Below are 121,896 nucleotides of genomic sequence, written 5' to 3'. Positions count from 1 at the left end.
ACCTAATAAGTATAATATTATAATTAACTGGTTCATACATTAAACGCGAATGAATTTTAAAACCATTACCTATATCACACGCATTTTATCGTAAACAGTAAAAATGTAATATAATATATTATAGGTAGTACCTATACCTAATACATAACTCGAGTTACCTATATACTCTGCCAATATGTATGTATATTCTGTAAGGTAAAAACAAAACTAATGATATTATTGAATGATGGTAAATTTTTTTTTTACTTTACTTTTACCGACAAACACGATGGTTCTACGATATGCATATACCACGGATACATATGTATATAGCTGTACATATATTATTTATTATGTTTAAAAAAAAGGACCGTACACTTAACGTGCCAGTTATTGTGCGTTAATAAAATACGATTCTTTTCGAACAGGAAACCGCTGCGTTGCATTGTGTTAGGGTTGGAATCCGTCAGGTAGCTGTTTAAAATGAGAAAGAGCGCACACACACGCACACAACAACCGTTTTTTACATAACATCATCGTGGAACAAACGCGGAATACCGGGGGACCGTAGATATATTATATATAAAGGGTTAATGTTCGAAATTTTAAAGGCCAACCAGTGTGCGGGGGGAAGGGTTTTTGACACACATGAGAATAAAAAAGGTACCTTTTGTGTTGAACAGCACAGATGTGTCAGTAGGTTTTGAAAAAATAAAATAAAACCCACTATGTTTGGGGAAGTGAATTTTTTAGAGGAAGGGTTAATCCAGGTACGCGGTGCGTAAGACCTGTTTGTATGCGGTAGTATTATTATAGTCGATCGTCGGTCGCGTTCGTATGCATATATTCGAATCATATACTTCTATGCATGTGGTGTAAAACGCACAAAACTAGTTCGGGAACGAGGAAGTGCCAGCGCAGGACGCGACAACGATGAGGAAGTACGCGCGATTCGAGTGAGTGCTATTTTAATATTTTATTTTTACGATATATAATACTATCATAAAAATGCAGATGTATACGCAGCAATATATAATATTATGTACGTATGGATATAAATATATAGAATATATATAATTATTAGATAATATGGTGAACTGGTGAATAAATTGAAATAGTATTGGTAGTTACCTGTATGTCAATGCTATTTTAATATTTTTCCATTGGTTCTTAAGGTTCTTCTAATATTGTACGATTATTTATTCGTACTTGACATGTAATAATTAAAGGAAAAATTAATTGTAAGTTAAATAATTAAGTTTTTAAATAACTGTGGGCCTAATGTTTTTCTTTTTAAAATATACAATAACTAGCTGCCTTATAGCATACTATTAAAATATTATGTACAATGTACATAATATAGATAATTACTGTATATATATATATATATATATTATAGACATATATTATTTTTTCGTAAACCTATTATGAAATCAAACGATTCGTTTATTTATTACAATTTTTTGTTTTTATAAAATTTAACATTTTAAACGGGTTTGCGTTAAATACAACACACAATAGTTGCGTTATGATTGCCTTCCTATAGTTCTTAGTTTTGTTTATGCGCCACTGACTACTACGTATACTGAAAACAAAGTCGATGTAGGTATGTAAATAGGTTAATGTAGATCATTTTCAAGTTGGGGCTTAAATTATTGTTATCATTGTGTAATAATTCATAAGATTATACATCTAAAAAATTACTGAGGTATTGCAGTTAATTGATAAAATAATACTGTTACCGCGTGAATGCTGTGTGTTTGCTTCAGTGGCTTAACGCTGAAAAAAAAACTCACATCAACTTTATATTTTTAAAGCTCTAGAAAAGAAAAAATGATTTGTCATAATATAAAATTTATAAATTTATAAAAATAGTTTGAAATTAGAGATAAAAATAATAGAAAATATTTTGAAATTATATAACATTATATTAGTGTGTTTTTGATTTAATGATGAGATATTTATTTATTTTTTACACAATGAATAAAAATTTTAACAAATATTATCAATCGTACATAATATTTTAATTTTAAATTGATTTATAAAAATTAAACATAATAAACAAATTTGATACATATAGGTATTATCATTATCATATACCTACACTTCATTAAATTTTGAATAAATCAATACTCTATCCGTTATTGGTAGGTGTAATAATATATTGTTATATTATGTATAATTTTGATGTCTTGAAATCATAAAAAATAATAGGTTAGGTTAGGTAATTATACAGTTTAATTTTTAGTCGAGTTATAAATTACAGTACCTATGCTATATAAAATATTACGTAGGTATTTATGAATAGGTAATTTAATATTTTTTAATACATTTATTGTTTATTATACAATATATTACGTTTTATAGTTTATTCTTAGTAGGATTTATTAATACAAAATTAATACATAGCATGTTGGTTAATAAGTACATTACGATAATTACTAAAGATACCTAATTTTAGTAAGGTTTAGATACGTTCCTTTTCTGGCTCTCGATACAAAAGGAAAAAAAATGTAAGATTTAGATATATTCGATTAAAAAAATCTGTTGGCATTGAACTTGACTACACATTTTAAAAAGTTATAGAATAATGAAAATAATAATAATTATAGGTAATTAATATTTAAGGAGGTATACATTATATTTTATTTATAATGTACTATATTATACATTTTTAGTTTATGATTAGGTTTCTATAGTAATTTATAATTGTTTATTGTCGATTGATAAGTGAATTTAAAAAAAAAGTTAAACAATAAAAACACAATTTCCATTGATAAATACGAGCATATATGATATTGTAAATACACTATAACTTAATACGATAAAAATCCAAAAACAAATTTAAATTTTTTTAATCCTTTCGTTTATCTCTATAATTTGTATAAAAAAAACAATATTATTGTAGCAGTTATTTCAAAATTACTTTTTAGTCACTGCAATATAACATTGATTGTAGCCGTAGGTAGTATATACTATACGTATATATAGAATAAACTGTACTATAATATACGTATTAATTACGTAACATATATTACGATTATGTTATATTTGAATGCACGGCGTAATATTGTATTCATTACTGAAGCAAACAATGTTAGCTCTATTGTTTATCGGTTAGGTATAGGTGCTAAAATAAATACAAAGTGAAAATAGGCGAATAAAACGTAGAAGCCAAACAAGTTCTGTGTACACAGTATAATGTCAAAAGAAGGTCAAAGAAAAACAACTACCTAAACATCATATATGTGTAGTATGTAAAACAAAATAAATTCAAACCTTTAGTTGGTCATTATTTTAGATACAAATTGTGATTTAAATAAAATTTACTATAGATAAAAACATTGTTAACACTCTCATCCATGAGAAAACACTAATTATTACTATACTAAGCTGCAATATTATATATCCATGATGTATTCTCTTACACACGTTTAATATGAAAATATAAGTGTACCTATATGAAATATAGAGATAGGTATAATACATAAAATACGAGTGATTAATTAACTGTTGGCTATTGATGATTCGGTAATTTTGCAGTTTGTAATGTATAATATAATATTATAATATAAGGCAAGAATTTGGCGAGATATGGTGTCTTTCTATACATTTGAAAACAATAATATTATACGAACAATAATAATAATAATCGACAAACCACAAAAACGATTTTGCAAGAGATTCGGTTAGTTCAGCAAAGTCCATTATTAAGGTTATTACTGTTATTAGAACCAACAACACGGTTAAATATTATCATGTATATCTGCTATTTAATATTCCGTTTTTCACGTTTCATTGAAAAATATTGGCATACTATCAGAAATAGCTAGACGTTAGGTTGTAAGTGATTATATCACGTGCGTTATTGTTATACTCGCATGCCTTGGTATAAAATTATAATTTATAATTTATAATTCATTATAATTTTAGTTAGTTTGCAAAATATATTCTGCACTGCTGTGCAGAACGATGTATTTTGCATTCGATATAAAATATCGCGTTAACGCCATAATATTACTATATACATATGGCTGGCGGTCTGCTCGCACCCTCGGTGGTCGTCGTGCTGCTTTTCGGACGTACAACTGTTAAATATACATACATATATATTATATATATATATATATGATGATTATAAACTGCACTGGAGGAAAACTAGCGCGCGACCGCAGACGGAACGCTAATCGCGCGCGTAGTTTTCTCGGGGAAAACCACACACACACACACACACACACACACACACACACATACACACGCGCTGCAGCACATATACGATATATATATATATATATACGTTTTCTAAACTTGAATAATAATTTATGTTGAACGAGTTTGGCACGTTAAGAGCTGCCAACTCCACACTTACCGGAGCCTGCCGTTCTAGAACAGCGTGTGTGTACGTGTGTGTGCGTGTGTGCGCGTGTGTGTGCATATAACGTGCCCTACATGTGTATACTTAAACAGCCGAAACAATTTTCCGGAAGCTTTTCCACCCGCCGCACCATACGATCAGCCAGCCGTCTCCTCATGTCTCTCGTCCGCGCGCGTGTAAACATATTTACCATCGAACAGTACCTATATATGCACGCAGGCGGTCGTTTCCTCGAAGAGCAGCCCGCTACTGCAGCAGCAATAGTAAACGAATTGGAAACAAAAATAAAAACCGCAACTACTCGACAGCATATCCCCGCGCCGTTTTTAAAGCAATAACATCGGGGCGAGTTTACGGCGACGACGGTATACCTACCACTCATATATATATATATATATATACCTATATAAAATATACACGTATATACACGCGTAGAACGTCGCGTATTTTTTGTCTTTTATTATTTTACGGTCGTTTTATATTTTATTTTTTTTCCACACGAGTTTTTTAAACATAGATATAATATTGTAATAATACTATATGTGCTGTATAATACGTATAACTATACATTATATTCGATGCTATGTGTGTATATATTATGAGAAATAGCTAGGTAGGTAAGTATAATAATAACAATAATATACGTATACATTTTTAACTTCACTGAGATATTTTGCTGCTCATATAAGTCAAGTATTTTGTTCAATTACATGTTATATACATATATATATATATATAATATTTTATACAAATGTTCTGTCCCAGTTTTTTGTTTTTGTTTATTATTTGTATTTTATTTCAAAATACTGTTTCTATTATTATAACTGCTGTATCTCTACTATTATTATTATTATTATTACTATTATTATTGTTTGTTGTTATTTTCGTTTTTCGACATTTTCCAGAGTATTATGTACATAACGGTGGCAGGCGTATATATATATATATATATATATATATATATATAAAAGTTGCGAGGGTGATGGGTCATTAGAGAGGGTCCCGTCCGCCGAAACAGCCAATAGGGTCCTAATCCCCACTGCAGCCATGTTGTTGGTCAGTGCCAATTTTTCTATGCTCGTTTTTTTTTTCTGGGGGTGGTTTCCCTCCCCCGTAAAATAACATCGCCAGGACTCCATATTTACTGCTATACTGCTGGTATGATCAGGGTATAGTTAGGTGCATTGTGGGGTTTGTTTTTATAGGGAAAATCACTGAATAATGCATAAGGTTTGCGAATTATAAATGGGTATTTTTAAACGCACGGCGCCAAAAGCTGTATATATATAATATATACATAATGTGAGAATAGAGAGATTTGGTGCGTGATGTCGTTTATGTATATTATGCTGTAGGATGGTAGTATACTTAAAAGTTATATAACTAGACTAAAAAAATAGAGTGAATTGTTATCATAATATTCTATTCCAAATAAAATTATTATTTAAGTAAGAAATTGAAATACGCATAAATAGATGCAGTTACATATATTTATTGTTGTATTATTGTGTAATTTAAGTTTTGTAAACAAAAATAAAAACTAACCAGCAAACACGAACATTCATATAAATAGAGATACCTTATACCTAAATAACTCTAGTACATCAGAACATTGATTTAAATACGTGAATATTTGTAGAATATTGTGAACAATAATTGAATAAATAAAAATTTAATTGAACAAAAGAAATCACTATAAAAAATAACGAGATGTGAAATAAATAATAATCTATTGATATATAGCGGTGTCCGATTTAAAATCATCATAAACTGGATACCTATATATATACTACTAGCAATAGAGTCTAAAGGATAGGTTTTTTTTTTTTTAGCTTTTGGAAACAACTATTATAGCTAATATATATAATATAATATAATGTTATATAATATAATGTTATATATATATATATATATATATATATATATATATACCTATATATTTATAATATAAAAATGTTAAAAAAAAAATCCTTTATATTTTGGTTTTTAAAATTAAAAGCATTTCATCATAACAAGTTTTACTTTATATATCATAAAATTATATTAAGTAAATTAAAAAATAGTATGAACATTAAATTTAATACAAAATAGGTTTAACAAATAACTAAAATAATAAAGAAATCATTATAGATCATCACAAATAAAAAATTGTATGGTAAAATATTGTAATACTAATGTTATAATATAGGTATATAATATATTTATATACCTATACCTATATAAGATTTCTAGAAAGATACTCGCTGCTTGCATGTATATTTTTAATGTTGAAATATTACACCTAAAATAATATGTAAAAACTGTTTTAAAGTAGATTTGTATTTTGCTAATAATTATTTTTCAAACTGGAATTTTCCATTTATATTTCCGTACTTACCAAATGATACGGATAATAATATAATATAATGTATCATGCATGTAGTACCTACCTTTATAGTTTATAATAATTATTAGATTTTTGATCACATTATTTCTTTTTTTTCTGTACTAATTTTTACTTGTTAAAATGTTTAATTTCTAACGGTAATATTCTGTGTTGAACAGTTATCTTGACTTAAATGATAATAATAAATTCAATTTACTAAATATTTTTTATAACACCATAGAGCCATTATAAATATTTAAGTGTATAAATATATATGCAGTTATATACATATAGATAATAGAAAATATAAATTCAGCAAAATTCTTAGCTATATATAACTATAATAAGTAAAGATCTATTTTTATTATGTGCAATACAAGAAATAAAAATAGATCTTTACTTATTATAGTTATATAGCTAAGAATTTTGCTGAATTTATATTTTCTATTATCTATATGTATAATAACTGCAGATCTAATAAAATGTATCACTGCAAGGACTTATACTGCGGTGTTATGTATTCAGTATTTCACATATAATTTAGCTATATACTTCAATTTATGCAGGTGTAGGTACCTGTAATATAGGTAATTCAATAAAACGTTAAAAAACATAAAATAAAACAATCATCATTCGTGTATGTATAACCTATACACCCATAGGTATACTACCTATATTATAATTTATAATATACAAATATTGAAATATACATGATTCGTACATATAATGATGTAACCTTATATGATACCTATATACGAGTATAAGTTTATGTAAAAATTAAATATTGTGAAAATGTTTAATTATAAACGAAAAAAATACCTACCTAGCTGAAGTCTAAATGTTTTAAAGGTTTATGAACATTATCTACACGTATTATTTTATATAATATATGTAGGTATATTTGCTTTTTAATTTTTAAAAATAATAAATATGTACACAAATATTAATACTATAATACTATATAAATACTATATAACTATAGAATAAGTATTGTTTTTTCTATAAAAGTATAGGCTAGCTGATTACACAAATATAATACCGTAAATAAGGATAATTTAAAAAAACGATTAAAATATAAAGGTAATTTTAAGTATATCATAATGTAACAATTAGCAAGTACACGTCTTATATAACGGGGCCGCTCATCGCGTTATCCGCAATGTATATATAAGTATATAATAATAATATTATATACATATAGCTGATAAATAAATATATATATATATACCTATTTATCATGAATCACTGCAGTCTGCAACTTATATATATATAAACATAACATAATATGGTAGGTATATATATTTATTATTATTACACGCTCCTCGTGATGTGCAAAATTAATAATTATAAACGGACCAATTACCGGTGCCGGCTAATCCTCGTCATTACGATCTACGAGGCCACCACTAATTTATTATTATTATTATCGTCGTAAACGCGCGTCGGACACTCACGCGGGTGTGTGTGTGTGTTCGTCCCGCGAGTAAGTGGTGGGGATGGTGGGCGGGTGAGCCGCGACTTCGGCCGGCCGTCTCTCGGTGGGTACTGCCGCCGTAGTAGGTGGGGTTGGCGAGTTGCGCAGTGGCGGGTCGTGGCGTGCCGGACCAGCGAATGGACACCGGCCAATCGATACTACGCGCGGCGTCGGCGGCGGCAACGCTGTTCCGCGCGACGTGTGTTATTTTACGCTTTTTTTTTCCCACCTCCCCTACCACTGCTATGTATGTAATATATGTACACGACCCTATCGTTCCACCCTCGTGTTATATATTAGTATATATATATATATATACCTATATATATTTAATATATACGGCCATACGGGGTGATCCATTAAATGTAAGACATTATCTTCATTATTTGAGTATAAGCGCACTAACATTTTTGAAAAAATTTGATTGTTTAATTTTGTGTCGTTACAGTTTTGGAGAAAAAAAAAGATATGTTTTAATATTTTCTAAAGTCTTTTACTGTTTTTAATACAAGAATATACATACATTTATAATTTCATATTCCGAAGCAGAATATTATTCGGAGTGTATCATTATATATCAATAAAGTTTTGTTGAATGCTGTAGTTAGTATAGTAGATCAACATTTTTTGGGTTACCTTTACCTATTATTATGTAGGTACCCTGTTATATACTATATCAACCACACGTCGCGCTCTGCTCATCCAAAATGCAATTTCTTTAATTTGCTCGCATAGACTTTTCGCCAAAAAATCAATTTTTTTTCTTCATATTATGTATAGCACCTATACCTACTCTAAAGAATATCTCGGCTTTGGAATAAAAAATAAATATTGCATTTAAAATAATTTGAAAATAGTAATGATTAATGACAATAAGACACGTTATATTTAATAAATAAAACGTTGTTTATAAATGACGTAAAAATATGTAATATAAATATTTTCAAAATGTTAATACCGTTTTTGTAATATTGAGTGTCAGAGCATTAAATGGACCACCCGGTATATATGTATAATATATGATATTATGTATATACGCCATGTTCAATTTACTTTTCGGACCCTTTCCGGGCGTGTTCGATTTATTTTTCGGACTTTTCCATCCGACACGCGTCATGTCCTGCTCCATCATCTATACAATTTATATATAGCCAAGCCACGCGTGTATACTACGTGTTATATATGCTGCGCCGGGGTCGGTGCTGTCGTGGGTGGTGATGGTCAGAGGGAGAAACGGGTAAAAGTTTTCTCGTATAAGATTTTGGTGTAAATGCACAATATGTATATACACCTATATATATAAAGGTATACCAAGAAAAACGACTTTGGCCCACCCAGCCTGTTTGAAACCCCAGAATCCTATACATGCCACCGTTTACTTCACATCGTCATCTTCACGTACCTTCTTCCTGTAGTTCTGTATATATAGTCATATATTAAAGTGTAAAGAAGAATAAATATGTGCTGTAGTTTTTATATGATGATTTTTCACCACCTACAATGATGGCAATGAGTCTTAAAACAACAACAATGCGCTGCTCACCTTTATATACAAATTATATAATATGAGAATATAGGTATATATATATATATATATTATAAATAATTCCGTAACTGGTGGCGTAATTTATCAGGCACGTCAAAAGGTTACGCGTCGGATTTTGTCCGTGCAATTAAGTAATAATGTTAAATTACTCAATTATTTATAAATACACCTCTTGCGACCGTGAAAGCGGACTGCTTCTTCCTGCGGTTTATAGGCATATATATTATTACAGTATATGTATATAATATATATAAGGGATGAAGAGAGCTCAAATCTAAACGTTTATTATTCTTTCTATATACATATATAAGTATACCGTTTTATATATTTTATCATATACCTATACCAAAGTACCTACTATTATTTCTAACAAAAACAAGAGAATGAGAATACACCAAGCGGGCAACTGGCTTCCGTTCGGCAGCTCGTATTTCAAACATAACATCATACATCATCGGGCATTTTTTGGGGGGAGAGAGAAAAGAGTTAAATTTAATTTTTGAAAAATTGTATTTTAAAATGATTTATTAATGAACATTTTGAAAAAATGTAATAATACCTACAACTACGACCTCTAACCCACTGAATACGCTACTACTTATACTATAGGTATAGTGACCACGGGTAGAAAGGGAAAAAAATTCGCAATATTGGTGTATGCTCTTTTGAAAGAAGTATTTAGTCCAATAGAGTACCTTTCTCGTATATATAATATATATATTATACAGAAACAAGTTTGGACTAAATATTATAATGTTTACGAGTACCCATATAGCTTCGTATATCTACGTCAGAAAGAGGTTTTTGATGTAATTGTAATTATGTTTATTAAGTTGGAAAAATATATAATGTAATATCATTGCCCGACTGCGCATAAATTTACGCACAATAATTATTTTAATTCATAGCAGCACATAATATTATGATATGCGACGTGTTCATAATAATCATTTATATATAGATTATAGATACATTATATATTATACAGTAGGTACAATAATATAAACAATTCTACTATTTTAAAGCTATCATTTATTAAACGTATATATTGGTATATAAACTATATATACACCATAAGATATAATAATATATTATATGTATAGGTTAGGGTATTACATCAGCATCTATATCATAAAATATACATCGATCATTATATTGGTTTATCATTGAATACGATATTTTTTTTTTTTGTTCTCAACGCAAGAATGACTATATATATTATAGCCGTATAGGTGATGGCGCAACTTTTTATAGTGAATATAGTTGTGATTGCCTCGATGATATTGAAAGGGTAAACAGAAGTATAGGTAATTGTTTTGTAATTTTCATCTCCGACGGGGGTAGAATTTCGTGTTGAAAATACAATGTAATGATCCTCGAGTGTGCTTGAGGGTATATAATATTGAGTTAGGTTATTAAAAAAGTGTCTAATCATGATTGTAATAATTTTATAAATGGAATTATATCCCATATTATGATGTAAGGGAAATATCCCAGTTGATATAACATATAAAAGATATGTACATCACTTATTCATTTATTATTATGATATTGATATCGTGATGCATATATATATAGGTTAAACATAGGTGTTTAATATGTTTTTATGATATGCATATATATTGTTTGTACATATATTATAGATATTATAAATATATGAAATATCATGGCAAAAATGAAAATAAAATGTTAATTATAATATCTATAGACTATAATATTAATAAACATTTTTTACTAGATACCACGAATACATTATCACATATTTTATATCGCGCGACATTAAAATATCATCATAAATATTAACGATAATAGTAAACAATACTTTATTAATGCTCTGTTTAATTAGAAATCAATATGTAAATTCCTAATAAAGTAATAACGGATTAACGGATCTGTTATGAAAATAAACAATTCATCGAATACCGGTAAATAATTTATGTAGATACATAATCGATTTGTCTGCAAATACAAAAACAACAATATTTATAGATCTTAAATTCACATGTTTAAACTTTTTCATATAATAAGGTATGCCTGGTTTACTCTGCAATAACAGATTTGAAATTAGAAATAAATTATTATTATTAAGTCGAAAATTAAGTTGAGTTATTACAGGAGATGACATGGGTTAATATATCTAATATCAATAATAGATTATATATAGTATATACTATATATGTACGTATTAACACGGTGGTATTTATATTGTATCAAAAGCAGCTACATTAACCAAAAAAATAAAATTTAATATGAGATTACCTACTGCTCCAGGTAGTAAATCTAAATACTTTAAAATTATTGTATTGCAGTATTATTATTACTATTAGAACGTGTATATTATTATATACTAGTATAACAAGTACAAACTATTATGTTTTTAATTTCTGGTAAAATATAGTTTTCAATTGATTTTGCTTTGTTTTATATTTATCTGCAATTTCTGGTTAAACGTAATACATAAACATCGATAAACAACTATCATGTTAACTGCAGATACATATTAATAACACATTGAAAATTATGATGAAAGTGATATTGAAATTTGAAGTGTAAAACTAATATACATATAAGTATATATATATTGCTGAAGGTAGCTTATAGTAAATAATATGGTACTATATAATAGATATTTTTATATTATATGTCGTTAAAATTTCATCAGACGAAGAGGTTATATAACATATACTATATAGGTATATATATCAATATATGAATTACTGTAATTCTCGCTGATGTTCACAGTTCACATATATATATATATATATAAAGCTAAGTACATTATTATAGCTGGTTTGAACATCGCATAATACCTAATATAATAATTTTAATAGATGACACAGGTAGATATAAGAAAACTAAAGGTATATGTAGAGAGGTATACTTACTTCAAATAATTATCGACTATATAGTATCTCCACAGCTTGAGTGTGTAAATAAGTTTCGCTATGTCCATAATGAGATGATATAATATTGTGATATGATAATAAACCTATCCGTGCCATTAAATGTAGCTGAAAAAAGGATACCACCATCATAACCCTTTGCCAGTGTTATAGTGACATGGTGTAGGCTTTTGAACTGTCGTCGTTCGCATCGACTCGGGCCGAACCTTTGAGCGACAGCCGCGCGCGTACGTGCCCGCGATCGTGTCCGGTAACGGTCAGCCATTGGTCGTGCGTGACCCCGTGTAGTCGTCCGCGGTGACCCCGATGGCCGACCGGGATAACGTCAGGTCCGTTTAGAGCACGCGCACCTGGACGAATGCCCCGCCGCGTCAACCGTCACGTGTATAATGTTATGTAATATCGCAGTGTTATAATATTCTATCATTTTATAGATACAGAATTTTATGCATACGACCGGTTTTTTACACTGCTCGACCGCGGTCATCGTCGGCGGTATATTATACCTATATACGACATATGACCGCGCGTCCTACGACGGAATAATAAAATATATTATGATATTACGCACGCACGTATCTACATACAAATATCATAATATATTCTACGCGAACACGACTGTATGAACAATTGTATAATGATATTCGGACGTTCGATGCAGCTGCTGCGGCAGTCTAGGCCCGTCTCTGTGGTACCTTATACACTATTATGCATAATATATGGATACCTATGGTTACCTATGGATATATATATTATATAACTACTGTGATTTTTAACTGCATGACGAATTTCTATGTTTATAAATGTGACAACAGTCTATATTATAATATTGCACGCTTCGCCTGAGTCGTTTGCGGGCACAAAAAATCATCAGAGCTGCACTGTCCTTAAATAATTGATTCCGAAAAAAAATGTTTCTTAAAAGTGTGCTTGAACATGTTATATCCTAAACAACTGCAATAAGGCAATGTTAAACCTTCAGGTATACGCAAATTATATTTTTACACTTTTATTGCGTTCCTTTCTAATTTTAAACCAAATCCAAGCGCTGTACTCAAGAAATATTACCAATGTGGCAATGCACGAGTAAGTTGTTTTGGTAGAATACTTACTCAATATTTGTGTCACGTTTGTCTCCTTATCCTTTCCCGCCGCTGCAATCTTTGCAATCATACTTGTATTATATTACATTGGTTTCCTGACTTACATCACTATCCATGAATAATTAATGAAAATTTAGTTTAATATATATAAAAAAAAACACACACATCATTGTAAAATCAATACTTTCATCACTTCGTTCAGAATCTAAAATAAGTTCTATAAATTGGATGTACCTTATTAGAATTTAGAAAATCATAAAAAAATATTTATACACGGCAAACTAATATATAGAATTTAGATGTACCTATTACAGTCATGATAAATACAATACTACGTTTCCACACGATTTTTATCTGTATAGTATGTCTCTGACTTACACACCCTTGTACTGCAGCGATATCATAAACCACCGCGAGTCCTTTAACCGGTTTCCGCGCATTGGACGTTAACAGTAACACGTAGGTATTTATACACACACACACACATATATATAAATCCACGTCGTTATAATATTATATACAATTATATATACCACCGTACAATAACCCTCCACTGCCATCGTTGTACCTATCATTTTATAATATTATAATATTCACTCGCAATTTTTTTTACGATGGCACAATTTTCGCAACCCTTTTTTCACATGCTGTCCGTGACTTTGACAATGAAGATTCAGTATCGGTCGTTAGTCGTTACATATTATTTATATACCGTACCTTTGTATACACATACACACACACGCAGCATCACATATTATAGGTACAGAACAAAGTGCGTTTTATCCCTTACCGTGAGATTTATGCGCGGGCATACCCGCATACGCGATGTCGAAAGGGTCAAATAATTCTTGAATTCCATCGATTAGAACTATATCAAAGGTCATGCGATATATGGTAAGGTACTTACTTACAATATTTTATAGAATTTATATCAAAGATCGTATAACGTTTTTATTATTTTATATACTCATATATAGTATAATAGTTATATATATTTTAATTATTATATAGGTTAACTCGTATTTTATATGTCGCATGGAATACGGGAAGATAAATATAATAAAACTGCAGTGCTGCAGGTTGTTATGTGGTCCAGTTTTGATGCATAAACTATATTATATACGTATTATACCTATATATGTACACATACAATCACATGTGGGGTGCGATGCGCTGCAATGATGAACGCGAATTCTGTCGATTAGAACGATGTCAGAGGTCGAGTTCGGTACATAATAAGTAGATCAGAGATCACAACATGCCACCGTCCGGCACAGGTCCAGATAAAATAAATATATCACGTTAGGTACATGTATTATATTATTTAAGCGAAACAACAATATTTGCATTACAATACAATACGGGTCGCCGATGCGGCAATGTGGTCCAGTTTTTGTCGTGTAGCAGGTAGGTACACCATCATCATGTGTACAGATCAAAGATCATCGGCGGGGTTGGTCCAGATAATTTGCATACATTATATATTTCATAATGGGCATTTGCCGCAGTGCAGGATAGCGATTGAAAATTTGAAACTGGTTGCTGTGGTCCAGTTGTGTGCCGTGGGGAAACTGCAGCAACGACGGCGGTGATGACCGTGGGGTGCGTCTCTCGCGTGGCGCGTGCGTGCTCCTCGGATGACCCGAGATCAAAGGTCATAGGGATGCAGTGCTCCAATTTATTAGACCCGTCACGGGGATTACCTACAAAGGTATACCTTGACACGAATAATAATAATATAATAAACGCGACTCGTATATTATACGAATATTATAATATTAAAATTATGAAAAAAAAACGCGCGAGGCGAACCGGTCGTGAGACGACCGCGGCGATGACTATCTGCGGCGGAACCCTTCGCATGTATAACATACTTAACTGGGGATGATGACCCTAGAAGATCATCCTAGCAGTGCCCCTGCACAGTGATGCATATGCATATATATATATACGCTGGAGAGAAGTCGTCGACGTGTTTTCGGTGGCGGGCCACTCATTCTTTTCCTGCCGGCACGTTTTGCATATAATGTAACGCCGCCGATGCAGCTCTTCAAGGGCCTCCATTGTGCGTGAATATAATAATATATTATGCACCGTCGCGGTGCAGATGATGACTAGGCGCAAAGGTTCGGACCCTCCCCGATCCCGCGGGCGATATACTTATAATATATATACATATACATCGTAATAACCCAATATGCGCCGATCAAATCTAGTCTCTGTGCTCCTTCTCCCTCTCTTTATGTATAATATTATGTATGATGATGATGGGTACTCGACAGTACGGTTTGTATTATTTTTTCTATCGTTTCCACACGCGCACATATACGTAGGCACTACAACTGCATTGCGACCAAATTGGTAAGTGTCGCGTTTTTCCCTTTCTCTTTTGATTTCTTTTCGAATGTCGAGTACCTATACCTATATATATATATGTACCCTTATATTTATTTACCTATATCTACCTAACTAACCTTTATATTTACGCGCTTTTCGCCCGCGGTACATATTATAGGTACTGAACAACCGTGAGAATACGAATTATAGGCTGCAGCAATATAAAATGAAACGAAATATATATTATGATATTATTGTTTATCATATATATATAATATGGGTATACATGTGCGAAATGATTTACGTCAGCGTGACGTTATAGACAGTAGAGTTGGTATATGGATAGCGTATAGAGGTATATACCAGGTACATACAGAAATAATCATAATATAATACATCACGTGTAACAAATCATCGATGTTCGTTCGGGCGTTATGATGCGTCTTCTTGTGCAGGACGATTCGAACGCGCGCGGTGTATTATTTTTGCACGTCGGTGAAAACAAAACGAAAAAAGGGTGAAATTTATTTTAGGTTTCTGTGATGCAGTCGCGTCTTCTGCAGGCCGGGTGTTGTGTATATACCGCACACCTATACGCATATATATATATTATATATATAATATATAACAACGCGCGATATACGTGTGATTGAAAAATGTTGATATTTTCCAATACCCATTAACTTGTCCCTTTTTTTATTATTACTTTTTTTTTTGTTACCTCTGAAAGGGGCTAAAATATCGCAACAATAACAACATGTCACGCTTCGATAATTCTACGTGCGTGCAGTTTGATGCGCTCGCACACGAGTGTGTGTGTAGGATTTGTGCGAATTCCCAAACTGCAACGCAAGGGTTATATAATGTTATTTTAACAGGTTTTTAAGTGTAACGTGCAGTTTTTTTCTACGTTTGTTTACGGCAGCGGCAACCCCTGGGAATTTTTTTTGCGACCAGAAAAATGTGTATATCGTACCACCTTTATTATATAGAGGCTATCATTTCTGTATATATAATATATATATATATTGTTTTTGTGTGTATGTGCAGTATACTATAAAATATCGAGTAATTGATGAGAAATATAAGAAAAGGGTTCTCAGCAGTTATGCTGCGAAACTCCTCTACATATGCTACATTGTATAATATTATAATATTGGGCTATCATAGTCGTATAGGCACTATTTATGATATTATGTCTTATTATTACAAAACGTCGGCGGTATAGTGAAGGCAACGGGAATTTATATAATAATAATATATAAAAAAAAATTGATGGGTATATTTATATATTATTATATAAGAGACATATAATATAGGTACGCGTAGAATTGAATATAATAATAATAATAATAATATTCTTGGCGCGGTTAAAAGTTGAGCGATCGTTCCGTGTAATAAAGATCGGCGGAGGTGCTTTTACGACCATAAAAGCTAACACGCGCGAGACGGTATAGTTTAATGCCGAATAATAAAAACCTGCCCCGCGGGCTGTTGCAGGACTATATATAGGTACGCTGTGGCGTCGGAGAGATACGAACGTGCGCTCGAAATTGTTTTCTTAATCCCATTAGTCCGGTGCTGCGATAAAACCATGGTACACATATATGTATACACCTATACCTATATCATATTATTATCAATCATTCTGGTTTTGACGAACTTCTACCTGCCAATGCTTCTATTGTACACTGAAGTACCGAAGTAGGCACATGGTTAAAAAAAAAGGCTTACGATTGAAAAATAATTATTATAGTATCAATTTATTTTATTATTATCGTATGGTAATACTATCAATAATAGGTACCATTTATGAATACAGTATATTTTTCATGAAAAATCAGATTGATAGCAAAATAATTTCTTAGTATCATAAAGGTATATAGGTTTAGTGGTAAATAATTTTATTGCATAGACTAAAAAGATTATTTCTAATTTTTCATAAGCACCTCGCGTTTGGACTCCAACCGACTGCTATGTGTAATACCTATACATATTTTTTTATTATTAGAAATAAGCCTCGGCTGCGGAGGCCATTGGCTGACATAGTTTACATTGTTAATTATAATTGTTGTATACACTATTTACATTATTTACAAAAACATTACACATATTACACATATTACAACATAATAGATTATAGATTATTAATTAGGTTGGTCTTGATTAAAAAGGACATCATGCGGCTAATGTTGTCTGGGTGGAGGGCTTCCGACATATTATTTGATACTCCAGCTTCTCGTCTGTCCGATTCGAAGGAACGGCATTCAGATATGATGTGTTTGATAGATAGAAGTGTACCACAACTGGCGCAAATGGGTGGGTCTTCTTTCTTCATCAAGTACTGGTGAGTTAGCTGCGTGTGTCCTATGCGCATTCTATTTATGGAGACTTCCATCTTTCTTGATAATTCAGGTGGGGAATGCCATGTGTGAATGGTGTTTTTGATTTGGTTAAGTTTAGAGGCGCCTTGTTTCCATTCCCGTAGCCTATACATATTTTATATATTATATGGGCACGCATCATAGGATAAAATACCACGATCGATCATCGTAAAAACAAATATATATTTTTAGAAAACGAAAGTATTTTCGTTACGATATCTGATTTTAAATATTGTACAACCATATAATATATCGTCCTTTTGAGTTAAAAGAGACAATGTTTGTTTTTGCGTAATTAGGTACATATACATATATAGTTTCTGCAGGTTTTCTGAACACTGATATAATTCGAATTCAAAATTATATGAAGACCAACAATCCACATGGTTGCAATAGAAATATATGACTGCGTAAAAAATTGCGGAGCATGGGAATCATTGCTGAGAATCTTAACCTACAGATATTTTTTTTTACTTTCGTCATCAAAATTGGAATGAGTGATATATATATATATATAATATAATGGTGTTGAGATTTATGGGTCATGCGACGATTGTGAAGCTTAAGTGTTCACGTGTTACTGACCGACATCATATTATATAGGTACGCGTAATGGGTCGTAGTATAGGTATACTTATATATATATATATATATACATATATGGTCATGGTATAACACTGCTGCAGTGGAGTTGTAAAACATGAGAACGTGATGCTCAAGTGACAAGTGAAATGTCATTTTCTAGTGGGCTACATGTACATATATTTTACATTATTATTATTATTATATATATATATATATATATATGTTTGAGTTGAGACGATGTATAATATGTATGGCGTTTGTGAGCGTGGTGTTGGACTAATGACGTGTATGTGTGAGTATGTATACCCATGTAGTACGTCGTGGAGGGGTTTGCGGGGTTATGGTAAAAGACGGCGAAACGCTCCTCCGTGATGTTTTGCAGAGCGTGGGTGTGCGGAGAAGTGGCGGTTGAGGGTCGAAGGCAGGCGGGTTGAAACGCACACCCTAAGTAAATGGAAGTAGCTGCCAGCGCCGACGCGTGCTGACCGAAACTAGACAGAGAGTGATGTCGGACAGCAGCGAGCCAACCCTCGTTTGCAAAAGCCTCCGCCGGACCTTTGTGCAGCGCTCGCCCGCTGCCGCCGCACAGTGATTTATGATCCCCAGCAACTTTCCTTTTCTGCAGACCTTTTTAATGGTTATATATTCCTCCTATTCCTTCACCCCATGTATATACTTACGACGAATACTCCGCAGATAGTGTATACATATATAATAATATATATATTATGTATAGTACCCCGCACATATATATATATATATATATTATACACGGTCCGGCCGCTAAAACTTATTATTATTGTTATTGCGTGAAAACTTACTTTTCACTTTATTTAATGCATATATATATATATATATATATCCACATACATGTAGATATATGTTATGTACACATAAAAAAATCTATAAATTTCCCGGCCCTTTGCCCACGCGAGATAGACAACAACTAATCGGCACTCGCCCGAGCGTATATATATATAATCTCGACGAATCACAACCATATATAAATGGTTTATAAAATTATATGTTATTTACATAATTTATTTAGTGTTTAAAAAAATACCCGAGCTTAGAATATAAAATTGTAAAACAATATATAATTGTTACTTGTTAGTATACCTTAAAACCAATGACAATGATTAAAATGTATCATATCATTTTACTGTAACCAACAAAATCTGAAAGTAATATTATATGAAACAAAAAATTGAAAACAAATATGGCGATAACCTTTACTTTAACCATATATGTGAACAAATATGTGATTGATATTATAATATAATACAATAATAATATATATGCATATTATATTGAAGTGTTAGATAATTTCGTGTCCACACGACGTTTATTTTAAATTTACAAAACAATTGTTAAACAATTCATTATTATTAATTATATGATAAATACTGTCAAATAATATTCATTTAAACATCTATTAGTTATTTCCTATACCAATTAGTATGTTTTTCCATACAAATTTTAAAAATTAATTTCGTATAACATAGTGAGTAGGTTAGTATAGATGATTAAAAATTTTAAATAAAAATGTTATCTTTAATAAACAAAATTGCAATTATATACCGTTTTCGTATAATATAATCATAACTTTCAACATATTTTCGTGCCATTTAGGGATATTTTGAAGGATCATTTAAAACATTATGTTGTATCTACATAGCTATACTGTTACTTGCAAAACATGTTACTACGAATCAAAGTGAATAAAAAAATAAAATAAATATATACAAGCCTTATGCATCTATTATGGTTTATTACATTTATTTTGATATTTTATTCGTGGGCATTAATATAGGTATACTACCTTGGTATAATATAGATACTAATTATAACTGATATTAATAAGTTATTCTAATCAAAATCAATAGTTATTTTTATAAAATTAAAATATTATAAAATCCTCTTTAATATTACCTAACTTTCTTCATATACTCGTGAATTTTTCAATCTAATTTTTGGACAAATTATAATGATCATTTTCCATTTAGTTTGAATATCGTAATATTTATAAATATTTAATGTGACTCGAGTTTATATATAAATTATTCGTCCATCCCAATATTGTTTCCCTTTCGTGAACAATTTTTTTTCCATTTAGGTTTAAACCTATAATTAGGGTTTATACTTTAATAATAAAAAATCTTTTTCGAAAAAAAAACATGGGATATTTTCCTCAGCTTTCGTTACCCATAAACTTTTTATCAATCAAACCAGAGTTCCGGATTCATTTTTACTTCCCTTGAGCCAATATTAATAATAAATTCACTGAAGTTTCCGTTATGTCATGTCTTCACGTCATTAGGGTAAAGCTGTATGTACATAATATATAGGGTCCCGCAATTGAAATTTGTACGTTATACTATATTAAATTACTGTCCTGTGCGCAAGTACATTGGCTATAAATAAGTGTTTAAAGAAAAAAAAACTTCAGACTAGAGCTTAGTAATATAATTAAAATATTTATAACAACATAGCTCCAATAATGTGCCTAATAATTAATATAATTATAACGGGAAGAATTTTCAGTCATAAAAAATTAAATGTAGGTATAATTAATGTTTGAACGAATATTGGAAAAGAGATACTATATATTATATTATTATATTGTTATACACTCGTCGGTAGGTATATGATTATGGAATGTTCTATATAGTACATTAAAATTACTATGATAATAAAATTAAAGCAAAATGTTATTACAACATATGTGTATATAATATAATTAATGACTTAATGTGCAGATAACGGTGATAAAATATTTAAGTAATATGCTAATCGAAATAAAATATTTATCCCTGCAAGTCAATAGTAAAATTCAAAATCTAATATATTGGTGTAGGTACTATATAAATACACAAAACACATCAGTTATATGTACTACAGTTAATAGATATTTGATTATAGATACCTAATTATATTTGTTTTGTTTTTTTAAACTTATATTTGAATAGGTACATACATATATTATTTAAAAAAATATATAATTATATTCACTCAGAGTTTCAGAATCATTTAACAATGTTCGTGCTCATCACAGTAACTTACTCAATGACGAGGAGTTATACACTCCAAATTTTCTAACGAATTAGACTGTTTTGTCAAATGCTTATTTAATACATATTGACGCTATTAACTATAACTTACAAGACATAATATGTTATATAGGCATTCATATAATACGTATCTAGATGTTATATTAGCCTCTTTCAGCAACCGCGCAACTAAACGTGCGGTCTATAACTGTGATTATAAAGTTTTATTTGGTATAACTTAGGACGAGCATACACATATTTATGATGTATAATATAAATATATTCATAGGTTGATATATTGTATTATCATAGGTTTATTAAAAATAGTATGTACCTATAGGAATATTATTTCAGCAGTGAGTAACCATGACTTGGGCGAGAAGTCGAAGGTGTGTCAAACTGATAGGGTCATGTCGACGTGTGCCAGTCGTTGGCATATACGAGTATGTGTTCTGTTATATTTTAGTATTCCTATATATATTATATGGTCATATGGATGTATATATATATTTATACTACGCAGCGTGTCCCGTATCGGCAACGGCCAGTTTCGGCGGGCGAGACCGGTCGAGCCGGTCAACATAATTGTATACTTTCATACTGCAGTCCGTAGATTTATTATATTATATTACCTTCATAGACGCTAGACGCATATGTTATAATGTCTGTTCTTGTAACAACCCATGTATATATTACATTGTTAAATTATATTATTACAATTGAGTCTCGATAACTCGAGAATTTTTCTTGCCCTTTGACGTTTTTTTTTAAAGTCGTGTGTAGTAATATGTGACAACTATAGTCTATAAGTAAACATATTTTGTAATTTAGGCCAGTGAAGCAAATGTACTGAGACAGCTTAATTGTAAATTAGGTATAAGGCAAAAGAAACAAGGGAACGGGGCAGTCGTAGTACCTGAGTACTACGATATACGTTTACTGTTTTTATCTGTTTGTGTGTATTTAAAATCTTAAATAAATGGTTATTAACTCATTGGATTGTTTGTTTAAATTTGGCGTCACCTCGTATATCTAAGTCTGACCTGAAACCGATCAATTTATGGTCGTTGAAGATGAAAGTATTACATTTACGTTTTTCTATCTATTATTAAATAGGTTAAACTGGTTAGTTCGTGGTATTTTAGTCAAATAATCAGAGATAGAAGTGTATGAACTGAAAAGTGCATATACCTACTACATGTGTTTGATATATGAAAACATGATATTTAAGTTAACATGAAAATTCTAAAAACCAGATTTTAAGTTATTACATTATTTAATAAAAATGAAGGTAAGCATGCTTGGTGAATCATTTTTCGTTGGTCTCCAACGTATTATCGAAGGATAAGTATCACTTAACGAAGATAAAGCCAGAAAATCATCACGTTTATTTCTTAATCTAATTTCTTAATATAATAATCTTAAATACATTGTAAGTTGTAACAGCAAATGACCAATCATATATAATATGGTAAATATTACAATGATTTTCCGTGTGTTAAATATATTGCTTCAATATGATTGACTAATATGACATTACACAATATAGATGCGCGTTATCGAAGCCTGAAAATTCTGAAATATACAGTATAATAATAATAAAAATAATATATTATAATATCATATCCGTTGAACTGTGTGCGTGTGTGTATAGCGGTGGTTTCCCGGGAAAGGAAAAGGGGGAAGAAAAATACGATCGTGTTCCGGTCGCCATCACGGTGCGTCGGCGGCGGACCAGAGATGTAATAATATATTATTATTATTATTACTGCGTTGTACGTGTGCTAGCCGTATATTATATATTTTCTATACGTATAATACACTGCCCCGGACCTGTGGCGGGGTGTGCGAATATGGGAGAGAGTGAGCGCAAATAAACAAAACGCGAAACACAAACATTCGCGCTCCGCAGCAGCGTGTGTGCATGGGATAACTTTCGAATCGGTTTTTGGATGTTGTCGGCGGCGGCGGTGGTGGAAGTGGCAGTGCGGGTGGAATGGGTGGATGATATATGACCGAGCGGTGGCGGCGTATAACCGGACGAACGGACGGACGGACGGACGGCCGGCCAGAGGTTACTAATGGACGACCACCGCGGCGGAGGCGGGGGTTCGGGGGAACATGGCCGCCCACCAGCCGCCTTCCGATGTTTAATAAACTACCCCCTACCCCTCACGCCACACCCGGTGCACAGCTCGTTCGCCCCAACAGCGGCGGCAGCAGTGGCGGTGGCTTCCAGTCCAGATATCCCGTTATTTATTATATCGTGCCTTGTCTCGGGTTATATATATATAAATGTGTGTGTGTATAATAATAATAATATATATAACGGCAATTTTCCTTATTTTCACGCTCCCCCGCGTTCATTGTCTGCCGCCGCCGCCTTCTTATTCGCGCGCGCGAGATGCAATGCACTGCTGCACGGCACAGCATTATATTATTATTATTATATACACATAATAATATAGCCGCAAAACAGTACGTGATGGTGGTGACGAAAAACATTTAACCGCGGTGCCATTAGTCAAGGCGACGATGGCGATTACGGCAGGTTATTATATATATAATTATATTTTATTATATCATTATTGTTATGCAATATAATTGTGCCAGCGCACGCACCTCATGATATTATTATATTTTTCGCCGCCAGCAAGCTGTTGTTGTATAATATGATTATTCTTCCTCCCGTTTTCGCTAAAGTTCAATGTTAATAATGTAATCGCGAAATCTTATACGCCACGCTGACCGGGCAGTTGTAAAATATTATGTACCTATAGGTAACTATGTCTATTAAAGCTTAGGTAATCCTGACATATAAATAGTACCTACATATATATATATATATATATATATATATATATATATATATATATATATACTATTAGCCTAATCTGTGCAGATAAATAGCTATGTCTCCAATAATGCATGATAACAAGTTCAGCTGTAATAGTTGTTAGTTATGTAGTCAACTTACAGATTTCGTTCCTTTTGCAACACTTGCTGGTTGAACCTGCAGGTTCCAAAGACATTAAGTACCATAAATATACCTATATGGTCACAATAATTTTATCCATGTCGATTAAAGTCGGTTTAATATTAAGTTCAGAACATGATTAAGTATGCCATGAATAAACTCGTCCTTCCTAAATAATATAATATATTTATATAGGTATAAAGATATATATACAACTATAGGATGATTAGAACGTATAGATAGATCTGTGCGGCCGTGCATAATATATATTTCTACTTTCATATTTGAACGTATGTTTTTACATCCATGATGCATTATAATAGACATGTTTTATTTTAACATGTTAAAATAGTCAAAACTCATAATATGATTGATAATATGTAACATCCATCATAGATGTAGCTAGCTTAGGCTAGAAGCAACTTATAATTAAGCTTAAAAATAAATAAATAAATATGTATAATATTGGTATAGCCGTATAGGTTTTGCTTAATATATTATGATTGATAGATTTATAAATACTTAAATATAATTACAATAAATCTCAAAACATTCAATGTAATCAGTAAATTATTTGTGTTTATTAATTTAAACATACACCAAAAATATATACTTTCAATCAAGGCAGCTACATTGTGATTAACAATTTTCTATTTATATAAGTCGTTCAGTTATTTCTTCTCAAACTAGAATAAATAATAAAATTAATAAGCCTGCAGATAATGTTAGTTGGTATTTATTAGTTGAATTTATTTTTCATCTCATTGTGTTTATAAAAATATAAATAAGTTGTTAAGGATATTTATTTCATTGAATAATTTTTATTTTGTTGTACTAGGTGTCATATCATATTTAAATATATATATTTATATATTTGTATATGTGTATAAAGCCTAAAATTGAAATTGGCTAGTTTTAAACTAGGATGATGTTTGCACAAATTGTAACGTAAAAAAATTCCAAAAACTTTTATAAATAGTAAATAATACTTTACTGTAATTTTATTATACTGTCATAATTATAATACACTTTTCATTCATGTAGGAAATAGAGTCAAATGCAAATAGACAGCGAAGTATTGAAGTATGCAGTTTCGTTCATAGAAGTGAATATTTTGAAAACAATATTAACACTACAATTTGTTCGAGCTCGATCTATGTGACTCCATCGAAGCAGTTTCACAGGTAATTAATTACACACGGCTGAAGCTATAATCATGCATTTTTTAATTACATTGTTTACCAAATAAAATATGTCAAAAATAACGGGTATTACTTACAAAAGTTGTCATTAATTATTATCTGAGTATTTTTTTTTCAAGAAATATACTGTACGGCTGCATTATAATACTATAATGTATACAATATAATTCTCTACTTTTATTTAAATATTTATTTGTATACCACACCTATTAGCGTGTATCTATATAACAAATTGATAAATAATTACAACTATAAATTTCATACCTTTGGTATGAAATTATTAAAAACTATACTAAGTGAATACAGAGTCAATATTTTTTTGACAATAAATTAATGTCAAACACATAATATTATTTATTAATAAGTTTAAACGAGAGTATAATAGCGCAGTGAAAGGCAAAATGTCGGGTGATTTTGGTTTAGTTTTTATACGAATTATACACACAATTTAATAATTTATGGTAAATACATTCAAAATAATATTATTTAATAAACGTATTAACTGTAGTATACATATATACATATTATTATTTTTCAGTTCTCTGACATGGGTACGTCATCATGCAATATCACATTACTCTGTTCCATACCCCTTTTATAACATACATATATAATACATATTTACATATATGCCTACCTTTATGTCCTATATAAATTCCACAGTGAAGGGTTGCGATGGGTATGTGTATTTAGAGGAACGCTGTAATATATATATAAATTTAGGGTTGAAAGTTGTACATGGCTTTGTAACTTCTAATTGTTTATTTTCTTTGCAATAACAAGCAGATGAATAATACAAGACAAACAGTGAACTATACTTAATAATAAATTAATATTGGGTATATATCACTATAGAAATAATTGTCTAACTATATTATATTATTATATTATTTAATTATCATTTAATAACGTACTTCAGCTCTATATAAGCTGCATCACGCACGAATAAAATGTATATTGCTTAGCATTATGTTTAAAACGCCTATTTTGACATTATTTCCCAGTGAATACGCCTAATCTTATCTCCGTGTACATTATAAAGGTCAAATTCCCGTTGTGCGACTTTCAGAACTTACCGTAGTAATGGGCTTATACACTGTTTTAACGCTTCAAAGGGTAACGTGAAGTAGTGTAAATGCACAATACCAGCCATGATGTCAAGGTTTAAAGTTATGAAGTTAAATGGAAGCCCTTATATACAAGGGTATATGCATTATTGTAAACACGACATATATTTTATGATAATTTAGCAACTGTATAAAAAAGAAATATTGGTGTTTCAGATTTTAAAAATTTAGTAGTATTATTTTAATTACGAATATGTTTATATTCTATATATAGGCTGGGAGTCATCGCGTAGTACCAAAAATATCACATGAGAATGCAGATTATACAATTATTTATAATTAAAATAATAATAACAATAATAAATGAATAATTATTACTATATGGTACTAATAGAGTTGACAATAATTTAAAAAAAAAAATTCTGAAATTTTTTTAAGACGAACAACATTTCCCTAAATTAAAGTATTATTTAATAAGTAAACTAAATATGGGATGGCTTAATAAATTACGGTATGAAAAAATATTAAAAGAAATAATTTCAAAGCAGATAACATCAGTTTTTAACTTAAAACTATACGTTATGTTTCTTTGTATCCTCCCGCATACATATTATAATTTATAAACTATAACGTACTTGCTTATACTTTTTTAAATGTTTTTGTTTTATTAAAATAAATTGATAAATACTACAAACAAAATCAATTCGAATTAGGCTTGTTTAATGTCATAATGTAGGGTCAGCAATCAGCTGGCCGCTGGCCGTATATGTGGCCCTCGTCGTAATTTTTTTGGCCCGCAAGTAAAATGTATAACTGGTATCATAACCATGAAATAAGAAAGTATAGACTGTAAACTGATGATTAAAATGTTGTTTGTATGTAGATACCTCGTTAAAGTATAAAAAATTTAAAACTAAAAGTGTAGAACTTAATTAAACTAATTTTGATATGACTATACATTTGTTTCAAATAAAACGAAGAATTTTCAAGTTGTGTCGTCTGAAAATATTTATATTTATTTTTTAGCCCTTGACATCTGCAAAAAGGTTACAGAACCCTGCCATAATGTATTAGCATTATCATAATATATGAATTGCAATTACGTATATATTTATACTGTAATATTTTGAAATGTGTAGGTAGGTATAAGATGAAATAAAAATAAGTATACAATTTACTCAAAGTTTGTTGTGTTTTATGACTTGGATATAGGTATATATCCATTATATATAGATATACAAATGTACGCCTCTTAAATTAAATCGTTTAGTAATCGAGCCGCAATATAGAAGACTTGAAATAAATAGTGTTTTTATTATACGAAAATCTCCTTAAGTTCTGAACTTAAAAACTTCTGTTCAATATATTTTACTGTAAGTATATTTACATATATATATATATATATATATATATATATATATATATGTTCGCAAAGACTTCCAACTTTTTGATTCCGAATTAATTTAAGAAAAAAGTTTACCCGACAATAATACAACCGACTAAACAATATAAATTTAACAAGTTATTTTTACGATGTAATTTTATTAACAACTTTAAAATTGATGTCATTTTATACAATTTAAGGGTGACTAAATTTGCATGTTATAGTGAAATATATATATACTATATATCAGTATAAAAAGATAACGATATTAATAATATTGTTATATATTTTTTCCCAATATTTTATACTTCTGAGTCTTAAAATTCACAACGAGTGTGGAGTATATTTATTTATTAATGTATAATGATATAAATGAAATTACATTAATTTGTTTATCTATATTCTAAAAATAATCTATAGCATTTAAAATAGCGTGTCAAAAACAATAATAACACACACAAACAAACAAAAAACGATTTTAACTTTTTGCATTCCTCATGTAAATTTATGCTGGAAAAATAAACCGTGTCGATCTCTATGGACTCTATGTAGGACAAAAATCGCTTAGAATGCTTCACTTCTCTTTTTTTTTTTTTATAGTTCTTCGACCAATCATCACGTAAATAACTTGAGTACACACACATAACTAAACTCGGTATCGAGGGAGTCGACTGCATTAATTAAACGTCGTCAGAGTCGAAATCAACGTCGTCGTTGTCGGGTATTCGGATATATATACACACAGTCATACCGACCAACTTGCTAGGTTGGCGGAAAGGAGGTGGGTGCCTTGAAAGAGAAGTGACTGTCCGTTAGTGTGCCGGGCGGCTGCGACGGCGGTCGAGCACGCATATATATATATATATATGCATCGGGAACCTTGTGGAGACGAGCAGAGGGCTGCAAAGGACCGAGAGTGGCCCAAGGGTTAGACGCACAGCGGTGTCGTAGCACTGCTGCCGCAGGGTTGTATGTATGAGGGTAGTGAGGGTAGTGGTTGGTTGAGGGGAAAGCGTGCAAAAGACGAAGAGTGGACTATATACGCGCGCCGGCAAAACGGATGGTGTGGCGGAGGCTGGGGACATCCGAGGGATTACTCTGATTTTAAGGGATTGGTTTTCGGGATTTGCCGACGACACAAAAGGACGGCAACGCTTAATTGGATGTCCTTTGGGTTTATTGATTTTACTATCGCCGCCACCGTCACCGCCAACCCTCACGTGCTCTTCACCACTCTTTCACTCTCTCTCTCTCTATCACGCTCAACACTGCGTCCCGAACACGAATATATTTATGTGTACATAATATATATATATATATTTCTTAGCTCTGTCCCTCGACGCGGTCCGTCCGTCCATCCGTCCGACCGTATCTCTCCTGCTGCTCGGTCGCGCGCGCCACGTCCGGTCGGCCGTCGACGGTAGCCGTTAAGTTCCCAAAGGTCCGCCGGGGGACTCTTTCATTTACATAATGCCCATCACACGCCCTTTCCGCCATCCCACCACCGTCTCGATCCTCCAAAGCTCTCCCCATACAATCATACACACACACAAACACACATACACATTATATATATATATATATACATACATTATATATATATATATATAGCATAACGATATAACTTTACACAGACTTATACGTGTATATGTATAAAATAAATATACGAGACGACCGGACGCGTTGGCCGCAAGGGACAAAGATAACGGCAGTAGTGACGACGTGGGTGTGCGAGGAACGAGAAAGTGGTCTTGCGGGCGCGGGGTGAAAAGGGAAATTGGAAAACATTCGAGTGACGTTTTCCAAGATGGCCGGCAGCGGCCCCTTGACCCGCCGCACACACTATACCACTGCGCGGATGCAGAGACGAGCGCGCTTGTTTCTCGCTCTGACTCACCGAGCAACAATGATTTATTACGAAACGCCACAGCCACAGCCGCCAGTCTTCTCTCCTCTTTTTGTCTCTGTATATATATATGTGCATGTCTGTGTGTGGGTTTATGCGTGTATGTGTGTATGTGCGTGTGTGAGTGCGTGTCAACCGAGTTCGCTTTACCTACACCGTCTGTACGTCACACGCGGTCCAAATGCACCATCCATCCCCACCCTCGCCATTCCACCGACCAGTACACACTGCACACGCAGTTTTTGTCATATATATATATATATATATATATAGGTACACATGTTCACCGCCGTCGCGGAAGGAGATTCCTACTGTTCGGCAACGCGCGACATAGGAACGATTTCTGCACACGTCCAATACGCGTCAGTGTGTGGGTAGGAGTGGGTAAGAGGTAGATGATGAGCGGGTGAGGTGGAGGATGTTCATGATTGGGGCCGTCGTGTATGTGGAGGTAAAGTCGTACATACCGCAGACGGGGCCCTTCTCGCGCTATTCCAATTTCACCTAAGCGGGGTAGAGAAGGGGAGAACTGATTAAAAACGTCTCGCTATAGTCTAGTCACTATTGTCGTGTACTGCGCTCACATATTTTTGTGACGAATAATAATATGTGTAAGTGTGTGTGTAATTCGAATGAACGTTTTTTTTCCACGTCCATTCTTTCCATCATCGTACAAATCCTATAGAATACTATTGTTTTATTTTTTTTTGAACCCCCCCCCCCCCCCTTTTAAAGAGTATTTTGAATATATTAAGTTTTCACGTTAAAAAATGTAATGGTTAAAATAAAAAAAATATGCTAAACACATACATATTATATAAATGTTTTTCTATATGCAGTAAAGTTTGAAACGTAGCACGGTAATACGCGTTTCACATAACGCTCAAAATATATTTTTGTCATTTGATTGTTGTTACTAGCGTAGAAAGTTATTATTTTATAATCTTAATATTAATTAATTAAAATGTAACAGACATTATGTGGATAATAAACACAATATTCTAAGGTATATTAAATTGAACACTATCATTAAAAAATAAAAATAACTTTATAATAATTGCTATAATCTGTTATTATCTGTTATATATATACTATATATATTTTATGTAGTTATATGACGGTGATATAATGTGATGTTATATAAAATATGCAGTTTTGTATATGTAATGTGATTAGCAGAAGATCGATCGACTTTCGAGTGTGTTTCCTGAATAGTATGCATGTCCGCCGAAATTCCGAAAATAGGTTATTTTGTGAATTAAAGAGTTGTAGAGTTTTTGTTGTGGCTATAAAGAATAAAACGTTAAACATATAGTAGTTTTTTTTATAAAGAATTCGAAAGCACAATGATTTAATCGAAAAATTTATATGGTAAAAAATTACTGAAAGACTTGATCAAAAATATAGTTAATTAATATTGTTGTAAATAATACATATAAAACTAAGGTATAGGTACAGTATATTTATTATTTTCTGTATGTAAATAAAAAAATAAAATTTAATCCGTTGTCTGCATAGATAATTTTTATAATATGTATTAATTTGTTTGTTCTACTCTTTGGTAATAGTTACTGCGTATGTGCACTAACGATTGTGAAATGGACACAACGTCATTAATGTAATTAATATATTTTTCTACTTTGATTACTAAAATAAGATATATTCTACACAATAAATCGCCATTTCAAACTTTGGCAGTGTCAAAAATATAATTTTATGTATAAAAATTCCTGTGTTTTAATATGACATTTTTTATTATTTATGTTTAATATAATATGTATATTATAGTAGAATTTCGTGTGTATAACATACAATATATAAATTATTCTATCATAGATATATAACATTAATCATATCACCGCTATTTGTTGTTTAAAAAACCAAATTTATATTTCAATCTTATAGAACATATCATACGTATATACTCATATATTGTATTCACGATATCCGTATTTTTATCATTTATTTATTTATTTCATTTCATTTTTATCTTCCTCCGGTTTGACGGAAAAAAAAAACTATACAGAGAAAATCCGATACCAAAAGGTCCAATGACAGTACTGTTAATGCACATTAATATCTTTGATTTATGATATTGGGCTTTGAAAAGCAGTATAGAGTATATAGTTCGATAAAGTCGAACAATTTTCACGGTTAAATAAATAGGGCACGATTTATTATTACAACGGAATACCCTTTTGGTGGCCGTTCGCAGGGAGAGAGGCAAGTAGATTCGATGCTGGTTTTTCTGTTCCTGTGCGATACGCCACCACCACCACCACTACCACCATCGTCCTCGCGCGGGGGTAACCGAATTAGGTTTTCTATATAAAATATATCGCCCCTTCCGCCGCCAAGTCCGTTCATCAATATAAAAACGTTATCGAGTTTTCGGGGGAAAATGGCCGCACCGGGACACTGCTAAGTCCATCGGTTCGTTGCATGCCATAAATTTTGCGTGCACGGTCCTTCCGCACACCGAAACAGTTACCCACCATTGATTATGTATTTCTACTCAAATTTGAAGTGAAAAAAACATAGTTTTTATTAGCGGAAAAAAATGAAATCGACATTTTATGTATGGGGAGTTTTAGCTACATCATATTATTATTTATATATGTATTACAGTGAATATACATATAATGTGCATTGTGCATACAACTATATATATGAGCCGAGACGGATATTTCCACGGTACGGTAATGTATAATATTACATTAATCTTTACAGTTTATATATGACATACATATGCGCACAATGTGTACTGTACATATTTTGTAAATAATTCGATTTGACCGATTAAATTCAATAAAGAATATTATTGATCGTCCATTTTTTTTTTTACGAAAAACCTATAAACAAAATATATGTAATATGTTAAGTATTACATTAAATTTTTATGGTACTATTTCTAAGATAAATTTTAAATTTAATTAAAATGTCGTTAAACTTTACCCATACCAACCCTTTTATATATTATTTATATAAGCATGTCCTTAATTATTTTCGATTTTTTGCAATCATAATAATAATACTATGATTTTTTAATCAAATACAAAATTTGGTTGTTGTTACTGCTTCTAATATTACAATAATTTTGCGATTTTAATTTCTTCGAGAATTTAATAAAATAGTATTTGGCGCATTTTGTTCAATCTTTATACCTGAAACATATAATAGCCAATAATGAATACATAATATACATATTACATATACAACTTAATTTTACGGTTTTAACAATTTTACTTATAAATAGTTCATAAGTATATACATACATATAATATAAACATTTTCCTGAATAATTATAATTAACATAAATCCGCTGAAGTTATTAGAACTGGTCAGTACTTTTGTTTTATAATTTAGAGACCCACTTAAAAAGGATTTTCTGAAATTCGTGTTTTAAATTTTTCCTCAAACAAGGATTTTGAGATTGACGATGGAAATCAAATTATCGTTTACAATATATATTCAAGCATTTCAATTAATGTTAATTGTGGACATTGATTTTGTACACGCGGAGGGTCTCCGTGAACGCGAGTTAAAACAAAACTTTCACTTCAGCTTTCTGTCTAAAGTTAAATCTGCTGCGTTCGGTAGTTCGCAGAACACACAGAGTATAGATATATATACACGTTTATGTATAATATAAAGGGTCGATTAGGGTAAATATTGAAATCACCTTATAACTTGGCTAAGCCGGCCAAGCGTTCTCGGAAGGGGTTGCCGATATTTACCTTACCCCGACTAAGTCGAGTTTGAAAACGTATAGATATACATAATATTGAACACTCGCGTACACACACACGCACACACACACACACACACACACACACACACACACACACACACACACACACACACACACACACACACACACACACACACACACACACACACACACACACACACACACACACACACACACACACACACACACACACACACTCACACACACACATACAAGTACACTCACTGTAATGCCAGTTGTATATACTATGTAAGTATTATACTCGATTTGATAGTATAGTGTCAATGAACAATACGTATAGTTACCTAATATATACTTCTTTCACGCCGTCACAGCTAGAACAAAAACAAAATTGTGAAGTCATTTACTCATTGTTTGAGGATATATAGATTGTAACTAATGTTCTCTTTTTTATCTTATTTAATTATAATAAAAAAAAGTTTTTTTTTGTTTTACTGAAAATTATTATCCGTCAAAGTCATGCATTCATAATAAATATTATACTTCAAGTTTTGAAATCTCCAATGGCGATTGCATAATAAGATAATATTAATTATGTTATATTATAAAAATAAACTCTCACGCCAAATTTTTTTTCAATCAAAATTCGGATTTTATCGTATTATTATATTGGTGTAATGGTGTGTATAGAAAAATACAACATCATGTCGCGAGAAAAAAAGGTTCATCTCTATACACTCAACAACGACGATATCGCACACATCATTCATTATAGTTGAACCTATACAATGTATGATATATAAGCCCGTTGGAATATTATTCTTTCACCTACATACGTATACGTAGGCAGGTAAGTATATACGCCACATATCCTCCTCGCGCCGTCACGCCTAACCCTTTGGGTGAACAATACACGGTTGTTGACCCCCCTGGGAATTTTTTTCCGTCGAATAAAGGGCGTAATTGCACAAAAGACCATTTATTTATTTCCGTTTTTACGTGGGGATCTATTAAAAAAAATTACTCATTGTCGGCGCCGCTAAATAGAGGCGGTCTGTTTCCATCATATTACAAGGAATCTTGCACCGTCGGGCCTGCAGCGCTGTGCTCGCTTGTGTGTGTAGCACTGTTTACACGGACCGATTGAATTCTCGTGTTTTATTATACGAATTTTAACCTCCTTTTTGACAGGTTTAAAAACCTACACGGGATAACGGTTTTTGAACAGGTAATCCTTTCGAGCCGCCGCCGCTGATCTGAGGAGGGCTGCCAATTAAACACAATACGAAACCACTGTATTATATTATATAGAACGTAAGTAGGTACGATTAGATGACATTGTTTCCGCAGCGTCAATACTCTCCACGCCGTGTAAATATAATATATAATTTTTAAGTACATAGATGCAATGTGTATAGGTATCCTCTACAACACACGTGTATCACGATTAAAGTTCCTGTTCGAGTGTTTGAGACATATATATATATATATACGAGTGCAGCACAATATTATCGGAAAAATATGGTAGCCGGTTAAATGTATACTGCACGTGGATTTATAAACTACTGCAGTCGTAAAACGGACTTACAATAAAAAAATTATTTTTCTAGATATATAGTGCTATAATAGACGTCTTTTATTTTTTTCGGTATAATGATTTTATTTTCGATTAACATTATTATCTCGTAATCGTGTACACTATTTGTGTACGTAACACCCAAATTTATCATATGTTTGGGGCTTGTTTTGTCACATTTCATGATTGATAATTATTAGCTATATTACATTTTTTTTTTTTTTTTTGTGAAATCTAACACAAATTAACTCTTCTTGTTTTAAGACAGCAAAGTCATTAATTATCTTGTTAGTATATAATTCAGCTGTTACTGAAGATATATAAGAGATATCGGAAGTCGGGGCTCCCCAAAACCGGTGGTCTCTGTAAATTGCACACCCAACACTCCCAATAAATTATAATATCACTGCCTATGACCTAGTTTTATGCAATGATCTTAACTACTTATTCGATATAGGTACTCACATATTATTGTCTACTCAGTTTTTGCGATTACATAGGTAGGTATTGGTTACCCAACTTACCTATATAGTTTAAAAAGGAATGTATAAATAATAAATTTATATACTTATTATATGTCTACTATAATATTATGAGAGTGGAGTAATAAAAGTTTTTTCATGAACCATAAATCATATACGAAAATATCAACAATAACAACAAAAACAACAACTGTTGAATGATGACGTTTCCTCGCGGGAAACATGTGAGATGGAAAATTCGTTGTCATTTTTGTCATTCACGTTTAAATCCATTGCATTAATTTACATAATGTAATGTAGCTACTACGAGTGTAAATAATATATAATTATTATTAGATATAAGTAAATAAATAAATGTAAATGCGCGCCAGACGCATGTTATTAATCCATACGCAAAAAACAATTACTCGGTTTGTATAATATCATAATATTAATTTTTTTTAAAACTTTATTTTAAAATTTAGATTTGTTATGATAGACCTATTATACCGTTTATAAATTGTAATATATACCTAGATGGCTAGGTATTTAATTTACCGTACATCTACCTGTAATATTTTTTAACACGGTCAATAAAAATATGTAATTAGGTACGATAAATCATTATTCCATCGTGTTAACCGTAATTAAGTTTTGTACACTCTTTTCTTATTGATTATGACAATTAATTTATTTCACTTGATTTCACGTCTACTAATTACCATAAGAACTCGTCTGTTTTACGAATCAGTTATACGGAGCAAATAACGTTGTCGTGGTCTTGATTTATTTATGGGGGCTCTTGAAGTCTTTGAGCAAACTACTTTTTAACTTTTTTTATTTTAAACACCAGTAGCGCGTGTTGCTTGCGCGGGTGTAAATTACGCTATTGTAAAACTCATTACTCATTTCGTCTAAAGAGGTGCGTTTTTAATCCTTCGATTAAACAACGAATATATTATATTTGTATTGTAATTACGTTCGAAGCATTGTTAATCAAATATCTATGAAAACTATTGTAGTTTAAATTGAAAATAAAAACATAAATGCACACGTGTACGCATTTATCATCGCCGTCGTTAATTCGTAATTATTATTTTTATACAGCAGCGTGACACGTTTTTCTGTAAGATAGTTTTTAATTATATTTCCGTTAACGTACGTATATTATATAATAACATTACAAAGAGACGTATCACGCTGTACAATACATTTTTTTGAAAATTGACAATCGAAATGCAATTACATAAGCGAAATATAAAATAACAATAATCAACTCTATAAACGGCGCAACCTCGTCAAGCCTTTTTTTTACATACAAATATATAGTAAGGATTTTGTTTTTAAATACAACTAAAAAGTCGCACAAGTGGCTTATATTATAGATTAATACATGTACAGTATAATTTACTGACTCTATTTATATCGCACGCGTTCCGTTGATCCACTTAAGGGAGGGGGTGTGTAATTAAAATCAAAAATTATATTTAATGAAAATCCGAGTTTCACGGTATATTGCAATATCGTTATTTATGTTTTATCACTTCTCACATTGATAATAATAATTATTGGTTATACGCCGTATTAATGTATTATAAATTATAATATACCTAATTTATAAAAATACGAAAAGAGTAACAAGCACGTCCCGCAAGTCCAGGTGGAATGTAACTGTGAGGATAGGGGGGAAACGTAAGTGTGTTTGTGTGTGTGTGTGGGTTAACAAAGATACGGAAGGGATGTTGGACGATCGGTGCGGATGTGTTTCCGGGCACGGGTAAAAAGTCTAGAAGAAGTGGGGAAACACTGCCAGAAGAAACGACAGTGGTGACCGTGTATAGGGCGGGGGTGGAAGCGGGGATGTATATATATATATATATATATATATATATATACAGTATGATGGTGGTGGTGTAGCGGTGACTCCACCCCCACCGCACGGTGGTTTTTGTGTTCCCTCGACGGCAGCGGCGGCTATTGATTATTTGAAGAGGTCAGCCGCTTGTCCAGGAAAACTCCGACATTTGCACGCGGCCCTCCCCGGCCCTCCCCAAGTAGTCCTCTCACCTCGTCCTCGTCGTCGCCAAAGGGGTCCGACTGCTAAACAATGCGACACCGCAGACACGGCGGCACGAACGCGAACACCCTCCCCCGTCGCCTGCGCGGACCGTCCTGGCAGCAAGAATCGCACTCCCTCCCCACTCGCACCCCCACCGACACACGCACGTATCGCCGACCACCCCTATCACCGCAACATCTTTTGTCCGCAAGATCTCAAACGCCGCCGTGCCGTTGCATTTCCTCTTCCACTCACCGCTATATAATATAGTGTAGGTGAATCTACCTATAATACATACTTTATAGTAACTGATACAGATACTATTGGTGTGTGCGTGAATTGCACTCTCTGCTGCTCGAGTCATACGCATAATATATAATTTAATGTAATATGTTACACCACGTCCATCGGAGCACATACGCGTATTATACATGACCACGTATAAGGTATATTCACCACGTCAGACCGGATATGCCGCAGGAAGTTCGGTCCGTTTACCGGACGTTTACCGTTTGCTATATGCACACTCGCCACCGACGCCGTCGATACCGCGTGTAGTATATATACATAATATTGTGTACCTACACTGAGCAGCAGCCTTTGCATTTCACCCCTTTATGTAACCTCAGCTAGGCAACAGATATTTACGTCATGTTAAATCGTCAGAAGGTGTGCGCCGTCCTTTGCTTAAAAACCGGTTCGTCCGAAATCTGTTAACGTAAAATACGAGTATAATATATTAGTACATTATTTTTTGTAAAGGATATTAAAAAAAAAACACCGCTTTATCCATAAGACATTATTTTAAAGTAGAAACGTAATATTATAATACAACAACCATGACGAATTGGGTCGTAAAAATCAGAATATTATAGACGCATATTTTAAAAGTTAAAAATCGAAACATTGCTATCTATCACATCGTGTAATTATAGCTGGTATCTATTGTAATTACACAGCACCACTGACAAATGATCATACGTGTATTTGTCGCAAATATAAAAGTGTGGGAAGTGAATTTAATAGCGTATTATATAATACAATGTAATACACAATATAACAAATTATGAAATTTGTGTTTCAAGTTAAACTCACATAAAAGTATAAAACAGCCACTTTTTTGTAAAGACGTAGGCAGAATGCAGATAACTAATATATTATGGCATATTGTATGCACAATCAAGATGAATTTTTTCTCGCAATGACGCCTCGTAACGATTAATATATGTGACCACTGACCGAAGTAGATAATTCTCCAAAACACGCATAATCGAATTTATAACACACGTAAAATACGTATAATGTGACCTATCAACTTAAACAACAATAGATAATACTAAAGTATTAAAATCATCCGAATAATACAATTATAATATACAGTACCTATTACTACACCTATTATTAAACGATAATTATATTATTATGATTAATTACGATCTCAAATAACGATTATCATATTTGTCACCTCATAACGACATCCGCTTTAATGGTTTTGGCTTTTAATTATTCTATGGCTTGAAATACATCATAATAAACCCTTCGCTCATTTACACGTCGGTACTAGTAAATTGGTTATAAATAGCAAATAGCAAATAGCAATTATTATGAATTATTATTCTCTATAGGCAGACACTCTTAAGTATCAAATCATAAAAATATCATAAACGTTATATTATTATAACGGTATTAGAAATATCAATTTTCTCATTTTCTCCATACCATATTATTAATATAATAGTTTCATAATAAAAACTGCTTTGTGATATTCAAACACAGTTTACTTTTAAGAAGAATAAACAATTTTGTTTTTTGAATTAAGAAAAAAAATATGATGATAAATGATAGGTACAAGATGTTCAGCTAATCGTAGATTGTTTTGTGATTCTAAAATTGGGAAGGTCGTGTTAAGTATTCGTATTTTAACTCTCAGACAAACGATATTATAATAAAGCTCGCCCAAATGATCTGCGACTTTGAGCCATTCGCTCAAATGAAAACCATCCTCAACTGTTATTATAATGCAGTACCAGTTTATTATTATAAACACTTATCTCATTCGGCAGAGTTGTTGACGATGGCTCCATAACATGTATCCTAATCATCACGCTCGTAATGACACACGGCGATAACATCGGTACGTATTTAATAATATTATATACTTTATTAAGTCCACACAATTACGGCGTGAGTGTCGCCGTTTCATCGCGTTTAGCAATTCACCCTTTCCGAGTTGGCATATAATTATAATTGTAAACTATAATTACATTGAGACGAGCAGAGCTACGCGGTAGACACGGTAAACCGCAATCTATCCAATTAAAATAATGATATCAACAATAATAATTATTATTATTAACAATAAAATATTATTATTATTATAATTAGCAATTTTACGTAACACATTACACAATATTATTAAAAGTACCGTCTCGGATACAAACTTATCATACGTGTCCGATTCGCTAAGGTGACACGACCGTTTAGGTAAGCTTCAATAAAATTGTTCATTTTTAAATCACCACAACTCACTACCCAAATTATTATTAATATTATAATCTTTTTCTTATTTGATATAACGGATGTGTGTCCTTTACAAACTATATAAAGTACAAACATAATATTAGTGACAAGGAACAATGCTTGCTAGGCAAATTTTTTTCATCTGTGTACATATATAAATATTATTCTCACATTTCATAATATTATATTATCTATAAAAAAGATACACTATGTAAAATTCAAAATAGTTCTGTGCTGTCGATGACGGTGGGAACAAGCACACCAAAGGAACTCTTGTTGATATTCATAAGTCTTGCAGGTTATGTTATATAAATATACCGAACTAAGATTGTTTAATAATAAATTATATCGACTGGTAAATATTATTTGAACTTACTATATTCCTGAAGATCACATTAGCTACGGTTAAAATTCAAAAATTGGTACAGTTCAAAGGGCTTTGAAAAAGCCTTACTGAATTACCTATATGTATATATATATATATATATAACTATAATTCTTCAACCCGGCTGTTAAATTCTGAAGTTATAGTGCTTGGACGAAAAACAACGATTTTACTTTCCACATCTGACTCTTACCGTTGGCAGATTTATGGTATATATCTAATAATAATATTATTTCAACTATGACGAATACGGCGGCGAGTTAATTCGACAAAAAAATCTGCGATTCACAGGTCAGAGCGTTTGGAATTCTGTAGCCAGATAATTCATATATTTATTAATATATTATCGTAAAAATGTATATTATACTAAACTATTGGTATCCAACGATCCGAATATTGTTCGTCGATCGCCGTTTGTTTAAAAGGCACTTGGATGAACGAAGAAAAAATAAGAAAGACAGAATAATATAGAAATATTTTATATCTCGTTCTTAAAAAAAAACCATTATTTAGTAACATTTAATTTTGAGTTATTTGAAAAATATTCATACTAATATTGATTTAATTTTAATTTTAAATCATATATATATATATATATATATATATATATATTTTAAAGATAAATTATTTAAATTATCTCTAAGATTTATCCAGATTGCTATATAATGACTGTATATTAGATTGCAGTTTGATACGAATTTTGTAATTTATTTAGATATGATAAAAATATGATGATTTTATCTAGATAAGGCATTTAGAGATAGCTTTGTCTAACTAATTTTAGCTATTGTACAACAATACGCAGAGAAGTCAACAGTCAACTACAGTTTAAGTATAGCTTGCTAACGCTGTATACTATGTCCATATATCAATACGAATAAGGAGGAGTTGCGATCGAGCAAAACCTATTATTTTAAGTTATGGTCTTAACACACAATTTTTTATGATGCATACTAAGGTTGAAAGGTAGTGAACTAGTGAGGGTACTAGACACTAGTTCATTTTTTCTATATTTAACAGGTCAGAAAAAACCATATTCAATTTCACCACCATCTTTTATGATTTTAAGTACTTACGAGTCTTTTCAGTTTTTTATTTTGGTATTATGTCTTTTTCTTTGATCGATATAATTTGACAGAAATAATGGTTGTTTTGGTTAGTACCGATGTAATGAAGATTGAATTTCGACAATATATAATGTCATTCGTTTTAAATTAGAAATTACTCGGGTCACCGCCGACAAAGGTCGACCGAAGAATGTCTTACTATTTAACTACCTATTTATAATATTAATAATATGTATACTAAATTAAATTAAATCTATAATCAACCGAACATGCCTATACCTAATAGTATAATATCCTAATAGCACCTAATAATCGTTTCTAGAGTTGTGCAATTTCATTTTTTCCGGATTCCAACAATTCAATCGATATCGTTATAACCACACATCGAAAAAAATGAAACAAAATGAACAAAATCGTTCATAATATTATTATATAATTATATTGTCGATGTCGAACGGTATTATATGAATACAAACATCATAATATATAGGTCATAATAATCTGCAGACATAAGAGGGAAAACGTACAATTAAAAATTTAAATCTGTTACCGCGCGAAACTGTTAGGGTTGTAAAAGTTGACGATGAAACACACAAACTCCTTGTCATCGTCTGCCCTCGGCGACGACGTGTCGAAACGCACGATGAGTTGCCTAATTCACCCCCGAAATATCAGTTTGTTCGATGCGCACACTATGTCATCGCGCGTAACTGAAATATTATAATAATATTAACATACGAGAGGGTCTCGTACCCTCCGTAAATCATTATCATAATATATACCTTAAAATCGAAAACTACCCAAGACCGATTTTGTAAAAATTATGATTTTTTTACGATTTATTTCTTTATAAATCTTTTCCGTAATGTTGATAGGTAGGTAGGTAGGTTGGTATATTATAATTTATTACCAACAAAAATCTTTATAAAAACGACACGATATTCGTGCGATAGCCAATATTGTACAAAACTCCGGGAGATGGAGGGGAACACTTTCCACTTCGAAAAAAATGTTTGGAGTAGTTATGAGTAAATATAGTGGTGGACTGGTGGACCAAATTCATAGTAACTGGTAGAGGAGTAGGATATAATATGTACCTACATATGAAATTATATAATAAATGTAAAATCATCATCGTATAGGTACAACACAAAGCAGTAAACCCGCTCGAGATACAGAACTTAGAATTCATTATTCTAAATAATTAGAACGACGGCGGACCAGGCTGATAAATTTCTATAGATTTTCTTCCTGCAAAAAAGAGTATAATTTCGTGCGCCAACACTGCAAAGGAAATTGTTTTGTCGGCCACGACGAGAATAATACCACCACGATGATGGGTACACGGTTTTATGACGACGACGACGAAATGACAATATTATTTCGAAACGTTTTTCGGTGCCGGCCTGCGCATAAAATAATATAATTTCGTTTATACGACACACACACATAAGAGCGTCTAACGTTTGTGTGCATGTATTATTAAATTGCTAAAGGCAAAAGTATGCACGTGTGTCTGAGAGTATTTCCCCCACTCTTTTGTCGAGTAGTGTCGGGTGAGAGGGGATGAAAAAATGAATGGCAATACTGTGTACCACGGTCGTCGTCGTCGCACTGCAATTTAATATCACCGGGTTTTCATAAACCCTTGTTAAGGAGAAATCCATCATTTTCGTTGCCGGAAAGACTAAAAAACGCGCGTAGTACATTTTTGTAATAATAGTAATAGTAAAAACAAAAAATAAAAAGGGAAAAAAAGAAACCGGCCCCGCGTTACGTAGTCTTTGTGGCTACGCACGCTCCATGACGATACGAATTCTTGATATTGCGATTCGTCTACCAGCCGGAAGACATTGCGGAAAGTACAGGTATATATATACATATACAGTATATATATACATATACAGTATATATATATATATATACAGTATAATGAGAATATTATATTACATATTGCACGGGATATGATTTTTAAAGGGCGAATAATATTATATGACATGTATATAATATTATTATTATTATATTGCTTTTGGAAAACAAAACCATATTTTGCTTTCTGAAAGGACAGATAGCTATTATAGTGGTACCTACCCATATATTATTATTGTAATAAATGCATTTATATATATTTTATATAAAAGGACGTAATACAGATGAATATTGGTATATATATATATATATATATATATAATATATATATGTATATATACATCATTGTGTATACTTATAAGTTATAATATGTACATAGGTAGAATTTACCAGAAAAAAAAAAATGTAAGTATTCATTATTCATACGAATGGTTTCTATTTTGATAGATCGTATATATTCGATATATTATCCGAGAAGAACATAATATTATATTCAACAACGTCTAAGATTGAAGATTGATATCGACGTGACGTAATAAACATGTATTTTGTATCAAATTTTTTTCGTTGGCTTATTGCAGCTGGTTTTGTTTGTTGTTGGCCAATCGCCACTTCCACTTAATCTTTCTACAAATCTCTGATGAGGTTTTATAAGCAGTTGTTCTCCAGCTTTAATTACCCGTAGGACCTGGACAGACCTCTCTGACTCAGTTAATCCACCGCTACTTGGGTCGTCCTCTCCATTTATTTTTCGTCTGAATTTCATATTATTGTCATCTCTCGTAATGTATTTTTGCTTTTCGCTCTCCAGACGACGAGTCTGGCATAGTTTATATCCTGTTTCTTCTGTTGAGAGAATTCAGGCCTGACGCACTGAATATTGGTCTCAGCTCTGCATTTGTCCTTCATTAAAATTATGTATTATGCTCCACGCGTTTCTTATAGAACCATATATTTTATATGTACTATTTTCCTTCAAAATAACATTTTGTTTTGTAATAAAACAAATGGATACATTTCTAATTCTTTATTAATAATTTGGACCAGCAAACCTGCAAACCCTAAAGAAAAATTGGCAGTCCCTAATTTCAGAATCGCAGGTTTAGGCTATATTGTCATACATAATACGAGTATTATATTTTTGCAATTGCACTGTAGCCACATGTGATGTATTTAAAAGTAATTTTTGTGATTTTAGAAAAAAAAACTGTTCTGTATGAATAAAACAAATCTATTTTTTTAGATTTTAAAATATAATTTATTAGTTTAATCAGTCATCATAGTGTAATATTATATTCTTAATTTCACATCTCAAAGCAAAGTACTTTACTAAAATTATTGACGTACAAAATATATCGAAAAATAGAGACAGTGCTCATTTACCATGAACCTATGGATTTATATTTTAGAGGTATGGAATGCTCCAAGTAACTTGTAAAAATCAGGCTACTCATCTAAACGTCTCTATTTAATTGTTATTATTAATTACAACAACCTGGTATAGGTGGTAGTGGTGGTACTTAGTTTTCCAATATCTGTTATTTTATGAACCTATTTTGTTTTACTGTAGGATGTAAAATTACTAGTTACACCAAGAAAATGATAATGATGGAAGACCCATAATCACTTTTACTTTGGTATCATATTATTTGAATTGCAATTTCTAACAGATTAAAAAATTAATGGTTCATGAATAATAATTATAGCGTAACCCGAAGGCGAATGGATCATTCAGTGAAATATAATTCGTTATACCTTTAGTACTTAAGTATTATTAGCTACGTACATAATACCTGTGCCCATACAGCATTGACGATGACATATTATATATTTGCACACGTCGAATAAATGTTCTTTACTTCTTTTCACTGTGTCAACTTACTACATATATATGTATATTAACCACAAGATCAAAAAAGATGCTTGATCGTTCATGTGGCCGCGATAGCTATCGCAAACGCCAAGTACACACGATGGAGACCAAGTTCAGTAAACAAGTTCATTTTGTGTCAACACTGCTTTAAAGGGCATTTCAGATTATATTTTGTACGTGGCGTGATTTTGTAGCTACGCCCACGGCTGGTACCTATAATATTACATTGGGTATATGTTAATGCGTATTCAAAAAGATAGCATAATAATATTATACGTTTCTAAAGATTTTTAATACACCAATTCAATATTACATTATTCGTGGCATACGCGTCCGATTTCTCAATATTTACCTACTTAGATCATTTCTATAATATAAGCTGCCACACTAACAGAAATCTATTTTACTGCTCGATCCGATCGAACAAAAAAAAAATGTTCATGATATTATTACAATATTATTATCCCGTTATTCACCATTATAATAATATAGATGTCTATTCTGCAGTCCACGGATATAGTGTTCAGTATTTATTCAATTATTTATTTATTTGATATTTAAACGCATGTGAGTCCTAAAACGTAATAATATTAACATTGTGTGTGAAGATAATACATAATACAATATATTATAGTTTTTACTCAATTAGAGATTGAATATAATAATAAAACTTAAAAGTAAAAAAAAAAAAATCACAATGATAATAGTTACAATACATTTTCAAATATAATCAAAGAGAAATGTATTACCTGCAGCCATAAGAAGATTAACAGGAGAGTTCAAAATATAATTTTTAGTTGAAAAAAGTGTATAAAAAGGTTTCGGATCTCTAGTATTAAGGCTATTAATTTTAAAACGGATTAAAGAGAAAATAAATTTCAGAATTTCAGGACAGTCAATTGAACCTAATATCAGTTTTTGTAAGAACTTAGAGAGTAAAAGTGTACGACGGTCAGAGAGTAGAGAAATATTAAGAAAATTTAAAACATTGTCATATGTGCTATGGAGAGGTCTGCTTATGTTGAATTTAAAAGATATAAAACGTAGAAAGTTATTTTGGACAGATTCTAGCGTAAGATTTTGTTTCGACGTATTTTTTATCGAAATGAGGGGGCAATACTCTAGGTTAGAACGGACAAGAGAGAAGTAGAGGATTTTTAAGGAGATATGATCTATGAATGCACCACAAGGAATGGTTGAAACCAATTTAGTAGAGTTCCTGAAAATAAAAATATTTGTAATTTTCTAATAAGAATTGCATGATTAACCTGGTCAAATGCCTTAGCAAAATTGGTATAGATAATATCAGTTTGTGCATTAAATTCAAACGAATTAGATATTAGTTAAGACTGAATTATCTAGAAATATAGAAGTTATACCATCCAAGCCTGTACGTACTAGAACTAAGTTTTATACTATAGATTAAATTAAAGACATCCAATTCAGTGAAGGAAATAGAATTTAGAATTATATCAGAATTTAAATTTATTTCATTTGTATTATCTAGAGAAGAAGAATTAAGAGGGTGTTGCACATTAGAATAGGCATCTGAGAAATATTTAGCAAAAACATTAACGATATCAGTACCATTATTTACGACTGTTGAATCTAAAGATAGTGATTTAGGAAGTGCCTTATTGTTGAATGACCAACAATATTTTGGATTGTTTTTTTATAGAATATTGAACATAATTTATATAATTTTTATTGTCAGACTTAGCGAGTCTTTTAAATTTAGCTTTTAAATGAGAAAAAGTAATATAATCATTTCACCTTCTTGAAAAAAGTCAGTGCTGACAATATTAGCGTTATCACTAGACGCGTAACCTCTGCAGGTGGACGTTTGTAACCACGCTATATAAACATACCTACTTGACTTATAACATACCTAGATTGTATTTAATGCATATCGTACTTTGTGCAATTAGTAATTGCTCCCAGATATAAAAGTTATTATACATGATGAGAGCTGGACCGACGAAGTAGAAATTCCACATGTATAATTTAAACAACATCAGTATAGTCGAATACCGCAATATTCAGTCTCAAAAGTTCAATACATTATTTTGAATATTATATATTTCATCCATGGAAACCAATGATGTATATATATAGTTTTAATGTTTCAAAAGTTACTGTTTATGAAATTTCAATCTAATGATATTATAATCTACATTTTTCAAAAAAACTTTTTTGAGCAAATTTATTAGTTTTTGAAATTTTAAAAACAGTTATTTTTTCATCAGTGAATTATAGTCTTAAAAAAATTTAAATTATTAAAAACAGAATTTATTTAAAAATATATTAAGATTATAATATTTTATATGAATTCAAGACTTAAATCATAATACACTTATTCTTGAGTTTTTAATTCCAAGCAAAACATTAGAATTTGAATAAATTGGATTCACAATGAATAAACGTGTTTTATTCGTTGATACTTTTTTCGGATAATGAAATAGTTTCGAATGTTTATAGAGGTATACTATCTATCGACTTGGGAATTATATCCAATTTATATTTTAAACAGTTCATCTTTTGTTGTTTTTCCAGGGCTTATGGGGAACACAGAAAAGTTTTTTAAAAATGGTGTTATTACAAAACCAATATATCTTTCCAAATATATAGATATTGTTCATGTTAATAGGATAATAAATTATAATTGCTTTCAAATACAATATTATGCATTTGATCCAAAGAATAGGAATATACACCCGAAACACGAGGCTAAATTATGTGAGGTTTTTCTATAGGTGTTTTGATTTCTCAATTTATAAAGGAACTTTAAAAAATAATTATGATATAAACTTATTAATTTATATTGAATTAGATTTTCATTATTATTTTTTTGTTTTTTAGTTATATTTTTTAATACTAACTTTAACTCTTATCGTATTTAGTTATTTGTGCTGATTAAAAAAAAATAATATTTTCAACATTTACAATTACTTCAAAAATCGTATAGACATTTAAAAATGAATAATATATTAAAATATATTATATAATAATATTCAATATTTATTCAGTATTATTGTTATTGATATGATTATAGACAGATTCAATGTTACGGTAGATATTGGCTATCTATAATCAATCATTATATTTCTTATGCTATTATTGTATGAAATATAATAAATTTGAAAAAATTAGGTCTTCTCACGAGATATTTTAAATAAACAACATATTATCTATATAATTATGAGACAAATGAAACTGTGACTACGTTGTACCTAAATTGCCTATACATTGCGCCGTGTTACCAATTGTGTCTAATGATTAAAATTTAAAACATATAATTATTAATATTAAGACGTACAGCCGTACAGGGAAAAAGTACACACTTTATAGTTTTTATACAAAAGTTTAAAGAAAAACTAAAAATCACAAGAAATTTTGTTTAAGTGAATCTAGTATATTTAATTATCTTAGTTTTTTGTTTCATAACAAGTAAGATAAAAATATATGAAGATTAGAGGTATATTATATGCGAATGAGTATTTTGAAAATTATTTATACAGAACCGCCTGAATTCAAGAGTCTATTAAACGTCTTAAAAAATTATGACTAGGGACACGATAAAACATTACTGCTGTCGTGAATTAATATATTCCTTAAATGGCAAAAGTTATTGGTTCATATTATTCTACACTATTATAGAAATATATAATATAAGGTGTTTTTCGTAAAATTCCGGTTTAGAGTGAAAATGTCACTATAGTTTATAATAAAATTATATGGAAAAAATTCGCCGAAACGAACACATATATTATATTATAATAGCGCGTAGTGCAGTTAATATAACCTACCGACGTCTTCTGTATTCACTCGGCCGACTATATTGTTTTATAGCATTATCCTCACTCCCAAGTGATTGGCTTAATTTTTCAGAAATAGTACATAGTGATAAGGGATGGGGGTGGGTGATTTGAAACTGTAGTATATGGGAAGTAAAAGAATACGGGAAAAGTAAAATGAAAAAATCTCCACAGTCGTCTATATACGACAAGCTGTGATTTCGCGCAAAGACGCAAGGACGCGTGAAGAACGTCATGGAGATTTCGAAAAATTCACGCGTAACCTTCGAACCGTGAAATGTGTCTTTTTCCCGCGTAGGACGGTGTGTGTGTGTGTGTGTGTGTGTGTGTGTGTGTGTGTGTGTGTGTGTGTGTGTGTGTGTGTGTGTGTGTGTGTTCGTTCTCGGGCTCTCCTGTGTGTGGGGACAAACAGCTGGTCGACGGTCTGAATGCCCAGTTTTCCCGGGGAACTCATATTTCAAATCTCGGAATGATATAGCTGGCCTTCGCCGCCGCTAGTCCACCTATTCGCAACAGAAGACTCAGCGGCGGGGGGGGGGGGACAAACGGGGGATGAAATAAATATATAAAAATATATATGTGTACAATGCTTTACATGTATACATATTAGTGCACCACCATGTAAATTCTCTCTCTCTCTCTCTCTCTCTCTCTCTCACACACACACACACACAGAGTATAAATACGTATGTATAAGCACGCGTATTATATTCCATGCGAAATAAATGTAGCTATTTTCCTTCGATTTCTTCAACGCCACAACCAACCACCCTTTACTCATGCACCGCCCCAACTCCGTTATATCACGTGTACATACACACACATACACATACACATAGACACACACAATGCGTTTATATATATAAATTATACACGCACTTGTACATTTCTTCTTTTGCTTTTTTTCTTCTTCTTCTCCGGTATTATGCACGTGTATGATATTATACATAGATATTCATATACATTTAACATTATGTGAATCTTTGTCCCGCTACCGTTCTTTTGGAAACACATTTCCCTCACGAAACGTCATGACGCAGCATCGTCGCTGCCGCTCTGTACAATGGACCGTACACGCGTTTATACTTGGGCGACGATGGTGCCGGAAAATAGCACACACACTAGACATTGTATACAGCTGCACTCTACACACACACACACACACACACACACATCATATAGTGAGTGTGCGGACAGATACAATACGACGTCTTGGGTGTGTGCAACGAGTGTACGAGTGTGCAGAAGGAGGGGGTGGTGGTGGATGAGCAGCAAACGGGTAGGTAGGTTTCATATAATATTATGTACGTACGGAAAATAGTAGACGATTTATTATTATAGTATAAGGGTGGCGAGGAATACTATACAAAATAGAAGAAAAAATTCATTCAGCCATCGCGGGAATACACTGTGAGTATCGATGAAGAATATTCGTGATACACGGATGTCTGCTGTAGTATCAGAATTCGGTGACGTGTACACACGTCACTGTTTGCTTCGAACTTATAACGATATTTATATACCATAATATTATGGTATCTCTTTAATTGTTTACGAAACTATTATGCACCGTGGTTATTATTGGTATAGACGGCGAGTAATGTACAGTCGTGGATGCGATGTTGTGGATTTGTGTTTTGAACATAAACATATCATACCACGAAGCACGAGATGGAATATTTTAATAGAATCGGCCTTAAATATTCGAATTATTGCGATCAACGGATCGAGTATAATGAAAATGTACAATACAATATTACAAATTAATATTCATTTTTGTAATTGGTCGCTGTAAAAGGGACTAATATACATTTTGAAGGGTGGGTGTTGAAAATCCCGTAGTCTTGATCGTCCCTACTTAATATAACAATAATGTCCCCACGCCATCACTGATTACTAATAACTCATAAATAATTTATACTTAAAAGTAAAATATTATACATTATATACTTTCGTATGTACGAATTCCATCATTAAATATTAGCAAATAACATCATGTTATATTTAAATTATTATTTTAATATCGAAGAAGGCACATTGTAAGAAAAAATATTATTGATTTAAATTTCAACTCAAAAACAATACACAATAATATATTTTCATGATAAAAGAACGGATTTAACTAAAAAACATATTACGGATCGGCAATGATAAATATAAAAAATAATTTCCCATCAGATTTCCGTTCTACAATTTATTTTTAAATAGTTGAATGGTTCGTTCCAAGTTTTTCAATCCTTGCAGGGTTAACATATAATATTGTGATCAAAGACCTCGATTCGAATATACACAATATATTATCATGTGATGTAATTAAAATCGATTATTTAATTATTAAAATATAATAATACCTAATATATAATATATTAGTACGATGCATTAATCGTGAAACGTATTATTTCTGATCTAATAATAATATTCAAACAACAATATTATATATCTCGTATTCTCGTTTGATAATAAAGTTTGTTAATTGCTAAATAAACTATTTGTTAATATCGGCGCGCACTAATACATAGGATGCTGAGATAAGGAATAATATTGAAGTTCTACTCAAAACGAGTATACGTGCAGTAGGTATCAAATATATATATATATATATATATATAAGCATAATGCATATATATGAGTATAATGTATAAATACTATACCAATACGTATACAGATAATTAATATAATTTAGGTATACACGGGAAGAAGTTTTCGAGTGTAACGTATTATATAACCCGTGTTGTTGTTTAGCTCACTAGAAAGTTGGGTGCATTGTTTGCGGACAAGTATTAGATTTTCTGGAAATACTATAATAATATATTATAATACTAATAATAATACCTATGTGCGTATATAATATATATATATATATATATATATATTTACAGTACTCCACGTATTATATATGTAACTTTTGATGCGTAGACGCAACATCTTTAAGGCTCTCGGTTTATTTAACTTTCATCGCGCGTTACATAATGTAATATTATATCAATTATTATGTTATATTATTATTACCCCTACCATCCAGGAAAACATTCGTTTTTACTTGTTTATTAACGACAGTTCCGGGAATCAACAGACAGCGCCACTATACCTACACGGTAACGATTTGTGTTTATTATTTTGATGAATACTGGATCGTAAACCATAATAACATTACGTATGCACGTCCATACCAAGGCGTTCTAGGCCGTAACCAGATAGTGGTGGTGGGGGAGTGAGTTATTCAACACATAACGTCAGATGTATAATATATCCGACTGAAAAATACCTGAAAAAATCTCATACATTAAATTACGAATTTTTGTCGGTGAATCTGTAGCATTTTAGTAATATTGTAATACTTTTAAAAATATTTTATTATACGTGATAACTCGCAGTCTTAGTGGTGTTGGCTTAACATAAATATTTATTAAGTCCTGTTGTTCATATAGAATATAGATATTTAAATGTTCGTAAGTATTGATACTTTTGTATATAATTATTAGTTTTTTTGTAATATTAAAATACCTACAAATAACGATATACAAATGAGGTGGAAGTAATATTATCGTGGAACACATCTAAGTTGTGATAAAACAAGAAAAAAAAATATAGGTCCCTACAGTATATACATTTACGTCTAAACTATTGAGTTGTATTCCACTATACAAACCTTAGTAGGTACGTTACGAATTACGTTCAATTTCATACTAAGTAATATTCAATATCAATATTTCCATCTATCATTATATCGATTTTTGTAATACGTTAGAAAAAATATTGTTTTTATATTCGTATATCATCGGACATTGACCACTGTTTATTGTTGAAGATTAAAGATAACATCGTTAGGTATTTAAAAACTTTAATTTGAGGCGGACAAACGCATTGAGTTTGGTGTTCAAAATTATCTAGGAAAAACATTAACGTAAAAACTTTAACATAGTATATAAGTAACTATCATCTCTTTTTTAACTCAATTTAAGACAAGCATCATAAATGTAATATTTACTTAATTTGCTGCAATAACAATGGAGAATAGCAAATATAAGTAAACATTGTGTAATACAAACAAAATATAAAAAACATAGAGCTCTGTATAGGTACTATACATATTGATAGAATTTCATCTAAAATTTTTTTTTTAAATGTCAGTTATCTCAATATTATTTATTAAAACACCTACAGCATAACAAAACAAAATACTCATTAACTTAAATTCGTATTATTATTAGATTATTTTTTCATCTCTGTTTACATGCAATTTTATCATTTTTGATAAATGATTTTTCTAAAATATAATAGCTAGGATATGTTAGGTTATTTGCACGTTTATGAGATCCAAATAATTTACATAAAAATATTAATACAAAATGTAGTGTATACCACGATATGGCTTAAAAAAAAAGGTCCACTCAATACGATTAGAGTTAATGTGGTATTTTTAAATCGGAAGGACCGTTAAAAGTTTTCTTTTAACAAATAAAAAAATAAATAAATACAATTGACAATTCGTTGGTCACCCTGTCCAAATATTTAGAAACTATTTATTTGACGAAAAAATATGTATATACGCCGCGCAATATAATATAAATTATATCAAACTATAATAATTCTATTATAATTCATGATAATAGGATAAATCGAAAAAAAATGGCTAGCGTGGGCTTAAGTCATTTAAAGTGCGGGTGTGGTGTAGTAGGTCCCGCCCACACACAAATACTGATCTGTGTTTAACGTCCGATGCATAATATATAATATGTTCGACGATGCGATTTTTCTAGTAGTCTGGCGACGGTGGCGGGGCCACTGCTGCTGCTGCCTTCTTTTTCACAGTGAAATAAATGATCTAGGCCATCGCTTTCGTCCTCACAACGATGGTTCGGGTGTTCTTTTTTTCTTTTCATCCCCCACACGTTCATCGCCATCCCCACCCTTTCGACCACCGTTTTGCCCGAACCGCTATCTGCTGCAGTCCGCACAAATACACACAACACCCTGGGGTACCATATACCGGCGAAAAGCCATCAATTCCGGTGTCATTTCTACGGCTCGGTTCGTGTGCGCGCGCACATGAACACACACACTGCTACGCGACTGACGACGGAAGAGAAGAAAGAAAAAAATTACACATATACATAGCACAACTTTTGCAAGTGCCGATTCCTATTCGGTGGCGGCTGCAGTGGTGGTAATGGCGCCCGTATAGACATTTGCAAACTGTCAAACGCAACCACCACGGCTATTCTTCTGCAGTCCGCTGCGCCATAGCGCCGTACATTATGAAATAATGTATGCGTATACATGTGTGTGTGTGTGTGTGTGTTTTCGCCCGCAAAGGCAAAGAGGTGGGTAGGTCGGTAGGTAGGTGAACGAACGTCGAAGTGTGCAGCAGCCCTTAAAAGCACGTCTTTTAAGCTCGTGAACTTTGCTCGGATTTCTTCCCCGTCGGCGGCCTCTTATACGGTGCGCCAGAGGCCGACCCGGGACGAAAAGAAAGTACATAATATACGCATTTTTCCGCGTCGTCGTCGATAAATCACACCGTGATAAAGTGCGCCTAATAATATTGTTATATTGCCGTGTGTTGTATAATATGTTATATTCGCCGCATGTGTCTCTCTGTCGTATTGCACATATGCCTGTGAGTTCTGAGACTCCGAGAGTACAATAGTGATTTTCGAATTCCAAAAAGTTTCCTTTTTTTTATAGCCAGTTAGCTGCAGCAGTTACCGACTGATGTAGTAGCATCATCAGTATAGTGGTATAGTGATCGATATAAAATATTATAATATTATAACTTTGAACCGGTTTATTCTTTGTCAAATATATAAATAATTATATTAATATGTATAACATAATTAAATACGATATATATTATTTTTTTTCTGTAAAAGTGCCTTCACTGGAAGATATCTTTAATCCGTCCTTCACGCCATAATTATCATATTCACCAATATCGCTTATTGTTAAAAATATATGTAACAGATTGTGGAAATAAAAAATCAAGTAATAAACAAAAAATACGATATTCCTTTTATTGTTTTGTGACATGGTCAATAAAATTATAATAATAATGATAGTGTAATTTTATTCGTTGACATCTAGTGATATTATATAATATATGATCAATAAAATATCGAACTACTGCAGTAGTATTGTAGGGTTGTACACATTAATATATTTTTATATTTTTATAATATATTAATATGTAGACAATCTACAAATTACCTTCTTATATTATTATTATTAAAGTGACGTCGTACCGTTGACGTTTATAAGGTACACTTTTAAGCCGTTATGTAACTTGACATATATAATAAATTTCTTGACTCGGAAACACATTGTTTTTTTAATACTAAAAGTCTAAAACACCCTGATCGACGAATTGTAAATGTAATTTGTTTGATTCTATTTTAACGCCGTTAAACTTTTAAGTATATTTATCTAAAAAAACAAAATTTGTATTTGTCAAAGGAATATAATTTTTAAAAAAAATTAAAATAAATATAAAATACTTAAAATATTTAAAATTCCTACATCTATTTTATTAGCAAAAAATAAATCTGTAGATACTACTTATAAATTCACACATTGTACGACTGTTTATATTGTAAAATTATTTCGATTAAGGTCGCAGCGTGTACGTGGTGTAAGTACGTGGTCGTCTTCGAATCTAAATACAGTCGAATGTGGTTACCTCGAACTTCTTTACCTCGAAATCATCGATATTTTTAACTTTTCCTACGATCCCTAAACCTATTCTAGTATTATGTTTGATTTTTTGGATTACTCGAATTCTTGAATAACTTGAATTTTTTTGTTGATCACTTGAATTTCGAGTTAAATAAGTTCAACTGTAGTATATGTGAGATAGCATCGTACTATACAGTTGATAAAAAATAAATTATTATAATGATTGAATCCTCACTAAAATCCTCCTAAGCCGCATCCTCACTAATAATCAGAAGGGACATTTTTTGTTTGTAATTTGATTGTTATGTTAAATATTTGATCTAAACATCATAAACTAACCAAAGATAAACACTACTCGTGCAGTGGTGGTGTGTTTATATTGTTATTTATTTTTTTTTATTAATTATGTGGTTCAAGGACAAATGTTGCTTATACTTACTTTTTTTTATTGCATTATTAAAGTAGTGTTTTGAAATATCACTCTTATAAAATTAATTTAACGCCGTTAAAAATCTGTTCTGAAGGTTAATAAAAATCAGGTTATTGGCCCTTATTATTTACCCAATCCATAGCTGATATATATATCTATTTATAGTTTATGATTATATTTAATATTAGCTTGAATGGCTGAGATTGAATAATGTTAAGACATCGAAATAATATGATTATTGTTAAACAACCACAAAGCATATAATTATAAACGCCGTATATACAATAATTGTAACTGTATAATAATAATTATACCAATTATACGGGTGCGTAGTTATAAACGTTTTGAACTTTGAGCATATTAAAAAAATATTATGTTACGAAGTTTTAACAAATTACATGAATGTGGTGAGTCAGTCTTAGTAAAAAAATCAAGGAAAGGATTTTAAATCACCCGTAATTACGCTGCACAATATGTATAAAACTTATACGTATAGCCGTATAGGTATTATCAATAATATGTATTCTGTGTTCACTGTATAATCCATCTAATCGTTTGCATTTAAATGTCCTTAAATAATATTAAAATGTATATAGGGTTAGAAGATACCCTACCTGTTACCATAGCTGAATAATGTTGATTGTTTTCAATATTTAATCGCCTCATTTTATATTATGACATTAAATACATACTGTATCATACAGTTAAACTCTATTACTTCTACGTTATTGTCTCTCAACATTTTATGAAATCGAATAACCATGAACTACGCATAAATTAGTTCATAAAAATTATTTTTTTACTCGACCTGCACTCCATGATTTCACGATATGGTATAATTTCGTGTTTAGAAATTATTAAAAAATTAAATATATGGTCTGCAGGGTAGTGGCGCCTTTTGAGTTTTTTTTTTAATAAGAACGCCAAAATTTAATAGATAATAGATTTATTTTTCACCGTCATTAGCCATTTTTTCTTCAGCATACGGTCACTGATTAACTTCGGGTTCACGCGGGTAAGTATAAAATAAATCATAATATTCACCAATAATATGATATTATACGTCGTGTGCGATATATGATCGGATCGTCGACGAGATAGCCGCTACATTATTGGAGGAACGTTGCCGAAAACATATAATATTATCGTTAACCTCGGCGGACCATTACCGTAATAGTTTGGGCGATGAGGGTTTTTAACCCCCAAGCTATTTGGCGGCGTGGAGAATAAAAGGGGCTCGCGATTAATTCGAAAACAAAGGGTAAATTTCGAAGAGGATCGAACCGGAAGCCTTATATATTGTGCGTGTAGGTATATGCCAACATACATATAATACAGCACGTGTGACCCCGTGGCGGGTGGTACGGTAACTGGCCTTTACAAAGTTTTGGCCTTTGGTCGTGCGCCCTTTAGCCGGGCTCCGCAAAAGCCATTCCGGTCGACGTGATTTCTGTCCCACGCGTCAAAAGCGCGACTTAAATATATATATATATATATATATATTTACACACCCCACAATCGTGTAAACAAGACGCGAGCGAGTGAGCCTTTATAGCCTCGTCCGTATTACATATTATAATACGCATGTGCGCCTATGGGTAATAGTGACCTTTTGCAAGAATATATATATTATATACGTCCAACCGCATATATGTGCACTGTCTTATTCTCTCCACGCCAGCGCCCTTTTTACACCCTCACAACCACACATATATGTTACCGTAAATGTTGTAAATCAGTATAATGATTATTCTCATATTGTTAACAACGACGAAATTGGTTAAACAGTGCCTGAATACTATATAAAATATCTAAGACTGATACCTAGTCAATGTGTGTAATATTTAATTTGTTTATTAGAAATTCAGAATATCATTTAAACTGACAAACCATGTTGTACCTATCATAATCGTACAATTTTTTTTCACAAAAGCAAAAAAAAAAAAAATTATGGCATTTTGAATTGCATACATTTTTATTTTTTTGCTGCAGACATGCTTACGCTTATAAATCGAAGAATATTGCACATTGGCCAATAAATGCATTACTAAATATGTCGTTTTCAGCCGGTTATACGATGTCAACATTATATTATTCAAATGTCAACATTACCTTTAATAACCTAGCTATACGTACATTTGTACCTATATACAAGCAATTTGCTGCATCGTCTACAACGTGTAGTATGGGTTATGCGTAGGTGATGGGTTGAAAGGGGGGGGGGGGGGTTGAAGCCGGGCACGCCGCATTCTTCGCGCTGCAGGGTGCACGGTGTCGGAGGGTAGTTGTCGGACGTGGACAGAAATCGGTTTGCGATCAATCATTATGGTTTTCCTCGGTTCGCTTTTGCAAAACTGTCACATACTGTATAGCATTATATAATATACGCCCGGCCACCTCCATCGCCCTATAAATCCGCGCGAAGATCACTCGCTCGCGTTCTTCATGGGAGGCTGCGGCGGCGGAAGGGTCACGCGCGCGGAATACGAATGACCGTATTGCAGAACGCGGGCGGCGTGTAATAATAATCGACGTCGATCTCGGCGGCAAACGACCGTTTTGTTTCTTTTCGTTTAGGTTTTATGTTTTATATCGTCGTCATCGTCGTGCGCGCTAAAAAAAAAAACGCTACGACAACAAAAATAAATAAATAAAAATAAACCCAAAGTTCGATATCATCGACTGCGCTCATTGTCGTTTTCGTTCTGCCTGGGATTAGGGTGTGGCGGTGGTTGGGAGGGGGGAGGGGGACCTTTGTATGCGTCTATTGCAGTGCAGTTATCTCGAGAAACACGTTTTTACCATTGCAAGCGATCCAAATACCTGAATTCGAGTAATATATATAAATAAATATACACAATATAATAATAATAATAATATGTAATTGTCGATACGCATTACACGTGCACTCACTTAAATTCACAAACTCCTATCGAAACGCAATCGCGCAGACGACGAGTGTGGTATTATTACCATATATATATAGCACAGGTATAACTACTATATGAGTATAAGTATAATATTATCGCGTATATGTATTATACAGCACGCAACACGGTTTGTACGCTGAGGGCTGTAGTGGACGATACAATTATTATGGCGCTAAACAACTTTATGATATTATGATAAACTGCAGCTCGGATTCACACAATCACACGTGACATAGTCACCTATATTATATAATTTTCAACGATTCCGTTTTTATATAAACCAAACATCAGATTAGTATATTATAAGTTAGTACAGAGGTCCCCAAACTTGTTATGGTACGACCCATTTTGAAAATTATTTGAATTTTGTAATGTAATAATATGCGATGGTTATTGCGCCGCCACAGTAGTTATATTGTACACATATAACAACCTATGTGTATATTAACTTATGATAACTTATATAATAAGTAATAACGATATCATTATCAGCTGAACAAACGAGGTACGCGGGTGCATTTGCTGCACATGTTAGAGTGTATCTGTGTATTGATATTCGTTGTATTCGTTTAAAGGAAATCCGATACACGGTGTATATTATATAATATTATATAATAATACTATAATATACAGTCCAATCACGAAATGACCTCAATCTAAAATCAAGACGTTCCTAGAAATTATAAATTTATGACGTGCGCAGAAAAAGCAGACGCATAAACAAAATCAAATTGACTCAAAAAATGAAAAAAAATTATGTTTCTATAATGAAGACGTTGTGTAGAGACAATCATTAAAATGTTGGACTGTATCGTAAAAACTATAAGCTACTAGGCCTTAGCTTGATTACGAGCAAAAATAAAATGGACGTTATACTCATTATTTTGAGTCTTCTAATTAATTATTAGTTATTTTACCTAAATCATCTTACTCAGTATTGGTGTACACCTATTGCGTGCACAATAATTTATTTTATTTTTTTATTTTTTTATATTAAGCCTTGGCGTCAAAGGCCATTGGCGTCGGTTTACAATAGGTTACATAATATATATACAATTATTTACAGGTTATATAAAATTTATAAGCTTGGACTTAATTATAAATGTTATCAAATTATTAATATTGTTTGGGTGTAGGGCTTCTGATAAAATGTTGGATACACCTGCTTCCCGTTTGTCCGTTTCGTATATGCCAATAATTATTATATTGAGCACATTTATGACGTGTGATATAATTGTGCGACAGACGGCTGCACCTGTAAAGCCGATGACGAATACGTGCGCGCACGGACGGCGGTCAACACGTTACGCGTCGGGCGTGTAGTTACTTATGTCGAAAACCGGTAGAGATCCCTGTAAGGAGGAGAGAGTGAGAGAGAGATAGTGGACTGTATAACTATAAGGACATGAATATAAGATAACTAATAACATTGAGTTTGATGGTGTGGCAATGTACAGAACAATATTTATTGTTGGCGTTCTGCAATTCAAATATCTTACGTACTAGTGTTAGTAATAGTATTTGTCATGGCACGATCACAACTCGATCGGCAAAACACTACTATAATAATTCAATATATGATAATACAAAAAAAAAAACGTATGGGTCGCGTAATGCGAGTAATAAATGTAAACAATAACAAACAAGATAATCGTGTGTACGACCTGATACGAAGAAAGTTCGATGATACCACGGTGAGAGTGCGGCAACTGACCCGGTTCGACGGTGAGACGGTGACAACGGACGTTGAACTGGTGTGCAGCACTTGCACCTACGTCGAACGTGACGAACAGGTACGACGACACCACGTATATACGGCCGGTAACGACGGCGGGCGAAAACACGTGGGCGCGAATGCAAGTTAACAAGTTCTGAGCACGGCTCGGGTTGCGGGACGGACGTCGTCCACAACGACACAACAATACAAAAAAAAACTAGTTGAGCGCACCGCGTTCGATGAGTTCGCACTGCGTCAAGCGAACGGACGGAAACCACGTGGACGTGTAGGTGCACGGCCCGGGGCGCACAGCGAAAAGATCGGGCAGGCGAAAAAAAAATAAGCCGTGGGTTCGGCAAACACGGATCGCGGACGCGATGTGTTGGTGAGCGCGAGGGCTCGGGTGCACAAAAAAAAAACAATAAAACGCACAATGGTGATTTACGACGACGGGGCGTCGGTTCGCGACAAAGAGAAACATGCAGCTCGTGCAGTCTGCCTAGACGGCTGGAAAACGACAACGGCCAGCGGCGGCGCAACGGCGACGGGTGGCTAGATGCGACAGCGCGGTTCCCCACTTCGTGAGGTCCAAGTCCGCTCTCACAGCTTATCGGTGGCGGCGGACGCATATAATGCGCAAAAATATCATATGTCGATTATGTACCCAACATTTCCTCCCCGCGTTGAAAGACCAGGGCGTCTTTCAAGAGATCATCAAACATGAAGATGGACGTTGAAGTCAGATCGTACACATTACAAAAAAATACGGAGCAAAAAATACATGATAAATAACAATTAAAATATCTACATAGTACCTGACACTCATCAGTAGACAAATACATAAATAACGTGAACCAGACTGTGACTGTTGCACAAAAAAAAAAAAAAAACAATTACAAAAATTTACATAATGAGGACCTTGGGAGATGAGGGCAAGTTTAGGGCTCGACTGGTAAACGCACAAGTTTCACGACCGGGCGCTTGTAGATACCGTCCCGAGTGCGCACGGACACGACACGGACAACATCATCGGCACCTGGGTGGACCTCGGTGACACGACCGAGCCGCCATTCGGTAGGTGGTCGAGATGGGGCCTCAACAATGACCATATCGTTGACCTTCAAATTTGGAGATGACTTGTACCATTTTGAACGACCTTGCAACGACGACAAGTACTCACGGGACCACCTCTTCCAGTAAGACTGGTGGCATTGGCGTATGAGTTGCCATCGGTTCAACCTATTAATCTTTATGTCAGTGATGTCACGTTCTGGTAGGGCGTGAATAGGTTCTCCGATCAAGAAATGCCCCGGAGTCAAGGCGTTTAAATCATGCGGGTCAGATGACGCCGGCGTGATTGGTCGAGAATTGAGGATACCCTCGACGCGGGTAGTCAAAGTAACAAATTCTTCATGAGTTAATATCTGCTGACCAATAACATGCTTGAGATGGACCTTGGCACTCTTAATTCCAGCTTCCCAAATGCCGCCGAAGTGCGGTGTGGCAGGCGGATTGAAATGCCACGTGCACGCCAGATGTGAAGAGATTCGATCCTGCTCTTTGGCGTTGCGAAATAGCAGTTTGAGTTGACGCGCAGCACCCACGTAATTCGTGCCGCAGTCAGAATAAATATCGGTAGGAATCCCACGTCTAGCGACAAAGCGATCCAAGGCCGCGAGAAACGCATCAGTGGTTAACTCTGTGACGATTTCGAGATGAACTGCCTTCACAGCCATACATACAAATAATGCCAGATATACTTTCACTGATTGGGCGCTGCGACGTTTATGCTCTTTCACAAGAAAAGGACCTCCATAGTCCATACCAACATGGGAAAATGGTCGATGAGGTCGAACTCGGTATGGCGGCAAATCGGCCATGATTGGCTGAGGACGGATGGCCTTGTGACGTGTGCACGGAACACAAGCAAAAATTTCACGACGCACTGCGGCGCGGCCAGACATGATCCAAAACCTCCTGTTCAACATTGACAATATCAGCTTCGGTCCGCCATGGAGGAACGACAAATGATAATGACGAATTAACAATGTCGTAAGATGTGAATCTCGTGGCAGCAGAATCGGGTGCTTCGAGTCAGGGTGTATAAAGGAAAAACGTAGGCGGCCTCCGACTCTCAAAACTCCTGTCTCATCGACGTAGGGCGCTAATTGAGCTAACGACGGAGGTGATATCGTAGACTGTTTCTTCAACATGTTAATAAGTTCGGAAAAGTAATATTTTTGTGTCTGGCGTACGACAACGGATAGTGCAGTTTCGTATTCTAAAAACATTGGTGGCCCCGAACAAACGGGCTGTCGGCGTGAGCGACGTACAAAACGGAAAACGAACGAAAGGACACGTTGCATTCTGGCAAGCGATGAAAACCGAGTGAACAACTCAAGTGGAGATGACGATACATTGGCGACAAGAGTCGAAGTGACGTTAGGCCTGGTCTCGGGCAATTGGTCAGGACTCAATGGCGTGAATTTGGACTTGGGCCATTGCTCTTCCGGCCGTCCCAAAAACTCTGGGCCATTCCAATAAATATCCGATGACATCGCAGCCCTGGGTAGAAGCCCGCGGGAAGCAGGGTCCGCGGGATTCTCGGCGGTCGACACGTGACTCCACTTGCAGGCAGGGACAAGCTGGTGGATTTTGGCGATTCGATTAGTGATAAAAATCTTAAAATATTTTTGATCCGATGTCAGCCATGACAAAACGATGGATGAATCGGTCCAGGCACGAAGACAAGTTATGGAGATCTCGGACGACAGAACCTGACGGACATGGTGGAGTGTTTGAGCCAGCAATAGCGCCCCGCATAGTTCCAAACGTGGTATAGACGGAGAATCGTTGGCGACGGCAGTTTTGATAGGGGCGACCTTCGTTTTACATGTAATAAATTTGACTAATATGTCCCCCGCGGCGTCAACACTGCGCATGAATATGGTGGCCGCGTATCCTTTGGTCGATGCATCCGCGAAGCCCATCAATTGAATATCTTGCTGATGTACAGCCGGAATGTAACGAGGGATTGATAGGCCAAACACATCATTTAGCTCCAAACAAAATTGACGCCATGTCGATAATAACTCGTCGGTAATGAGATCATCCCACCCAAGCTTGCTGCACCACAGCGATTGCATAAAGCACTTTGCCCAAAGTAACAACGGACCCAGCGCGCCTATAGGATCAAACAAACGTGCTATGACTGAAAGGACTTGGCGTTTGGTTGAGGAAGTTTGTTGAACACTGGTATGGTAGGCGAAGTTGTCATTATTCGTGTTCCAATGAAGACCGAGGACTTTGACCGACTGCTCATCTCGTGGATCAAAGGATACGGAATCTATTCGATCTTCAGGACGGAGAGACTCGAGAATGAGGGCACTATTACTCGTCCACTTGCTCAACTCACAAGCTCCACCACGAAGTAAGTTGACAATATCGTTCTTTCGGCGTAATAATTGTTCTTCGGTGTCTGAACCTATAACAATGTCGTCCACATAAGCTGACTGAGTGAGAACACCCTTCGCCAACGGGAATCGGTGACCATCTTGGGCATCAAGTTCATGTAAGCACCGGATTGCAAGGTAGGGTGCACAGTTAAGGCCATAAGTGATGGTACATAGTTGAAATTCCTGCAGGTCATCGGTGGGGGAATCACGCCAGAATATGTGTTGGAATACGCGATCTTCCGAACGAATAAGGATTTGTCGGTACATCTTGACAATATCGGCGGTCAGAATGTATTTGTGTAATCGGCAACGCAGTAGAATGTCACGCAAATCCACTTGCAGTTTAGGTCCGGTGCACAAAACATCATTCAAAGAACGACCAGACGAAGAGACTGAGGAAGCGTCGAAGACGACTCGTATTTTTGACATATCACCATCGGACTTGAATACGGCGTGATGTGGAATGAAATAGATGCCCGGTGACGGGGCTGGCACCATGTGTCCCAGCGAACGATAGGTGGACATGAACTGGCGATACGCCGCATACAGCGCGGGATCCTTGGCCAATCGCTTTTCTAGATTATAGAATCTTTTCATTGCTATGGAACGCGAATCACCTAGCCCGTGACGCGATGTACCTTGCTGTTGAGTTGAACCGGTGAACAAATGGCGAAACGGTAGGGCGACACAAAATCGGCCTGTCGTATCACGCGAGGTAGACTTTATAAAATATTCTTCGCACCACTGGTTTTCCGTGGTGGGCGACGACGGGGCGGCGGGTTCTTCGATCAACCAGAATTTTTTAATTAAATCGTCGATTGAAGACGGAGCGATTGCGGTGGTCAGCGTGACTGGAGGTGACTTGTTCGGAGTAGAAAATGAGCCGAAAATTATCCAGCCAAGCTGAGTGTCAAGGGCCGATGGTAAACCCGAGTGATGTTCCACACCCGCGTGTGGGCGGATCAGACTTGGTAGGATATCCGCACCGAATAGAACGTCGATGCGAGACGGGATGTCGAATCTGTCATCGGCGAATCGAAGGTGTTGATATTGTTGACGCACGGTCGCTGGTAACCGAGTAGCTGGCATGGCAGTGGTAATTTGTTTTAGAACAATTAAGTCAACAGACGGGAATAAATAATCTGGTTTAACGTGTGAGGAAAACTGACAGCTGGTTATACCTTGAACGTGGGACACAGGACTTTGTGCGAAACCTACGATGTCAGACTTGTAACGACGTTTCGAAAGTCCAAGCCGCGCTGCACAATCACCAGTCATGGCGGAAATCTGCGAGCCACTATCGAGCAGTGCGCGTACGCAGTGTACTTGTTCCCACGCATCCTTAATGTGAACAATCGCTGTACCTAGTACGACGGTAGAATTGGCGCAGGCGGCACCGACAAACGAGCTAGAGTCACCACTCGACGTGGTGGGTTGGGGTACCGGGTTACTATTCGAAGTCGTATTATCTACAATTGACGTTCGATTTTGTTCACGATGTAGTAGGGTGTGATGACGCTTACTGTTGCACGAAAAACAACCCTTGGTTGACGGACACGTATTGACCATATGACTCGAACTCAAACACGCGAAACACAATTTACGAGCTAATACAGCATCTCGTCGTTTATCAACAGTCATTCCGGTGAGTTTCGGACATTGATATATTCTATGATCGGGCTTATCACAATATAAACAATTCCTAGTCTTATATTTAGTCGAAGCGGACGTAGTAGCAGCGAACACTGATTTAGTCGATTTGGTATGTTTACCGCGAACATCCGGTTTTTCGAACGGTTTTTCGTTGCGACCGACTTTATTAGATTTGGTAAGATTTTCCAAAATCTTACATCGATGTTGCACAAAATTTACTAATTCGTCAAAAGTCGGAATAGTTGACTGTGACGTACTAGATTCGAACAGTTGTAAAGTGATCGGGTCGAGAACGCGAGAGCACATATGGAAAAGCAAAAAACTCGAAAGGTCAGCGACCCCCAGCGATTTAATTATTGATACATTTTCCTTAAATGTATTAACGAACTCAACTAAAGCTGGTAGTGATTCATGAGCGATTGGTTTAAAGGCGAATAATTTGTCCATGTGAGCGGAAGCTAACAAACGTTTATTGTTGTAACGCTCGGACAACGCGTCCCACGCGATCGGGTAATTAGCCGCGGACAACGGTATAGATTTAATAATAGCCAACGCTGAACCAGATAAACACGACAGTAGATGATGAAAACGCTGTGCGTCATCTATGTGTTGGTTATCATGTACGAGTGATATATATATATCGCGAAACGATCGCCACGATAGTAAGTTGCCGTCGAACATAGGTAATTTAATTTTTGGTAACGCGACGAATTGTTGTTGTGGCACGGAATTGGTGAACGACGAAGACGACGATTTACTTTCGGAAGTAGTCACGGGAACGGCACTCGCGACAATTGTTTTTATTTCAAGGCGTAAGGATTCCATGGAAGTAATCAACGGACGATCAGCCTGTTCAAACTCGGCAATACGGTCAACATCGATTAATGCATTAATAATGATATCTTGTTGGTGATGAAATTGTTCGACAAACCTATTTAGTTCCTCAGCGTGAATAATCAACGACGGTATTTTTCCAATATCAGCGCGTGCCTCTAATGCTGTGGCGTGAATATGTTTAACCGAATTTAATATATTATCGCGTTTGACGCGACTTCGCAGTAGAACTTTTTCCGGATCCTCTTCTTTCTTTGTTGGTGCCATGACGATACGGATTAAATTAATATGTGATGAGGTACGATTGTGACGAAGTAATTACACGAAAATAAAATCCGGCTCGAACGGACCAAAACAATGTGCGACAGACGGCTGCACCTGTAAAGCCGATGACGAATACGTGCGCGCACGGACGGCGGTCAACACGTTACGCGTCGGGCGTGTAGTTACTTATGTCGAAAACCGGTAGAGATCCCTGTAAGGAGGAGAGAGTGAGAGAGAGATAGTGGACTGTATAACTATAAGGACATGAATATAAGATAACTAATAACATTGAGTTTGATGGTGTGGCAATGTACAGAACAATATTTATTGTTGGCGTTCTGCAATTCAAATATCTTACGTACTAGTGTTAGTAATAGTATTTGTCATGGCACGATCACAACTCGATCGGCAAAACACTACTATAATAATTCAATATATGATAATACAAAAAAAAAAACGTATGGGTCGCGTAATGCGAGTAATAAATGTAAACAATAACAAACAAGATAATCGTGTGTACGACCTGATACGAAGAAAGTTCGATGATACCACGGTGAGAGTGCGGCAACTGACCCGGTTCGACGGTGAGACGGTGACAACGGACGTTGAACTGGTGTGCAGCACTTGCACCTACGTCGAACGTGACGAACAGGTACGACGACACCACGTATATACGGCCGGTAACGACGGCGGGCGAAAACACGTGGGCGCGAATGCAAGTTAACAAGTTCTGAGCACGGCTCGGGTTGCGGGACGGACGTCGTCCACAACGACACAACAATACAAAAAAAAACTAGTTGAGCGCACCGCGTTCGATGAGTTCGCACTGCGTCAAGCGAACGGACGGAAACCACGTGGACGTGTAGGTGCACGGCCCGGGGCGCACAGCGAAAAGATCGGGCAGGCGAAAAAAAAATAAGCCGTGGGTTCGGCAAACACGGATCGCGGACGCGATGTGTTGGTGAGCGCGAGGGCTCGGGTGCACAAAAAAAAAACAATAAAACGCACAATGGTGATTTACGACGACGGGGCGTCGGTTCGCGACAAAGAGAAACATGCAGCTCGTGCAGTCTGCCTAGACGGCTGGAAAACGACAACGGCCAGCGGCGGCGCAACGGCGACGGGTGGCTAGATGCGACAGCGCGGTTCCCCACTTCGTGAGGTCCAAGTCCGCTCTCACAGCTTATCGGTGGCGGCGGACGCATATAATGCGCAAAAATATCATATGTCGATTATGTACCCAACAATAATATAGTTAATTAATAAATCACTTTACTCACCCGATTCGCAAATGTAAAGTCCAAAAGTCTAACGATATTACGCGCACTAGATGTTAGAACGCTATTAGAATTCAAATATAAAAACGTGTTTAGATTCATTAAGTACATTGTACAACAATATGTTCATTCCTATGTTGTGTTGGAAATTATTTTTTTTAGTTATAATTCTAGCTCTTGTATTCACAACTCGTCACGTGGGTCAACCCGAATTACAATATTATGTAAATTTTCAAAAATATTATCTTGTTATTTTACAGCTCGCAGTGCAGTTATAGTTATGCATTTCTATATCAACCACGACCTATACTAAAAAATCCAATATGCTATGGGTATTAAAAATTGAAATTGACTGAAATAATGATACATCTCCACTCTCCAGGAATCTGGGCTGGTAAGGGGCCGAACGAAATATTATTTATGATTGATAATAATACACACACAACTATTGAACTATATATAAATATAACTGTAATATATAAATCATCGTTTCAACATATTATTTATTCATTTTATTTAAAATAAAATTATGCCGTAGATACGAATCAACAGTGGTGGTATTAAATTAATATAATAGGTGCCTACATTATATATTCAAATATCTCTGTCTATTAGCCACATATAGAGCATATATTTCAGTTCACACAATCGAATAATATAATATTACGAAAAGTTTATGACGTATTCGATAATAATAAAATATTTATTAGAACATCGTGTGTTATCGAGTAGGTCAATAAAAACGTCAAAAACCGTACGAAACAAGTACAAAATTACTAGACGTTGAATTCATACAGTTTGGACGCCCGTAAAATATTTTATCTTCGTGCATGTAAAGGTAATGGCTCCGAAATGCAGGATATTAAAAATATTGAGCGATAAATACGAAGGACTGAAAGCGGGGGAAGTGCATTCAAGTTAAACGAAACGACCGACTAACGGATACGCAAAACATTCGAAGCACATATCAATTATACGAATGATATTATTTAACAGCTGATGTTATATCCATCGTGTATGAAATTAAGTTATGTCGTCAATACGATAAAACTAAACTATAATAATATAATTGATCAAATTAATTAAACATTAAAGGGAAGGGTAGACAAAAACATTGTAATACACATATATAATTTAATTAAACAGTATTTACGATATTAATGTCTTTATTTCACTTTAATATGTCAATTACGCTTGCCAAAAACGACCGCTTCCGATACTAGTTAGCTCTTTAACATTATTAATTATTCATTAGCTTATTGTATTTAACATATACCTAAAGATTGAAAACGTGTTAGAACTGAGATGGGCTCCAATACGAACTTGTTCTATGGGGACCATTATCTTTTTTAAAGAATAAATAAATATATTATAATACATGATATAGAACATACAGTATACGCAGTGATCCACTCAACGACGTGCTACTCCAGGCCAGTGGCACCGAATAAAATAATATCAACAAATTACTATTATTTGAATAATAATAAATTCATGCATGTGAATCTTATATTATGCACTATTTGAATTTAAAAATCAATAATAGTCATGATAATATTAAAAATATATTCGTAGAAATGTAAAATATAATGCTCGTACAGGAAACGCCTAAAGAGTATAGTATAATAGTAGTCATATTGTATATTATACGTATAAGACGTCTTATACACAGTTATATCTGAATACATATTAAATTTCACGAACGGTTTTCATTCTCGCGAATGTTGTACCTATTTGATATATATTTTATAATACCTATACATTTATATGATATAAACGACACATTTTTAATGTGTGCTCCGATTTTATTTTCAGATGCTTCTCAGTTTGCAATTTGATGGTGTTGGAAAGGTGACTTTTTGAACAGTGAGAATATTACAACTTAAGAAAATGGAAAATAACGAACAGGCCGAAGAAGTGACTTCCTACATCGTTGTACCACAATATCATACAAATTCAATAAGTATATATTACCTACAAATAGTAATAATAATATTAAGGGTTAACCCTTAACTTGGCGGAGTATCTTTTAGGATACGTCAAATTTGCGAATTTTTAATTTAATAATATTTAATGATGAAGTTTAGAGCTAGACTATACTGATCGGTCGTTACTGATGTAATTGCAAATTAACAAATGCCCACTGCAAACGTCCGATTTTCTAGGGCATCACAGAATATTTTGTTTTATATACTATACCCACGTCCAACTCACATTTATAGAAGTATAATAGTCCAATATAATATTTTAACTTGCTCAAATTGTTTATCAATAGCACCAATACAATTATACATATAGTGTGTACGTAGACACATGGCTGGCTACTGATTGGCTGAGTAGTTTCGTCTTGTATTTTTTCTGGCAGACAGAACCTCCACGGGTATTTAGATTTGGTTTAAAGTCATTAATGTGCGCAATTTCGTATACATTATTTCGGGAGAGTGTATTGGTCGGAAACGACAAATACCCTCGATAGGTGATTCTATATTATACGTCCTATTTTCTATTAAGATAAATAAGTATTGTTTCGAGGTATATATTTATAGGTTCTAAAAAGTAAAAAACAAAAGGAAAGTACAAAAGTAATTAAATTGTATTGAAAAAAAAATTAAAACAAATTAACGGTCGACATAATTAACTTATGAAGTAGGTACCAACGTGTTCAAAATCATAACTAACAGTTGTTTGTAAAATTAATTTCGCCGATACGTAAAATAAATAAATCGTTACATTTTTTAACGACTGTTATTCCGTGCGTAAAACTAACATTTTTCCTACTCCCACCGACATAAAGATTCAAAATTCAAATATATCCAAAGTATAATATATTATTATAAACCATAATCATACGCTAAAAAACTAATTGTGCATTCGCATAAAAAATGTGCAATGCAACTATGCAAGCGTGTATCTATTATTACTCTTGTTATTGCCGTTCTTATGCGCGCAGGCATACATCTTGTTACAAAACTCGAAGAACACTGTCGGCTGCGCTGGTGGGGAGGTAGTGGATAGACCAGTGTGCATATAGGGAGAGGAATCAACTTTAATACCGGAACATCCGATGCGAAATAATTGATTTGTGACGGGTAAACGAGCTGTTGGCGTACCTCCGGGCCTGAAGACTTGATTAAAAGCACGCACCCTAGTACACACATACATTATATACAGGGTGAGTCACCGAAAGCACGCTTATCTCTTTTTTCTTCAATAATGCGGTCATTCAAAATCTAATTTTTGGAATTTTTAAACATAATTAATTATCGAAATTCTTAATATTTTTGTACTACTTAAGGAGGTTTCTTGCTGAGAAAATGTAAACTTAAATTTTTCAATTTAGAACAGGGTTTTCTACGAGAAACAATTTAATGGATAACACATTTTTAATATATTATCAGAATCAAAATTCGAACTAGTGACTATAGTTGTTGAGCTGTATAACTTTGTGTACCTACTAAAGTACTAAATATGATGTAATTCTACGATAATGGGTTTAAATCATATATGCTGCTAAGATAATTTGAATATTTTAGTGATTAATATTAATTTATCAACATTATTAATATTTTATAAAAATAATCCATATATATAAATACTATAGATACAATATTACACATCAACTATTTTATATATTTTTAAATAGTTTTTAATGACTAGATATATTAACTACATATTAACTACCGTATAAATATTATGCAATAACTATAAAATTACACGTTTAGTTTTTTAATTAGGAAACATGTATGCATTTCAGGGTAGCGTGCTTGGTGAATTATACCCTGTATCTTTTTGTATATAAGCACGTACAGAAAGAGAGTGAGATATAAAACGAAAGGGTGGGATGCTTGTCACCCTTCTCATATTCACCATCTACGACTAGGCACCATCAGGCACTGTACCTACCTAATATAAGCATATGCATCGTCTGTGTGTATACACACTTTTATATTGGAAACCGTTCAACGACGACAAATATGTCCATAAAATATTATATATAATATAATAATGTGTATGTATTATGTAACTTATATTATATACATATTAGAATATGTTCGGCAATAGTATAATATTTGCACAGTAAAAACACGTCCCGCGCACAACCTTAACTACTACCCACACCCTGATGTGTAACACGTGTCTAAGAAAACACCACATAATATCTGTATGTAGGCAAGCTACTATATATAGTATCATGTGTACAACAACAACAACAACAACAAAACCCTTAACGTTTAGGACTTTTAGGTAATGAAAATTTGAAAAACATAAAAACATATCGTGTGTTTATATCATGTTATAATATGCGTTTGACGATGATATGACGTCGATAGAAGAGGTTAAGTATTAAATACTTAATAAAAACAATATTTAGTTAGGTATTTACTTTTAGGCAGATCTTTGTACAAGCGACTTAACATATCATACGAGTCAAATAAAACTGAAAGTAAAAATATAAGTTAACACAGTAACATTTTTTTTTTAGTTTTTTAATATAATTTTTTCGATAGACCAAGTATTTTTACAATGCGTTCACAATGTCTTCAAAATATTATTACGTTAATTAATTAACGTTTAAAAATAAGTTTACGGATACATTTTAGCTTGATTATGAGTCTGGATAGTCCTCTTATTGAGCTCCAATTGCTTCAAGTAAAACATCTTGTGGTAGCCGTGGCTTAAAATTAGAGTGTATGACATAAACCAGTATTTTAGAAAATATTTCATAGACGATCTGGAGTCCAAGAATGTTTGATTATATAACATAACATTAAAAAAAAAAATACTGATGAACATTGAAAGATGGATAATTATAAAATTAAATTCAATAGTTATTTTCTTAGATGAAATCGAAAACTTTTAAACTGATCTAGTGAAATGAAATAGTAATTATCCCAGCCATTTTGTTTGGATTATGAGTTATGTCTTATAAGCGTTACCCGGTATGACTGTATACTAGAATGAGCTAGTTTAGCTTTTAAAAAAATTTCGTTTTCTGAAACATCGCTTATTCAATATAATAATTTTTGTGAGTGATTTATACCTATATAATCTACACATTTTGATTTAGTGTTATCAATATTAAAAAAAAAAAAAATAACAGAAACTTTGCTTTTATCGAAATACTCTCAACTTATAAAACTATACATAAATATACGCATAATATATTATATATTCTTTTCAATGAAAACTTTCAGATTGTATACAGTGAATCCGATCGTGTATCGCACAGTAAAGTAGCGTATAATGTATCATTGAATCAAAGGCGTATGTGGTTATGACTGTTATGAGAAGAATATATCCCCAATGATTTAAAAAAAATATATATTTTTAACAATATAAATTACACTTTTAATGTTTAAAAATGTAGTGATAGTATAAAAATGTAGTTATAAAATCAGCCCCTGCACTCGTACAAAATGATTTGACCACCACTGATATATACTATTATACCCAATATCATTTAAAACATTTAGCTACCAATAAAATATATAAAATAAAATACACGGTTATAGGTAGTAGTTATGCTTTATTTTCTACCTGTTGTAATGGAAAAAAATTCACATAATTTATCGTACTGACGTGCAGTGCACATGTTATTATACCTCATCTGCACCACTATCGGTGCGCAGTTTAACCGGTCCACCCCTATGCATTTTGACCAAAAGATCACGACCGCTCAGCGTCCGCACATGATAATATTTAAATAATAAGGGTCCGAGATCAGTGCTACAGGTGTGCAAATGGACAGCTCGACGCGGTCGGATAACGGTGTATAATATTACAATATTATGATATGACACCATAGAAAAAAAAACGGACGAAAAAAATTCCCATACGACACTTATTATTGTTATATTACCTATATTGTAACCGTTTCGACCCGGAGGTCATAATAATGTTCAAAACCAGTCACGACAATAAATAAATAAGCAAATTAAATGATATTATTTTAACATCGATAAAATCGTAGTCGTAAAATCACGCGAAAAGATTTCATGACGTGCACTCTATATGATTATTTTTTTTTGACCGGTTGCCCGACGTGGTTAGCGAACCAACAGTTTAGAATAATCGATCCAAATTGAGGTCTGTCTGGGCAAATAAGACGTATGAATAGGAGTATAGGGTATATTTTGTACATTACCGTTTTAACAAATAAAATAGCAAAATAAAACACGTTTATAGGTATAATATATTATTATACATAATTAACAATTAAATGACTTAGTAGTAACTATAGTAATGTATACGGTTAAATCAAATCATTTATACAATTTACATAATTGATAACAGACTGTAATTTAAAAATAAAATATTGCCATAATAATATTATACTTAATAAATACATTGTGTTTCTTGTTCTTGGTATTACTCACGATTGGGTAAAAATATTATTTCAATCACCAAAACAGTATAAACGTCAAATGACAGTATTTTCCAAACGCGGAATGTTCATTTTTTTTGCCGAAATTATTACTACACTCGTCCAAACGACCACCACCGACGGCGTGTATATATAGCAGCAAATTAGCCTTGCAGCAGCAGCAGCAGCAGGAGCCCTCGACGAAAAGTTTTCCGTGGTCGCCGATGATTTATATCACTTCCCCGGAGAGGACCGACCAGCCGACCGACCCTGCTCGGGAGTATAATAAGCTAGGCGTGTACGGAAACCGAACGCGGTTGGTCGGCTCTCCCGTGGACGGTTTTCGGCCCTCGCGATAACGTCGCACTATATGCCGCGGAACTATACCTATGCCATTATACTGCAATCATAATAATAATAATAATAATAATAATAAATAATAATATAATATCACAGTCACCGCCCGCCTCGAAGCAATCTTGCATGACTACTATATCTATATACTACAGACCGTCGTGGTCGCGGGTCTTACTAAATAATATATTTGTATGCACTCAAAATCATATAATTATGCAAATCTGCCGTGGACTATACTCATCCGCATATACGAGCCTTATCTCCTCCTCTTCGTGCATCTCCCACGACACGACCCCGTCCAACCAACGACGTAGCGCTCACATCCTCCGTTGCTCCGAGATCCTTAATTATATACCAAACGCATACTACAGTTTGCAACGCATATATGTATATCACATTGTACAGATACGCGAGACGTAATGTGCTCGTGGATTACAATGTAATTAAATCGAACGAAAACCCACCGGCGCGATATCAAGTGTTTCCCGAAGCAGACGAGATCAACAAAAAAAATACAAATATAAAATATATTTATTTGCGTATTCGTAAGACGAGGCATTAATTTACAGGGTTAGATTTTGTTATGGGAAACGTCCGTGGGTTTCAAAACATCATAACTCCACATGTTTAGGTCGTATATGACGATGATAATCAAACGTCAAATAAACCGAATGAACATGAGATAATTTGCCAACGGTGTACATATGCAGTTGTAATACACATTTTGCAGACTGGAGGCAGACTCATTAGAACACGTACCTATACCCAAAATAGTATTTTTCAAAAGATAAAAAGTTACAAAAATATAAGTACAGTTGATTAATATCTTCTTTTCAAAACCATAAATATTACAAGAATAATTATGCAATTACTGTGGAACCTGTATTCGATAATTCAAATCAATTGAGGCCAAAAAAAAAAAAACTAGCGTGTTCGAAAACTGGAGTTAAAGACAAAATGCAAAATGTATGTACGTATAGACATTACTTCAAGTTATCAACAAATCGACGTTCGAGTCATGCTGCTGTCATAATATTATAATAATAATGATAATAAACCACATATCAAGAAACAAAGAAAGCAATAATATCCACAGATAGCTCAAACTCAATACAACAACATATGCTACAGGTTTTAAAAAACAAAATCATAGAGTATATACTCGTACTAATCAAACTGTAGACCCACTGTAGGCTCAAGTAGAACACATAAAAAAAAATCATATTGTACAACCAAATATAACAAAAAAGCAAAAAATTCAGAACTCTTGGCCATTTCCGCCGATGTTGATAAGAATAATTTAAAAAATATATAAGTTATTTTTTGAATTTTATTAAAATATAATAACAGAAAGATAAGTAACAAATAATAATTTTTCGGTGTACCGATTTAGTTGGAACACCAATTATTATTGGTTGCAACTTGCAGATTTTAAACATAATATAAGAAAACCGTTTAAAGAGAAAGAGCTTCTATCAAAAACGTTTTTCTGTACAGAACACCAACTATATTAATAAGAAATGCTTGTTTGACGCTTACAAATCGAATAATAGAGTTATTATTTTTTAGTTTTTTGGCTCTCGATAAGAAACATAAAAAAACGTATATATATTTTTTAAGCAATTTTTCATTCCTAATTATTTTAGTTAATTTTATACCATTTTCTCAAAAACAAAATAATAACTGAAAAATATGACTCAAATTGTATATTTTAAGAATTTGGAAATCAAAGATCTTGGAAATAATTTTACGAATTTTGACAGTTTCTTAACGCATATTTATTGGTCTGATCTGGTTATTTTTATTTAAATATACTAACCTATAATTCTAAATCTCATATTGTTTATAACAAAATAAAAATTACATTAAATCTTTTTACGATATATAATGTATGATAGATTACTAAGACTAAATATTACATAGTCGTAAAATATAATAAGTAAATACCGTTTTGTTTTTTTTTTCTTTCATTAAGATGTAAGAGCGTCTATATTGAATTATTTTTAATAATATGTCAGGACAAATAATATTACACGAATTGATTTAAAGAAAATTCCGATTTAGAAAATCATAACACTTTAAATCATTAAATCTGACTATACTTGTACTACTTATTTCATCAAGAATTTTTCATTATTACGTAGTAGTTTTTTTTTCTTACAATTATTTATTGCAATTGCATAAAATATTATGGCTTGTACAATACAATAATAATGATATAAGGTAAAATTATTATTATTATTATTATTATTATTATTAATATCGACATACTGAGGCGCGGCGGTGCAGCGTTGAAACGAAGTTTGTGAGAGTGGATTGTTCATCAAGTCGGAATACTGTTTTAACGCGTTTTGACTACTTGGGCCGACCTCGTCGCTTTCGCAAGTTCGATGATCGCAACTTGAAGTTTGCGTGCAAGGCGAGAGCTTTGAAAATATGCACGTGGTGGTTGATTCTGAAATCTTCGATAAGAAACTTTGCACCGAGGTTTATGCGAAGCAGATAGGTCACATATATAATAATATAAGTAGATCGCAGGGGCACCTAGCCGTGGAGGGAGGGGGTTGTGGTTATGAAACTTTGACTAAACCGGTAACTAAATACATACATACATATATGTTTAATGTTTATATATATAAATGTACCTACATGGGACTCGAGCGCGTTCGTGAGAACATTTTACTACTTTAGTTTTTACCGCATCCACCCACGCGATACACTTACCGGCTACCTGCATACACTTGTGCTGCAGATGTAGTGCTCAATTTTGTTAGAAAAATACATATCAGTCGAGAGGGGCAAGGACCTTTATACTCTTTTATCGAATTGTTAAATATTGTACCTATACCTATACAATATTGTTGACAACAACAAAGTTGTAATAAGTAATGATGATATTAAATTTTGACGTTTTCAAAAAAAAATTCTATTCAAAGAATTTAAATATACCCATTACGATTTTTTTATGTTCGCCATGATACTTCGTATTATGGAAGCGTTAAAAAGTGTAAAACGGGCTATTATACGTGCATTTACCTATATCAAATGTATAAGTAATAAAAAAAAAATGAATACTTCGACACAAGTAAGGCGTTAGATTGTACAATATTACATAATTTGATCTAACATAATATACGTTTATCGTATACCGAAGAACTACAAGTAATATTATTTAAGTTTAAATCCGTTTAAAGAAATATTTTTTACGGTAAACCACAACAGGTGCATTATGCATTATAAATGCATGATATTATTATGACGTGGTAGTTGGGGTAGTTATGTTATCGTTCTTAACGATATTGATTATAGAATATACTTATTTTTTCATACTCTTTTTCGAAGCCAAACAGCTCAGATTAAACGCGCCTGTGCAACAAATTATAAAACACTGCGGCAAACATAATATATATTATACAACATTTTAATAGGGTTAACGAACGGGCATTGACGTGCTCATATCATAATAATATTTTATTTTAGTACTAGCTGTCCGATAAACGATTTTTCAGTCATCCCAAGTCAATTTGAACGTACAAACATGAATAAATTATTGTCTGTTGGGTGATACACTCATTGCTGTATACACACATGCAGGTGGCAATGACTACGGCTAAAGGATTGACTTTTTAAATTGTAGTAATCCCTATTGATACTTTCAAATTGTTTTTCAATAAAAAAATAAAAAATGTACAATTTAAAATTATTATTTAGTTATTATAGTACACATAAATAATATAAATATAGGTTTTTTTTTTCAGTAAGTTACTGTAGTGCAAAATATTATTATTATCAATTTTTTATGAACGGGAAAATGCTTTAACTTCACCAAACATTAACTATTATTATCATTATTAGGTATTATAATACTACTATTCTACTCGCTGGTGATTAGCAGGCAGCAGAAGATATAATATAATTAATATTACACTATGATGCACTCTGTTACACAACGTTGTTTTACGCAATTATGAAAAAAAAAAAAACGCCGAAAGGCACTACATTCAAGATGATGTATACAAAACTATGTTCCTAATTTAATATCTGTGTGTGTGTGTGTGTGTGTGTGTGTGTGTGTGTGTGTGTGTGTGTGTGTGTGTGTGTGTGTGTGTGTGTGTGTGTGTGTGTGTGTGTGTGTGCGTGTGTGCTTGGGTCAGTCGTTTCTCGGGGCACAGTGCAGTGATTGTATATGAATATACTACACACTTTTCTTCACGCGTCCTCACGCGTCTACTCATCTACCTAATAGCATTACGTCCGTACGGCGAGAGGATTTTGTATTCTTTTATACATTTTAATTACGGTTGGGTGAAAAAAAAACTTACAAATTACAAAACGAAAAACTGCAGCAGCACCGGTAAATGAAGCTTTCAAACTCTCTCTCATGCCAGCTAGCTCTCTCGCACACGCACTCACTACCCGCAAATCCCCATCACGAACAGCTCTAATTACCACCGGGCCGTGAAAAAAGATTTAACGCGACGACCAAACAACACTGTGTATGTATATACATATACATATACATCGAGATATATACAGTGAGTTTTATCAAAGTCCGTTAATTAATTAGCGACGAAAGTGGCTGACGGGTGGCGTCGGTGGCAGAGGGTTTCAGCATGGATGTATATATGTATATACATTATATAATATTATAGTGTACAAGAGTGGACGGGAGAGGAAACACCTCACTTTTCTTTTACGTCTGTCCGGTCGACGCACAAGGCACACACACACTCACTTGTTCTCGACGTATTATACATATATACCATGTATTGATATAATGTATAAATATAGTATAAATATTTATAATATATATGAGATGTTTGCAGCAGAAATCGTACGTGAACGAGGTCTTCCAACCCCTTTCCCCCTCCTCACCAACACCAATGTCAGTCACTCTCGTCACCACACCGTCACGACTATCGCCACAACGCTTATAATTTAAATTTGCGTTCACGTGCTTGCTATATAGATATAGCTAGGTACACACCCGTAGTCGTCTTAAGTTCGCGCGCGTGTGACGCGATCAAGGGGAAATTATGATAATAGATTCGGTAAACAAGAACAAATCCACTCAGCGCGCCTTTACCGAGCGGGGGCGGGGGATAGAGGCACGTAAGCTTGGAGTGAGACGATGCGAGTGGTTAAGGGGAGGGGGGTAAATCCCTTGGTCATTAGACGGGTGTATCGGTGGATGACGGCGACGTTTTAAGTTGCCCGGGGCCCAGCGCCAACAACATTCGCCTTGACATAACCGTCACTTTATATGCTAATTCGTCATTAATCCGCAATCTAAAGCGGTGGAAGGGTAGTTTCTTCCTTACCACCCCTCTATCGGCCAGCCAGCTGGCCCGGAGTTCTCTGCAGCGCGTCGCCGCTCGTCCACCATTCCTACACACACACACACACACACGCACACACATACATTATACATATTATTATTATATTGTATTGCAGTGTGTACACGAGAAATTCTTCTTAAAACCCACGACGTGGCGAAATACAACACGTCAAGAGATAATATTGCTACAGCGAGATGTTGTCGTCGTCGTCGTCGTATAATATCATTAGTCCATCTCACGTGCTCGTCAACAGCGTTATAATATATGCACACGTATTATGCGTACGCGTTATGAGTAAGGCCTGAATATTTAAATTATCCTAAAACTACTATCGAAGAACACTTTAACGATGCCCGTAGAAAATTGCCCACAATTTTTCGATATGGACACCCAAGCCAGAGTATATCGATTATGTTTGACCTTGTGCATTTCTAACCACTTCAGCTTTATCATAACAGATAACGAAAATGTAATACTGAGCATGCACATAATAAATTAACACTGCAGGTAATACCTACACTCGATGTAAATGCAATCGTGACTTAGGTAACCGTAAAAAAAATATATACTAGTTAAAAATATCAGTGCGTTTTTATGGAATTAAAAAAAAAAAACATTTGGTGAATCTTATATGTATTAATAATAGCTGAACAAATCAAAATTTAAATTAAACTAATATCTGCACTTATCAACGAAATTTTACCATTATTGTTTTTGGAATTGGACGGTGACATCTAAAACTGCAAACACAAATTTCCGACAAAACGCTGAATTTGGAATTTATTTAGAACCTATATTAAGATAGTTTTATCAATAAAAAAATATTTGTGTTTGGGAATTAAAAACTTTAAAACTGTTAAAATGTGTTTCGATTGTTTCAAATAATATATTTATACAAATTCACCATAGCTGCAATCTAGATAAACTCTAATAATTAATCCACAGCATAACGTCTTAAACACCCTTTAGAAGTATAATGATTATCAAATTTCAATAGATATATTATATTTACGACTATGTTTATTTATATTAATCTGTACAACTGATATGGACGCATTGGCCTATATTATTATCAATAGAAATGTTTATAAAGAATATTTTAACGTATTTTTTTTTTTTATTATTATTATTTTCAGTTGAAGTAATTAACGATACTGGTGAATATAGAATAGTACATTCTGAACGGAAAAATGGGTTGAATGTTAAAACACTGCAATAGATGGTTCAGTGAGATCCAAAAATGAACTACAAAACGAGACGTATCATTGTCAACAGCTTATATTGATATCATTCGATCGCGATACTTTTGAAGTATGATTTTGTGAAAATTGCGGTGCAGATTTTTTTTTTTAGGTTTACCTAACCTCGATACAATAATGGTTTGATAAAATATTAAATTTTTCGTTTACTTGTTTCAGACACGAAAGCGAAGCCTAACGGCTGTTTGATATACAAATATCACTTAACTGTATCTGCACGATAACGAACGCAGCGAGGTTAGCTTGACATAATATTCAGTTGAATTTTATATGCATAGGCAGCGTGCTACCGATGGTCGTCGTATACGAACGGCCATTTTGCGCCCGAACGTGACCATCGGGCAGCTGAAATGACCCCGGAAGTGCTCGGCCGGCCCTCATAATCCTGTTCCCAACTACTGCTGTCGGTACCGTGTACAATGTAATAATAATAATAATATAATAAATCGCTGCGTGCGGTGGGGTCGTCGGTGTTTTCATTGACCCTTGTAGTCATCTGTGCAAGGGGTAGGGGTGTTGCGCGCGCCGCGAGGGACCGACCCCTGCAGGAACTACAATACATACAATCGCTGACCAAAACACGTTGTCCCCGTTTGACCCGTTGCCGTGGATTTCCGTCAATAAACAAAAAATAAAACCAGTCCTCCGCCCGCCAACCCAAACACACCCCAGCACATAGCTAGCAGCCTACTACGCGCGTACCTATATACGAGTAACAATCGTATTATACGGCAGTTACATAGGGATCCCCCGTGTAGACATGTGCGTCGATATTGGCGTGTATAATATGCGCTCGATATTTCTGTGTCGATCTACCGAGTCGAATGGAGCCGGTACAAAAAAATCATATTACAAATCGATTTGATTCGAATGTAGGTACTATTATAGATATAGGCATATTATAATTTGATGGTTTCGGGTACTGATATTTTCGACCGACGACGGGCTGACTAATACAAACGTGTTTATTATTAAACATGACTTGTGTTAAACACGCGCCATAAAAACCATGGAATCGGCAAAATGTAACGAATGCAGCCGAACAATAATTTAATACCTTTATGGTGTACTAACCATTCATTTTAACTAGCAATAAAATGATAACTGTTATTTTTGTTATTATTCAATATGTTTTCCTCTCCTCACGATCATATTATCCTCGATCGTTCAGATTTTTATATTGCATTCACGACATCAGTATTTGTTAATAAAGTTATTACAGTCTAACTCCCTATAAAATCGACTCTAGCTAAAGCTGCAGAACAACATCGAATCACGCATTGCCACGCTGTCTACGATGAGAAATAATAATATATGTGTTACAATTTTATTTTACCGACTACATGAAATTTCTATTTTTTGGTAAATAAGTGTACGTCTCTTTATTTCATTAGATTAATACATATACGTAATAAGGCTATATTATCCGTTTTATCTAGAATAATTTTATTACTGGCCTAAAAACATTCTACAAATTATTTAATACTGGTTTGACGTGTAAAGAGTATTCTTTTATTGGGTAAATGTAATTAAATAACTATCGAAAAGTTTTGTATGATTAAAAATATGGTGTACACTACCTGTTTAATATAAAAATATAAACTATTTTTATTTTTTTATAATGGCACTTCATCAAAAATATTGTAATGTAAGTTCAAAAAAAAAAAAAAAAATACTCTTTATAACTTCATATTTATATATTAATTAGATATTTTCTTTATAAATTACCTAATAATATCATGAATTAATGCACCGCGTGCAGTACAAAACCATGTCACGATACGACCATAGCCGTAACCACACGTGATTTAGATATACACAAATAATACGAGCAGGCGATTTTCGGTACCCTCTCAGCGTGTATAATCGAGGTACAGAGCAGCTTCTTCACGTTATACTACATTTATTATGGTCCTTTATTGTATATAAGTCCATGCGATGATCCCTTTTGGTATATTCCAAGCGTGGGGGCAAATTTGATAGCCGGACGCCCGTGTTGACATAGCGATTGAATCCTCCTGCGAATGTCCCGCTCACCATCCATTCGACCTGCCACAGGTATTGCGTTGGTCTATCTTAGCACACACCCACACACTCACACGCATCGTTACGTGTAGGTATTCGCGTGCAAACAATACGTCGCCCTCTCCCAGTGTTTACTCATGGCTCCAGAAATTACGAAACCGGAAAGTCAAACAGTATTACTGATACAATACAGGTATATGTTATACACACACACACACACACACACACACACACACACACACACACACACACACACACACACACACACACACACACACACACACACACACACACACACACACACACACACACACACACACACACGTACAAATTACAATATTATATTATATATGTATATTGTATACACTACTAAAATCTCTATATCTGGTTATAAAGAAAACTAAATTATATAGAGGAGCTGTAGAAGAACTAATGGTTTTGAGAAGATAATTAAGTTATAAACAAAAATAAGCATTAATAATTACTTATTATGCAAAAAAAAAAAAACGCAAGACGTATAATGAACAAAATATTTTGAATAGATAACTAAAATTTAAGTTTTTTTTTTAAATTTGTAATCAATAAAAGTAATTTATAACGATGATACAACACTAAAATATAATATGAGTAGGTTAAAAAGGATATTGAAGTGGTACACTCATAGATACAGATGGCACCCGTAGATTTCCCTTATTGTTGTACGATATTTCATAGACAATTTGCGCGTAGTAGTGTTATTTGACAGTTTTAAACATTATAAATTGCAGATAATATGAATTCAAATTTTTCTCTACTGGTGTTATCGCATTAAATTTTTGTTTACTTAAACATTCGACTTCGTATAAAGTACAAAGCGTATTTTTGTTAAATTTTAAATTTTAAAGTTCGTTCAAAAATAATATATTTGATTTTGTTACTTTAGCAATCTGATTATTAGATTTTCGTTTAATATAACATTTGAGATCCATTAAAAAATATTAGGCTAATAACCTCACATAAGATCCAACAATAATATTACAACACAAGGGGTATACCTTAGAATCGAAATTTTTTCTTGAAGAGAAAAAAGATTTTATTCCCCTCAAAAAAATCGGGACTCCAGGGACCGGCGCTTCCACCAACTGTTACGTCTCCTCTCCACCTATCATCGCTTCGTACTACTTCTTAGATGTCGTTCTGTTTATATTTACGGAGACACGGCCTCGATGTGTGATATTATCACTAGGGATCAAGGTTATCTATTATCTTATGTGAAGCAAGTACTCAACGTATATATAATATATTATATATACGTATCTATTATTAAATATGAAATAATTATTATTATAATTACAATATTAAATATTATAATATATTATCGAACATCAAATATGAGTTACTAATAAATTATCATTGAGGGTTACCGATCGGGCAATGGTGTGTCGTGGGTTCCGATGTCTAGTGTGAGTTGAGCTGGTGGTCCGTTGGTCCTCTTCGGATCGATCGTTTTCAGCCCTTGACACTTTCACCATCAGCTCTTGATACTCAACAGTTCATTGCCACGACTAGGAGTCCCGATCGGTCATTAACTCGACCCGTGCTAAACTCTAGTCTGCATGCATAATATTATATTGTGCATTTCCACCACCATATTTGCATTACTAACACTCAGCATATTAGCCGTGCTCAACGTAGGGAGTAATGTACGATTTCGATGATGACAATCGTTACAGATGTTTCCTAATTCATCAGATTAACTCGATATCTATTTGGTCCGAAAGGAACCTGTACACACTACGAAACAGATTGCATACAAAGAACAAACGAAAAAAAATACTTTAGAGAAACAGCCCCAATCACTAGTAGTATATAGGACATAGGTACTCGTATTAATATAGGTTGGATTAAGTAAGTTCTGAAAAATAAAAAAAATTGTTTTTTTATAGGTACTCATAAAATAAGAGTCGCAAAAAGACGAAGAGAGATTAAAAAAATAGTTAGGAGTAGTATTTAAATTTATAGAAATAAATGGATAAATTACATGTACAGATAATTTAAAGAAGTTTTTTAGTACATAGTTACTGCTTTGGGTTTCATGAATGTGTATTGCGTAGTCTAACTTATTTTTTATATCGAAAGATAAAGTGTACCTAAATATTCAGATCGCAATAATTATTATTCAGAAAACATTGGTGATCAACTGATTTAATATATTAAGGCATCTATCACAAAATTAAATGCTAGTATATATAATTTATCATTAAATATGAAGATTAATTGGATCATAAAATGAAAATGTATTCAATATGCAACTTTGATTTTATAAAATTCAAGTACGAAAAACTTTTGCATATCAATTAAAAATTGGATGAATACTTATTTGCAGTTTCATTGTGTTTATTTACTGACCTCTATCATGCTTCAATCAGATGGGTCTGCTAAGATAATAGTTCAAAAGTACTACATACATATAATACAAAATTAATCTGAACGTAACCTAGTTGAGAAATAATTATAATATTTTATGGATCACGGACTACACCTAAACTATTAAAAGGCAGATCACTTGTTACACGAATGGAATTATACGTTAAACTAAAGTTATATAATATGAAATAAAAATAAAACTTTACTAAAATAAAAAACTGCAAAGGGTATGCCTAAGTTTGATGCAACTTACGCTTTAACAATCAGTTCATCTGTACCAATTGCATTAAATGTCACAAACAACAAATTATGTAATACATGCAATTTAATACCATAAATCATTTTCATGTTTAATATTTTATTATAAATACCTATTAATTTTTATTTAATATTGTTATACATTATCTAAATTATATACATATATATAATATGACGAAGATGTACGTTATAATGTTTAAGGATAAAACTTACAAAACTAATTTATTGTTTTTATTTATATTAGGCCCAGTGCGTGATGCTCTCGCCCTACCCCTTCCACAGTACTTATATTTATCGCGTACCATATCTTATAATAATGATACATAAGAATAAATTTGATCCTTGATTAGGTAGGTACGTATATTAAATTACTAATTAGTATAATATTATAATGTCAAATCAAAGTGATATTCCCATTTTAATTATTATTCTAACTTTAGATGTTAATTAATTTAACAATTCATGGTGGATAAATTCAACTTGTTCTTTATAGAACTTTATAAAATTATTTATTTGATTAAACAATACACAATCGTAAAGTATATCAATCTTGTTTGATTAACGAAGTCTAAAATTGTCAAGTAAATCAAGACGCTGTAGTACACAATAATATATATTATACTGTAGGTAGTTGTTCTCAAACTCGTGGCAAAATAAGAATGCCGTTGATATAATTGGAAATGTCAGGTTATTATATCCGTTATAAGTTTTAACGCACGTTGCGACTTTCCAGTGAAACACACAATTGCTCGTGACTCGTAAGAAATAAACCGTTAAAGCAGAATCAAGTTTCCGAATGGTATATAGGTACTATATAGTATATACTTTAATATTTAGTAGATAGAATTGATATGCTGATTATTTTGTGTAACGTAACATTTTTTTTTATTCATTTACAGTTAAAATATAATGCAACTTTGCGCACAGATTAAACACCTAAAATAATGCAAAAATAATTGATATGGAGTTTCAACAACGACGTACGAAAATGTAAAATTTTTTTATCGAGTTTTCGATGAAATAAAATTATGATGTTGAAAAAAGTTCATTTATTTAGGTTTTAATAGTTTTTCGTATATTTCAAACACAAATATCATACCTTGGTCACTTTTAATTGCGACAAGTTAGTGCCATTTTAGATAAATTTGATAAAACCAGAAATGGAACCATAAATCAATAATAATGTGTAATGTGTGTAGTGTTGACACTACTTTTAAAATTATCAAGTTTTAGTGTGAGAAAAAAAACAGAACAGTGATATTGAAAATTGCTAATCATATAAACATAAATAGTTTGTATATTTTTAAAAATCTTGACGTAAAAATCAAGTCAGGGTGCCACAGTACCGATTTTATACACCGAAACCTAAGTTTTGGTTTTCAACGAACCGAAAACCTAAGTATAAGATCATTACATAGACGCTCGACTGCTCGAGTAAATACATTATATTGTATAATACGTATTGTTGTATTTTATAATCTTAAAAGAGCTTTATATTAGATATATATATATATACTGCACCGTATACTTTGGTGGTGTACATGTAATATATTATATTATTGTACAAAGAACGAACAGCACCGAGCAATGTGGTGGTATGGGGTGGGGGTGTGCGAGTGAAATGAGACAAAGAGAAATAAACATGGCCGCCGGACGCTAACGATCCCTTAGGGTGTCTGTGGTCACCATAAATACGACCGGCCGACGCCCGCCCGCCCCCGCCACATTCGAGTATATATACACTGCAAAGTTTCGGGTCCGAGCGGGTGGGCGAGCGGACTTTGCCACCGGCTTTGCGTGTATATATTATTATATATAAATGTACACGAAATATGTATATATGCAAGTGCGTTCGCGTCCGGCTCGTGGATGCGGCCATTTTTAATTATCTTTTACTTTCATTTTCACTCTGCACACCCGCGACAGTCTGCCTGCACGCCGTACGCGTTCTCGTTCTCGTTGTTCACCACCCTCGTTCACAGGGCGCGAACACTCTCCACCCCCTCGACCCCTCCCCACATCACGCGTTTATATTGTAATAGGACATGGACTACTCGGGCGCTTTCACATTCGCACTTACAACGCGAAACCCGCGTATATATGCAGCAGGATAAACGCCAAGGGTGTTCGAGGTATGTATACACCCAATATAGGTACGCATCGAGCTGCTTTAAGTATATACACGAGGGTGTGAGATATAATAACACATAATACATAGCAAATATGCGTCGAAATCTCTTCGGTTTCGCAGGATATGTCTCCTATCACACACGGTCCGATTGTTATATTATATATATGCTTGCAGTACGCTCTCTCTCTCTCTCTCTCTATATATATATATATATATATATATATATATATATATACATAGATAGATAGACGAGTGAATATATATATATATAATATAATTCTTATATCCTTTCGGTTTTGTGGCGAGTGCGACGGGAAACACTTTTTCATCACTTCCCGGGCAAAAGTGCAGTTTCTACATTTTATACAACTCACAAACACATATATGATACAAGAGTGCGGTGTGCTGCAGACGACGACGGGCCCGTTGAAAAATGAACACCACCCGAAACCGATTAATCAAATGACGACGAGGGTGCGGGACCCACAAACTATTCGCTTGCACCACTCCTCTGCCGACGCGACCAGAAATCGTTTAGACACTATATGCGATCATTTATTCCGGATATAGTGTACCTACCTACGTATATGTTCATAAATATTATATATATATATATATTTGTTCATTCGCTATGTACCTACATACATATAGGTGCATAATGTATATGGTTTGTATGTGTGAGTGTGTGTATACATTTACCTACCCTATGCATTATAATAGCGGACAATAAATTATGATGTATTGTTTGCGTTATTGTTTCATATAATATTTTTTACAAACAGATTGTTATATCTTTCATAATAATATAGTATCATCTCGAATACGTTTAAGTAAATAATGATTAAACTGACCCTCGTTAAGTCAACACAATTCGGAAGTGCGCCAACAACGTCCAATATATGCACGACTACGAGCTTAATGATGTGTACTAAGGGATAATAATATTATCAAGCAAGAAAGTACTGCTGATGTTGCAGCACCGTACATTCAAATACAAGTTTATTGCCTATATTGGTGAAAATAAATTGTAAAAAAATTCAGTAACGTAACAACAATAATGCCCGCAACAAAGTACTAATACGTTTGTTGGACGAATTGATGTCTGTTTCTTCGGTTGTGCAGCTAATGAAAAAATTACTGTGGTCTCGAGAGAAAAATAACAATATTAAACTGTTGATAAACCTCATTAAAAGCGTTTTAAAATAAATCTCAACTCAGGATTAATGTTTTGACTAAAAAAATTAAAATATAATAAAAGAGGTGGAATTCGGTGATAGAAAAAAAACGTAATGAAGCAGTATTATTAATATTGTATGAAACAAGATATAAATATACAATCATAATTGTAGAACAATAAATATTTTAATTTACTAATAAACATAATAAGCATATTAAAAAAAAAAAAAAACACTTTCAAGGGACTCGTATTTTATTATATAAACGATATATTTATGACATAGTCATTAAAGTTGAAACGATGTATCGTCAAGCTAAAAAGGTGTATAAACTTTAATGTGACTGCCTATCTGTATATAGTTTAGTAGTTATCACTAATAAGTAAAGTTACTTAACATACCTTTATCTACATAATAATACTTTGTGTCTCAGAATGTTCTCACTTAGCTTTAATTCATTTTACGCTGTTCGTGAATTATATTCCCCCGTAAACTTTTCAAAAGTACTTCAATTCACTGACAAATTTAATCTATTTATGCCTGTTAAATGTTTAGATTATGTTGAATTACTTAAGCACTGCAGAGACTGATCTTGATTTATAAGTCGTAAAATGGTGCACTCTCGACAGCAGAAATATTTATCATTTTAAATATTGATTATCGATTATTGTAAATAAATTTAATTATACATAAATAACATGAACAAGTTCTTATTAAATTATTACTATCCCTACAATTCAATGCCGATTGACTTTTGTCATTTACATACGGTTATTTCAATATATACGATATTGATAGGTACTTTAGATCATTTGTAGTAAAAATATATTTCATTTATATTGATTCAAATTTTATCAAATGTTTGTAATTTACGACATCACTGTTATTTTCCTCGATAATCATTTTCATCAAATATTATACAATCCTGAAGAGTATCTATTTATAATATGTTATTTTTTTCATACATAAATATTTATATTAATAAACAACAATGATTCTCCATGTTTTTTTTTTATTTATAATGAAACTATTTGCTTTTATAATTTATTGCGATTCGTATAAAAGGTATAATACTATATTTTATGTACCCATATGGTTAGTATTATATATATATATATATATATATATATACCTAACCTAAATGATTTTTTTATACGATGTCACTTTACGCGTCATGTATCGTTTCTAATTTTCAAAAGGTAGTAAGATCAATTCAGGAATACTGAACCATGGAATTTTGGTGACACTAAAGGTCAAGTAATTTTTTTAAAGTGTGTTCAAAATCACCCTCATCCCCTACTTAGGGTATTCATAATAAATCTATTACGATCCTGTTATTAAAATCTTGCATCTAACCTAAATTTTGATGACTGCAGTATTAAAGTAAATTTATATTTTTATAGAATAATTTTTTCACTCTTTAACTATCCAGTTGTGTATAAAAAATTTCACGCTTTAGTTTTACCATTCCAGTTCTAAAAAATACTTTTATTAAAACAACGGTCGAATTTCATTGTATTAAATTCGACCAGCAATTATGCGGCGTCTCATATATTAAGGCTTAATAATTAAGCAATAGATATATGTTTTAAGACGATGATCTATTTATTTATTTAAATCGTTCTTCATATATAAAAAGGTTCATGAATAATTGAAGAACATTAGATACCATTCCACGTTAGTGGTATAATCATACTACAGAATTTGACAATTAATGTTGGTTTTTATTAACATATTTTTTTTTATTAATTTATATCAAACAATTTTAATACATTTTTTTGTGTCAACTTAATTATCGAAATTGTACTAACGGGTTTTTTCTGACTTTAGAAATTCTCTGATACTTGAAATTTAAAACAGTTCTCTAATAGGTATATTTATATGTAAATTTTTGATTGATTGTAACTTTTTAAATTACAACTGTCATAATATTATATGATGTGATTAGTTCTAGAAAGACTATATTATACTTTAATATTTTTGTTGTATATTTTTAATATAGTTGTTCCCCAATTCTTAAATTCTCTGCGACGTTTTCTTCACTAAACTTAACTGTATAACTGCTTAGTTGGTTTTGATAACTATAATTATACCTACTGTCATTTAAAACTAATATTATGATACTATCAAAATATTGGATGGTAACGTTTTGTTTATGGGAAAAACAATTTGATTAGTCTTAAACCAATGAAGAAAATAGTGACAAAAAGTTGTTTGAGACTGTCAAACAATATGGATTTGACGAAACATTCAATCAATACTCTCTAGAAATACGTATATATATAAATGCTATCCGTATAACATTTCACCGGAAGTCCGGTTTATACCTATTATCGTGTGGTGTATAATACCTCCGATGTCGTCGCCTGACAGTTACATTAGCGTAGCACGAGATTAGGATTATCCGTTGTGTATGGCCGCAGGACATAGCTACATGTAAGCATTTATATATATATATATATATATATTGATAAGTATAACAAGTGGTGGAGTGGAGAGTGGTTTTGATTGTTTCGTATCTACCTCGAGATTCTGCTTTTACACGATCACATGACACGGCGATCATCGAGTTGACTTTTTATTTTTCGTCGCCAAAACAATACGCGAATTGTATAAGACAATATCCATAATGTCTATAGCCATACCAGGTATAAAATATTATTCATTTTACGGGTAAAGCAAATTTTTCTGAGGTTTTTCCTATTACGATTCACCTATTACGAAAAATAATTTATCCGATGAAATTTATTTTTCTTAGTAAATATAACAAGAATTAGATTTTTAGTGAAATTTTAGTCATTAAAAATATTCCAATTCACTGTATATTTTAGTTGCTCGGAAGCAAATATTGTTTTTATCAATACGCTTTAGTGATATTACAGATATTGTATGTTGTTTTTTTTTTTTTTCAAAAAAGTTGCAAAAGTTTAAGAAAGGATGATTATTTTCTTTCAATTTCCCCTCGAAAACTTGTTTTCAATGTCCTAAATAGTTAAACTATAATTTTACGGTAAATAAATACTCACATTATATATACATACACAAACACACATATATATATAAGTATAATTTAACAGTGGCCAAAGGCGGAGAATATGCTAAAATGCCTTTGTTTGCGAGCAAATACCGACAAATGTATTCCAATGAAACTCCTAATTTTAACTCTCGGAATTCCGAGAAAAAACAACTAAAGTTTTATGAAGAAAAAACAATATTTGCATACTAAAATGGTCCACGTTACATCAAACAAGTTATTCAGGTCAATATAACAACGGTTCCCTGGTTAACTGTTATTATTTACGTAAAAAAACTGATACCAAAAACCAGAAGTACACCATCAACAATTTTTACATACTATCCTTATTTATTGAATTTATTACAATATATAATAAATAAAAACAATATTTTTTATAATAGCAATTACAACAAAAATAATAACGTAAATAAATATTATGTATCGATATTTTTTTCACGTCCTATAATATTATTTCGTATACTTATCATTTTAACATAACTGCAACTATGCCGTAAATACAAATTAAAGTATATAAACAAGAAAGAAAATATAAAAAAAAAATGTACAGTTTTTAAAGAGCTGTCAGTGAAAAAAACATAACTTATAAACTTTTAGCGTTGTCGTCAAAAGAGAGAGAATAGTCTGTTTTCTCATTTATATATGGGGTACATATACAATATTTGATTTTAAGTTTTAACGAGATAACACTTTTCCCGCAGCCCATCGCCTGTGGTATTCTTACGACATTCGTCCCAACAGTTCCACTCGCCCAATAAATAGACACCTTTACAACTAGGGATTCTTCAATTTATTTTCAGGCATTACTTCTCAACGGTGTATTATTATTCCACCAGAGACGTCACGGAAAGTTTTCAATACATATAATTTTTAGAAGGAATGGCATAACTATAATTAGTGATATGAATTTGATGCACTTAAACCCTTAATTTTATTATTATTCACAAGAAAAGAAAATGTTGGAAATAACGTTCTGATAATCATAATTTAATAACATATTATATTAATTCATTATAATATACATAGTACGCGTCTAAATCACCGCACGACGTGTGCGATAAATGCCGATTTACAGACTTGTATTGAGTGTATAAATACATTGTCATTATTATATTTAAAAATAAAAAATACTATAAACATCCAAATTACGTTTATTATACATAGTTATTACTAAAAAAATTATGATTTTACATTTGAAAATACAACTTATAAAATATCCGAACAAAAATTGAATCTTAAATACTTTCATGTATTGTAAACAGTAGTTATAATATATAATATTATTTAATATGTATATTACAAGGTTGAATATCTTAATACTATGATAGGCCAAACCGTCGAAGCTAAATTTGCAGTGGTGACAACATAGGCGCAAATCACCCAAAAACATTAGGGGGATTAAGCACCAACAATGTTTGAGAAAGCAGATCAAATTTCCCGTTAATATCATAATTTTACAACATTTATTATGACATTATATAATATATTTTATATGTCATTGCAGTTTAATATATTCAGACGTAAACTCGACATATTATATTATAAATAATCAAATAAATATGAAACTGTTTTTGAATTTTGAATAAATGTAATTATTATGGAAATATGACGGTAATAGTACTGTAAGTTATAACCACGGGATTCGGGGTGCTGGCATTAACATTCAGGGTGCTAAGCACCCTTAGCACCCCTGCGATTCGCGCCTATGGGTGACAACAATACCTATTATCCTTCATATTGCTATACCTATGATCTCGCCTCACACGCAGGCATCACTGGCAGTTCTGTTGTCACTGCGCGATTCGGTGAGAGCGTACGAATGAAGTGACGATCCGTGTATGGGCTAAGTGTTTATACATTATAAGTGTTAATTTATGATTTTATGATTTTTATGAATAAAAGTGTTTTCGATCAGTCAACGGACGTAGAACCGATGAGCGCATACTATCGTGCCTCGTCAAGGCTAACACTGCAATCTGAATTCATTCTAGAGAGATACATTAGATTAGAGTTGTAGTGGGTTAAATATTGTGTGTCATTCTAAACGGGTGATACCATAATATATGGTTAATAGAGCCTTGTTTCCACTGAATGTAAATCATACGTTAAAATCATCGTCATTCGTCTTATTATAAATAATATTTCATGTCTCAAAATAAGAAAATCTGGCATGAGTGCTTATTGGTAGATTAACAAGCCTCAGACAGTGCTTTAATAAACAAGTAAAAAGTGTATGATAAAATAAAAGTATTTGAAACGATTTTTTTTAAATAATCAATGTACGATGTATTAATATATTACATATTTGCAATTAATATACCTGCCTATTAATAAAATATACTTACGTTTTATTAGTATATATTTAATGTATCATCGGATGGAGCCCTGCAGCAGTTTTGACGATAATAACAATAATAATGATATGGAAAAGCTTAAATTTTTAGAACCGTCGGCGACGCGTCCGTCCGTGAAAACGAATGCCATTTCACTTATATAGGTGCCCATGTACATTTCAGACAGCAGCTCGCCCGCAGCCACCCTCACACACACACACACACACACGTACGCGTATACGCACACACACACACCAAGGCGTGAGTTTTTCGTATTTCCGCGGCCCGCCTCGAATGGGCCATAAAAACTATTTCCTCGGTACATTAGCGAAAATAATCATACCGCTGCTCTGCTGTGTTCCGCGAGGGATGGTGGCTTAAAATTTTAATCTCGCCCCCCAAGCCTGCAGCACAACCGAAACGAACCCCGTGAAAAAGGCTTTGGCGTCCGCGATACCTAATGCAGGTGGTGGTTTCTAGGGAATGTGGGTGGGGTGGTAGTCGTCCGCCGTGTGAGGGTTGGGCGCAGGAGAGGTGAAGATTTAATTTACAGGCTACTGTGGCCGCGGGACCTTTCATTCGGGGACGGAGTCGAAAAACCACAATTCCTCGCGGACAGACACACTGGGAATATATAATATATATATGAATATATCTACATCTATACTATATATAGGTGCATGGCCGTGTGTGCGGTGGCGGCGGCGGACCGACCACCGCTACGGTTTACGACTTTCTGTCCGCCAGATAAGTCTCGGCTATTTGTTACACCGTGGCGCGTATCCAGCGCATCTCCCACGGGGAATCAAGGTGGAGGTTGTATTATTTGTTCGCGTTTCTATTTTTTCTTTCTTTTTCTCTTCCTCCCGCCCTTCCATCATTTCTTCTTCCCTTGGTTTTCCGTCTACCGCCGGTTCGATTTTATTTCTACCTCCAACCCCCTCTACGTGTGCATTGAATATACTTACAATATATACATATATATTATATAGACTCGCGTTTCTCTATATATACACTATATAATATATTATTATATAGGTAGAGCATTCACATATATACGTGAAACCGATATTCTCCAAACCATTCGTCTTACGATTCACCGTCGCCGCCTCCCTATCGCTCGGCTCGCTTCGCAGCGGATAAGTCGTCCGCGCGTTTATATTTTATATTATACGCAGTTCGACGCCCTCACCTCCATACCGACCCTCTATATAATACGAGTATGTAATATTATTATCGTGCTCGCGCCACCCGATCGAAAACGAAATCAAAAAAAAAAAATACACTCGTCAATTCATATATATACATATGTATATACGCGCTTTTATATAACAAATGTAACCCACGATTATTAGGGCGTTTTGTCTATGTCGCCGGCGAATCGGCCAAGCACTTGTCTCGAACTCTCGAGCGCGGAATTCGTGTCCCTCAGCCATCTCTACACTCCCATCTCCGCCCATTCAATACATACAGAAATAAGAACGACGTATAGTTCGCGTGTATATTATATACCTATTCTAAATATATACAACAACCATACTACATATATATTATATATAGGTACCTTTGTATAATATAACCCTGCGATGACGAGGAAATGTACACGCATCGCGCGTATCTAGACGCTAACAATAATACGCAACGTATATATGTCGTACACAATACGGTATATACAGCGTATATATGAATAGTATATTTTTCACGTGCTCTGGTTTTGCGCGAAAGGCGGCCTGCGATGGGGTGGCGACGTGGGGGATGAACGGTCGTACCAGGCGTTTTTATGCGGAGTGAATGATGCGAAAATTCGAAAGAAACTCGCCGGAGTCATCGGAGCGCGCTAAACAAATGTTTCGGGTTTCGCGTACCTTCCTACCTATATATACGACGCTATCCGATTTTCGCATCGATTCGCGAACATCAACACCAGAAAATGTATTTTGTACATTAATAATAACTGTATGTCCATGATAGGTGTTTGGAAAATATTATAGACGTGTTGTAGTACGCTGCACTGTACACATAATTATGTCCGCGCGTTTATGTTGTTGGATGATTATGTTTTTCGTTTTGTTTATTTGACCTCATTGTTCGGTTATTTCAGTGGAGCTATCAGCTATAATACCTTATAGGTAGGTCTCAAGTACCTAAAATGTGTAATATAAATTATCAGCTATAATTATTATTACACGCGGCGTAAATAATAACGATACTAATGACCATTTATTGATTTATTTTCCAGTAATTTAAATAATATTTACATGATAATATATTATTCTTAAATTAAATATCGCATATACTAATTTAAAGTTACAAGTTATAATTATTGTAAAAGCATATTAGCTTTATTCTTGGAATAAAATATAAACAGCAAAATAACTGCGCTCCATCGTCCATATTTTGTACTGTGATCTAGTGACGAAATAGACAGCGGCTAGTTTCTTAAACAAATTAAAAAGTATGATCATATGTGCAATGAAAACTCTCTATAGCGGACATGGATACCGAAAATCACATAATGTTCACTATAGAGGGTGGTCTAGTATTAATAAAAGACTACATGGGTTGTGGTCTTGTGGACATTTTCGAGAAATTATTAAAAAACATCTAAGGAAGAAGTCCTATAGATAAAAATTACAAACTATTAATATACAGTTATACACAGATAATAAATATATGTATATAAAAAAAAAGTCGGTTTAAACGAGATTATAGAGTAACTCATATTGAAATGGGAATTATTTGTTAACATGCAATGATATGTGCATTTAGTATAAAACATTAAAATATACAAAATGTTTGATATTATATTTTTTACCTATGTATAAACGTATTCAATACAATATAAATATAACATTATCTAATAAATAGTGAGTAATTATTACGAATCGAAAAATAATGACCAAAATTTTTTTTTTTAATTTTTAGTTGAGCTTGATTCCACAAATATATTTTGTGAGCGTCTGAAGTTAAACATTAATTCATTATTATCACTTTTTTTTTTACTTTTTTGGATTTGTTCGTAATTTTTTTATCTGTTAACATCGATGAAACATTTTCTGCTTTCTCAAAAATGTTTTGTATACTTAACTAAGTATAATTAGTACGTATGATAATATTATGCTTGTACTTGATTATGTGTATCTTATTAAATTTCTCTAGCATTGTAATTTAAAAGTTTTCATCAAATGAAAAAACAGAAGATAGTATAAATTAATATTGTTTAACAGCAGCTACCATCATAAGGATTTTTTCTACCAAAAAAAAAAAAAAAAATGAATGATAACAAAAAAAATCAAAAATTAGAGCTTGATTCGATTAAATGTGATTTTTTTAATGAATAAATTTTCGTTTAGACTATTGTCGCATAAAACGAATTCAAAATAATTTAATTTGTATATTATATCCAGCAATAGTAGTTCAGTATAATATAATAATACCAACCGTCAAACTCTACAATGGCTAAAACAATGAGTAGGTCATTAAAAATTACTTATCATTCGCATTTCAGTGCATTATATCACTGCGATTGCGAGAGGGTGCGTAGACGGAGTTTTGTTTTTTCTCATTGGAAAAAAATAATATAATGTCGCATTGTTACCTTTATTTGTAAGTTGTACAGTTTCTTTACGATTCGTCTATTTGAACAAAAAAATAAATAAATAAATAAACCGAGTAATGTATACTATACCTCTATTATAATAATAATATTATACATTTTTAATCTTATTATAATGCTTGATTAACGCTCGAAAGTTAAAATCTGAGTGTTGTTGTTTTTCACTTACTGGTGAGAATAATTTTTTTACATGGTATGATGACGTGGCGTGGGGTACGGTGCGGGGATTCGGGGTGATCGGTTAAAAGTTAATTTGCCGATAAACGGTTAGTTTAGGGTATGTCATAATAATGATTGATGTGTAAGTAATTCACGACTACGGTGGTCTCCACAACTTAAACGGTTGGTGTTTAAGTTCTCGATATAATATGTATGTGTATTGGGTGTGGACACTGAAAGCTCCGTATCGACATTATAATATATCCATATTATACCTACTAACCTTAACCTACTCACCAGAGCTGTGAATACAAGTTCTACGGATACTTACATTTTTTTTTTATTGTTATACTTTAAAATATGTCAACATATTATATGTTATTACAAATTAATTAATACAATTAATTTATAGATTAAATATGGTATGATCAGGAGATATGTGATGCATGTGTTAATTTATTAAGGAGCGGCAGTGATGGGTAGTGGGATTTTGTTTATTAGGCATGTTAGAGCAGCTAGGAGGGGGGCTTAAGACTAATTTCAACTCGTTAAGGAAATTAGTGACGATTTGCAGAGGCTGATTAGGTGGTGGAGTATTCGCTTCTGGAGTGTATCGGACTTTGAAGGTATTGATGATAAATGTAATTCATTATACTCCATGATAATTTCTTAGTAGAAATTGGTTGTTGCTACGTGGCATATCAAAATCAGACGGTAATATTAACCATGTGATTGAATGTTCAATATTTTCGTTAACATATTATTCATACTGTAAGGTCTAAGCTTACTGCAGTTTAATTTCTTACACCTATAGGCCAGCGTTTTTTTAAAATTTGTTCCGCAGAACCCTGGGGTGTCACGAAGCTTAAGTAATTTTTTTTAAATATTCAAGAAAATTACTTAAAATCCATTATGGAAAAAAAATGCTTGTATACTAAATAATAACGTATACGCCATATGGAATAATCTAACGGCTAACTCTATATTCAATAATCTATAGGTACTTTTACTTAATATTATAATTTATCTGCAAATAATTCTAAAAAAAAGCTAAAAAATGTAGTGGTTTGGCGATACAAGTGGACATCAAAAAGGGTTCCACGGATAAAAAAGTTTAAGATACACTGCTATAGGCTATAATATAGTTGCTCGATAGTGTTATTATTTTAATATTAACTATATTAGCACCAACAGTTAATAACCTAACGTATAGTTGGGTAAGTACCTATAGTTATGTTGACATCAGCATCATGGCCATGGGTTTGAAATACCTTACGGTAGGTAACATTTTCTAATATTTCATCACATGCCTCTGTGACTATATCTTTTTACTTATCACTATAATACGCTGCGTGAAACGAGATGATTGAGGACCCTGCATTAATTTTCCACTTATCTCGAAAAACTTTGGAACAACCATGCCGGATTACCCTTAAAATATACGCTTGTTCAGTTTCTAATCCCAGTGGGTTCGGATACGCGCGACCAGTGGCGTAACCGCGCGTACTTTTATGCATAAACACACACGGTTCGGATACGACTTACGAAATAGACGTCAAAACAAGCTTTAAACAAGGTTGACGAGGGTATGGAGGCAAAGTTTCGGTGTTCGGAAACAACGATTGGGAGTCGTGAGGCAGTATTTTAAATTACTTTAGACGCGTACGGAAGAGGCGGTCCGGTATTAAATCGGCGGTGGAGGTTTTAATGTTTACGCAATAATATAACGCCGACTGACTGCAGCAGTAGCCGTGCAAATACTGTGGCGTGTATATGTACGTGTATGTACGTATATATAATATACATAGTATTCGTAAATATAAAGGCCAACTTTTAGTACTTTTGGGGGAGAGAAGTGACGCCGAAAAAGGGTTTGCAGCGCATACCTTTCTCTAAAATAATAATAATGACAATGCATATACATAGTCGCGGCGAGCTTCATCAAATACCTACGACCGCTGCTGCGGCTATTATAAATATTTCGATATTGCGAATTCCACAAGCTCACTTTTTGGTATGTACCTCCATCCCACACTATATATATACACGGCATACGATCATTCTTTTTACCCGTCCACGATAACATATGTACACGTGTATACGACCCTCTTCGACTCAACACCATCCTATGTTAGTGTGGTGTGCGTGTCTGCGTTGTTTTGGAGTTATTTTTATAAGATGTAATAATAATATTATACAAACAACAAACATATTATATTATGATAACCTAAAAATATATACTACTTAGGAAACTAAACTATACAAATATAGCGATGAATGATCATCGTGATAATGATGAATAGACTTAAAACACGTGGTATGGAATTTATTTAAAATTTGATTAAAAAACTACCCTAACTAAATGAAATTATTAAAATAATATCTAAACTTAATATGACTAGTTGATACATATATTATATTAAAACAAAAATCTTAATATATTTTTAATTTATAAAGATAAATATAATATTAAATTAATTAAATAATATAGCAATAATACCCACAAATATGTGGCGAAAAGTCAATAAGTTTGTGATGACAACTCGATTTAAAACGCAAAACTTGAAATGAGCCCAGCTTGGTATGTTTCATCATAGATACATCATATTTTTGATTCATATAAAATAATATTTAACGGACGTTGACAAACATTAAGAATTTTCATAAATTATCCTTTCATAAGAGAGCATTAAAAAAAAAAAAACATATAAACTATTTTGGTATATACGTTATATTGGTCGAAGAGCACCACTGTTCAGCATTTATTATACCTACACATAAATAACGTGTTTGTGTGCGCGCGCGCGCGTGTGTGTGTGTATTTATGTATTATTTCTATGATATGGTCGGTATTATATATATATATATATATATATATATATATATATATATATATATATATATATATGTATATAGTATCTCGGGGGTACGGTAAAATAAAGACGCCCACGTACCAGAGCGCATCCCTCCTCTAAACCCGACCATAGTCCGATCAACGAGCCCCGTTCGGTCCAGCGATACGGCACTCACCGAATCATAGTGTGTGGTGTCGTGCAATAACAATAATATATGTACTCGTAAGGCGTGTCACGGACAGAACAGACGAGAGACTTAGGTGCCCACACGCGTATAGCACATCCCGGGAAACGGGGCGTTAAGCATTATTTAGACATATTTTTATGGTTAAGGGATGAAAAAACTGAGAAAAAAAAAGTACGAGAAAAAGGCCAAATCTACATAATATCATCGTATAATAATATTAAATGATATACTCGTATATATGCTATTATTATTACACCGTTGAACCACAGAGTTTTCTGTAATTATATTTTATCATAGGTTTGTAATATTACAAATATACTGCTTTACTGTGTACACTCGAAACTCTATGCGGCCGTGATGACTTACAATAGAAATTGTCGGCAAAAAAATATCCCGTGCCATTAAAATATTATTATCTTTGTAAATACATGTAATATAATAACGATGGAAAATCATTAATGACTAAATTATAATTATTATTATATGAAATATGTTTTACCCTAGACTCCAATCGAAACCTCAGTAAAGTGTGCGTTTGCATTGTACAGTGTACACGTTTCAGTGGTTTCACGCGACATCAGAAGAGAATTTGAATGTGTATTGGTATTCTATATATTATTATTATTATAACGTGGAGCTAGTGAATGATATTTCACGTCCTCTCTGCGGCTCTTCACACCACGGCCCAATGGCCCGTCGACCACACTTTGCAGTTCACCGTCGAGAAGTGTTTAATAATAATAACGTCGAACCCATCGGGCGACGACGGCGATAATAATAATTATGACGTGGCTGGAGACGAGGGTTTCTGCACAGACGGATAGGTACCTACACTACCCACTCGACGCGGGCGCCGCAACCTACGAACGGCACTCGGACGACCGACGACCGGAAACCCTTTTATCAGTTCCCAATTAAAACACCAGCGCATTGCAAGCACTATATATGTATATTTTATTACTTTGTATCAATATAATATATAATATAATAATATATTCTACGACTGCTCAATAATATCATAATATATAGTACAGTTATTACTTATAAGGAACACTTTTGGACCAATGTGAAATATGTCAATTAACCAAAAAAATGTATAATTTAATAAAAAGTAGATAATATATTATCTACTGTGAAAAAGAAAATAATATGTTACGTAAAATATAAATTGTTTTGCGTTGAGAAGCTTGATGACCATGGTTTCGTGAGAATAATTTTGCTCAATGTCTTTTTCATCCAAACGGTGCTGGACCACCTCCTGAGAACACTTAGAGCTTCTACGATTTCTTATGATGTGAGTGCATCACTGTTTTTTCTTCGTCGTTAGATGTCAGCCTATTCAATTGTTTGAGGACTCGTAACCGCATTACAGATTTCTTTTTTTGTAGGGACCTTTACAATATCGACGTCGACATCGATCCAATCGTCATACACGTATTCTTCCGAGAGTTTGATTGATTTTCTGGGGATATTGTGTTAATACTACATGTATTATAATAAACTGCAGTTTATTGGTTTTCGCCAAATAACCAGAATTCTTCGTCAACCTTGCCCCTAATTGTTTCAAATAGCGGATTTTGTTTTTTTTTTCATTAATCCGATTGAATTTCAATATATTAATATAAGGACGGTCCATCCTTTAACACATTTTGATTCAATAACGCGATTGTATCAATTATCCGTGTTTCTAATAAGTGGCTTCTACTGTATACGATAGTTTTATTACACCCTTTTCCAAACTTTAATCTTCTTTGGACTTCATTATTAAGAAGTCATTCGTATCTAATTGATGAGTGATTTTCCAATTACGAACCGTATGTATCGTGAAATAAAAATATTATGAAGATTGTATTCAAGTTATAAAAAAATTAAATTACTAAAGAGTACCTTATGAGTTATAATTCATAAGTATTTGAAGACTTTATTTGAGTATAGGGGAGCGATACAGGATAGTACTCGCAAAATGTTGGTTCATTACTCCTATTTAAATACAAAATTATATCAAGTACCTACTCATTTTTAATTTTTCAAAATTTGATTTTTATGGATCGAAATACACCGGAATATTAAGTTAAAAACTAACCTTATCCTTCAAATAAGTAAAACAATAAAAATTAAAAATAACGAAGTATGTAATGACATACATTACGTAACTAAGAAATATTTTCAAAACAGTAATGTCTTCTAAAATAATTAGTGCCCTACCCACTGAAATGAATCACACCGTACCTATATTAGACAACAGTATTGTAATGTTGTGCCTGTACAATGTACATATTAATATACGAATGAATCTCTGTGGAATCACGATGGCATAGCAGTGAAATACAATAATGTCTTCGAAATCTCACACGACATCGATTAGGAAACCTATATCTCGTGCGCCGAAGACCTCAAAAGTATACATACTATATAAGTAGGCATCATTCAAATAATACGCTAACTTATATACAAAATGTTATTTGATATGGTAACATTTTTATAGTAAATTTAGATTTAGGTATATTTGGCGTTTTTGTTTCCAGGGGGACTGGGTTTCTCTGGAAATATTTACAACCGATAACAAAAGACATAATAATATAGCACGCGTTTCCCATCTACAAATCCCGTTTCAGTTCTAAATAAAGAGTTATGGGCGTTATGGCTTTATTTTATACTATGTCGTTGTTGTGCATGCAATCGCGATGAGTTTCAAAATTGTATCACTCATATAGATATAATGTTATTTTATTTTACGTACGTAGGTGCATTACATAATGTGGCAAATAAACGAAACGTGTAATTAATTGATATTTAACATATTATACCTAGTTATTATATCGTAATTGCTTTAAAAAATAAAACTTAATCAATGCTCAACGGTTGTTGGGTTTTTTATTAGTAGTATGTTTTGGGGCATTCTGGAGCTCCTCCCCCTTAAATTTTACATGTAAAAGCATAGGCTCCTCTGTATAGGCAATTCGTAGTACATGCTCCTCCCAAGCTCCTCCGAAACCGACAATAATTAAGCAATATAGGCAACCCGCAACATACATAAATTCATCACACGCCGCCAGATCCTACACGTGACCAACACATATTTTTCCCCTTCCCACATTACTTCCCCTTTTATTTCCCCTTATGAAATTTTTTTTAAATATAATATTCTGGTATACTATTATATTGATCCTTTGTGGTATTTTACGTATGAAAATATACACGATACCATATAGGAGACATTAGTCCACAATGACACCACCGCCACCACCGCCGCCACCACCATTGTTCGTTCATGCCACACACACACACAAATTCGCACATAGTTACAAGTACACACATTCCATTCTATCCATACCACCCTTTCTCACGCCTTTACCTCATTAACCGTCTACACACCTATAGAGACATATCTGAGTATTGTCGATGATTACAAGACAAAAAGTAGTGCATTAAGTAAAACGAAGCCAGTCCGTGTATTACCGTCTATGTGTATTGTTGTGTTTTGTCGTCTGAGTTCTAAAGTGTTTTTAAGTGTATTCAAATATTTTACAAATATTATAAAAATTTAATTATTTATTTTTCTTAAGCAAGCGCCGTAGTTCATTTTTCCACCACTAGTTTGATATTAGCTCATGCGTCAATAATTCGCTTAGATAAAACTATTTCACACTGTTATTTAAAGTACAAGATATTTGTCTATAATTCATTACATATCTATTCGTTGAAGAGTCAAGTCGTGTATAGTATTCTTCATTCCTAATCATACCTAATCATGTTCTCGTGTAGTGTATGTGATAAAACATTTACATTGATTAAAAATCTACACAGACATACCAAGTTGCATGATGTACCTAATAAAATTTCGTGCAGTATATGCTCAGAAATATTCACACGGAGAGATAACCTCATCAGACATAGGAAAGAAAAACATCGTAAGTATTTAACAATTTAATATATTTGTAAACAAGACGACTAAGTGTATCTTAGTAAAACTTAGTTTCATTACACTATCTAAATATAATATTATTTTAAATTATTTAACTATTAATATCATTTCTAGGCTCAAGCATTGTAATTCAACAAGAACCAACCATAACCAAGCGAGAAATTCAAGATTTCTTTAAACCAGCTGAACATATTTACGATTATAATGGTAAATATATCATTCATATGTTTATTCACCTCCTATGATATAACAATAATATAAATATATATATATATAATAAAATAATATTATGAACATCTCTCATATATACATATTTACCTACTAGTACTATTATTTCATAGTGTACAATAGTACGTATATATCTAAAATAATCTGATAATATTTCAAATAAACATATTTAAAGTTATAATTAGTTATTACTATTATTACGAACGCCAGCATGTGTAGGTATTACTGCTATAACCGAGAGCTCTATATCATTTTTGTTTTTGCTTTTACATATATAATTTATTTTTTATTTTTTATTTTTTATTTGAATTAAGCCTCGGCAACTATGGCCATTGGCAACAATGGGTTTAACTCTAAAATATTTACATGGTATAAGTTACATATTATATACTATTTATAAGGTTGGACTTAGTAATAAAGGTTATTATTTGTCGTATATTGTCTGGGTGAAGGGCATCTGACAGGATGTTTGAGATGCCTGCATAATATATTTATATTACATATAGCTTCACAACTATCTCCTTTTATTAATATATATTTTTAAAAATCGTATTTTCTATAATATGTTAAACATATCACTAAAATTTTTTAAATTCCTAATGTTTCTTTATAAAATTTTACTGAAAAAAAAAAATTTATTTATAACCATTTTATCTTTACACACATATTTTCTATAATGTTTATCAATACAATAGTAAATTATTTATTTTATTTCAGTTCCTTCGGCTTCAAATCGCAATGATCTTAAGCGTGTACATGAGGAAAATTCGAACGAAGCAGTAAATGCTAAAAAAACACGCATGACTATCGTTAAAACCCCCGGTTTTGTTAAGACTGGTTCATCGCTCTCTAATAAAATCATTTGGTATTATAAGAAAAATACAGATAATTTGAACAACTTCAGCGCATTTTTAGTATCATCGAAAAAAGACTTAATTCAATTACTTAAATCATCGTCGACAAAACATCCAATTAAATTCAACCTGAAACTGGAAGCAACGTACAGCCGGCCAAACGTAGAGAATTCAGCTGAGAACCGTGCGTTTAAAACTTCAGCTAAAGAAATGTTTATGAATACGGATATTGAGTCAATAGTAGAACAAGCGTTCGCAAAATTATTGACCGAAGAAGATGTTTATACATCTAAAGGAAGTGGATTTACTTTGGAAGCCATAGACGGCTTGTTATTAGGTGTATATAAATATACACCTATGGGTGGCTCATCGTTCATTCCGTTACCAAATTACATTAAGAATAAAAAAGCTGTTATCAATCCACAAAACTCAGACCAACAGTGCTTCAAGTGGGCAATCTTATCAAGATACGTTTCGGGTAAGGCCAAAAATCAAGTGGCTGAAAATTATACATCGCTCGAGGACAAATATAATTTCGATGGTTTAACATTCCCGACACCCATCACAGAAATAAAAAAATTTGAGAAAAATAACATGAACACGTCTGTCAATGTATTTGGATTAAAAAAAGAAAAGAATAAAAAACATATTATTTTCCCACTTAAAGTTGCGGATGAAGAAAAAAAAGATCATTTCGATCTACTATTAATTACCAACGGTGATAAAAGCCACTACACATATATATCAAATTTCTCACGACTAATACGCTCACAGAAAACTGCTCATCATGATAGTATCATTTTTTGCAAACGGTGCTTCACATCATTTGACACTCGACCCCGGAAAAATACGCTATGCGGACAAGCAGCACTTGATCAGCATAAATTGATATGCGGATCGCATAAACCTATCCTACCTCAGATGCCTGAGCCCGGTTCAATGTTGGAGTTTAGTGCATGGAACAAAACACAACGCCACCCCATAGTTATATATGCTGACTTCGAGGCGCTTCTAGTTAAATGTAACGAGAAAAAAGGAAAAAATACAACTGTAATTCAAAATCACGAGCCTATGAGTTATGGTTTTTTCATAAAGGCAGATGATCACATACCGAAAGAACTGCTTGAAGAATTTGAAATACCAACATCGCCAGTTATATACCGCGGAAGTAATCAAAATAAAGAGGTAGCAAAACATTTTGTACAAAGTATTGTGGAAATAGCAGAAAAAATATACAAACTGCTCAAAACCAACACACCAATTATAATGACACCGGAACAGCGATGCATACATGAATTATGTAAAGCATGTAATTTATGTAAAAAGGAATTTTCCAAAGAAAACCATAAAGTAGCTGATCATTGCCATCTATCGGGAAAATTTAGACAAAGTTTATGTAATTCATGTAATCTCAAGCTTCAACAACCAAATTTTGTACCGGTTTTCTTTCACAATTTAACCAACTATGATGCACACTTTTTGGTAACTGAGCTTGGATATGATACAAACACAATTTCTGTAATACCAAACAGCGAGGAGAAATTTATTTCGTTTTCGAAATATATCAACAACTCCTTCACAATCCGCTTTATAGATACATTTAGATTTATGTCCTCCAGTTTATCAAATTTAGCCAACAATTTAATAACACCAGACTTGGAGAAGTTCAGAGAGACGAGAAAACATTTTCCAATCGAAGACATGCCACTCGTTACTCGTAAAGGTGTTTACCCTTATGAGTATACGGATGGCTGGAGCAAACTGAAGGAAACACATCTGCCGAAGAAAACAGATTTTTACAGTACATTAACAGAAGAACACATTAAGGATGAGGAATATAAATTTGCAAAGACTGTTTGGAACCATTTCAACTGTCATACGCTTGGAGAGTATTCAGATCTGTATCTTAAAATCGACATCATGCTGTTAGCTGATGTGTTCGAGAACTTCCGAGACCTTTGTTTGACAACTTATAGCCTGGACCCGGCGTTCTACTATACTTGTCCAGGCTTTTCTTTTGATGCGATGTTGAAACATACTTCAATGAAGCTCGAACTACTTCATGACTATGATATGTTGCTGATGATCGAAAAAGGTAATGATATAATATTTTATAATATAATGTTATTATTTAATAATATATGATTTATTTTAGGTATACGTGGTGGTCTCACGCAAGCAAGTATGAGATACGCCAAAGCGAACCACAAAAAGACTCCAGATTATGACCAGGCAAATCCAAAATCATGGTTGATATACCAAGACTGTAAGTTTTTTGTAATTTTAATTTATTCAGTTAAATATATTTTTCTTAATTTAAGGCAATAACTTATATGGATGGGCCATGTCACAATACATGCCATACGGTGGGTTCAAATGGGTTGAACCAACACTCGACAAACTGAACAATTTGACTGATACTTCACCCATAGGAAGGATATACGAGGTGGATATATCCTATCCGCGAGAATTACATGATAAACACAACGACTTGCCTTTTCTACCACAGAACGGTATACCTACTGGTTCAAAAGTGAAAAAACTAATGGCAACATTAGAGTCCAAGAAAAATTATATTGTTCACTACCGTAATCTACAGCAAGCTATTAAAAACGGCCTTAAAGTAGATAAAGTAAGCGTTATTTTACAACAATTCTGCGATGAAGATATTTTTAACATTATAATATTTAAAGGTACATAGAGTCATTGAGTTTAATCAGTCGGAATGGTTGGCTGATTACATCAACCTGAACACTGAGTTACGCAAGAAGGCCACAAATGATTTCGAGAAAGATTTTTTTAAATTAATGAACAATGCAGTATTTGGTATGTTATTATAAATGATCATTTTTCATTTTTCATAACATTTTCTTATGATTTTCCAGGCAAGACGATGGAAAATGTACGCCAACGTATAAAAATTAAGTTAGTATCCAGTGAAAAGTGTTTGCAGAAACTTATAAATAAGTCAACGTTTAAGCACTGTACAACTTATAACGAGAATCTAGCAGCTGTATCGCTAGAGAATAAGGAAATTAAATTTGATAAGCCAATATATATAGGTAACTATTACACACACACACACACACACACACACACACACACCACAAATATTATATTTTAATGTTATTAATTCCAAATTAATTGATTATTTGTTTATTATAGGTTTTGCGGTACTTGAAATAAGTAAAACTCTTATGTATGAGTATCATTACGATGTCATGCAAAAACATTATGGTAAAAAAATAGAACTCATGTATACAGATACAGGTAAATATTTTAAAACCAACTTTATTTTCTTATACTGACTAACATTAAGTTTTTAGATTCACTGGTGTACCATATTATTACGGACGACTTTTACCAGGACTTGGCAAATAACGTCAATTTGCTAGAACGGATGGACACAGCAAATCTCCCGAAAGACCATCCGTGTTACATTGCCGAGAGGAAAAAGATCCCAGGTTTGTTTTCCGACGAGACGGATGGACTCGTTATGACAGAGTTTTGTGCGTTACGGGCAAAATCATACGCATATATTCTACAAGGCAAGGAGAAGATCAAAGCCAAGGGAATCCGTGGGCACGTGGTCAAGAATTACATGACATTCGATGACCATAAGAAGTGCCTGTTTGATGACAGTGATTTAGACGTTTACCATCAAAATGTCTCCATACGTTCATTCAAACACCAGCTCAAGACCATTAAATCCAACAAATTAACTTATAATAACTATGATGATAAGAGGATTATACTCGAAGACAATATACATACCTACGCTCATGGGCATTATAAATTTGTTTGTTAATTGTATTCATAAAAAATATGTATATATGCAGTTTATTTTATAGTAATAAAAGTCTTATATCTTATTTCAAATCTTGTTATTATTTATATTTCCTTTATAGATTCATTTGTTTACATTTGAATCAACTTACATTGCAAAGATACATAATAGGGTAGAAATTTGAGAGTATGTCACAATGATATTTAATATACATATCATTAAATGTATACGTGTTTGATAAAATAATTAATAATAAAAATGAAACATGCCGAGTTTTTTTTTCTTAGTACTAGTCGTTAATATAATTACTAATAATCACATACATATTTTATTAAATTCCATAATATAAATAGACATATTATATAAAAAATATATCATAATTTTGATAAAAGCAATAATAATTGACATACCTAGACAATGTTATCAAATTTGAATAAGTATGTTTTAAATTCATTGAAAACATCCTTATATAATACCCATATTGCTATTAAAAACATGCTCAAATAATTGTATTTTAGTAAATATATCGTAAATAACCTGATAATATTACAAGTATTTTTAAAAAACATACTTAAAGTACTCGAAAAGGTTAGTATTTTGAATTAGTATTAAAAATAATATGATACAATATATTATAGATCTATTGAAAAAATATCAACATAATAGCCATATTGTTATTAAAATAATTATATTATCTTAAATAATCTGTTTTTATCACAAATATTTTAAATAGGTAAGCCTAATTAAAGTACTCGAAAACACAAGTATTTTGAGTACCTATGGTAAAATATTTAAGGAATATTTTTAATATTTTTTACTTTAACCATGGCATTTATTTGATCGACATGCAATTAGTTAAAGGAAATGTCTACCATAGTGTTCTAAGTGTTCAGGTGCAAGCTATTAGTATTTCGATTTAAATATATAGTGGCTATTAAGAGTCTGCGACATCCTGGCGACACGGATGATTATTAGGCAGGTTGTATCTAATAGGAATTTATTTGATTGACGCATTGTTAGTTAATTAATATCGATACAGCGTTAAAATGATAATATTTATACCTAATTGCATATATTGTCTCCTAATGACAATACAGTGGCAGCCATTCGTACTTATAAATGTTTATTATGCAAAGAACTACATTTAGGTCAGACTGAGAAAATAAAATTTAAAAAATGAAAGTCCATGATTCATCATGACTACATCATCACACGGCGAAGATAAAGTTTTTACGTCTATATATTCTCCTCCAAAACTACACTATGTTAGTGTAGGTTAGAATAGGTAAGTCTCCTATAGGTTAGACTGAGAAAGAAAAAAAATGTGATTAAAAAAAAAAAATGAAAGATTGCTTCATCTTCACCGTGTGATGATGTAGTCATGATGAATCATGGACTTTCATTTTTTAAATTTTATTTTCTCAGTCTGACCTAAATGTAGTTCTTTGCATAATAAACATTTATAAGTACGAATGGCTGCCACTGTATTGTCATTAGGAGACAATATATGCAATTAGGTATAAATATTATCATTTTAACGCTGTATCGATATTAATTAACTAACAATGCGTCAATCAAATAAATTCCTATTAGATACAACCTGCCTAATAATCATCCGTGTCGCCAGGATGTCGCAGACTCTTAATAGCCACTATATATTTAAATCGAAATACTAATAGCTTGCACCTGAACACTTAGAACACTATGGTAGACATTTCCTTTAACTAATTGCATGTCGATCAAATAAATGCCATGGTTAAAGTAAAAAATATTAAAAATATTCCTTAAATATTTTACCATAGGTACTCAAAATACTTGTGTTTTCGAGTACTTTAATTAGGCTTACCTATTTAAAATATTTGTGATAAAAACAGATTATTTAAGATAATATAATTATTTTAATAACAATATGGCTATTATGTTGATATTTTTTCAATAGATCTATAATATATTGTATCATATTATTTTTAATACTAATTCAAAATACTAACCTTTTCGAGTACTTTAAGTATGTTTTTTAAAAATACTTGTAATATTATCAGGTTATTTACGATATATTTACTAAAATACAATTATTTGAGCATGTTTTTAATAGCAATATGGGTATTATATAAGGATGTTTTCAATGAATTTAAAACATACTTATTCAAATTTGATAACATTGTCTAGGTATGTCAATTATTATTGCTTTTATCAAAATTATGATATATTTTTTATATAATATGTCTATTTATATTATGGAATTTAATAAAATATGTATGTGATTATTAGTAATTATATTAACGACTAGTACTAAGAAAAAAAAAACTCGGCATGTTTCATTTTTATTATTAATTATTTTATCAAACACGTATACATTTAATGATATGTATATTAAATATCATTGTGACATACTCTCAAATTTCTACCCTATTATGTATCTTTGCAATGTAAGTTGATTCAAATGTAAACAAATGAATCTATAAAGGAAATATAAATAATAACAAGATTTGAAATAAGATATAAGACTTTTATTACTATAAAATAAACTGCATATATACATATTTTTTATGAATACAATTAACAAACAAATTTATAATGCCCATGAGCGTAGGTATGTATATTGTCTTCGAGTATAATCCTCTTATCATCATAGTTATTATAAGTTAATTTGTTGGATTTAATGGTCTTGAGCTGGTGTTTGAATGAACGTATGGAGACATTTTGATGGTAAACGTCTAAATCACTGTCATCAAACAGGCACTTCTTATGGTCATCGAATGTCATGTAATTCTTGACCACGTGCCCACGGATTCCCTTGGCTTTGATCTTCTCCTTGCCTTGTAGAATATATGCGTATGATTTTGCCCGTAACGCACAAAACTCTGTCATAACGAGTCCATCCGTCTCGTCGGAAAACAAACCTGGGATCTTTTTCCTCTCGGCAATGTAACACGGATGGTCTTTCGGGAGATTTGCTGTGTCCATCCGTTCTAGCAAATTGACGTTATTTGCCAAGTCCTGGTAAAAGTCGTCCGTAATAATATGGTACACCAGTGAATCTAAAAACTTAATGTTAGTCAGTATAAGAAAATAAAGTTGGTTTTAAAATATTTACCTGTATCTGTATACATGAGTTCTATTTTTTTACCATAATGTTTTTGCATGACATCGTAATGATACTCATACATAAGAGTTTTACTTATTTCAAGTACCGCAAAACCTATAATAAACAAATAATCAATTAATTTGGAATTAATAACATTAAAATATAATATTTGTGGTGTGTGTGTGTGTGTGTGTGTGTGTGTGTGTGTAATAGTTACCTATATATATTGGCTTATCAAATTTAATTTCCTTATTCTCTAGCGATACAGCTGCTAGATTCTCGTTATAAGTTGTACAGTGCTTAAACGTTGACTTATTTATAAGTTTCTGCAAACACTTTTCACTGGATACTAACTTAATTTTTATACGTTGGCGTACATTTTCCATCGTCTTGCCTGGAAAATCATAAGAAAATGTTATGAAAAATGAAAAATGATCATTTATAATAACATACCAAATACTGCATTGTTCATTAATTTAAAAAAATCTTTCTCGAAATCATTTGTGGCCTTCTTGCGTAACTCAGTGTTCAGGTTGATGTAATCAGCCAACCATTCCGACTGATTAAACTCAATGACTCTATGTACCTTTAAATATTATAATGTTAAAAATATCTTCATCGCAGAATTGTTGTAAAATAACGCTTACTTTATCTACTTTAAGGCCGTTTTTAATAGCTTGCTGTAGATTACGGTAGTGAACAATATAATTTTTCTTGGACTCTAATGTTGCCATTAGTTTTTTCACTTTTGAACCAGTAGGTATACCGTTCTGTGGTAGAAAAGGCAAGTCGTTGTGTTTATCATGTAATTCTCGCGGATAGGATATATCCACCTCGTATATCCTTCCTATGGGTGAAGTATCAGTCAAATTGTTCAGTTTGTCGAGTGTTGGTTCAACCCATTTGAACCCACCGTATGGCATGTATTGTGACATGGCCCATCCATATAAGTTATTGCCTTAAATTAAGAAAAATATATTTAACTGAATAAATTAAAATTACAAAAAACTTACAGTCTTGGTATATCAACCATGATTTTGGATTTGCCTGGTCATAATCTGGAGTCTTTTTGTGGTTCGCTTTGGCGTATCTCATACTTGCTTGCGTGAGACCACCACGTATACCTAAAATAAATCATATATTATTAAATAATAACATTATATTATAAAATATTATATCATTACCTTTTTCGATCATCAGCAACATATCATAGTCATGAAGTAGTTCGAGCTTCATTGAAGTATGTTTCAACATCGCATCAAAAGAAAAGCCTGGACAAGTATAGTAGAACGCCGGGTCCAGGCTATAAGTTGTCAAACAAAGGTCTCGGAAGTTCTCGAACACATCAGCTAACAGCATGATGTCGATTTTAAGATACAGATCTGAATACTCTCCAAGCGTATGACAGTTGAAATGGTTCCAAACAGTCTTTGCAAATTTATATTCCTCATCCTTAATGTGTTCTTCTGTTAATGTACTGTAAAAATCTGTTTTCTTCGGCAGATGTGTTTCCTTCAGTTTGCTCCAGCCATCCGTATACTCATAAGGGTAAACACCTTTACGAGTAACGAGTGGCATGTCTTCGATTGGAAAATGTTTTCTCGTCTCTCTGAACTTCTCCAAGTCTGGTGTTATTAAATTGTTGGCTAAATTTGATAAACTGGAGGACATAAATCTAAATGTATCTATAAAGCGGATTGTGAAGGAGTTGTTGATATATTTCGAAAACGAAATAAATTTCTCCTCGCTGTTTGGTATTACAGAAATTGTGTTTGTATCATATCCAAGCTCAGTTACCAAAAAGTGTGCATCATAGTTGGTTAAATTGTGAAAGAAAACCGGTACAAAATTTGGTTGTTGAAGCTTGAGATTACATGAATTACATAAACTTTGTCTAAATTTTCCCGATAGATGGCAATGATCAGCTACTTTATGGTTTTCTTTGGAAAATTCCTTTTTACATAAATTACATGCTTTACATAATTCATGTATGCATCGCTGTTCCGGTGTCATTATAATTGGTGTGTTGGTTTTGAGCAGTTTGTATATTTTTTCTGCTATTTCCACAATACTTTGTACAAAATGTTTTGCTACCTCTTTATTTTGATTACTTCCGCGGTATATAACTGGCGATGTTGGTATTTCAAATTCTTCAAGCAGTTCTTTCGGTATGTGATCATCTGCCTTTATGAAAAAACCATAACTCATAGGCTCGTGATTTTGAATTACAGTTGTATTTTTTCCTTTTTTCTCGTTACATTTAACTAGAAGCGCCTCGAAGTCAGCATATATAACTATGGGGTGGCGTTGTGTTTTGTTCCATGCACTAAACTCCAACATTGAACCGGGCTCAGGCATCTGAGGTAGGATAGGTTTATGCGATCCGCATATCAATTTATGCTGATCAAGTGCTGCTTGTCCGCATAGCGTATTTTTCCGGGGTCGAGTGTCAAATGATGTGAAGCACCGTTTGCAAAAAATGATACTATCATGATGAGCAGTTTTCTGTGAGCGTATTAGTCGTGAGAAATTTGATATATATGTGTAGTGGCTTTTATCACCGTTGGTAATTAATAGTAGATCGAAATGATCTTTTTTTTCTTCATCCGCAACTTTAAGTGGGAAAATAATATGTTTTTTATTCTTTTCTTTTTTTAATCCAAATACATTGACAGACGTGTTCATGTTATTTTTCTCAAATTTTTTTATTTCTGTGATGGGTGTCGGGAATGTTAAACCATCGAAATTATATTTGTCCTCGAGCGATGTATAATTTTCAGCCACTTGATTTTTGGCCTTACCCGAAACGTATCTTGATAAGATTGCCCACTTGAAGCACTGTTGGTCTGAGTTTTGTGGATTGATAACAGCTTTTTTATTCTTAATGTAATTTGGTAACGGAATGAACGATGAGCCACCCATAGGTGTATATTTATATACACCTAATAACAAGCCGTCTATGGCTTCCAAAGTAAATCCACTTCCTTTAGATGTATAAACATCTTCTTCGGTCAATAATTTTGCGAACGCTTGTTCTACTATTGACTCAATATCCGTATTCATAAACATTTCTTTAGCTGAAGTTTTAAACGCACGGTTCTCAGCTGAATTCTCTACGTTTGGCCGGCTGTACGTTGCTTCCAGTTTCAGGTTGAATTTAATTGGATGTTTTGTCGACGATGATTTAAGTAATTGAATTAAGTCTTTTTTCGATGATACTAAAAATGCGCTGAAGTTGTTCAAATTATCTGTATTTTTCTTATAATACCAAATGATTTTATTAGAGAGCGATGAACCAGTCTTAACAAAACCGGGGGTTTTAACGATAGTCATGCGTGTTTTTTTAGCATTTACTGCTTCGTTCGAATTTTCCTCATGTACACGCTTAAGATCATTGCGATTTGAAGCCGAAGGAACTGAAATAAAATAAATAATTTACTATTGTATTGATAAACATTATAGAAAATATGTGTGTAAAGATAAAATGGTTATAAATAAATTTTTTTTTTTCAGTAAAATTTTATAAAGAAACATTAGGAATTTAAAAAATTTTAGTGATATGTTTAACATATTATAGAAAATACGATTTTTAAAAATATATATTAATAAAAGGAGATAGTTGTGAAGCTATATGTAATATAAATATATTATGCAGGCATCTCAAACATCCTGTCAGATGCCCTTCACCCAGACAATATACGACAAATAATAACCTTTATTACTAAGTCCAACCTTATAAATAGTATATAATATGTAACTTATACCATGTAAATATTTTAGAGTTAAACCCATTGTTGCCAATGGCCATAGTTGCCGAGGCTTAATTCAAATAAAAAATAAAAAATAAAAAATAAATTATATATGTAAAAGCAAAAACAAAAATGATATAGAGCTCTCGGTTATAGCAGTAATACCTACACATGCTGGCGTTCGTAATAATAGTAATAACTAATTATAACTTTAAATATGTTTATTTGAAATATTATCAGATTATTTTAGATATATACGTACTATTGTACACTATGAAATAATAGTACTAGTAGGTAAATATGTATATATGAGAGATGTTCATAATATTATTTTATTATATATATATATATTTATATTATTGTTATATCATAGGAGGTGAATAAACATATGAATGATATATTTACCATTATAATCGTAAATATGTTCAGCTGGTTTAAAGAAATCTTGAATTTCTCGCTTGGTTATGGTTGGTTCTTGTTGAATTACAATGCTTGAGCCTAGAAATGATATTAATAGTTAAATAATTTAAAATAATATTATATTTAGATAGTGTAATGAAACTAAGTTTTACTAAGATACACTTAGTCGTCTTGTTTACAAATATATTAAATTGTTAAATACTTACGATGTTTTTCTTTCCTATGTCTGATGAGGTTATCTCTCCGTGTGAATATTTCTGAGCATATACTGCACGAAATTTTATTAGGTACATCATGCAACTTGGTATGTCTGTGTAGATTTTTAATCAATGTAAATGTTTTATCACATACACTACACGAGAACATGATTAGGTATGATTAGGAATGAAGAATACTATACACGACTTGACTCTTCAACGAATAGATATGTAATGAATTATAGACAAATATCTTGTACTTTAAATAACAGTGTGAAATAGTTTTATCTAAGCGAATTATTGACGCATGAGCTAATATCAAACTAGTGGTGGAAAAATGAACTACGGCGCTTGCTTAAGAAAAATAAATAATTAAATTTTTATAATATTTGTAAAATATTTGAATACACTTAAAAACACTTTAGAACTCAGACGACAAAACACAACAATACACATAGACGGTAATACACGGACTGGCTTCGTTTTACTTAATGCACTACTTTTTGTCTTGTAATCATCGACAATACTCAGATATGTCTCTATAGGTGTGTAGACGGTTAATGAGGTAAAGGCGTGAGAAAGGGTGGTATGGATAGAATGGAATGTGTGTACTTGTAACTATGTGCGAATTTGTGTGTGTGTGTGGCATGAACGAACAATGGTGGTGGCGGCGGTGGTGGCGGTGATGTCATTGTGGACTAATGTCTCCTATATGGTATCGTGTATATTTTCATACGTAAAATACCACAAAGGATCAATATAATAGTATACCAGAATATTATATTTAAAAAAAATTTCATAAGGGGAAATAAAAGGGGAAGTAATGTGGGAAGGGGAAAAATATGTGTTGGTCACGTGTAGGATCTGGCGGCGTGTGATGAATTTATGTATGTTGCGGGTTGCCTATATTGCTTAATTATTGTCGGTTTCGGAGGAGCTTGGGAGGAGCATGTACTACGAATTGCCTATACAGAGGAGCCTATGCTTTTACATGTAAAATTTAAGGGGGAGGAGCTCCAGAATGCCCCAAAACATACTACTTTTATTACTTCTCATTTTCAACAACACTATTATTATAAAGGAAAGTAGTTTAAAAAAAAAATAAAGCCACGAAATGTCATTCTTAAAGTTACTACGCATCTCAATATCATGATTATGCGCTCAAATTACGGTGCATACGAATTAAAAATATTTTTTCTGTGATATTGTATACAGTTATGTGCGGTTGTACTATCAAAAACAATTAAAAAATAAGTTGATGAACTGTGAGAAATGTTTATTTTGAGAAAAAATTATTTTTGTGATTGTGCAAAACATATGCAAATTCTAAGTTTTATGCCTTAGCAACGACTAATAATCAACATATTTTGAATTTAAGTGGCAAAAAAAGTTTTTGGGAGAAAATTAACTATTAAGAGCCAGCCTCTACTCGAGGTATCTCCTGGATAACGCTATTAGACTCTAAATAGTACAACAGTAGAGACAAAAGTTAGAAAACTTTTACTTGAAAATCATATTTAAAAAAAATATAACGTAGGTATTGCAAAATTGTAAGTATTTACGAATAAAAATGTGTAACAATACACATATGTACTCAATAATCGTTCTCCCAATTATCGGTTAAACTTATTGTTATAATGTTATGTAACCAAATATGACATGGCCCTCCAAATATTATAAGCTTTTTTTTAAATGCAAGCTGTTTAATGTGATAGTATTATAGCTAAGCATATAATATAATGCTGTAAAAACGCATGAGTCCGTTTGATATTTTCGTACGCGATTCGTGAGCATGTGATGTGAGTATAAAAAGATAGGTGGTATAGGCATAGGTGATACCTACTATTTAGTATACATTTAAAAGATATTTGAAATATAAAGTATGAATACAGCAAGTATAATACAAATATGTATTAATATATTATATCTACAGACTTGAGTTGTCGACCCGTATAGGTACCTATAAAGTGTGTGTGTGTGTGTGTGTGTGTGTGTGTGTGTGTGTGTGTGTGTGTGTGTGTGTGTGTGTGTGTGTGTGTGTGTGTGTGTGTGTGAGCGCGCGCGCGCGCGCGCGCATGCGATGTGTTAAATATAATTAAACGCACGTTAACTTTAGCTTTATTGCACAACTAAAGTAACATAATAATAATAATAACAAGTTAGATCGCGCGCCATATATATATGTATCTAGTATCTACAACAATAATAATATAATATAACAACATTATTAAACTCCGCTGAAGCGTGCAGCTGTTGGAGTTGGACTTGTGTAGGGCGTGTAGGCTCCCGAATGTTTATCATATTAAAATATATTGCGGTATATGCACCAACGTATATATAACGCATACCATAACTCTCGGGGAGTACTACTGCGATAATGTCGTGAGAAATAATAATTATTTAACGATTATCGCTATAGTGCCGATGAGCACATAAACATATAACAATATGAAAATAAATAATAATAAGAGATTATAATTAGGGGTGGGTCGATACTAGAACCGAACCTGATATCAGCTGATAACACGTCCTGAAGTCTATATATATATATTAATGCGCGAGTATTATAAATTACAATGTTATTGTATTTGACGGTTCATATTATTCGAAAACATTAGTTGACGGAAACGAATCGTCGATATCCGAAATGAAAATTGAACTTAATAATTTGAAATAATTGAAAAAATAATTTGCTAAAATGTTGATACTTTTTCAAGCTGATTGAAAAAAATATATTAATTTCGTGGTACAGCTATATTTTATAATAAATTAGAGTTAACTGCTCTAGTTGTGCCAAAACTAAAGAAGAAATAGGAAACATTTCAAAATATCGAGTTTCATTATATGGTATTTAATATTTATATTTCAATGGGATTTCAATCGAGTTTACAAAAAATTCGAGATAGGTATCAACATTCGACAAAGCTGCTAATAATAATTTACA

The 121,896-nt window shown here is 32.9% G+C and overlaps 2 protein-coding genes and 1 long non-coding RNA gene across 9 annotated transcripts; 2 read left to right on the top strand and 1 right to left on the bottom strand.

Moving 5' to 3' along the window:
- The first annotated feature begins 792 nt into the window (after positions 1-792).
- LOC107166289 (uncharacterized) lies at positions 793-91,313 on the top strand. 5 transcript variants are annotated; one of them, XR_016190185.1, is made up of 5 exons: positions 793-935; positions 26,123-26,262; positions 71,022-71,169; positions 82,403-88,021; positions 88,114-91,313. It is a non-coding gene; the product is annotated as an uncharacterized LOC107166289 (long non-coding RNA). The 5 variants fall into 5 exon arrangements; XR_001506119.2 differs by lacking the exon at positions 88,114-91,313 and having other exon boundaries at positions 82,403-82,577; positions 82,685-83,635; XR_016190187.1 differs by lacking the exon at positions 88,114-91,313 and having other exon boundaries at positions 82,403-82,599; positions 82,685-83,635.
- A 14,750-nt stretch (positions 91,314-106,063) lies between these two features.
- Positions 106,064-111,590, top strand: LOC149058893 (uncharacterized). Of its 2 annotated transcripts, none has more exons than XM_089219095.1 (9): positions 106,064-106,615; positions 106,744-106,836; positions 107,575-109,806; positions 109,867-109,977; positions 110,033-110,343; positions 110,405-110,537; positions 110,597-110,773; positions 110,877-110,981; positions 111,038-111,590. In XM_089219095.1, exons 1-9 carry the CDS (start codon positions 106,456-106,458, stop codon positions 111,517-111,519), a joined length of 3,804 nt encoding a protein of 1,267 aa, XP_089075221.1. In that variant the 5' UTR covers positions 106,064-106,455; the 3' UTR covers positions 111,520-111,590. The 2 variants fall into 2 exon arrangements, with proteins under 2 accessions (XP_089075221.1, XP_089075222.1); XM_089219096.1 differs by having other exon boundaries at positions 106,065-106,615; positions 111,031-111,241.
- Positions 111,591-113,986: 2,396 nt separating this feature from the next.
- On the bottom strand, positions 113,987-119,491 carry LOC149058892 (uncharacterized). 2 transcript variants are annotated; one of them, XM_089220543.1, is made up of 9 exons: positions 118,962-119,491; positions 118,741-118,833; positions 115,771-118,002; positions 115,600-115,710; positions 115,234-115,544; positions 115,040-115,172; positions 114,804-114,980; positions 114,596-114,700; positions 113,987-114,539 (listed from the first exon to the last, which is right to left on the bottom strand). In XM_089220543.1, exons 1-9 carry the CDS (start codon positions 119,119-119,121, stop codon positions 114,058-114,060), a joined length of 3,804 nt encoding a protein of 1,267 aa, XP_089076669.1. In that variant the 5' UTR covers positions 119,122-119,491; the 3' UTR covers positions 113,987-114,057. The 2 variants fall into 2 exon arrangements, with proteins under 2 accessions (XP_089076669.1, XP_089076670.1); XM_089220544.1 differs by having other exon boundaries at positions 114,336-114,546; positions 118,962-119,487.
- Positions 119,492-121,896: the final 2,405 nt, after the last annotated feature.

The sequence above is a fragment of the Diuraphis noxia genome, unplaced genomic scaffold (genome assembly GCF_037042655.1).
Source record: "Diuraphis noxia isolate RWA-SAM2 unplaced genomic scaffold, SU_Dnox_SAM2 contig0002, whole genome shotgun sequence".
NCBI classification, from domain to species: Eukaryota; Metazoa; Arthropoda; class Insecta; order Hemiptera; family Aphididae; genus Diuraphis; species Diuraphis noxia.
The sequence above is the reverse complement of the archived record's forward strand: the minus strand, read 5'-3'. Positions and strand labels throughout refer to the sequence as shown.

What these genes read in the sequence shown, in the direction of transcription:
- LOC149058893 (XM_089219095.1), top strand. Translation starts at nt 106,456, where the DNA reads ATGTTCTCGTGTAGTGTATGTGATAAAACATTTACATTGATTAAAAAT. An exon ending in ACATATTTACGATTATAATG is followed by an intron (nt 106,837 to 107,574) that starts GTAAATATATCA and finishes ATTTTATTTCAG; the next exon opens with TTCCTTCGGCTTCAAATCGC. An exon ending in GTTGCTGATGATCGAAAAAG is followed by an intron (nt 109,807 to 109,866) that starts GTAATGATATAA and finishes GATTTATTTTAG; the next exon opens with GTATACGTGGTGGTCTCACG.
- LOC149058892 (XM_089220543.1), bottom strand. Translation starts at nt 119,121, where the DNA reads ATGTTCTCGTGTAGTGTATGTGATAAAACATTTACATTGATTAAAAAT. An exon ending in ACATATTTACGATTATAATG is followed by an intron (nt 118,003 to 118,740) that starts GTAAATATATCA and finishes ATTTTATTTCAG; the next exon opens with TTCCTTCGGCTTCAAATCGC. An exon ending in AATGAACAATGCAGTATTTG is followed by an intron (nt 114,981 to 115,039) that starts GTATGTTATTAT and finishes ATGATTTTCCAG; the next exon opens with GCAAGACGATGGAAAATGTA.